The 134,747-nt window shown below is 38.2% G+C and overlaps 2 protein-coding genes across 3 annotated transcripts; one reads left to right on the plus strand and one right to left on the minus strand.

The window, feature by feature from the left end:
• The first annotated feature begins 17,226 nt into the window (after positions 1-17,226).
• Positions 17,227-86,625, plus strand: vegfc (vascular endothelial growth factor c). 2 transcript variants are annotated; one of them, XM_051702974.1, is made up of 7 exons: positions 17,227-17,803; positions 48,211-48,421; positions 48,651-48,841; positions 58,765-58,904; positions 75,684-75,787; positions 80,359-80,680; positions 83,216-86,625. In XM_051702974.1, the coding sequence occupies exons 1-7, from the start codon at positions 17,693-17,695 to the stop codon at positions 83,328-83,330; spliced, it is 1,194 nt and encodes a 397-aa protein (XP_051558934.1). In that variant the 5' UTR covers positions 17,227-17,692; the 3' UTR covers positions 83,331-86,625. The 2 variants fall into 2 exon arrangements, with proteins under 2 accessions (XP_051558934.1, XP_051558933.1); XM_051702973.1 differs by having other exon boundaries at positions 17,229-17,803; positions 48,208-48,421; positions 83,216-86,624.
• Positions 86,626-105,308: 18,683 nt separating this feature from the next.
• On the minus strand, positions 105,309-109,737 carry spcs3 (signal peptidase complex subunit 3). Its single transcript, XM_051703030.1, has 5 exons — positions 109,439-109,737; positions 106,991-107,066; positions 106,793-106,867; positions 106,522-106,637; positions 105,309-105,520 (listed from the first exon to the last, which is right to left on the minus strand). The coding sequence occupies exons 1-5, from the start codon at positions 109,579-109,581 to the stop codon at positions 105,388-105,390; spliced, it is 543 nt and encodes a 180-aa protein (XP_051558990.1). The 5' UTR covers positions 109,582-109,737; the 3' UTR covers positions 105,309-105,387.
• Positions 109,738-134,747: the final 25,010 nt, after the last annotated feature.

Raw genomic sequence — 134,747 nt, forward strand, 5'->3', positions numbered from 1 at the left:
CCAATTCAATGAAAAGAACCAAATCAGAAGAATTATTCATTCACAAATTGGGCATTGCTTGTTTTTTTTTAAACAGCCAACAGAAATACAGGACACATTTCATGATTGGTGAAATATTCTGAGAGTAAATATTTCTCAGGTCAGTCGGAGCGCTCATGGTACACACAATGCGTACGGCCGTACAGCTGGAGGCGCCCCTGTAAGTCAGCATAAAAGTAATCCATACGACTCCAGTGGTTAAATCCATGTCTTCAGAAGCGATATGATAGGTGTGGATGAGAAACAATAAATATTGATCTGTTTCTCACCCACACCTATCATATCACTTCTGAAGATATGGATTTAACCACTGGAGTCGTATGGATTACTTTTATGGTGCCTGCATTTGCTTTTTGACCTGTGTCAGGAAATAATTCAGTTAAATTTTTATAGCGATGTTCACAATAGATATTGTTCCAAAGCAGTTTTACAAAAAAATAGTGCCTTACCCAAGTATGAGTAAGAAACCTTGAGAGGAGCCATGACTCAGCTAGGGAAGCCCTCCTCTTCGAGCTGGCACATACTTAAACAAATGTATTAAAAGCATACAAATGGTACATACATAAATGTTAATATGAACAGATGAAATCCAGCCACATAATTTTAATAATACTATTAACTGATCATAAGCTTATATTAACATTTAGCCCTTCCAGCTTTTATTAAGGCAAGGCAAGTTTATTTATATAGCACATTTCATACATAATAACAATTCATAGTGCTTTACTTAAAAATTATTAAAAAATATATAAGATACATACTTTTTTAAATCAATTAAGAACAAGAAATAAGAATAAAATGTAATAAGATAAATTAAAAAAAGTAAAAATTATATATATATATATATATATATATATATATATATATATATATATATATATAAAGAATACAGAAATAATGATGCAGTGCAATCAGTAAGCGCAGCACAGTGCTCACTGAATAAATGCACAGCTAAACAGATGTGTTTTCAGTCTGGATTTGAATGTGACTACTGTTGGAGCACACCTGACCTCTTCTGGAAGCTGGTTCCAGCTGCGGGTGGCAAAATAGCTAAACGCGGTCTCACCTTGTTTTGAGTGAACCATTGGTATTTCTAACTGACTTGATCCTAATGATCTGAGAGGTCTGATTGGTTTATATTCAACAAGCATATCTGCAATGTATTTAGGTCCTAGGCCATTGAGTGATTTATAAACAAGTAATAGTACTTTAAAATCAATTCTAAATGTAACTGGAAGCCAATGTAAAGGCATGTGGACTGGAGTAATATACTCAGATCTTTTGGTTTGGGTAGGAATCCTGGCAGCAGCATTTTGAATGAGCTGTAGCTGTCTAATAGGCTTTTTGGGAAGGTCGGTGGGAAAGCCCATTGCAGTAATCGACCCTGCTGGTGATGAATGCATGAACAAGTCTTGACTGGATGCAAAATATCTAATTCTCGCTATATTTTTTAGATGAAATTAGGCTGATTTAAATATTGATTTGATGTGACTACTGAAACTAAGGTCTGACTCCAAAATGACACCAAGATTCCTTACTTGATTTTTTGTTATAAGACCCCTGGAGTCTATTAAGGGAATGATGATGTTAAATGCTTCATTGACAGAATAATTGACCATTTACTTTATGGATAAACAGAACGCAAATGTATACAGTAGTGGGTTAGTGTATTTGTTGAGTGATGGTCGGCACCTGGGATCATTGCAAGCATGCCACAGAGAGACAGTGAACTGCTGTGCCCTTATTTCTGTATGAAGAGAAGCTTGAAATTATGTTTTTAGAATTGAGGCATGATAGTTTTTCTTTTGGCTGTTGAAGCAGGTTGATAAAAGCATGATGGATGTAGTGATAAAATAGTAACACTCTGAAGGTCAAAATAGCAGATGTGAATGCATGGTGGGATGAGAAAAAGATGACCAGGGGACAGAAAGGGAGCATGGCATGTCTTTCGTAATACTAATGAGCCATTTATACTGAGTATTAAAATGTGTCTATTTCCAGATGTCTGATTTCCCCTGCTCAGATTTCAGGGACCTGTGTCATTTTTGTTGCAGGAGAAGACTTAGCCAAATGTTTAAGCTCAGGAGAGTCAACAAACACAGTACTGCTGCTGCAGGATGAGCCCAGAAAACACAAATATCATGAAACCTGACCGGCACAATGTAAATTGGTTCATTGGACTGACAGATTTCTGAAAGGATCATGCTATTTAATTATAATTGTTGACTATTGAAATGGAATATTAATTATTACAGATCAGGACACAAGCAGAGAAGGATTCTGCTGTAAAACAGACCAATTATATATATATATATATATATATATATATATATATATATATATATATACACCTAAAACAGGTTTTATTCAAATCAAAAATATTATTTATCATCACCCAATTAACCTGAATACATTAACACCAACTAATTTTAGGGGTTAGATCAAGGATAAATAGCTCATTAAGGTAAGCTGCAGTTTAGTGTAGAAAAGCCAATGCTCAATTAAAGTATATATATATATATATATATATATATATATATATATATATATATATATAAAGATAGAAAGTTTCACTCATGAACATGCAAAAATGTTGTAAAATTCATTATATTATGAAAAGTTAAGTAAGGAATAATGGACGACGGACCGTTGAATTGTTGAAAAATAATGCACACCCGAGGCAGTAATGCGGTCACGACGCACAGCGGAGTGTGCATTATTTTTCAACAATTCAACGGGCTGGAGTCAATTATTCTGCTTATACCACGGTTACCACACCTTAAGACATCGTTCAGTGTTTTATTTCAAGACATTTTCTGGTTTTCGTCCCTAAAACGCTCTTGTGAGTGGAACTACTTTCTTCCGCCACATATTTAGCATCTTGCTTTAATTCAGTCGCAGCCTTCGTTGCTAATTCGTAAACGTCACATTAGAACTAGCAACGGAGTATTGCGCTGCTTTACTGGACTTACTGGAGTAACAAGTTAGTGCGTTTGTGCATGTGTGTGAGAGTTTGTATTTGAGGGATCGAAAGAGAGAAACTCAGAAAATGAGAGAGATCACATCTGAGATTACCTTCTTTGTTGCGACTTTTGTCAGAATTAACATCGCTTCAAAATCGCCATATTCCCGTTATAAACCTTAACAACTCTTTTTCATCCCCACTGAGATACAGGAGTGCGCTGACATGACATGACGACTCTCTCATGAGTATGTTTGGGCCTTAAGTGCGTGCATTAAGCATATAATGTGTGTCCACGAGTGTGTGTGTGTGTGTGTGTGTGTGTGTGTGTGTGTGTGAGAGAGAGAGAGAGAGAGAGAGAGGGAGCTCGAGGGTTTTTCCCACAGATATCTCAGATAATATAGAAACTGTTGTATTGACCAAGTTTATCTAGCTTTAATACAGCTCAAGCCTTAGTTGCTAATTCGAAAACGTCATGTTAGAACAAGCAACGGAGGCTTGCGCTGCTTTTCTTTCTCTCTGTGTGTGTGTGTGTGTGTGTGAGCAAAACGGGGGGCAGGGGGTAGCGCGGTGCTTTCCACTACAGCTATGTGAGGCTGATTAGGGCGAAATATATTGAAACATTAAAAGTTATTTTGGATAATAGAAATTGTTGTATTGGTCAAGTTGCAGAGGTGCGGCTCTATTTGTCAGTTGACTGGAGTCTCAGTGTGTGTGTGCGTATGTGTGTGTGTGTGAGAGAGAGAGTGTGTAAGTGCGGCGGAGACCAGGGAGCGTGAGGGCTCTTTTTAACCGAAATTTAAATATATGTAGGATATTTTAGACATTGTTTGACGTTCTTAACCAATTTACTTTAACCAATGACTTTGTTTATATGGTTATTTTGTTGTGGTAGCCTGTAGGGCTCTTTGAAATAACTGAAATAATTTGGCGAAGTGATATGGAACCGTTAGGCGGTCAAGACCTGGAACTACTTTATAGCCGTGCATTTCCTTGAAAAATAATTGCACACCTTAGAACGTCTGTGAACCAACCAGAATCAAGCATTCAACAGACCCGTGGTATAACTACACATAAAATGCCAGGGGTACATAAATATTTATGAAGTACATAAATCAGGTCATAGGGTTAAGCTTTAAAAAAAAAAAAAAAAAAGTCTGGAAACCCCTGCTTCAATTCAAGAAGGAATCAGGTAACCAGAAAAAATATATATGAAAAAACAGAAATTATGTGTAGCTTACTGCACACATTTACTTAAAGAAAGGCCTCCATTACTATTAAAATACATTTGGTTCAAAACCGTCATAAAAACCCCTTTTAAGGAAGCAATTAGAGTATTCTATTAAATACACATCTCATCATATATATGAGCATTTTTAATTATTATTATTAAAATCACAAAGCAAAAACACCACAGGTTTCCAGACAAACCTGGCAAGGTCAGTTGCCTTAAGCACACGTAGACATGAAATTAGATGACTTTGTGTATGTGTCTCATTGTGTTATAAATGGTGTGTGACCATGGGAACATTAAATCTCAACCCTCCCTATTGCCTTCACCCCCCTACATTACTGGAGTAATATAGTCTCTCTACAAGAGGCAATATAAAACTCAAATATAGGAGTATTACACAGCACACAAATCAGAAGGAATGCTCAGTCTTGTTGGAGCTAAAACACCACCATATCTGATGCCAAAAAATATAACTATTCCATATGTAAAAAGAGCCGGGATGCTTGTCCAATGTACCAATGGCTTTACTACTGAGTGTTTTCCAAGACCTAAAGCAAAGTTACTACCATAAGGATCAAGCCTATTAATTCAACACTTGTTAATCCACCCTTTAAATATGCCATGCTGTGATGCTTGGCTGCAATTTCTTCAAAATTTGATTATCTGCTACAGAGACCTCTTTTTAATTTACTAATCCATCCCACCATTCTCTGCCCAAAATATTTCTGTCACTCTCTTCTGTGCCTGTCTAAAAAAGACACAAAAGTTCCAAAATAAAAGCATGTCGGGTAAAACTAGGCCACAAGCATGGCTTTATACGTCACTTGCGTGGTAACTTGCAATTGTTACCTTTAGGAAGGTTTTTTTATTTTTTATTTGTGTATACACATGTACATGCATTACAGAATACTTATGCTATATGTAAATATGCTTATTGAATTTCATCATGAAAACTGTCACAATATTTTGACACCAGATAATTCTAAAATTATTTCAGTTGATTGAAATATACCTGTGGCCAAATACACACATATCTACAAACTCCAAACTAAAGACTTTTGTATCAAACATGAATGTGTGTTTACAGGTTTTACAGCTGAAACCTGCTGAAAATATGACCTGATGACTGACTCCAGGCTTGAGGAATAGAATGAGAAACCTCTGTGTGTGTCGAACCTGGCTCTACCTGCATGGTGGCCTGAAGTTTCCACTCTGTGGCTTCCCGTAAACCCAAGCCTTAATGGCTCTCCCGTGCAGGATGCTCACATTGCATCACTGATTTATGAGAATTCAAATCTGAAAAGCCTTTACTCAAGCGCACCTCCATGCTGTCATCAGTGAAGATAAATCACTCATCATTGCTTCCAAAACCAGAGCAGAGTGTTAATGAACACTGTTTATTTAGAATAGGTTTATGCCAAAAACATACACAGTAGCACACTTGTTTACACAGGTCTAAGGCCAGTGTCACAGTATATATGTGTTAATTGTAAAGGTTAGGATATGGAGAGAGAAACTGGTCTTCAGTACGTCCACACTGATACATTTTTATTTTTGCCACTCTTCTACACTGGAACAGTGTTTTCTTCTGACTTTGGAAAACGGTTAAGTTCGGAAACGGAAAATTGAGTTTTCAACCAAAAACGTGCAGTATTAGTGTGGACGTGGCCTTAGATTCCCTTACAAAAATCTAAACTAGCCGCGAACTTACTGAAAATTTGCCACTCATTATTTTCACATGCAAATGAGCTGTTGATTTGCCGCAAAATGTTTGCTAGAAGTGTGCAGCTCTTCGCCGGGAGTGGTGAACCTTCGGCAAACCTTTGGCAACAATAGACAATTTGCCGCAAATTTGCCATGAACTCTTGATTTTCGTAAGGTTTAACATTTAGTTGGAGCTGATAGGATTCTAAATTATGATGTTATCTACACTGTAAAAAAAATCATTATGCATTTTTTAGTTATCTTTACTTAAAATGAAGAATTAGAATAACTGCTCAGGATTGATCTTGCTGAGATGACTCAATTATCCAAGTTTTTATTGGTTGAATTTGTGATAAGTTACTGAGCTTAGAAAAACTATTCAGCTGAAATCAAAAATAAAAGACACATCATGCTCACCTATTCGGATTCCCAGCATGCATGGCGGCATTAATAAATTATGTAAATAGCAGTGTTACTGATTTTTTTTTACTGTTTGCATTTTTTATTTATGCTTTTGTGGTTGTGTTTGATGTCATTTTATTTTATTTAATCCAACATTCAGTTTGAATTGAATTAGAATGAAGTTGATTGAACTAAGTAAGTCAAGTTTGCATAAAAAGACATTAAGCTAATTCAACAAGTTTTATTGATTTAAGTCAATTTTAATATCTGTTTAAACAACTTTCCATCTCAAGTTGACACAACTTAAATTTTAAGGCAGCTCAAACACATACTTTTTTAAGTTGAAACAACAAGAGTTTTATTTTTACAGTGTACCTGCACAACTTGTTGGCTATACTGTATGTTGGCATTGTAAAATAACTAAATTACTGTTGTTATGCTGTAGAATAGTCCATGATGCTGCAATCAAACTGCTGCTTCAACCACTTCACTCTGTTTTCCTGTGATATGGGAATCAATGTGACTCTTGACAATACTTGACATTTCCAAACCAAATTATTATTATTTTTTTTTTTTTTTTTTTTTTTTTGGAAAGACAGCTGTTTTCATGTGTCAGAATTGTTTATATTGTTTGCTATTTTAGTTTCTTCAACCAGACAGTCCCCTGGGTGTATGTAATGCTTTAATCTTTTTCAGTTGATACTTGACAAAGAATAATCTGTCAATCATATTAGTAAGGAACTTTTTGAGAAAACGGCAATCCAAAACAATGTAATTCGCCCAATGTTTGGGAAAAGCACTCTTCTAAATCTCTGGGTTAGCCATATGTTTCATGTACACTCACTGTCACTCATGCAGACCTTTTGTAGAATAACAATAATCCTGAAATGGCTAAATAGACAACCATGAAACAGTGGAGGTCCTCAGCATATGGTATGCTGCACAGTAAATAAAAAACAGTCAGCATGGATGATTTCATTGGTTTGGAATACTAATAGTGGCTCAACCTTCAACATCTACATGACTGTGTCTCATTATGCAACAGATTCAGATCCAAACAATAAACCTAGATAATCCTATTTCATGCATCATATGCATATACCCACGAAAATAAACGAAAATGACAGACTAAAAACAATAAATACATTTACTATCATAAAATTTTCATAATGATAAAGTGATGAATTATATCACTCTAAAAGAAAAAAAAAATTACCTAGTGGGGTAGTGTAGGCTTTTTTCCGATAGTTTACTAAACCAAGGTAATGAGGTCATGTTATCATTGAGAGCTATCACAGCAATGAAGAGTGTCATGACTGTTTTGACAGGTAGTAATTTTGTTTGCCTTTTACACGTCTTTGTATGCATTTCAGGGATTAGAATTCTTTGGATTTTATTAAGTTCATTAGGGGGTCAAACCCGTTCAAATGATGGATCTACCAATGTTGAGTTGATTCCTACCGACAGGCCAGAGGTTTTTTCAGACCTAGTACCCAAATCACTGTACTGAAATAACATCATTTAAAGAATACAGGACATGTGTTTATTGGACATTAAAAGTCTGAATATGACTGATTTATTAGTTGTATGTAACATTTTCCTGAATAACTGTTTTATTTACATTTACTTTTATACAAAGTGACATACAAATTAGGAATATAACAAGCAATTTGTCATACAAAAGCCAACAAAATCTGCAGTACAACACTGCCAAGTCCCAATAGTGGCTTGAGTAGTACAGAAACTAGAGCAGAAGAAAGAAGGGAATTTTCTTAATTAAATTGGAAGTGCCTTTATGCTGTTTGATATGGCATCTTAACTTAACCTTCCAAGGCAAATTAATTGTAATGGTACTTGTAAACGGCATTACTGTAATTATGACAAGACAATTCAGAGATTCTACATGAAGCTGTTCATGTCCTCAGACTCAGAACGCATTCACTTTATGGCAACACACATAATGCCAAAATGGATTCATGTGCTTTGTTGTTAAAGACAGACAAAAATATATGAAACATTTATTCACCTCTCTGTTCGGTTGCAAAAAAACAACAAAAAAAAAAAAAACAGGTAACACTGGGTAGAGGTACCAACTACCCTTAACCACTGCAATTTTTTTTTTATTTTAAATTATGTCACAACAGTCAAGTCTGAGCTTTCAAAAAATTCCAATTCATAATAAAGATTGTGATGAAGATATCAATGGGTTTTTTTTTTTTTTTCAAGTCAGAAACTCATAATTACTGTAACGTTGGAGCGGTCTCCCATCCACCAGAGGGAGCCCTCACCTGAATTCTGAACTCTGTCACTTCCTGTGTCTTGCCACATCAGTTCCTGCCATGTCACTTCCTGTTTGCCTTGTATATAAGCCATGCATTCACACTCCTATATTGTGAAGTATTGCCAGTTCACCTGTCTTACCAAGCGTTTATCAAGTGTATTCTCGTTTTGCCTCATGTTATGATCTTCTGCCTGTTTATTGGATTCATGTTTCTGGATTACCCTTTCTGTCTTGTTGACCTTTTTGGATTGTTTTCCTGCTATCAACCACTGCCTGTTATACTGACCACGTTTGAGCCTTCTGATTTGGATTTGTTCATTAAACTCTTCTGCATAATGGATTTTAACCCAACTTCCAGTCTGTGTTCGTTACAATTACTGTAGTTCTGACATGATTCTGACATAAACACACCATTAATTTGCCAATAAACCTGGATTCCGATTCTAATAAATGTCTTGTATTCATTCCGCTCATTTATTAGTCTGTCACAAAACAAAAGTGATAGACTAATAAATGACATAAATGTTTTTTATGGTAGACTAACGCAGGTATAGACGTAAAAACTAGAAAAGGTTGAGAAAACTTGAGAAAAAGGGTGAGGCTGATCAAGCCTCTGTTTCGTTACATAGCCAGAACTCTGAAATCTGGATGTGTGGCTCACATCCAGCTCTACATGCCTGAATTTGGCTATTACTTGCACTCATCAATAGTTATTTGTTATTTGACAAAGTCTTATCTGAGTAAATATCTGCAAAGATTGCTTCTCAGATAACCAAGCAGGTTGAGACATCAGCCTATGTGTAGTCCTGAGGAAAAGAAAAGCCCATGTTCTCCTATAGAGACTGAAGCAAGAATTCCTCATTACTTAACCAAAGCCCTGAAACACACTGGGTTTGTTTCTCTCAGCGGATTAGTCCGACAGAACCTGGCAAACGTTCATGGGAAAAATACCTCCTCTGTCTGTCTCTCTTTCTCTCTTGTCAGCTTGTCTGGAGGGGTCATTTTCTTAATTCACAAGAGATCTGACCTCAGCCTTTGGAAGAATAACAGTTGGTTTTGTTGTTTGACTGACAGGTGCTCTAAGTTTACCCACTTTACCCAGATCACATATGATGATATGCAGTCCATTAAGCCTCTATACTGCAAATGAGACACTTTTAAAAACATACTCATCAACCTTTTGCATATGGTGTATTACTATACGTACAAATATGGTGGTATAAACCAACATGATCACACAGGAACTCAACATGCTGCTTCCGAATGATCATATACCCTATACTGATTATATACCGAATTAGTGACAAGTGCCATTCCCAGCTGACAGTAGGAAATAGGAAGTAAGTGTGTAATAATGCATTTTTTTAAATTATGTGTTTACTCCACTATGGTTATGTTTAGGGTTGGGGTTTGGGTTAAGGGACATAGCTTAAAAAATGCATTCCTGTTGAATCTATTACATCATTTACAACTAAAAATACAACTCGCTTTTGGCACCACTCTGTGGACATTTCACTGGAAACTGGACATCATATGTGCCCGTATATTTAATAACAACTCTTCCAGCTTCAGCCACTGAGGCAGTGGTTCAAATTTCGGCCACAGACTGATTTTAGCATGAGAGTTGCCGAATTCAAATTGTGCTCAGTCTGTATAAGCCATAATTTGTATATTTGGCTTCTGAGTCACTTCATAACACGTGAGTTGTGGGTTATATTAGCTAGGCTGGGTGACCTTCAGTCCAATTATGGTTTATTAGTGTTCATTTCAATGTACAGTACAGTATGACCCCACAGGGAATTGTCAGCCAAAGTTCTACTAAAAAGTGATCCCATACCAATACAACTGGGATGAGTCCCAGCAGACCATGAAGTATCATATACTGTACTGTAGTCTGATAGCTTGGACTTAGCTTGAAGAATATTGGTGTCTAAGTCGTCTAGTCTGTCATCACTTTTATTGCATTTCTGTCCGGTATACTTTTTTCTCCTTCAAATATTTCAAAAATTTTCTTTGGCAAGGTTGTATTTTATTTCAAACAACATTGCCCTCATATTTCTACTTTGGTTACACAATATTTATGCAAAGTGATGTGTTGCTTTCCCCTAAAGAAAATTCTATGGAAAATGTACCACTCTATCACTGACTTCTGCTATCTTCTTAGACCAGTTATGACTTAATTTCCTCAACAGCTCAAATGTGTTAGCTCCATATAAAGTCATTAAAAGACACAGTAGTTGTTTTGGAGTGTCATTGTAAAGGTCAAACTGCAGATGCCCAAGAGACTCACTGTATCTTTTTTGGGGAGTTCCCAACCCACAGTGTCACTAAACTATATAATCTGTATCGGACCTTGTGCCCATCATCATATGAGTCCTTGACAGTGACTAAGAATGTATGTTATCAAATTATACACACACCAACACACTCACCACTATTTTTGCATCATCTTGTTAAACCTGTTTTCTCTGTGAAATCTGTGTCATGTTTTTAAAAAAATTATATTTTCCAAAGATGTCAAATCATAGACTGTTATCCTTAATACTCATAATGCTGGCTGAAAAATATCAAATTATTAAACTGAGCTCTTTACAAATAATTAGCTTTGAATTAAAAAACAAACATTAGTAATAAGCATAACAGTATAAGCGGTTAAAAGCAAATTTATGATCTCCATGTGGCCATGAATGATCACCATGGGAACAGTTCACAGCTACATAAACTGCTATTACATCATAATTTGACGCATACTTGATTATATCCTTAAGAAAACAGATTAAATCTCCATATACGTTAACACTGATAAAATGGCCCACTGTATGAGGCTTAAAGGGCCAGTTAGGATAAATCTGTCTGTTAGACAGATTACAGATTATCTTCTGTGAAAGTCAGAGTCTTCATTCCTCCACAATCAGTGTGATGTATGTGGGAGTTAGTATATGAACGTTTAGACAAACCTAACTGTTACTGAGATTCCAAAGTTTTCAGGTTTTGTTGCCAAGACCAACTTTGCCCTTAATATTTGTAAGAGGAAGCATATCAGTCCTTGTCAAGCAATCCATTAATCCATTATCCATCCATAAGTAAAAAATGATGAGCGACAGTGGACAGCATTCTCATTTAGGGCCTTGTATTATACTGACCCTCCAGATTTCACAGTACTGAAGGAGGATATTATGAAAAGTTTGCCTCATTTTTGTTAATAAGATACATCTATACACCCAATTTATTTAGTTTTTTCTAAGCATACCCCATCTAAAAATAATTCTAGAAACGTATAGTTGTTCAACATTATATCCAACGCAATGCCGGTTAAATCGCATATCAAATTTATTCTATTGAAGAGAAGTTTGTTTTGGAAAAGTTAGTAAATTCATTTACTTTGTATAAGGAAATACAGTTTGTTTGTGGCTTTGCTTGTGGCTAACCAGGATAGGCAATATTTATACAGGTGGTCTGAAGGGAGATGTGTGCACAGTAATTGCTGTGTTTAGTGAAGCGGGAGCCATGTTAATCTCATTCAGCTTTTAACGTAAACTTCCCAAGAAGACTTATTTCCATACGAATGCAAGCAGGCCAGAGGTGGAAGCTCTCTCTCTCTCTTTCTCTTGACCCTCCCCATTCTCTCACTCTTTAGTGTCTTTCGAATGCTGGAGAATGTGTGTCAGTATGTGTTTGTGAGCAGAAATGTTTTTACATGTGTAAAAGATTGCTTTTAAGAGGTCACTTCAACGGTCCTTTACTTTGAAAACGTTCTCAATGAGGGTAATTTGCTGGGCAAATATGTCAATGAACCAGGGGTGAAATGCCTCTAGAGCCTCTGACTTGCTGACAAACGGGTTTGACACTTTTAATGAAGTGCTGCCCAGTCTTCAAACGTTCACCCACATGAAAAGCATGTCTTTTTATTCCAAAGTTTCTGGGTTCTAAATATGTTTTGACCATATTGAAATTACATTAAGAGTATGATGTTAAAGGCAGTGTTGTAGGACTTACTCTCTTGAGATTCTCTTCTACTCTAAAGGGAGATTTGACTAACAGATGTCTTGGATTTACTAAAGAATGTTAAATAAATCATCTACTACATCTCTCAAGCAAAGAGCAAAGGGAATGCTGATCATCACACCTGTTACCTTTCTTAAATAATGTTTTTTTTTTTTTTTTTTTGCAATTAAATTTAGATGAATTCTCGTCATAACAAGTATACATTTGGTTTCATAAAAAAGATATTCATATTTGTTGGAGGTCAAAGATTTTCTATACCAGAACTTGCATGGCTTCTATTTTGAGTAATTGTTTCTTACACTATACAAAGTGGTAACCTTCAATTGTTACCTCAAGGAATTATTCTACCCGATATAAGACCTTTTTTGTTTCTTTTGGTATAACCTAATGTATTCAGATTGATTTAGTAATGTTCAATAATATTATTTAAAAAATAAAAATAAATAAATAAATAAACTGTTAATTTAGATACTAATTATTAAAAGTTGTCACATGCAATTACCTGAAGGGGCTATTTCTTCTGGACCTAAACCTTAAAATGACTTTTGTCTGTGTAAACGTTTGTAGTCAGGTCGATTTACTCATGTTAAATTATATTTTGGAGAGTTAAACCAGTAAATTACCACATGTAACACATTTTTTAGGTTATCTGACAAATCATTTTTACAGTGGTGGAGACATTCATTTAGAAATAATTTTTCAAAGCAAATAAATGCTGACATAGTGAGCTGGGATAATTTTCATCAAATTTTAGACACTCAATCTTTAACATGAACACACACAAGACTCAAAACCATTTAAGATATGTTCTTGGTAGGCCTTTGCCCATTTTCCTTATTTGTTGGTTAATTAATTGTGTCAGCTGTCAACTGAGAAACAAAGAGGCTTTGAAACCACTCCTTATCTCAGTCTCAACATGTTTCCTTTATTAATCTCTGGAACACGGGCCCTCCACTTGCTTTTTATTTTGGTGGTGTCAGTTTTGACAGTGGCTTCATTATCTGTTCAAAAATACACTTTTTCTGCATTAAAGCCGAAGTGACTTTTTTCAATGTTAAATATTAAGACACAACAATGGTAATTTTCAGGTTGATTCCCACAAAAACTTTATTTTGGGTTGAATTGTTCTGTTTGTTTGAGCATCCTGACCAACTCAACACAGCAATATTGGCTCAACCAATGGCATGAGTTCAGGAAACCCTTTTAAAAACAATCATTATTTTTGCAGTTATGTTGGTTGACGCCAGTGGCACAGAAATACACTTCAGCTTTAATAAAAAAAATAAATAAATAAAAATCACCTGTAAATTTGGAGTTTCTAATAATTTTGTAATAATAATCGTTGTACACACTAAACACAAAGTGCAGATGTATTTACATTCCTATACATTCCTTTGATGACAAAATACTCTGCGGGTGCAATTTATTACAAACAAACCAAGTGAGGATGCCAAGGATTGCTGGAGAGTGCAAGATTAGGCCTGCCCCCTGTGACCTCGCCATCTTATCCTCATCGATCTACCCTGCCCAACACAGGCGTTGTTTGAAACGCAAGGGACTCCCAGTTTCCAGCATTAACAGGGTCCAGTGGTTCCCAAAGCAGCGGCTCCAGTCACAGGACTCCCACACACATTGTTTCCCAGTTCCGGCAGGAGCAATTCCCAGTGTGTGGGAAAAAGCTGTGCACACATGAGCAGACAAGCAAATATGCTAGACAGTGCTGGGTCACTGTGCCATGAGGACCCTCATAAATTCCTGTGGTGGTGTCTTCCTTTTGGACCACAGACTTACTCAGGGTCTTTTAGTTGGTGGCACACAAAGAAGTGGACCTGTGTTTGGTCCAGGTGTAGTGCAAAAGTGTGCTGGGAGGAACTGGACAAGATCAAAGTCAATTATTATGTGGATCTCTATGGGTCTCAGCTCTCTTGATGGTGTTTATGCAAAAGCTATGGAAAATTTGCAGGCGAAACGTTGAGATGTGACATTGTGTGTTAAATTGGATTTAAAGTAGCATCATTAACATAAATACAAAAGGATATCCAAGCCACAGCTAATTTATCAAATCTTTATAAACTGTTGATTTACGTTTCATACTTTAATGCTATTGTAATAAGCTTATAACAGGTTGTACATTTATTTTGCCTCTCAAAGTAACCTATACAGTGTTCTATGCTAATCTGAATAGAGTTAAGACACATCATTTGTAATGAGTAGCAAAAAAGCTAAAAACAACAAAACAACCAAACAAGTCTGACAAGATCAGCCTTGAATTTGTGAAAGTAGGAACATTACAAAAGTTCTACATACAGCTGCACTAATTTACAAAAATAATGTTTTGGAGAACAAAGCACATGAGTTTAAATCAGGACATCTGATTTCTTGGTATGTGTAATGGGCCAAATGAAGACAAAATGTGCAAGTATGTAAATGCTCATGTAAAAAAAAAAGCATGAAAGTTGCAGTCAGCTTCTGAAACTCTGTCAAAAGTTCCACTGAGGAAATCAAATGCCTCTCAAGATGCTATCAGTTGTGGCTAAACTTTTAAAGCAGCTCCAGACTCCTGGCTGACAATGTGACAACTTCTCTCATGAAGTAATGTGTGCAGTAATGCCAAAGCAAAAGTGACCCCTGTTAATCCGTATAAAACCAGCCTGAACTTTGACCTTTTAGTCTTAGACCAATCAAAGCATTCAGGGAAGCAGAATGGGACACTGTTCATGTACAAAGAGAAGGCCAAATAAGCAGGCAAACGTATTGGCCACTGCCAAATATATGACTGATTGTTACAAGAAAACAAAATCTCCAAGTATAGCAAGTGAATTGCAATGCTTTGTATTCAACCTTAACAATAACCTTATTTGCATTTTCGCTATTAATTTGGTAAAATAATTTATTCCTATGAATTTGTATTTAATAGTGAAAAAATGTCTTCTCTTTCTGTTGCCCTGGAAGACAACCCAGTTCATAATTTATAATTCAGAATTCAATTTAAACATGCACTGTCAGGTATACTGTATGTTTTCATGTAGAAGCAAGGCTGTAACTATGTCTTGAACATTGGGGGGTCATGGTTGTCCTTGGTCCTTTAAAATAGTAAATGCGGTAAATGCAACAATTTTCTGAATAAAGGCTTTAAATGCTTTACTTTTTTTTTTTTAAATGTGACCAAAATTTGATCATTTTTGGTTTTAAATGATTTTTTTTTTTTTTTTTAAGTTCACACAGTACAAGATAAACACTGTGTCTGCATTGCCAGCGACTTGCCTATTTCAGTCATCTTTTCTTTCTTTTTTGTGCTGTAGCAAAGAAAAAACGAATATATTTTGAATTTACTTTCATCACTGATGTATCTGTAAAATGACATGACATCAGCTGGCTTGCAAAATGAAAATACACAAAATTTGTCCATATCTGATTATTAGAGGAGACTTGTCCCCCTCAAAGTATGTTGCGGTTACGGCCCTGTGTTGAAGTATTTAATAGTTGCATGGCTTATAAGGTTATTCTTCCTAAATCCTTAACATTTGTGTCTATTGAAAACAGACCTTTGGTATTATCAATGAATGCTTTTGACAGTGCATGCTTAGCCTGCTACTTAAAGTAGTATTTGAAGGGATCATGAAATTAAAAGCAACCATTTGACAGTGGTGAATGGAACACAACGACTGAAGTGGGACTTGCATTCCACAGCACTGGAAGAGCACTTGGTGAATTGATAACCCTCCAGCAGAATGAAAACATCCCCAAGAGCAACTCACTCGTTTTACCCTTGTGCCACAAATTGCTGACTTTAACTGTTTATCATGCTGTTTTTGGGTGGCAGTGGCTTATCTCAATATAAATTTGTCACAGAATGGATGAATGTAAATATTTTGAATGGAAAAATCTGGAATGAATGTTTCTACATTAATCAGACTACAGTACATTACTCACTCTAATCTCAATGTCAAAAGTGGCCCAATTATCCTGAATTCACCCTGCATCTAATATGTTTTGTTCTTATTTACTACTACTTACACATTATTGCTTTTATGTATTTATTTAATTTAATATTTTTTTATCTTTGCCTCGTTGAAATTGGTGAGCTTCCCTCAAAGCACATTTCATTGTCAACAAGGACGGGTGAATTCATTGATAACTTCTGAGTAAAGATTTACAGTTTATTATCCTAATCTAAGATAGTTATTTCGAATTTGCGCGCTTGTTAAAAACACAATTTATTAAGCACTGACCTTTCACAAATGACCCAAGGGGCCGTTCAGATCGAACGCGTTCTTGCGCAAAAAAAACAAAACAAAAAAACAAGCCCATGACGCAACGCAACAAATGTAACAAAACGCAGGTGTCTCTAGACGCGTTTTTAAAAGTTGCCGTTCTTTTTTAATTAACTTGGCATAGCGTCTAAAAACCGCGGAGACTCTAGAAAACACAGCGAGACGCGGCGCAACAGTCAAAAACACCCCTCTAGTGCATGTTTACATAAAAACAATTGGAAAAACAGTGCAGACGGACGTTAAAAACGTGTTCGGTGTGGACGGCCCCTTACTGTAAAGACTGTCAGCGTGCTTGAAAAATACGCACGATGAGTTTGACGTACTGCAGTCGCGACAGTCCAAAAATATTATCGAATGTACTTTGATAAAACCACACCTGAGGAAGCGCGCGTGCCATGACTAATATCCCTCTCTTGATGTCTCGGAATGTGTATAACAGCGACCGGAGAGGCAGACTGGGGAAAACGGAGAGGGGGAGGAGAAGAATCTAAAGTAACGCCGTGAAATTGCATAAAACATGCCATTGAGCACTCAGCGCACTTCCACACCGATCTCTCTCCGCACGCTCTGGAAGTTCAGAGCTGCTTGTGAAGGGACGAGCTTCAAGTGCATTCCATGGACCAGTATCTCAACAACAACTGTCCCTTCTTAAAATGTTGGATGTGTATTATGTTAGTTGAAGGACAGAGTTTTCTAGAAACCTGCTGCTGAAAGCTGCAACGTGAAAAAGAGGAACTTTCAACAGACTCTGCTCATACTTCAGAGATTTGTTCCCACTTTTTTTTTCTAAAATGCACTTATTTGGAATTTCTATCTTCTGTATTGCATTGCTTTATGCAAACCTTGCTTTGGAGTCAAGTCACGACTACTACGATTATGACCAAGATCAAGCAGATGCCCTGGTAAGCACTGGCAAGTTCTTGTTACATTTTAAAAGTAGGGGAATTTGTTTAATGAATCATTTATTAAATGTCCTTGGTGCTGATTTGTTGCCCTTGGTTTTGATTTTCACACCTTAAACTTATGTTTAAACTTATATCCTGAAGGAAACTCAAGTTAAATATTTGTTAAATTAGGAGCATTGGATTACAAAACATCAACACAGCTCTGCAACACTTCTTTTGTGGGTCCAGGGATATGAGTGGCACCAGGCTGTTGTAGTAGCCAAGCGTAATCATGGTTGATTTCTTAAAGGTAATTTTACAGGAACAGAGGAATGGAATTTGTAAGTCAAAGAGTTATTCGAAAAGGAGATTATTTGAGAGCACAATTGTACTGCCATAAAGAGTCGGTGCAGGTGTCATTGGGTCAGCAACTTTATGTGGTTTATGAGAGAGAGAGAGAGAGAGAGAGAGAGAGAGAGAAACTTAAGGAGAAAGAGAGGTAATCCTAAACACGTGTCCATTTGATCATGCAATACACTTAATTGGTGGGATTACCATAGCTACCAGTTGTTCTTCCCTCAGGAGGAGCTCCAAAGTGGCCTGTATGCACACAAGAGAGGAGATGTCTATAAATTCCAAAAAATGAGGAACGTAGTCTCTGTACTGCTTTTGGCTTACACACCCACCAGCATTGTGTTTAAAAATACACAGCCATTACACACACAATTACTTTGACACAGCATTCTTACTTCTGGAATACAGCAGAAGACTCTATGGAATTTTACTATGTACAGTATATAAATGATACCATATGGTACACACACAGCGATGTTGACATCTTGACAAGATTTTGAAATGCTTCCCATCAGTAATGTGTGACATGGGCCATACACTAATCATGATTGCCTGAAATTAGATGCACTTTGTTTTCACTGCTCTCTCAAACTCCTTTGGGTCACTGTGAAATTCAATGGTTATTAAGATTCATTTAGCTGGAATTCACAGAGAGAGGAAAGTTGACCCTAACTGCGACAGCAGCAACATTAAAAACCTGCTGAATTCCTAATGGTTTATTTTCAGTCAATTTGGGGGTTATTTGTCTTGCACTTATGCCATGGAATTGAATAATTGTTCTGTAATTGCACATGTGGCTGTACAGAATTTGAATGTAATTGGTGACTCTGCTAGCAGTGTTGGTCCTCAATAATTCATTGGGTATCAGTCAGCACTTGGCTAATATACTGACCTTATTTCTCTCCCTTGGACATTTCAGTCATGGCTATCTCTCATCTGTTTGACAAAGCTGTCCTGTAAATCATGAGTAATTGTAAATATGTAAAAAAAAAAATACATAATATAGAGTTATCGTCAAGTAAGACTCTCTCTTTGTCACCTGGGAAATGTGGGTGGTTTGTCTGCTCACATAAGGTGTTAGAACCCACTACCTTATTCATGGGGACTGCCGTGTCGGTTTTGTCATGTGGTTTTACAGAAACTTCATCAGTTTTTAGCTGGGACACAGACAGCTTTGTGAACACCGATTTATTATTATTAGCCGCATTGTTGCAATTCTCTTGGGAAGCTCTAGTTTGAGTAAGCATTATGTTTCAGTCTGCATGAATGTGTCTTACGTCTAATGATGAATGCTTGAAGAAAAACCACCCATGATAAAGCACCTCCAGCTACAGCGAAGAGCTTTCTTTCTTTCATAAACAGTGCTTGTTTATTTGTGTCCCTTGGTGATATCTGAGGGATTCCCCAGGGACATCATCTCCATTTGTAACTCTTAGGTAGGAAAGTTAGCACAGTTGGAACAGATTGCACACATCTGCCTCTCTTATCTTGCCCACTCTAATAGCCGATCCACCTGCCAACCATTCTCATCCTTTAACTTCAGATTTGACTCAGTCACCTTTCAACACTTTCACAACTTTAGAGGAGCTCTGCTTTCACCCGGGGGGAAGGGGTAGTCGGACGCAAAGATGACATAAGCAAGAAGATTTTGGCTCCTTGGAGAGGTCAGCAGTTCAGCCATTCTTTGAATTAGGCAACTGTTGCAAATGGGGTGTTTCAATAGCTGTTACTTTAAAATGCTATTTTCATAATTGTGCAATGTGTGCTCCTGTGAATTAGTAAGGACTGACATGGTCGAAAGGTTTAAAAGTTTTTTGGGGGAGTGTAATGTAGCATACGGTCTTAAAAAAATTAAGTGGGCGATCTGACGTACCAAAAACAAAACAAACACTTAAACCACATTAAAAAATGTATGAATGTGTTTGCATTATATAACAATATATCAAAACAAGTTGCATTTATTTGAAAGAAATATAGCACAAACACACTTTTAATGCAAAACATTTCACAAAAACAAGTTAGTTAGGTTTCAAATGATAAAACAATGGCTATATTGTTTTAAAAAAAAAAAAAAAAAAAAAAAGTATTTGGACACTCTCTGGTTGTCAAACGTAGTGGAACACGTCCAAAGTTAATGTGATGAATGGGTAGTTCACCCAAAAATGAAAACTCTCTCATCATTTACTCACCCTAATACCATCCCAAATGTGTATGACTTTCTTCTGCTGAACACAAACAAAGATTTTTAGAAGAATATTTCAGCACAATGCAATGCAAAATTTTGAAGCTCAAAATGCACATAAAGGCAGCATAAAAGTAATCCATTGGTTAAATCCATGTCTTCTGAATTGGTATGATAAGTGTGGGTGAAAACAGATCAATATTTAAGTACTTTTTTTAATGATGAGAGAAGGTAAATTTTTTGGTGAACTATGCCTTCATGTCCGTTTTTAATCATAAATTCTCCCTGCACAGTAGGTGGCGATATGCACGAAGAATGCAAATTGCAAAAAACAAAAGAAGAAGAATGTGAAAGTGGAGATTGACAGTAAAAAAGGACTTAAATATTGATCTGTTTCTCACCCACATCTATCATATCGCTTCTGAAGATATGGATTTAACCATATGGATTACTTTTATGTTGTCTTTATGTCCTTTTGGAGCTTCAAAATTTTGGTACCTATTCACTTGCATTTTGAGGACCCACAGAGCTGAAATATTCTTCTAAAAATCTTTGTTTGTGTTCAGTAGAAGAAAGAAAGTCATACACATCTGGGATGGCATGAGGGGTAAATGATGAGAGAATTTTCATTTTTTGGGTGAACTATCTATTTAAATGTCCATATACTTTTTGGGGCCACTGTTAATACTCAATTAAAAAATGCTGTTTAGATGAGGCTGACAATAGTCAGTGTAAATGCAGAACCAGCCAATGCGTTAACCAGTTCCCATGGTCATTACCTTCTCATTCAGTCACTCACTCTTACATGGACAGACACAGAAATACAAACATTTTGGCTCATACATCTGTGCAGTCATCACTCAGAAATCTAAAATGACAGCACATTTGATTTGCGTAAAGTACTGTAAGTGTGAGGCTGCTGTGTAGATGTCTGCTTTCTTTTCTGCCTGTAAGCTGCTTATGGACATATCTCAGTCCCCTCCAGTGGAGGAATTCAGCTCTGACTGTGGCGCAGCAGTGTGCCTGAAACAGCTGGGGAACTGAGATTCTTTATTGTCTTTGTATTTTGCCCTTTTTGCAGATCTGAACCCCCGTTTGCAAGTTCCTCTGCGTGGAGATGCATTGGAATGTGTATTAGTGCAAAAAAAAAAAAAAAACATCCCATATCACTGAAAATGGGTAAATTTTTTCATACAGTACCTTCTTCTAGGAACCTTCTTATCTCTCACTTTGTAGCCAGTGTGTGGGCCACTCTGGGAGTGTGAATTGTAGGACTAGGCCTGAATCACCATCTTTAAGGAATAGTTCACCCAAAAATGAAAATTCGTTCCATATCATTCCAAATCCAAATGACTTTCTTCTGCGGAACACAAAAGGATATACAGTTGAAATCAGAAGTTTACACACACTTGGGTTGAAATCATTAAAACTCATTTTTTAACCACTCCACAGATTTAATATTAGCAAACTACAGTTTTGGCAAGTGGTTTAGGACATCTACTTTGTGCATGACACGAGTAATTTCTCCAACAATTGTTTACAGACAGATTGTTTCACTTTTAATTGACTATATCACAATTCAAAAATAAGTTTACATACACTAAGTTAACTGTGCCTTTAAGCAGCTTGGAAAATTCCAGAAAATGATGTCAAGCCTTTTTAGTTAGCCAATTAGCTTCTGATAGGAGGTGTACTGAATTGGAGGTGTACCTGTGGATGTATTTTAAGGCCTATTTTCAAACTCAATGCCTCTTTGCTTGACATCATGGGAAAAAAAAACAAATTGTGGACCTCCACAAGTCTGGTTCATCCTTGGGAGCAATTTCCAAATGCCTGAAGGTACCACGTTCATCTGTACAAACAATAGTACGCAAGTATATACACCATGGGACCACGCAGCCATCATACCACTCAGAAAGGAGATGCATTCTGTCTCCTAGAGATGAACGTGGTTTGGTGCGAAAAGTGCAAATCAATCCCAGAACAACAGCAAATGACCTTGTGAAGATGTTGGAGGAAACAGGTAGACAAGTATCTATATCCACAGTAAAACGAGTCCTATATTGACATAACCTGAAAGACTGCTCAGCAAGGAAATCAAAATCAAATCACTTTATTGTCACTCAACCATATACACAAGTGCAACAGTGGGTGAAAGTCTTGGGTGCAGTTCCGAGCAACATAGCAGTCATGACAGTGATGAGACATATACCAATCTACAATAAACATCAGATTTACACAACACAATTTACATATCTAATATACACATAATTATACACAACACAATATACAAATAATAATATACAATGTATAGTATACAATCCACACAATATAAAATACACATACACACAATATAGAATACACAGTATACAATAAAAAATAGCTTATATAAAATATACAGTAGGTTGTGTGCTGTACTGACATTCAGGCTGTCGGTTAATAGTCAGTTGCCAGTGTGTTGTTAAGAAAGAATATAATTTATGACAGTCCAGTGCGAGATTAATAAAGTGTAGTGCTGATGTATATTGATCGTGAGAAATCAAGAGTTCAAAAGTCTGATTGCTTGGGGGAAGAAGCTGTCATGGAGTCGGCTGGTGCGGGTCCTGATGCTGCGATACCGCCTGCCTGATGGTAGCAGTGAGAGCAGCCCTCGGGTAATGTAATTTGGCTAAGGTGTATGTAAACTTCTGACTTCAACTGCATTTTAGATTTCCATACAATCGCAATCATTAGTGCTTCACTTTAAAGCTTAAAAAAGCACCCAAGTGTCATAAAAGAAATCCATGCGACTTGTGCGTCATATTCATATTGTGTGTCTTCCGAAGACACACAAATGAAAGAAGAGGTTTCACTCTCAAATAAATTCAAATCAAATCATTGATCAACTCATGAAAACAGCAGCCACATCAAATATTACGACATGTCAATAACATGAAACCTCATTGGTTCTTGACGTCATGACGTTCGGTCACGAGGCATGCAAGAACCATTAAGGCCCTGATATACTTCATACAAAATCGAAGAATGAACGGGTGTGACGTCATTTAGAACAAAAGTTTTTGCGTTCGTTTCGGTGGTCCGTAACAGCTCACCTGGGCGAACTTTTAGGAAAACTTCTAACCGACTGCTAAAAACCTTCTTACTGCCATTGGTCCACGACATCGGTAGGTGTGACCTGAAGCTCCAACTCCATGATCACACCGGCGTGCAGTTACTAGTGAGCTGGTGCAAATGTACCTACATGTTATGAGATTTTTGTTTTGTTTAAATTAGTCTAAAAAAGGAATCAAATCTCATTTGCCATCTGCAGCAAAAGACATACACATCTGCCCAAAGTAAGATATGCCTCTGTCATCATTATTTTGTCTGTATTCTGAATATTACCACTCGTTTATAAAACCCCAATTCCGAAAAGTTGGGACAGTACGAAAAATGCTAATAAAAACTCAAATGAGTGATTTGTAAAGTATATTCACCCTTTGCTATATTGAAAGCACCTCAACTACACATTATATGATGTTTTACCCTGTGAATTTCATTTTTTGTTTTTTACAGTACAGTAATTTCAAATCAGATGGAGCATGTTGCAATCATCTGATTTGAAATTACTGTACATTTTCAAAAAAAAGAAAAAAAATATGAAATTCACAAGGTAAAACGTGTAGTTGTAGTGCTTTCAATATAGCAAAGTGTGCATATAATTACAAATCACTCCTTTTTTGTTTTATTAGCATTTTTCATATTGTCCCAACTTTTTTGGAATTGGGATTGTACATCCATCTTTGCACTTGTATCAATGTCATCATAAACTACAATAACGTAGTGTAATTGGTGCATATTATGGCCATGTATAGCGTGGTAGCGCATTAGCATAATAAATTCAGAATTTAAATGAGACAGATTAAACATTTTCTACTGTATAAATATTACTTTAAATCATTACTTTTACTGATTGAGGCATAAACTCATTGATAACGAATTTTTTAAGTTACACATGTAGCATCCTTATATTTAAATGCTCCTCTAAACACCTCCCACAGCAGTGTGGCCGGTGTCTGAATGTTCACAAAAAGTGCCTTGGATTTATTATAATTTGGGAGAGCTGTGCACTCCTCATGCCAGGACATGTACTTACTGCTCACTGACAGGATGCTGCTTAAGCCGTGTAAATGTTGCTCTTAACAGTTTCTGTCCGGGCTGGGTACTTGCTTATTACAATGATGTTTTGAGAATGACAAATAAAGAACCCCTTCCCCTGTCCCCCTATATCTGCATAGTTTTTAAATGAGCCTACAGGGAGTTTCATGGGGATTTTGTGTAGAGCTCTGTTATGTTTTGGAAAGCTCAAGAATTGGGTTACAGAACATTAAGCCTAATATCCCTGTGGTCTTATTGAGTAGTGGGCAACCCTCCAAGCTAATAGCTTTATTGCTCCACAGAAACCTTAACCAAGTACACGTCGAAGTGCACAGTAATTACATCCTAACACACACCGGCCTTCACACGTGAAACAGATCAGACCAAGAAAGTAATTTTTCTTAAAAGAGGAATAAAGGTTCTGATGAGACTAAAACACTTAAATGTGGAGATGCAAGCTCTGTATAAATTCTTAAAATTTGCTGAGCCGACAGGCTTAAGGCCTTGACATCATTCAAGATCTTGATCTGAAGATCACATATTTCTCTAGGTTGATTTATGCTCCAGTACAAACCACAAAAACATTTTTAAGAGAGGCAGTGCCATAGCAGAAAATAGTGTGGTATATCCAGTACAACCCATAAACAGATAAATGTGTCAGATAAATAGTTACAAGGACTTTAGATATATTGTGAATTGCATTTAAAAGACAAATGCAATGTTTTTGAATCTGCTAATCCAAATATTGACAATGTCATCCACTATTATCCGCTCTGTATTGTAATCCAGTGCTGCTAGTTCATATTAATGGGTCTAGCAGGCAGCAGGCTTAAGCCTGGAAAAATAATTTCCATGCGGATGGTCTAGTCTCAAGAGCGCATGCATGTGTGCATTAGCGTGTGTACAGGGTCCAGCACTTGGCCTTAATATAGCATTCATGAGGTTTGTAGTGCAGTACTCTTCCTTGGGGAACATCTCAATTGCTTCAGGAAAACAGAATAGATTAGGATTATTTATCTGAAATGTGGAAAGTTTGAATGTCGAAGAGGGTCTCAGTTACTCTTAAAACTTGTGGGCAGACCTATTCTCCAAGGAATCAGTTCTCCCTAGGTCAAGGATTCAAAACTTGCAGTCAGTTCTAGAGTTTCTAGGAGATCATTAGAATCATTAGCGGGTTAATGATATCTCAGATTCTCTTCCTCTCCTCCTGAATGTCTGCTCACACAGCCCCAGACATGCCCTCAGCAACAGTCCAGTGAGCACAGCACCATACACAAGCTTGCTCTCTGGAGGCCAATACTGGGGATGAAAGGTATGTCTAGAACAGATGCAACATGTGTTCTTTCTTGTGCAGATTTAGCACTGCTTACAATACTTCACTCTTCTAGAGTGTTCACAGCAGGGGCTTTTTCCCCCCTTGAGTTCAATAAGCATCTGTGATGTTCTATAATGACGTATATAATACTCCCCAGTGAGAGCATTTGGTCTTTTTCACTATAAGTGTCTATAATCTTTAGTACTGCCTGTCTGTACTATATAAGCTATATACTTTAGGATAGAAAAATAAATATGATTATTAACTTTTAAAAGGTAGGAGATCATGTTTTTAATATCTTTTGTTGTTGACGTCAGAGGTTATGCATTCAATCAAACTCAAAACTAAGAAAACATTAAATACAGGTTCAAATGAAGCTAGGATAAATAGGGTTTATTTATTTGTTTGTGAAGACATGTTCTGTTGATAATTATGCATATCATGTTAATAATTTTGTAAATGTTGGTCCTATACAGTTCATGTTAAATATACTAATACATTTCACAGAATGTTTTGTTTACTTGAATATTTTTGACTGTAAAATCGAATTAGTTGCCTTTAGATTGTTTAAGGCAATCAGTATAATTCAGTATAAGGGAAATTATGACGACTCTAGGTTAGCCATATGGCACATTGGATTCTCCTCAGTACTTCTTAGTGCACATAAATCTACACTTTTGTAAAGTACAATTGAGTAAAGAAGAGTGGCTTAAATTTAACAGGCTCCAAGTTCACCAGAGGTAACACTAATCACCCTGATAGTGACTTCACACAAATCACAACTATCAACCAAAACAACAACAATAATCATAAGTAGGGTTGCAGCAGTATACCGCTTTCAGGGTATACCATGGTATGAAAATTGATGGTTATCATACCATGTACATCCGCTTATCTACGGCATTGAGAAAAAAAATGCAACCGAACAGAGAATCTCACGTGCACTTGCGCATCTCCTTTCCTCCTCAACTGCCTTTCAGACTTGTCAACTTGCCCCATACACACACATGCAGTGGAGAAAATGTTAGAAAGAAGCGAGGCGAGGGGGTCTGACATAAGTGATTGTGTGTGAGTTAAAGCAGTGTTTCTCAACTGGTGGGTCGCAGGTCTATTCGGACTGGGTCACGTACAGCAGGGAAAGAACAATGCCATGGTTCTCCCATTGAAGATATTTCAGCAGCCGTCCAAGTGATAGCCTATTTAGGACTGCCAAGGCAGATTTAATGATAATCTCGCAATCAGCTAAAGGCTTCTCATCTGCACTTTTGCACGAGTGTAACGGAACCAGCTCACGCTAATGATCTGCTCTGCTCTCTGATGTGCGTGTGCAACAACCGGGCTTCCCTCGATATTGCGGAGCACAGACCTCAAAACTGATGTGACCAATTTAGATTCTAGTGAGACTTTTTTAGTTTAAAGTGTTACGGAGGAAGACAAGTCAAACCTGTCAAACAGTAGGCAGCCCTGACATGCCAAACAGCACTGAGGAAAAGAGCAACACTGTGCTATGCACCAAAAAATCAAATCAAATCATTATACATCATCACCTTTACAAAATTGTTTCAGTAACTGTTATATTTTGACAAAATGTTATAGTTTCATATGAAATAATCTATAGGTAGAATCTATTAGACCTCATTTTATATCAACAGTTGCAGTTGTAGTTAAAGTTTCAAGAAGTGTTTTATTTATTTTTTCATAAATAATATAATTTGTTATTATAATTACTATTATTTAAAGACTAGCTACACTGACCTAACCATGGTAACGAGGAGCCTATGCTTCTGTGTAATATGTATGTTCTGTTTGAATTATGTTTGAAATTAGGAAACAAACGAGATAATAATGGGCTCATATAAGTAAATATGCTCTTCAATTTTTCAAAGGGGGAAAGAGTAAACTTCCTGTCGCTTTTGTTGTTGACGTCAACAACAAAAATAATGTCACTTGATGCATGTTCTTGTACTTGAAAACCATGAACAAAACTATGCAACATAAAAGGAAATGCGACACAGGATACATTAAATACAGGTTACGTTTTTATTATGATGGGTTGCCACTTAATTTCCAATGTAAAATCTGGGTCCTGAAGCAAAACCAGTTGAGAACCACTGAGTTAAAGGTACAGTCAGGAGCAGTCTGGCTGCAGAGTCATGCACCTACAGTATATGTTAATTATTAATAATCATAGGACATTACTTTAAAATTGCACACAGCTGATGTTATTTTCCATTTAGTAGTTAATTTAACATGCTATGCTAACATATAAACTAACATGCTTTTGTTATATACAGTCATGTGAAAAAGAAAGTACACCCTCCTTGAATTTTATGGTTTTACGTATCAGGTCATGATAAAAATCATCTGGTCCTTAACAGGTCTTAAAATTAGGTAAATACAACCTCAGATGAACAACACGTGACAAATTACACTGTGTCATGATTTATTTAGCAAAAATAAAGCCAAAATGGAGAAGCCATGTGTGAAAAACTAAGTACACCTTATGATTAAATAGCTTGTAGAACCACCTTCAGCAGCAATAACTTCAAGTAATCGTTTTCTGTATGACTTTATCAGTCTCTCACATCATTGTGGTGGAATTTTGGCCCACTCTTCTGTACAATGTTGCTTCAGTTCATTGAGGTTTGTGGACATTTGTTTATGCACAGCTCTCTTAAGGTCCCACAACAGCATTTCAGTTGGGTTGAGGTCTGGACTTTGACTGGGCCATCGCAACACCTTGATTTTCTTTTTCAGCCTTTCTGTTGTAGATTTGCTGGTGTGCTTGGGATCATTATCCTGTTGCATTACCCAATTTCAGCCAAGCTTTAGCTGTCGGACAGATGGCCTCCCATTTGACTCTAGAATACTTTGGTATACAGAGGAGTTCATGGTCGACTCATTGACTGCAAGGTGCCCAGGTCCTGTGGCTGCAAAACAAGGCCAAATCATCACCCCTCCACCAACGTGCTTGACAGTTGGTATGAGATGTTTGTGCTGATATGCTGTGTTTGGTTTTCACCAAACATGGCACTGTGCATTATGGCCAAACATCTCCACTTTTGTCTCGTCTGTCCAAAGGACATTGTTCCAGAAGTCTTGTGGTTTGTTCAGATGCAACTTTGCAAACCTAAGCCATGCTGCCATGTTCTTTTTAGAGAGAGAAGAGGCTTTCCCTGGCAACCCTTCCAAACAAGCCATACTTGTTCAGTCTTTTTCTAATTGTACTGTCATGAACTTTAACATGCTAACTGAGGCCTGTAGAGTCTGAGATGGAACTCTTGGGTTTTTTGCAATTTCTCGGAGCATTGCATGGTCTGACCTTGGGGTGAATTTGCTGGGACGTCCACTCCTGGGAGATTGGCAACTGTCTTGAATGTTTTCCACTCGTGAATAATCTTTCTAACTGTAGAATGATGGACTTTAAATTGTTTGGAAATGGCCTTATAACCCTTCCCAGATTGATGGGCAGCAACAATTGCTTCTCTAAGATCATTGCTGATGACTTTCCTCCTTGGCATTGTGTTAACACACACCTGAATGCTCCAGACCAGCAAACTGCTAAAACTTCTGCTTTTATAGAGGTGGTCACGCTTGCTGATGATCAGTTAATCAAGGGCATTTGATTAGCAGCACCTGGCTACTACTTAGCCTCTTAATTCCTATGGAAGCAGTAAGGGTGTACTTAGTTTTTCACACATGGCTTCTCCATTTTGACTTTATTTTTGTTAAATAAATCATGACACGGTGTAATATGCCATGTGTTGTTGTTCATCTGAGGTTGTATTTACCTAATTTTAAGACCTGCTAAGGACCAGAAGATTTTTATTATGTCCTGATATGTAAAACCATAGAATTCAAGGAGGGTGCACTTTCTTTTTCACATGACTGTAACATGTTATAGTTACATGCTATTTTTTTTATCATGTTTATAATTCGGTTTATTATTATAATTCTGTTAACTTTCTTATTTATTCTATTTATTTTATTTATTTTCAAAAGGGAGTGTTTGTTGATTCATGTCTTTATCTTGAAATGTTTAGTTCCTGTTTCCCTTGTCATGTGATTCCTGTTTTCCCTCCATGTTCATGTGTCATGTTTTCATTGGTTTATTGTTTAATTAGCTTGTTATGAGTTCTGTTTGTTCATTGGTTAATGTTTTCCCATGTCCATGTATTTAAGCCTCATTTTTTCCATTGTGTCTTTGTCAAGTATTGAATGTAACTTTGTAGTCAAGTTCATGTTATAGTCAAGTTCATGTTTATGTTTTATGTTTCACGTTTGTAGTTAGGGTTACTGGTTATCACGATTGTAAATAAACTGCACTTGGGTTCTCTCTAATTTATCGTCTTCGTTTTCATCATTGCCAGCAGCCAGCAACGTTACAGGAGACTTTTTTTTACACATACTTCCATTAAAAAAAATGGTTTCAAGTTTCAATTATAATAAAGTGTTTGTTCAACCAAAAAATAAAAATAAAAATAGTGCCTGACCGATATATCGGTCAGCCGATATTACCATATATTGGTGTCATTACGTAGTTTGTCCAGCAGAGCATGCTCTGACTCCATTGTTTACAGAGCTGAACTGATGGTGGCTCTGCAGACAGGGCGGAGTTCAGCGGTGTCATCACGGTAAGTTGTTAACTAATCTGTTAAATACATACTGGAAAATTAATAAACAATGACCCCATCATTTTTCCTTTTCAATATAATTAATATAATGTTAACCTTGTCCCTGACAACCATGTCACTCATGCCTGTTTGCTGTTAGCCAGCTATAGTTTGTCAGTGCAGTCAGTAATGTAGCAGATTAAAAGGTAAACATCAGAGCATCTTTTTGCAGCTCAGCAGACAACAGTGCGGTGGTGGTTTTTGTCTGTTGAGTGTTGATTTCACGCTATGTTATTACCTAGTTGGTGAGACTCAATGCTGGAAAGTAAAATAAACAACGTCCATCTTTTACTCTCCGTGACAACGAGCTTATAGCTAACTAGATAATCACGTAGCTACTTTCATTGTTGTCAGCTGAGTGGAAGCTAATGAGTAAACATGTATTCACCAAACTCTTATGTTTAGGATTCACAGTTTGGTACCCCCTTCAACCAAACAATTCCAGTCATGTCATTTATAAAATGTAAGATTTAAAAGTCTGGTTTTCCACCGTTGAAAGTTTCCCCTGAACTTGTACAGCAGAATATGGTGTAACACAGTTGCCGCTGTTTATCTTGACTCGGCAGTATTAATATAGTCAGCATTTGACTGATACTAAACAGTAATACTGATGTTTATTTAGCTATTTATTTTATTTTTATGTATTCTTTATTTTAATGGTCAGCATTTGACTGGTACTAAACATACAGCACTGATGTTTATTTAGCTATTTATTTTATTTTTATTTATTCTTTATTTTAATGGTCAGCATTTGACAGATACTAAACAGTACTGATGTTTAGTAAGCTATTTATTTTATTTTTATTTATTCTTTATTTTAATGGTCACCATTTGACTGATACTAAACAGTACTGATGTTTATTTAGCTATTTATTTTATTTTTATTTATTCTTTATTTTAATGGTCACCATTTGACTGATACTAAACAGTACTGATGTTTATTAAGCTATTTATTTTTTATTTTTTTTATTCTTTATTTTAATGGTCAGCGTTTGACAGATACTAAACGGTACTGATGTTTATTAAGCTATTTATTTTATTTGTATTCTTTATTTAAATGCGCAGCAATGGACTTATACTAACCATACAGTACTGATGTTTATTAAGCAATTTATTGTATTTTTATTTATTCTTTATTTTCTCAGTGTTCATTTCTAGAATTTGTTGACAGTGTATAATAATAATGTCAAATATTCTTTTATTTAAATATTTGTTTTAGAAAACAGCCTTCTGAGTACCTTTGCATAGTCATATCGGTGCAAAATCGTTGAAAAATCCACATAGAAAAGGTCTGTTTTCATTCCAGCTCAAAAATGTAATATATCGGCCACCATATCTGTAATCAGTGAATTTTCCCTCTCTAAAATCGGTATCGTTATCGGTCTTAAAAATTCCATATTGGTCAGGCTCTAAAAAAAAACTTTTGTTTTCACTCCTTTAAGGGTCATTGTAACAGATCATAATAATTGTGTAATACCATATACCGTGATACCGTGAAACCGTGATATTTTCATATATCCGTGAAAATCTCATACTGTTGCAACCCTAGTCAGAAGAATTAAACGATATACATTTTTTAATAACAATTATTATATTTTTCCATAAGTTTCCTTGTCTTGACCAAACATACATAATTTCTCAAGAGCTTATTGGTATACCACACAGCCACAAGTTTGTACTTGATAATTTTGAGTTAGTTGTACTCGAAACCAAAGTTTAAATAACGTACATATTTGAATTATGATTCCAATATATGGCATTTCAAGCCCTAACCCTAACACTTGATTATTTTTATTAATGACAACTTTAGGGTTTAGAGAGTAATGGTAACTTAATTAAAACTAGTAACTTTTTTTAGATAACTCTTAGTATTTACAGTTTGTGTTGAGTCGCAACGACTGCTTGAGAGGCCTTTGTCTCATTAAAGAGGCATATTTCACTGTCATTCTGAAAATATTTCAGCTAATAATGACTGTTTGGTGGTATCTATGAATGAAAACAGAACCACAAATATACAAAGGCCAGAGATCTGATTTTATGAATGTTTTTCACATGTATAGCAACAATATTTTGCAAACACATAAAACAAAAATATGTGCCTTTCTCCAATCTCTTTAATATTTCAATCTGCGTGAAATTGTGTCCTTAATATTTCAATATGGAAAAGTCAGTTTTATATATTAGCAGCTGTCAGTTGTGCTAGTTGAAAATAGGTGAAGGGGGTATGTAGTGGAAATGAAAACTGTATGAACATGGCACAAATATGAAGTATTTTGACTCAGACTAAAGGAATTCATTCAGTGAGGGTGCCTTCCAGAAACTTTATCCAACATTGCTCCGGATACTGGTATCAGCTAAGGGGATAAATGCTTACCTCATAGCCAAAAAAGTATTTCGTTTTGTCAATGTGTCAGATTCAAGTTTTGTGGTTTGCTTGAGGAATCACTAAGCCATCTGGTGACTGCATCTTGCTTTAGGATGTCTGACATGAGCCTTCTCTCTAATGATCCAAATGTTCTAGCTGTTGACTCACGTTTGAATTTTTTAATAATGGCAGTCGTGATGGGGTCATCATCTTTATTGGGATGATTTGACAAATGTGGCATCCTATCCTGGTTTTGTTACAGATGTCATTGCATCCCATCCTGTGTATCAAGCTGCTGTCCATTGTGATTCAACCAATGAGACATACTTTTTAGCATTAACAGTGAAGTATTTTATATTAGTTAACAGGAAATTGTGGCCCATGTTTGGCCACGAAAGTCGCATGCTTCTTTCATCTATTCATCATTTACCATGAATCACTTTCCTTTGGGGCCCAAATGCAACCCCTTATTGATGCCATTCTCACTTCAACCCAATTAATTGGCAATGCTTTTTATTTTTGTTCAATTTTAACCCTTTTTTAAAACATATTTAAGCTACATGTCTTTGAATGCAATGTTTATTTAAATTGTATATTAAATTATATTTCAATTTAGCAAGTTTTCTTTAGATGAAATATATTGGTTGGCAAATAAATCTGGATAAAATGAAGATGTTTTAGTTAACAAATTTTCTGCACTAGCTTGTCCAAAGCTAACTCATTCTGAGATACGTTAAAACGAGTTACTTTGTAAAATGTTTGTAATACTAGAATCAAGCACACCGATCTCATGGTAAAATTGGCTACAGAAGGTCAAATGTTGTGTTTGAAAAATCCTGTCTTTGCTTTTTGAATGTCTTTGCTTGGCCTTAGGGGCTGAAGCTGGAACTATAGTCGTGTGCATGCGCAACAGTAATGAGAGAAAAACTGTGTTCTTTCACTTACTTCATTGAGTGGACTTGACATGAATGGCACAGTGTGTCAAGTAGTAATTATGTTGATATACTCTAACTCTAACCCAAACCCTAAACCTAACCTTAACCATAACAGTTATGAGACACTTAAGGCCCAGATATACTTCCTACGAAATCAAAGAACAAAGGGGTGTGGAACATTTGGAAAAATATCTGTCCAAAAAGATTTTTTTTTTTTTTTCGTTCATTTCGGTGGTTCGTAACAACTGGCTGGGGCAGACTTTTAGGAAGTATTCTTACTGGCTTCTATACACCTTCTTACTGCCATTAGTCCACGTCATTTGTAGGTGTGACCTGGAGATCCACCTACCTTGAGGCTGACAGCTGATTTAGTTTTTGTTATTTAGTCATTAAAATTCAGTTAATGTGAACACACCGGGGTGTAGAGTTATTAGCGAGCTGTTGCAAATTTACCTACATCAGTAGGATCGTTTGCTTAGAGACATTTTCCAAGACCACGTCATGCGATTTTTGTTTTGATTTATTAGTCTACAAAAGGAATCAAATCTACTCAAATACTCTCAAGTGCCCATTCACTCTTTTGTTTTATATGCTGCTTCACTCATGTGCCATCTGCTGCAAAAGCCATTCACACATCTGCCTAAAGTAAGATATATATCATCATTCTTTTGTCTTTATTCTGCATATTAATACTTTTATGCACTCATCTTTGCAATAGTATCAGCGTCATCATAAAAAACAATAACAGAATGTAATCAGCGCATATTATGGCTGCGTATAGAGTGTTAGCGCATTAATGTAATGAATTAATAATGTAAATAAGACAAATTAAACATTTTATATTGCATATATATTACTTTAATTCATCATCAAATGGTTAAAACAACTTCTTTTACTAATCTCATGTGAATTCTGCTCATAGAATGAGGCACAAAGTCATTGATAACACATTTTGATGTCACTTTAGTAAAGTTTTTACTAAGTGTCCTCATATTTAAATATACTTCCACACGCCTCCCACATCGGTGTGACCAGTTTCTGAATGTTCAGAAACAGAATACCATTGCTGTTTAGAGCTTCTTTTTACCCCTGACAGAAGAACGAAGACTAACTTGGCCTCTGCACTGAGATTTCTCTTAATTCTGTGCAAATAGAGTCTCTTTCAGTAGCCAGAGATCAAAAGAGATGTGACGTCAAAGGCACAGCACAGGTGATTTTCAGGGTATGAACAATGGCTGCATGGTGGCACTTGGGATTCGGCACATTTGGTCCGTCTTGAGGTGCAAAAACATTCGGAACTAACAGATTTCCCTTGTGATCATGTTGAATTAAGTCTTCCCTAAAAACCAGAACAATCACAATAATGTAACAATGTCTGGGTCAGCTGCCCTCAGACTTTATGGTTCCCATTTGTATTTTCCCCCATGCACACAGACACATACACACATAATTTTCTCAGTCTCCATTGTTTCTTGTAGGAAACAGACCAGAGTGTTATCTCAGAAATCACTGTAAACAAAGACATGGAAGAGGCCACATACAATAGTCTTGTTCAGATTCTTTTTGTGGTATTTGAGTTTCCTGAATAAACAGAAGGGAGTCAATGTTGGGAGAAATGGTCATTTCCTACAAGAATTATATTTTTCCTCTTGCCATGTTAGAGATATTTCCATGGTTTGCAGACAGACTGATCTCACAGTGAATTCGGAAACAGTTGGTTGACTTTTCTTGAGCTAAACTCGGTCTGTGGACACCGAAATGCAAAGCACTGCCTCAAGTGGACAAAGCGGGAAGTGTTTTTGAATGTAAGAACACGTGTGAGCTCCACTTTACAGATGAAATGCCCACAGAGGGGCACCAAAAGCTAGTTGTTAAAGTGAAATGGTTTTAGCTGTAAATGATGCAATACAGTAAAGAGGAATGCATTTTTTTTTTACTTTACCACCAAACACAAACCTAAACCTAACAGGCAGTGGAGTAAAAATGTAATCTTAGAGTGACAATGGAACCTCTGAATCGCACTCATCACTGTTTATGCAAACGTGATCACTTCCTGTTCTCAATGCAGGACATGAACCCAGGTCTCCTATGTTGCTGACGTAACACGCTATCAGTCGCGTGTCACAGGAGAAGATAAACACACTTGAACCGATGCAAAAATATACGATGGGAGATGCCATTTGTCAGTAACTCGACATAATGGGGCCAACAGACCTTATTCACAGCAGCGCCATCTTTTATTTTTGACGGGAATGACAACGAGGCTGTGAAGGATAGAAATACACTCTCTTCAATGGGCTGTAATGCAGTTTAAAGCATTTTTGGATTGTTCAGCAGACAAACCACTGAAAAAAATTATCTTTCCAAGAAAATTCAGTTTACATAAAACTCCAGACAACATGAGTTGCGGAAAATTAGATGTGATCTATGAGCTTTATACAGCTTTATACAGCTTTATACTGTGCGTGCCATTGAAGAGATGGTAAGTCTATCCATCACATCCTTGTTATCAATCCCGTTAAAAATCAAAGATGGCACTACTATGAATAAGGACTATGTCAGGGCACAGCAACATTCGGAAGCAACATGCCGACATCACGTGTGATCATGTTGGTGCAGTAGCACTGAATGTACAGGATCCACACAGTAAAACGTGGTAACCTAAAATTGTTACCTGAAGGAACTATTTCTACCTGATCTTACCCTTAAAATTATGGGTTTTTGTTGATTTATCCTTATGTATTCAAAGTTGATTCAGACATGCTAAATCATATTTTTTTACTTGTTTTGACATTTTTTCAGTGCAGTTTACAGTTTTTAGTTTAAAGTCTTGTTCAGCTACTACATGGATGGTTTTATGATAAAACTTTAAACAATGCAGCTTAAATTTATATTTCATTTTAATGGTTACATTTTTCATTGAGGGTGGGTTTCTGGCTGTATCATGAAAAATGGCCTTCAAGTTTACAGCCCTTAAAAACTGTCATTCTCTAAAACTGTTGTTTGTTCTGAAGATCTCCTTTTGAATTGAGATAAGAGGAGAGGCCTAGAACAGCTCTGCTTATATTTAACCAGCCAAAAATTCCTGTCATACGTAAATAATGGGTTTTACAGGAAAATGTAACAGTGTGTATTTTAGTAAGAGAAAGCTAATTTCCTACCTAATAAGATAATAAACTATTTTGCTCTAAAGATAGTGAGTTGCTGAATGAGAGCTCTACAACAGAGATATTTGTACACCAGTTAAAAATGATACAGACCCGGCCAATACCAAGGCTCTTAAAGAGGGAAGGGGGATTCTGAGAGACTCAATTCTAGTTGTATTTTTCTCACTTTTTTTAACACCTCCACAAATGGGGGAGAGTGCATGCTTTATCAACGGCCATGATCAGCAATGTGGGTAAACTGGGCATGTTTCCTGGAATGTCCCAGACAGCAGTATCATTTTCCATCAGGGACTTCAGGCTGTTTCCAGATGCTGATGATGTTTTCACACTTCTTACAAACTCTCATTCCGCTGCGGATTGAGGGGAGGTCAAGGCCTCTGGGGTTTGATTGCATGTGCTGGGGTGTCTCTTGCTTCAGACAGACATGGCCCTGTCTCCACGGACAACCTTGGATCACACTTATCAGCTTACTGAGTAAACAATACTCTCAATTGGCTGGGTCGCTGTAGACCATTGAGGTCTGACCATTCCTTCCATTGTGGCATGATTTGCATATCTCACAGAGGACAGAAAAGTGTTCCAAATCATACATTTTACATTCACACTTTTTGACATGGGCAGCCAATTGATTTGTAGTGTCAACTTGGTAAAATGCAACATCAAATGTCTTTGGAATCACAATGAAATAAGACTTTCAGAGATTTTGTTGATTTGGTTTTCCGAAGACATTTGGTAAGAAAGCATCTCCTGAAGGCATGTTAACATGGAGGCAAACAGCATAACATAAATGGTGCAATTCTAAATCTGGTGGTTTGTGATAAGAGCGCAATAGAAGAAATGCGCTCCAGGAAATTGAAGTATATTGTTGAGTGTAATTATGTGTATATCAGATGTTTAAATTGTGTTGTGTTAATTTGATTTTATTGTAAATTGGTACTGTCTCATCACTGTCATGACTGCTATGTTGATCGGAACTGCACCCAAGAATTTCACACACCATTGCACTTGTGTATATGGCTGTGTGACAATAAAGTGATTTGATTTCATTTGATTTCATTTGATTTGAAATGAGAAGTTATGCACATAGAGGTGTGTTTACAATTAGATCACTGGTGTAGATCTGATTACATCTTCAAAGATTGAGTCACACACCAACTTCTCTAAATTAATGGGTGATTCAAACATGCATTAAAAACAGTTTGACAGCAATTGCTTTTTTACTCAATTACACTGGGAAATGTCCAACATGACAGGTTTAATTGTTGTTGTGTGAATGTATATTCTGTTCCGGCACATTGATCCAACTCTTATGTAACTCTCTTCAGTAAGAGTAGGCCTGATGTAGTTTTCAGCTCTGGTGTCACTAGTGACCACGCTTACATGCACTTGGTTTATTGGAAAATGGTTTATTCCAGGGTTTTTGCAGAAAATGGTGTTCTGAAACATCATTTAAACGAGACAGACAATTTACTTACGCTTAAGGGATTAAGAGAAAGCAGTTTAACACACCTGGCTTTCTCCTGGAGAATGCAGTTTATGTGAATATGTAAACGCATAAGCAGCGTTCTTACAGGTTTTTGAAGAGTGCGCATGTGCATGGAACAGACCAGATAACTAACGTCATAGGATGCAGCCCAACAACAAGTCAACACAGCGTAAATAATTCAGCATTTCTGGGAGTACAATGGGAAAAGCACATACACTATAAACTATGCTCATTTACGCTGATAAGCCAAAACAAAACACCCTACGTGTGCCTCCAAAACAGCACAGGCATGGACTCTACAAGACCCCTGAAGGAGTCCTGTGGCATCTGGCACTAGGGGTGGGCAATATGACCAAAATCTTTTGAGTCATTTGATATCACGATAATGATATATATCACAATATAGTAAAAGTATTTCTAATATATAAAAGTTTATATATTAAATAACCATATTGTAATGCCTATTTTTGGAACTTTTGACAATGTCAAAGTAAGTAAATAAATAATGAATAAAAAAATCAACTTTACCAAAATGCTAAAGTCCACAGTATGCCACATTTCAGTTTTAAATGTTGTTGACCAATATTATTATTATTATTATAAACTTTCCTCAAGAAATTTAAGATATTCTCAAAGCAATTCAACAAAGAAAATAAAACATAAGTAAAAACATATCCAACAAAAAGAAACACTGCTTGAAGACAATAAATATCAAATAAATATTACTTATTGTAAAATAAATAAATGACCAAATTAATGTGGAGTTCATCTTTTGGCTTTTATAATATTCTTTTGCATGCTTCATTTTGAGTTGGTAAAACAGATTGCTTGTATTATGAGTGATTATATCGTCGTGCGACAGTTCGCAGATTACATTTTTCTGCTCTGTGCCGGCTTTTGTGAACCCACACCACAGATGTCGCACATGTTTAAATAACTAGCTACTCTTCATTTTCTTGACCTGGGGTGCGTTTCCTGTACAACGACGTAGCTCGCTGCTTAACCACCATAGTATGATGCATCATTGGAGAAACCAACTAACCTAGTCACTAGGGATGGGCGGATCGATCCTAAAATATTGATACTTCTGATACTGATGTTGTATCAAAAATATTGATCCTCACACAAAAATATTGATTCTAACATTATTATTTTTTTACACTAGGGATATTATTATTTGGTTACCATGACCATGAACAATAATATCATAAGCTTCAAAGTGAAATAAAAAGGATTAGGCCATATTAGCAAATACTCGTGCAGGATAGGAACTATTTCTTCCTCCGCCCATCTTAACATGCATAAATGCTAAAAGACACAAGCAGACAAGCGCATGCACGGTCACTAGGCTCATTCAAACAAGAGGGATCAGTGCCTTGTAGAGGTAATGATAAAAAATCTGAGAAAAAGCTTCTGGAGTAAATTCACGCTAAAATAACAACATATATAAAGGTGACATTTCTTATAATGAGTTTTTGTGTAATTGTTGTTAATAGATAATAATAAAAAATAAATAAAAAGATAGTTAACCATGGTGTTATTAAAGTAAAATTGTAGTAACCACGTTTGTTTTTTTGGCTGAAACCATGGTTTTACTACAGTAATATTGTAGTAGTAACCATGGTTAATTGTGTGGTAACTATGGTTTAACTAAATCCCATTGTTAAACTATAGTTTCTGTAGTGAAACCATGGTTAATTTTTGTAAGGGTAAACAAAACAGAAGTCTAATAATTTTCTGTTTAGGCTCAATAATGACTTGAATTATGACAAAAAATTACATTTTAGATTACTCATTTTATCCCAAGAAATAAAAAAATAAACAAATCCATTTAATAGACGTATCGGTATTGGTATCGGTATCGACGATATTGGACTTGAAAGTATTGGTATCGGGTCGAAAAGAAAATAAGTAGTGTCGCCCATCCCTACTAGTCACAACTGTTTCCCAAATCCGTGGTACCAGTGTCACATATTCATCGTTCAAACCACATTGGTTCAACACTGTGGAGGTGTCGTTAATGACGTTACGCAGGGGGTGGAGTAATAGCTTCTGCAGAGATCGAATGGATATCAGATTGTAACAGCTCATTTACATGGTCAGAAAGCCGTTTATTGTGAGACCACTGCTTAAGACACGAAATAGACGTTTACGTTTATATATGCACTTTGTAAGTGGCATACTTTTTACTACAGAATACAAGCGGTTTGGTCAATAAGCAGCTCCATAGCAAAGTTATTTCCCCTCGATGCTGCTTTTAATAACGAACATGGCATCTGAGGTCTACTTTGCTCTTTTCTGTTTTCCGTTGTTTCGCTTTATTTTCACATTTCCTCTGTTGCTCGTATGTTTGTTTTCATTGTGACCTGTCACAACATTGAGCTACAATAGTGGGGTTTCCCCTCTTACCTCCCTTTACCTCACTTGAGCACATACAGTTGTGCTCAAAAGTTTGCATACCCTTGGAGAATTGGTAATATATGTACCATTTTTACAGAAAACATGAGTGAGCAAGCAAAACCCTTTTTTTTATTTCTTATGGAATTCATATTCAGCTGTAGGTTGTAGAAGAATGGCACAATCATAAAACAAAACATGGCAACAAAGAAAAAAATGAAATGACCCGCGTTCAAAAGTCTGCATACCCTTAGTTCTTAATACTGTGTATTGCCCCCTTTAGCATCAATGACAGCGTGCAGTCTTTTGTAATAGTTGTCTATGAGGCCCCAAATTCTTGCAGGTGGTATAGCTGCCCATTCATCTTGGCAAAATGTCTCCAGGTCATGCAAAGTCTTTGGTCGTCTTGCATGAACCGCTCGTTTGAGATCTCCCCAGAGTGGATTGATGATATTAAGGTCAGGAAACGGTGATGGCCACTCCAGAACCTTCACCTTTTTCTGCTGTAACCACTGGAGGGTCAACTTGGCCTTGTGCTTAGGGTCATTGTCATGCTGGAAAGTCCAAGAGTGTCCCATGCGTAGCTTTCATGCAGAAGAATGCAAATTGTCTGCCTGTATTTTCTGATAACATACTGCATTCAACTTGCCATCAATGTTCACAAGATTCCCTGTGCCTTTAGAGCTCACACACCCCCAAATCATCAGTGAGCCACCACCATGCTTCACAGTTGTGATGCTATTCTTTTCACTATAGGCCTTGTTGACCCCTCTCCAAACAAAGCTCTATTTTGGTCTCGTCACTCCAATTTACAGTGTGCCAGAAGCTGTGAGGCGTGTCAAGGTGTTGTCGGGCATATTGTAACCGGGCTTTTTTGTGGCATTGGCGCAGTAAAGGCTTCTTTCTGGCAACTCGACCATGCAGCTCATTTTTGTTCAAGTATTGTCGTATTGTGCTCCTTCAAACAACCACACCGTCTTTTTCCAGAGCAGCCTGTATTTCTCCAGAGGTTACCTGTGTGTTTTTCTTTGTATCCCGAACAATTCTTCTGGCAGTTTTGGCTGAAATCTTTCTTGGTCTACCTGACCTTGGCTTGGTATCAAGAGATCCCCGGATTTTCCACTTCTTAATAAGTGATTGAACAGTACTGACAGGCATTTTCAAGGCTTTGGATATCTTTTTATATCCTTTTCCATCTTTATAAAGTTCCATTACCTTGTTACGCAGGTCTTTTGACAGTTCTATTCTGCACCCCATGGCTCAGTATCTAGCCTGCTCAGTGCATCCATGTGAGAGCTAACAAACTCATTGACTATTTATACACAGACACTAATTGCAATTTAAAAAGCCACAGGTGTGGGAAATTAACTTTTAATTGCCATTTAAACCTGTGTGTGTCACCTTGTGTGTCTGTAACAAGGCCAAACATTCAAGGGTATGTAAACTTTTGATCAGGGCCATTTGGGTGATCATTATTATTTAAAAAGGAGCCAAACAACTATGTGATAATAAACGGCTTCATATGATCACTATCCTTAAATAAAAGACAGTTTTTTTGCATGATCAGTCATATTTTCAAAATCAATGCCAAAATTTCACCGTTTCTGCCAGGGTATGCAAACTTTTGAGCACAACTGTACATATGCGCACTCTTCAAAAACCAATAAGAACGCCACTTTTATTCTTTACATCAACTTCAAAAAATTTTTTTTATTTTTTTATTACATTTTAGTTTTATAATGAAATAAATTAATATGGTGGCACAATTATATTTTTGTCCACAAAACTAATTTCAAACATTTAAGCATATACCTTCAGATCAAAATATTTTTAAGATCATGAGAAACATTTCAGTCAAGTGTTTCAAAACTTTTGACCGGTAGTGTGTGTGTGTATATATATATATATATATATATATATATATATATATATATATATATATATATATATATATATATATATATATATATATATATATATATATATATATACACATACAGTTGAAGTCAGAAGTTTACATACACCTTAGCCAAATACATTTAAACTCAGTTTTTCACAATTCCTGATATTTAATCGTAGAAAACATTCCCTGTCTTAGGTCAGTTAGGATCACTACTTCATTTTAAGAATGTGAAATGTCAGAATAATAGTAGAGAGAATCATTTATTTCAACTTTTATTTCTTTCATCACATTCCCAGTGGGTCAGAAGTGTACATACACTTTGTTAGTATTTGGTAGCATTGCATATAAATGGTTTAACTTGGGTCAAACATTTTGGGTAGCCTTCCACAAGCTTCTTACATAAGCTGCTGGAATTTTGGCCCATTCCTTCAGACAGAACTGGTATAACTGAGTCAGGTTTGAAGTCCTCCTTGCTCGCACATGCTTTTTCAGTTCTGCCCATGAATTTTCTGTCAGATTGAGGTCAGGGCTTTGTGATGGCCACTCCAATACCTTGACTTTGTTGTCCTTAAGCCATTTTGCCACAACCTTTGAGGTATGCTTGGAGTCATTGTCCATTTGGAAGACCCATTTGCGACCAAGCTTTAACATACTGGCTGATGTCTTGAGATGTTGCTTCAATATATCCACATAATTTTCCTTCATCATGATGCCATCTAGTTTGTAAAGTGCACCAGTCCCTCCTGCAGCAAAGCACCCTCACAACATGATGCTGCCACCCCCATGCTTCACGGTTGGGATGGTGTTCTTCAGCTTGCAAGCCTCACCCTTTTCCCTCCAAACATAACGATGGTCATTATGGCAAAACAGTTAAATTCTTGTTTCATCAGACCAGAGGACATTTCTCCAAAAAGTAAGATCTTTGTCCCCATGTGCACTTGCAAAGTATAGTCTGGCTTTTTTATGGCAGTTTTGGAGCAGTGGCTTCTTCCTTGCTGAGCAGCCTTTCAGGTTATATCGATATAGGACTCGTTTTACTCTGGATATAAATATTTGTCTGTTTGCTCCAGCATCTTCACAAGATCCTGTGCTGTTGTTCTGAGATTGATTTGCACTTCTCGCACCAAACTACATTAATCTCTAGGAGACAGAATGCATCTCCTTCCTGAGCCGTATGATGTCTGCGTGGTCCCATGGTGTTTACACTTGCGTATTATTGTTTGTAGAGATGAATGTGGTACCTTCAGGCATTTGGAAATTGCTCCCAATGATGAACCAAACTTGTGGAGGTCCACAATTTTTTATATACAGTACTGTGCAAAAATTTTAGGTACTTGTGAAAAACTTTCAAAGTGAGGATTTCTTAAAAAAAATTATGACATAAATAGTTTTCATTAATCAATTAACGTCATACAAAGTCCAGTAAACAGAAAAAGAGCTAAATCAATATTTGGTGTGAACACTTTTGCCTTCAAAACAGCACCAATTCTCCTACTTACACCTGGACACAGTTTTTCTTCATTGTTGGCAATAGGATGTTCCAAGCTTCTTGGAGAATTTGCCACAGTTCTTTTATTTATCTGTCATTGTTTATTATTCTCATTACTTCTGTCTCTTCATGTAATCCCAGACTGAATCGATGTTCAGTGGGGGGCTTTGTGGGGGACATGACATCTGTTGCAGAGCTCCCTGTTCTTCTATTCTAGTCTTTTCTATTTGCAAAATAATGTTTGGGAGTCTAACATTTATATTTCCTATTGACACTCTAGCTGAAGATATAAATAACCATCTTAAGACAAATGCTTTTGTGAAAAAAGATATATATATATATACACACATACATATACATGCATATCCTTTATTTAAATCCTCAGACAATTCTCAAGAGAGGCTTACTTCTCATTTCTCCCTAGCCACAGCATGAAAACTACGGGGAAAAAAACAACAACATGAAAACAGACTATTTTAAAACCAAAAACCCATTAACAGATGAATAGAATTACAATTTGAGAAACATGATAATCAAATTAAACTGTGCCCTATTAGTCTCAAATCACTGAATAATCACTCATGTTTAGCTAGTTAATTTAGAATGATTATTAGTCACCAAGGTGTTTCTATCCATCCCTCAGGTACATAGCAGGTGTACTAATGACTCTCCTAATAAAAACAGTATTTATGCGTGTTTCAAATGCTCAACAATGGTGGCTTTACAAAGTATTCTACAGCTTGAGCACAGAAGGTGACTCAAAACTCAGTGTAAATAAATGCATACAAAAGCACAACATTCACCTCGCTTGACTCTCTATCCAATGACTACATCATAAGAATATTCCGGCTTCCAAGGACCAAGATCCTTGAGAGGGCCACAAGGAGAAACTATGCCTTAAGTCTAGCAATGCAGTTCTTAACTGCACTGTGTTATTATGCTGTGGGAATTTTCATGGAGGAGGTTGGTGATGGCCTGTGGCTCAGCAAGTCTTCGTTCAGCAAGTTTGTGACAGCAGTAACACCTTTGCTGTTACAGCTTATGAACACCATGCTGACTTCCTCCTCAAGAAATCCAGCTGGCCAATCAACCGTTCCATAATATTGCCAACATGCCCAGAGTGATTGGCATCATTGATGGCACCCTTATCCCAGTGGCAAGTCCTGTGGTGAATGAGCCCTTGTACATTTGCAGGAAGGGCTATCCAGCCATTAATGTTCAAGTAGTGTGTGATCACCTGGGTGTCTTCACTGACATTGTGGCAAAATGGCCTGGAAGCACACATGACTCTTTTAAGTGGGCCAGTTCAGCAATTTGGTGACAGCTGGCTGTTGGGAAACAGTGAATGTCCTCTTCACCACGATATATATCGTCATATCTCCCAGCCCTATCTGGCACCAAGTCATTAGCAGCAGATCCTTCAAGTTGCAAGGTGGAGCCGCCATGGATCAGACATGTTGGTCCAGCACATCCCACAGATGCGCAATGGGATTGAGATCTGGGGAATATGGAGGCCAGGGTAACACCTTGAACCCTTCATCATGTTCCTCAATCCATTCCCGAACAATGTGTGCAGTGTGGCAGGGCGCATTATCCTGCTAAAAGAGGCCACTGCCATCAGGGAATACAATTGCCATGTAGGGGTGTACCTGGTCTATAACGATGTTTAGGTAGGTGGCATATGTCAAATTTACGTCCACATGAATGGCCAGACCCAGGGTTTCCCAGCAGAACATTACCCAGAGTATCATACTCCCTCCACTGGCTCATTGTCTTCCCACAGTGCATCCTTGTGCCATCACTTCCCCAGGTAAACGGCACACACGTACACGGCCGTCCACGTGATGTAAAAGAGAAGGGGACTCATCGGACCAGGCAACCTTCTTCCACTGCTGCAAGGTCCAGTTCTGATGCTTGTGCGCCCATTGTAGGCACTTTCGATGGTGGGCAGGGGTCATCATAGGCACTCTGACCAGTCTGCAGCTACGCAGACCTTCTGTCGGTTTGACCAGATGGGATTGCCTTCATTGCCTTCGCTCATCGATGAGCCTTGGGTGCCCAATACCCTGTCGCCAGTTTGTGGATTGTTCCTCCTCGGACCACTGTCAGTAAGTGCTCACCACTGCTGACCAGGAGCACCCCACAAGCCTTGCTATTTCAGATGCTCTGATCCTGTCATCTGACCATAACAATTTGGCCCTTGTCAAAGTCACTCAGGTCTTTACTCCTGCCTATTTCTCCTGCATTCAACATGTTGACCAAGAGAACTGATTGTTTGCTTACCATCTAGTCTACCCAGACCTTGACATGTGGCCTTGTTTGGAGATGATCAACATTATTCGCTTCACCTGTGAGTGGTCATAATGTTTTGGGTCATCGGTGTATATACACCAAAGTAAAATATCAACTGTCCCTCATGTTCACATATATATGCTCATTTATAGGGGGAATCACAGAGATTCACGTAATCTCAATTTTGCAGTGCAATTCCGCCACAGGTTGTGATGGAAAGATAAGGAAACAAACACAGCAACTCTGAAATATCTGGGAATAAAGTGAAGCAAAAGAGATTAAAATAGCGAAGCCTTCCTCGGATGCCATGCTTGTTATTTACACAAGCGTTGCTGGGGAAATTACGTTGCTGTGGAGAAAGCTGTTTTCTGACAGGGTCGCATGTATATGGGAGTTAAGAGTATGCATTAGAATACTTTCTCACATTAAGCTGCTTTCTCGCAATAAAACACTTTTTGGTGTCCATGTAGGTGTAGTCAGTATAAGGAGGACAAGTACTACTTGTAGAAAAATGTATGGAATAATATGGTGGCTGTTGAAATGTAAGTCCCACTTTTAGTCAAAAAAGCAAATCACCTCTTTAACACGTATGCACATTAGCTGGACCTGACTGAAAAATAAATTTTTGAAGCGTGATTTGAGCTAAAGAAGCAAAAATTATGATGCCTTTGTCTAAATGTATTGCTGATTTCATATATTATTTAAAGCTGAAGTATTTAATTTCTGCGGCAGTAGTGCAACCGAATGGAATTGCAAAAATAAACAATGTTTTAAAACAGTTTTCCGAACACGCCCCTCATCTGCCATTGAGCGAATTAACAAATAGTCCCACCCCCAACTAACACCATTGGTTGAGTAATGTTGTTGGGGCGGGACTAAACAGGTCTCTCAAAACAAACACAGGAATTTTTTATAGCATCACAAAGACACAGTGTTTACAGTTTTCGAGAAAATAAACATATGAATGGCTTACTTATACTATACGTGTCTCTGTATATTAAGCTGGGATAGGATAAAGTATTTTAACACTGAAAATGTTACATACTTCAGCTTTAAATGTTATCTTTAACACTTCTTACACAGTTAGGAGCTGTACTTGCCTTCATAGGCATTGCCCTGGCAATGTAGAAATGGCCACAGCAGAAAATGATTTGCCTTAAAGGAACTTTAGTGTAACTGTGGTGTAGCTCTCATTCAATAAAATTGAGTTCTAAACAAAGATTTGGGAGGAGCTTGTCAAATTGTCAACCACAACACAAACAACACAGTTCTTACAAACTTCCACCACCCAAAATCCACTTCCTTTTTTAACCCTTGCTAACTTCAGTTAGCAAGCCAAATTTGTTTACCTTTACCAGTCTGTTTACAATTTCCACTTCAAGGACTAGGTGGACATTTAAACTTGTGAAGCCTCATAAGTTGTATCATTCCAAAGCAAAGGGTTAACTGAGGCTGTGACAGAACAAAAATGTTTGTCCTTTTGGGCCGTAACTTCTTCCTGAAAAACACAAGGTGCAAGGTTAAGGTATTATGGTGGAAATAATAGTACCATAGCAGCCTGATGGTTAAAGCAATAGTTCACCCAAAAATATAAATTCTGTCACCATTTACTTACCCTCATGTTTTTCAAAACCATACAATGAGATTCAGTCTCTCTGAATGTTTCTGTAACATAAGTGTTGACAGGCTACTTTTCCCCAGTCTTACTCAGTTTCTCTGTGTCTTAGCAGGAGCATTCAGAGCTAGACCTGGTGGAGCAGTTGCGTTCGGCGGGTAGTGTGGATGAACTTATGAGGATAGTTTACCCCAGCTACTGGAGCATGCTGAAGTGTCGTTCCAAGGCAGGAGGACGCTTCCCTCACAGAGAGCGCAGCTCCACAGAAACAAGGTCGGAGGAGGCCTCCTTTGCGGCTGCTTACTTCAACTTTGAAATACTTAAAAGTGAGTGACTATTAATTTAGGACTGGCACAGACTGTGCTGGCGGTGTTTGCTGTCATTATAGTATTACAGCCCAGATATTTTATAGTTGTCAACTATTACTTTTGGGATGCTTTTTTGACAATCTTGGCACAAAGTGTCCTTAAGCTGCCAAGAATGTGTCAGACACTGTGATCTGAAATAATTGCAGTGCATAACATTGATGCTTTTCTTTTGCCTCGTGTCCTACAGGTATTGAGACAGAGTGGAGAAAGACCCTGTGCATGCCACGCCAAGTTTGTTTAGATGTGGGGAAAGAGTTTGGGGCAGCTACAAACACCTTCTATAAACCACCCTGCGTGTCTGTCTACAGATGTGGGGGCTGCTGTAACAGTGAAGAGCATCAGTGCATGAACATCAGCACTTCCTACATCAGCAAGACGGTGAGTGACTCTTTCATTGTGAGTCTGCATTCACAAATCTGTTTGGGTGAAGGAGGGCGTTAACCAATAGTGAATAATATTGTCCTCAATAAAGCGCAAACAGTCTGGTTACGGAAGTAAAAAAAACCTATTACCGGTAATATTTTCCATAGGCTAATTCATTTTAAACGATAACTTATAAAACTTTAAAAACAAACCTACCATGATCTCCAAGGTGGTTATTCTATGGTATATGCTTCTGTTGAAGCCATCAGTCTGCCTTATTTCAACTTAATTTTATAAATTGTTTGATGAGGGAATTCCTGGTGAAGAACTAAATTACCCATGATCTTGAAGAGAAACGCTCCACCAATCAGTGAGTCGTGGCCAACAAAGCAACAAAGCTCTGCAGTTGCCTTCCACTCCCATGACGTACTGTGAATGGTGCAATCTAATTGGTCTACCTGCACTCTCAAACTACTTATATATTTGCAAATATCTGAATATTTTGCAATAAAATTAACATGTATTGTTTCTATACTTATAACAGTGGGTCCCAAACCTGTTTCTGGAGGGCCCCCCAAATTACAAATTTTCGATATCTCCCTAGTCAAACACACTTGATTCAACTCATTAGCTCATTAGTAGAGATTCCACAACCAGATTGGGTGTGTCAGATAAGGGATAATGTGCAGTGTTGGGGAGCCTCCAGGAACAGGGTTGGGAACCACTAACTTATAATAAACTATTTTAAATCAATAGATTTATGTTTCCATTGTTATTAATTAAATTACATCTTTCACAATGCCTTATGGGATTGTACAGTAGTTCATGCCCTCATGAAAGATTAAGTACACAGTCTTGTACCTTTTTTTTATTTTATTTTTTTTATCAAAGTTTGTAATGCCGCGATTCACCTCGGAACAGGTTGGTTTGGCTCACACCTTAGAACTGTTTTATGAAGGATTTTATGAAATCCCTGTGGAAGAAATGAATGGAAAAGACTGCACTTTTGCACTCTATACTAACACCTATATAAATACAGGTGCATCTCAATAAATTAGAATGTCGTGGAAAAGTTCATTTATTTCAGTAATTCAACTCAAATTGTGAAACTCGTGTATTAAATAAATTCAATGCACACAGACTGAAGTAGTTTAAGTCTTTGGTTCTTTTAATTGTGATGATTTTGGCTCACATTTAACAAAAACCCACCAATTCACTATCTCAAATAATTAGAATATGGTGACATGCCAATCAGCTAATCAACTCAAAACATCTGCAAAGGTTTCCTGAGCCTTCAAAATGGTCTCTCAGTTTGGTTCACTAGGCTACACAATCATGGGGAAGACTGCTGATCTGACAGTTGTCCAGAAGACAATCATTGACACCCTTCACAAGGAGGGTAAGCCACAAACATTCATTGCCAAAGAAGCTGGCTGTTCACAGAGTGCTGTATCCAAGCATGTTAACAGAAAGTTGAGTGGAAGGAAAAAGTGTGGAAGAAAAAGATGCACAACCAACCGAGAGAACCGCAGCCTTGTGATTGTCAAGCAAAATCGATTCAAGAATTTGGGTGAACTTCACAAAGAATGGACTGAGGCTGGGGTCAAGGCATCAAGAGCCACCACACACAGACGTGTCAAGGAATTTGGCTACAGTTGTCGTATTCCTCTTGTTAAGCCACTCCTGAACCACAGACAACATCAGAGGTGTCTTACCTGGGCTAAGGAGAAGAAGAACTGGACTGTTGCCCAGTGGTCCAAAGTCCTCTTTTCAGATGAGAGCAAGTTTTGTATTTCATTTGGAAACCAAGGTCCTAGAGTCTGGAGGAAGGGTGGAGAAGCTCATAGCCCAAGTTGCTTGAAGTCCAGTGTTAAGTTTCCACAGTCTGTGATGATTTGGGGTGCAATGTCATCTGCTGGTGTAGGTCCATTGTGTTTTTTGAAAACCAAAGTCACTGCACCCGTTTACCAAGAAATTTTGGAGCACTTCATGCTTCCTTCTGCTGACCAGCTTTTTAAAGATGCTGATTTCATTTTCCAGCAGGATTTGGCACCTGCCCACACTGCCAAAAGCACCAAAAGTTGGTTAAATGACCATGGTGTTGGTGTACTTGACTGGCCAGCAAACTCACCAGACCTGAACCCCATATGGGGTATTGTCAAGAGGAAAATGAGAAACAAGAGATCAAAAAATGCAGATGAGCTGAAGGCCACTGTCAAAGAAACCTGGGCTTCCATTCCACCTCAGCAGTGCCACAAACTGATCACCTCCATGCCACGCCGAATTGAGGCAGTAATTAAAGCAAAAGGAGCCCCTACCAAGTATTGAGCACATATACAGTAAATGAACATACTTTCCAGAAGGCCAACAATTCACTAAAAATGTTTTTTTTACTGGTCTTATGATGTATTCTAATTTGTTGAGATAGTGAATTGGTGGGTTTTTGTTAAATGTGAGCCAAAATCATCACAATTAAAAGAACCAAAGACTTAAACTACTTCAGTCTGTGTGCATTGAATTTATTTAATACACAAGTTTCACAATTTGAGTTGAATTACTGAAATAAATGAACTTTTCCACGACATTCTAATTTATTGAGATGCACCTGTATATATACAGTGCATTCAGAAAGTATTCAGACCCCTTCATTTTTTTCACATTTTGTTATGTTGCAGCCTTATGCTAAAATGCTTTAAATATTTTTTTCACATCAGTCTACACTCCATACCCTATAATGACAAGCTAGAATATTTTATATGAACAAGATGCAATACTATCTAATTAAAAATTATAAAGTTCGTTAGTTGGAATGTGTGAGGCACTAATTCACTGATTAAAAGATCAAAAATATTAAATCATCTCAAAAAACTAGACATATGTTTATTACAAGAAACCCACCTATTAGAATATGAACATAAGAAACTCCAAACTTCACAATTCACTCAAAGAAGAGATGAGAAAAGCATACCAGTTATCATAAATAAAACAATAGCTGACACAGAGGGTCGATATATTATAATTAATATTACATTTAACAATAAAATGATAACAATTGCTAATATTTATGGACCAAACACAGACAATGAAGAGTCCTTCCACAATTGTTTTTTTTTTTTTTTTTTTGCAATTATCCAACTTCTCACAAACAATAGTTGTCATCGGATGAGACTTCAACAAAGTTATTAATCCAATACTAGACAAATCTAATAACTCAAATCAGACAAAAATATGGCACTCTTCAGAGATTATAAAAACAATATATGACTGATTTTGGCCTTGGCGATAGCTGGAGCCTTTTTTTTTTTTTTTTCTCCCAATTTGCTTTTAAGTCCTAGTGGTCGCGTAGTGATTCGCCTCAATCCGGGTGGTGGAGGACAAATCCCAGCTGCCTCTGCGTCTGAGACCGTCAATCCGTGCATCTTATCACGTGGCTTGTTGAGCACGTTGCCACGGAGACATAGCGCGCGTGGAGGCTTCACGCCATCCACCACGGCATCCACGCCCAATTCACCACGCGCCCCACAGAGAACGAACCACATTATAGCGATCACGAGGAGGTTACCCCATGTGACTCTACCCTCCCTAGCAACCGGGCCAATTTGGTTGCTTGGGAGACCTGGCTGGAGTCACTCAGCACGCCCTGGGATTTGAACTAGTGAACTCCAGGGGTGGTAGCCAGCATCTTTACCACTGAGCTACCCTGTTCATAAATCACATTTGCGTATTGATTTTTTCTTAATAAATAACTCAATTATTCAACAAATATCACACACCACAATAGAACCCATTATCATCTCTGAACATGCACCAATTACTCTTACTCTTAACTACTTCAAGAGCAAGAATTTGATGAGTATTTTAAAAGAGAGTGGGAATCCATCATTGAAATAAACACACCAGATATTTCCACGTCAACGCTCTGGGAGACAGCAAAGGTGGTAATGAGAGGGAAAATAATATCATACTCCACATATAAACATAAAAAAGAGCAAGAACTAGAAAAAGTCCTAGGAGGAAAACTAAAAATGTTACATAACACCTAATTACAAAATCCCAATGAACAGACGTTAAATGAAGTAAACAGAATTAAGAATAAACTTGAAGATATTTCACATAAAAAGGTAGAATTTCAAAAACAACAACTAAGATCCACACATTTTGAACATAACGACAAGTCAGGGAAATATCTAGCCAACATGCTTAAATGTAATAAGGAGGGAATGCTTATACCTACAATTAAAAACCCAGAAAACAAGACCCTTCACACCTCACAAGAAATAAAAGAAACCTTTCAAAAATTCTATGAAAATCTGTATAGTAATGATAAAGAAAACAATGATGAAGAGACTCACCATTTTTTTTTAAACAACATAATTCTATGCAGACTAAACTCCACCCAGAAAGAAGACTTAGAAAACCCACTTACAAGAAACGAATACAGGAAAGCCCTTTTCTCGTTATCAAATAATAAAGCTCCAGGATTAGACAGTTACCCCCCAGAATTCTATAAACATTTTTGGTCAACAATTTCATCCCTCTTCTTAAACATGACAGACGAAATTAAAAACAACTAATCTATTCCACAGCACATGAACACTGCATTAATCTCTGTTCTACTTAAACCAAACAAAGACCCATCATTATGCACAAGTTATAGGCCACTATCTCTCATTAACACAGACATGAAAATAATAAGTAAAGCTTATCCATTGTCTAGAATCCATCATCCCATATCTCATTCACCCGGACCAAACAGTCTTTATTAAAGGATGTCACTCATCAAATAACACATGCCACTAATTCAATATCATGAATCTCTGTAAACCACAAAATAACACAATTATTGTATCACTGGATGCTGAAGAAGCATTTGACAAAGTAAATTGGCACTTTCTCTTTACCACATTACAAAACTTTCAGAGAATCATTCACCCACTGGATCAGAACTATATACAGTACACCAAAGGCATCAGTTATCACTAATGACACCATATCACCATCATTTCAGTTGCAACAAGAGAGAAAACAAGGATGCCCACTTTCTCCGTTACTTTTTGCATTATTCATAGAGCCTTAAGCAGCAGCTATAAGACAAAATAATAATATTACCTGATTTTCATTGATAAAGACTAACCATAAAATCGTGTTGTACGCAGACGACATTCTACTGTATCTACAAAACCCAGAAAGATCACTTACAGAAGTCATCAAACTCATATTAATGATTACTCTAAAATATCAGATTACACTACAAATTGGACTAAATCTACAATTTTACCAATAAATAAAATACCTCAGGACATAGGATTACAGAACACTCCATTTAGCATAGGAAATATCACCTAGGAATACACATATCCACCACCTACTGGATTTATTTAATCTCAGTTTTACTCCATTACTAAAAACAATAGAAGACAACTTAAAATGCTGGATGAATCTACCACACTCTCTCATAGCAAGAATTGCTACAGTAAATATGTCAATATTACCAAAATTAAACTACCTGTTCACAATGATTCTGATACAACCCACTAAAAATTGTTTGACACATTACATAGCAAAGTAAATTAATTTTATTGGAAAAATAAGAACCTGCATTATCTGCATGGTGGAAAGTCAATAAAATGTATAATTATCCACTCATTAATGACAGATGGAAAGAAAATGGAATCACACATCTACATAATCTTTTCATAGATAACAAGTTCATCACATTTCCAGAACTGACAAAAATCAATATTTTTACTATTTACAAATTAAAAATGCTATCAAAGCTAACATTGGAAACAACTACCCCAAACCACCACCACTCATTGAGGAAATAAAAAAATGTGTAACTCAAAACAATTATTGGCCAAACTATATACCTTATTCATATCTACAGACACAACAAATTCAATACCAGTTAAACAATGGGAGAAAGGCCTCAACATCAACACAGAAAATAATTTCTGGAAACAAATTTGCACAAATACATTCAATTTAAGCAGAAATGCTAACATACAACTACTCCAATATAAAATCATACATAGAACACACCGAATAAACTCAGTATAAACTATTCCCTTCTTCTTCTTCTTAAGATTACTTGCACTTTTACATTTGCTCCCCCATCAACTCCTCTGTGTTATTCTTTTCCCTTCATCCAATTACTAAAATGATGATGATGGTAATAATAATAATGATGATAATCTCTTTTATATATAAAATGAGAATGTATTAATTAATAATTAATCTATTTATTTATTTATCTTACTTTCTATGTTTGTTATCTCTTTCAACCACTTTCTTTGTATATCAGATCATTCAACCAAATATGAACTTTGCATACAGGACATAATAAGACTATAACTACTACATTCAGGCATAATAGTTTGTTAGACTTATTGAGAGGCTGTGAATTTCTCTCTCTCTCTCTCTCTCTCTCTTTTTTTTTCTCCCTTATTCTCCATTTTATTTGTTTATTTTTTGTGTTTGTTTGCTTTTTTCTTATTTCTTGTTTGTTCCCTCTGTAATGTCTGTAAAAAAAATAATAATAATATTGTATATGATTCTTGTTATATGTTTTAATTTTTTTTAATTTTTTTTTAAAGCATTTTAGCATAAGGCTGCAACATAACAAAATGTGAAAAAAATGAAGGGGTCTGAATACTTTAGGAATGCATTATATATATATATATATGGCTGTGAAATTTAACACGTTAATTTATAAGATTAATAGAAAATAGTAAATAAAAATACATAATGAATGTAGAATACATTTTTTTTTTTTTTTTTTTTTTTTCACATCCTGAAACTTTACTAATGTATTTCCCCACTTCCTGTGGCTAAAATTGGCATATATACATTTCCAGGAGGGAAACGCTCAACTTGACATCACATCCTAGCACAGAAACGATTGTGTGGAGCAGTGCAAGCTTATTCATTATGAGCAGCGCATGTCCCGGACATAATACATGAGAATTCACCCACAAGTGGTGAGCCGAGTGTGGTAGAGATATGGGCAAACTGGTGTATCTCTTCGCATTGCCTGAAAATGCTCACTCACTGTCATCTGAACCAGTGTCAAGAGCAAAACCGCGTGAGAGAGACTAAACGGCAGCCAGAGAAAATAACAGTTTTGAGATTTTAAATGTCAGCATCTTTTTTTTAGTATTATGTTAACCTGCCTAACATCTCCTCTCTGGTTGGAATGTCATTTAGACTGGGAAAAACATGAGGGTAATACATAATGACAGAAGTTTCATTTTTGGGTGAACTATCCATTTAATCATATTAAATATTATATGATGATTAATTAATCAAATTATTCACAAATAATCACATATCTAAATATTTGCTGAGAAAATCCCCCAAATGAAAATTATAATTCAAAGACATTGAATTGTTGTGGCAAACAAGTAAATGATTAAATAAACATTACAAAAGTGGCTTTTTAACATGCTTCATAGAATAACTTGTAATTAAGGTGCTGTAATTAATGTTTATTTGTCACAATGCTGTGTGTTTGTTTCAAGGTATTGCTTAATAGACTATATGAGTTGCATTGGCTTTGTTTTAAAGCCTGCTTTCCAGTGTAGAGAGAACTTAGATGATCTGGTAAGCTTTGATTTAGGGAGTTGTGGATGAGGCAGGGGTTTGGTTGGGAGGTCATGGTTGTGAATTATTTGCAAGCAGGCCTCCATTAATTGCCCACTAGTTTTGGGTGGGCTGACCTCAGCAGGTGATGTGTTCTGCTCTTTTGATTTAAACCATGACGCCTCCCACCAGTTGAGCCGCTTTAGCAGGTCAAGGTCTTCATGTCCACGCTACTGCGCCAGAGATGTAGCACACCCACTCTGGGCACAAAGCCTGAACAGCAGATACAACGTAGAGATATTGCAAATATTTTAGTAAGATCTAGACTCTGAAATTACAAGAACCAGTTTTTATTGAAGAAATGTCTGGGTCAAGAGTAAAATATAGAGGTATATCAAATGAACATGGTTGAGATGTGAATAGCCACTTTGTTCATCAGCAAAAAAATTCAATCAAATAGACTTTCTGATGAAACTTGAACAAGGAAGGCTTGCTGGTTAAGATTCTGGTAAAGTCTCCAGCATAATGCCATCCCTAATTGGAGATCAGTATCCAAAACACACATCCAGGTAACCAGCAGTTCTAGTGTTTTCAACAGCAAAATGCTATTAGTATTGGTAAGATATTGACATTGAGAACAGTATAATTTAATAATAACATATACCTCTTCATTGTCATAAAAGCTAAAAACATTGAAGTATCAAGGTAAATTGCTAGGAGAGGGAGAGAGAGGGAGAGAAGGGCCGTATTAAAAAAAAAAAAAGTAACTATTTTTTAAAACTAAATTAAAGCTATTAAATGGATCTCTGGTTTTGTCTGACCCTTATCTTACCTGCACTCACACAATACTCAGTTCTAGTGGACTGTAAATACTGCAGTAAAGTACTTTTATTATGAAGACTGGTGGGCTGACACATTTACAGAGTGAGCAAGTAAAGCTTTTTGGATCGCTTGTCCTGGTAAAAGAGATTAACAACTGAATAATGGAGTTCTGGAAACATAAAAGACTGAGAGTGCGAGAAAGAGACATTCTTACACTGTGTTGTCAGTGCAGTCTGGATTGATGGTGGTCCAATACAGTAGTTTTTCATGGATTCAGAATGCTCTGGCTGTTGTCTTTAGATCTAGCCTGTTGATTAGCAAGTGTCTAATTCATGCTCGTGTGTATAGAAGAGGCATAGTAGAAGATGGGTCCAGGGAAAAGCAGGGAGGGAACCTTGTGGAGTGAGGTGAGCAAGCCAGGGGATCAGGGTCAGACTGGAACATTCCATAATTCTCTTCCTCATCAGGCACGATACCTTTAATGTATGTGTTTCTTGGGGAGTTTGTTAGTCCTACAGGAGATAATGTGCAAGGTTTAACATACCAGATATTTTGAAAGGATTTTTATTGTTTCGCTAAAATGTTTGAAAGTGCCACTTAAGACTTTGCTGCCTTAAAGGCATGATTTATGTCATGATGCAGCAAAAATAGATTAACATGGAGAGAATAAAAAGTGTTTTGCTGCATCATGACATAAATCATGAATTATGACATTTTATGATTTTGATTAAAATAAGTTTTCATAAGTACCTTTACATTAATAACATGTTAGTTTAAATTGGCTCACTATTTGGCAAGTATTGTATTAAAGTCACCCTTTTTATTCATGATGATATAACTGCACATAAATGACTTATAATGTATTAGATGAGTTATTAGTCATAGAACCTCTTTATAAACCTTTACATCTAAATGGATTCATTGAATCATAAAGATTAGTTACATCCCGAGATACTTCTGATCATAGTCAACATTCATTACTTAAAAGCCCACCTTCTTTCCTGATCTTTTCTCAATCTGACAATAAACAATCAGAAATCAAAAGAGTACAACACTGCCACCTGAATGATCTAAAAATCATTCAATATGAAATCTATTAATACAAAAACAAAAGGTTGGAACTGTACATAAATGTAGTATGTGGCCAATTTTGCATCACATTCCCGTTACTACCACTTATGATTGCCGGTTCAACAAACTTCTTGGAACGTTTCTTCATAGCTGGAGGAGGTTTTGATTTATTGGTCTAACAATATTCGCCTGCCTTGCAAGTTTTCTTGCATGAGTTCCCCATTTTGCCTTACCAGTTTGTTTGAGACAGTAGTTGTGGTTGCGTCTGTACATACTTACACAATTTTTTCGCAGAACACCAGTAGAAATATACCAGTCATTACTCTTGTCACTCTAACATGCAGCACAGAAATCCTTAAAATTTAAGTAACATTTCATTCAGTTACACATCTTTTGTCAATTAATGTATGACTTGTTGGGATATTTTTTGAAAATGTGAAATTTCTTCCCTTTTCATTCTGCAGCTGTTCGAAATTACAGTTCCTATCAAGCAAGGGACCAAGCCAGTCACCATAAGCTTTGCCAATCACACTTCCTGCAGCTGTCTGTCAAAACTGGATGTGTACCGACAACGACACTCAATCATACGAAGGGCCCTACCAGAGTAAGTGTTCACATTCCCTGAGCCCTATATACACCCAAATTTATTACATCAAGCTTTGATGAAATTTTGAATGTGTTACATTTCTACCTTCAAAGTATTTACTTTGAACATTAGAGATAATGGAATAGATTATCATTATTGGATATTAAGGATTTGTAGAATATCAGTTTGCCTTTAAAGTTTGGGCACACATTAAAGTCATTACTCACTCTTCACAGAAATCTTGTATCATTAATGACTGGAGAGTGAAGATGAGGACATAATCACAGCCTTTAAAGAAGAACATGAACAAAACAAGAAACATAGCTAGAAAACACAATAAATACAGCGTTACAGGGACAAGAACTGACAAAGACACAAACAACATGAGGGCATTATATAGACAAAGAGCAACAAGGCTAACAAGACTAGTAACAAGACACACCTGGGACAAATCATCAAGGGAAACAGGAAACAAGGGCAGAACTTCAAAATAAAAGACATACAAGAAACCTATCACCCTCTACTGGATTCTAGGGAACGTCCCATACTGTATATGACAATAATAAGTGCTGAGTTGTGAAAATGTGTGCATGTGTTGTATACTACCAATGGTAGTATATAAAAGAGTTCAATATTACATCAACAGATTCAACATATTGACTTTACAGTCTTTGAAATGTACTTTGGCTCTGTGCAGTGTCTCATCAGCAGTGAGCTGCACCCACTGACGTACTCAGCTCATCAGATTGACTTTCATATTGGTGGTTTGGTGTAGCTACCCATTGTGAAGGCCGACAGAGAACTTCCTGTTCATCTGTTTTTGTAAGAGTTTAAGTCAGGGAGGAAAATCCCAGTGGGGAATCTTAATGAACTTACCATGCAATGTGGTGGCTTGATAAACTAATCGTCACTGACAATTACAAGTGATTTATTAAGCGCATGTATTTAAAAAATAAAAATAAAAATAAAATCAGCTGGCAAAACAGTACAGCCTATATTCATGCTGTTTGTAATAAATGAAAAACTCTTTTGCATTTTCTCGATCAAATAATGTTAGGGTGATTATGATTATGGCATAGGTCTTGGCCCATTTAGACAGGAAAAGCCATCTAACTTCCAGTAAACCAGTCACAGTCAGTAATGCCATTACATGGTCTTTAGGGGCGGGGTTATCGGAAATGTTTCATACCATAATAAAAGGCCGACATGGGAGTAAAAATTATTTATATAATGGCGCATGAGTCTCTGCGAGCGATTGCACAGAAAACACATTGGAGAAAAGCAGAAAATGTGTAGAGTCTAAGTACAGCACAGAAAAACTCAGTAAACTATCAGAGATATAACTAAGTAAACAATGCAGAAAATGCAGCTCTGCTCGTGCCCGCTTCGGCAGACTGATAAAATGTCCTGTGTGCGTCTACTCGCGGAAGTACCATCGAACCAGCCAATCAGGTTCTTGCTGAGTGGTTTGGGAAAGAGTTTTCCAATTTTGTATGCTATATGCATCAGACGGTTAGAGAACGGACTGTGGACGGTCCAAGGGCGTGTTGTCTGAAGCTGAAACTAAGAGAACATGAACAACACTACAAATTCATAATTACGAGTGGGAAAGTTAGAATTTTCTTTGAGCCCCGACTTTCCGAGTAGGGGGGTGTTGATGTAAGAATTGTGGTGGAAGCAAATTGTTATTGATAATAATAGAGTTTTAATTGAGGATTTTGACTGTGCAGTTTAGTTTGTATGCATGTTTTGTACTGTTAATGAAGAATAACGATAAAACTTGGCTGGTTTATGCAGCAACAAGCGTTTGTAACAAAACTACATTTTCCATCATTATATGTGGCCGCACTTGAATGATAAAATAGATAGATAAACATTAATTATAGGGATGTGCCTGAATAATTACTTCAGAACGAATAACGGATTAATTCGAATAATATAAAAAAAAATATTAGTTTGACTGATGATCCAAGAAACACAAGCATAAAGTGACATTGAAAAATGAACATATTCTAAATTACAATGAATTTATGAATCTGTGCAGCCAATATTTCTAAAGTGTAAACCCTATGAATGAAAATGCGCACGGTGTGATTTCAGATCGGATGGGCGCGGTCTCGACTCCGTTTGCGGTCTCTGTAAATTGTGTGCGTCTGGAGCTTGTCAAGTGTAATATTAACTAAGATACGACATCATGTACATTTTCCACTTCTTGAAATGTCTATGTTAATGTATCACATGATTCACACGTGATTCCCACGCATTTATTTATAGCCTAAACCTGAGCGCGCTGTTTAATTCCTGACCTGAAGTGATGATTTCACGTCGGAGCTCATCTAGCCGTCTCTTAAAGTTGACCACATTTATATTCACATCAGCGATTATGGTAATTATCTGGTTAAGACTTCATTCCAAAAAAGTTGAAATGTTCCATATAGTATTCATCTATTCGGAATATTCCTGCTTATGTAAAACAAAGAAACTGAAACTTGCTCTCTCTTGTTTCTTCTTTAAACTGTGCTAAATTTGAGAATGTTAAGTGTTCTTTAGCACTGAAAAGGTGTTGTATAAATTCAACAATTATTATTATTTAACTAAATAATGGTGTCCTATCATAAAAATTCCTGATGGACATACAGGACTTTCACCTGTTTGTAGGCTGTTGTAACGTAGAGACAGGCTGAATACAGGAACAGACGAGGATGATGATGATGTGAGAACCCAAGTGCAGTTTTATTTACAAAATGCTGGTATCCAAACACCTGAATCCAAAACAAACTGACTTAACTTGACTGAAAACTGACACAACGTTACACAAACACAATACTTGACAAAAGACAATGGCAAACATGAGGGCTTAAATACATGGACATGGGTAACATGACAACCATTGGGAAAATTGAACTAATAACAAAATAACTAGGCAATGAAATAAGAACCAATGATAAAACAGAACTGATAATAAGAGAACAAGACACATGAAACCAGATACCCACATGACAGGAACAAATGAGGGGAACAGGAAATCACATGACAAGGACACATGACCAGATAATAATTAATAATTTTCTTTATTTATCACACATTATACATTTTGCACATATACAGTGAAATTCTTCTTTTTTGCATATCCCAGCTAGGCTGGGGTTAGAGTGCAGGGTCCGCCCCTGGAGCAGATAGGGTCAAGGGCCTTGCTCAAGGGCCCAACAGTGGCATCTTGGCGGTGCTGGGGCTTGAACCCCTGACCTTCTGATCAGTAACCCAGAGCCTTAACCGCTGAGCCACCACTGCCCCTATAAAGGGGCATGAAGTAAACTAATTTCAAAATAAAAGGCATGAAAACAAAACATGACAGCTATATTGATTTATTGTTTTTCTTTTAATGCTTGAATTTGTATCCATTGTGTGCATTATGTGCTTGATATTTCACATTTTGCTTGACACCTCCTGCCTGCAGAATAATGTTGTTATACATGAACAGATGAACAAAAATTCTGTTTCAGGCAGATATTAATATCAGAAAAAGTTAACAACATATTCCACAGTTAATGTGGCCAAAAAATTCAGCTTTATCTGGTAAGAAAAAAATAATAATTTAATTATAATTTAATAAATAATAATTTTAAAATAATAATAATATTTATTGTTACAGTTGCAATCAAAATTATTCAACCCCCCCAAGACAGTAAGGATTTACAAAGGTAAGCTTTTCTGATGACCCAGAATTTTTAAACTTTACATCTATATCAGTTGAGTAACACATTCAAAGTCATAGTGTGAATATATAACCTAATATTTGTAAATAACAGGATTTTTTAAAAATACAGCCATGTCATAATTATTCAACCCCTATTGCATGTAGCTGTTTCTTAAATATGTAAGGCTACACAATTGTTTTAAAACAAAATTAAGTCATCAGTCTGCAATGGCACTTATTTAAGTTTTAAAATGTAAGTTTAGCATTGTAAGCAAAAATGTATTTCTATGCAAAAAAATGCAATTAAAAATAAGCTGTCTCAAAAGCTAATAGAGGAGATTATTTCATTACACAAGAAAGGTCATGGCTAAAAGTACATTTCCAAGGCACTTCAATTTCCAATAACAAAGTTGGCAGCACCATTCATACATTTTTTAAATATGGTACAGCAACCTTCGTGTTTTGCGGCTGCAGGAAACGGCTATCCTGACTATGTGACTTACACCATGGATTCTTTCAGGTATTAGGCCATTTTGGCATGAAAAATGTGATGCCTTCAGTGTGTAAATTGAAGCTTGGTGATCACTGGACTTTCCAGCAAGACAATAACACCAAGGATACATCCAAGTTGTCCAAAATCTGGTTCAGGGATAGGTCGTAGAATGTCCTTAAATGGCCCTTTCAGTCCATCATTAAAATCCCTTTGCAAACCTTTGTTGGGATTTCAGGGAAGCAGTGGCAGCACAGAAACCAAAGAATGTCAATGAGCTGGAAGCTTTTGCTCATGAGAAATGTGTAAAAATTCTAATAGAGAAGTGTCCGAAGCCTGAGAACACTTACCTGAAACATTTATTTGCTGTTATTAAGGATAAAGGATGCTCCACAAATGATTGACTTTGGGGGTTGAATATTTTTGACATGACGTTTGTGGAGAGAATTAGTTATTTTTTATTTTAAAATTTGGGTAAACTGAACTCTTTGTTCTCAAAATCACTCAAATGTGTATTAAAACTTACTTTGACTGTTTACTGAGGTTTTAGTTGATGTGTTTAATTCACATCACCAGAATGTATTGCTGGTCAGGGGGTTGAATAATTTTGATTGCAGCTGTATAATAATAATTATTATTATTAGGCTATTATTACAATAATGCATACACAAGGCATATTTTATTAATAGAAACTATAAACATAAGAGTAACATTTAAAAATGGGCATTTCATTTAGTTTTAACACACTTCGGGTTTTAGCACCACCCACACCTGGTTCTATCCGAATACAGAGACAGATACAGATCATTTTGTCATATGAACAAATACAAAATGTGGTTCCTTCTCTCCAACTAAAATCACCTGAATGCACATCACATCATATATACGATCTCTGACTTCATAAGTATGAACTTCCCAGGAGGACTTGAACGCACCATTAGACCCCAGAGAAAGAGAGATAAAAAATAATGAGTGTGAAACGGGTTGTTGTGTCTTATCAAGAAAGAGGTAAAATTATAATTGTGAGTAGTGGTAAGAGCAAAGTGCAGTAGACAAAATTCCAAGGCCTGGTCTACTTGCAGAGGTTCTGGATTTGATTGCAAATACACATGTTAATTAACATGTTAAAACATGTTTAAGGATGTTAATTAGATGGAATGCCCTCTGCGATTTCGATAAAACATGAGGTAAATTAGGTAATGTTAACCCATTTACTATAAACGAGTAAAACAGGACATTATATAAAATGTTATTTTACTGTTTGGGAAGATCCCGAGGCAGGACAAACACAGCACCACAGTCTGTTTCCTATCATCAGATATTTTCGTAGAATAAGGCACACTCCCTGTTTTCAACCCTACGCCGTTCTCTCGCATACTTTCTGTAAATGTTTATCGTTTTTATCCTCTCAGAGAACAGAGGATTAGCTCTTTCGCCTGTTCGTGACAGAAGTCGAGCAGAGACTCACTGGAACACACACACTCGAAAAAGACTTGTTAATAATGCATGTTTTGTATGGGAAAACAGCTCCTGTTCTTTCTGTGTAGAAAGATGTCTGCAAGGAAAAGTATGGATCCCACATGTGTGCCTATGGAAGCCAGTATATTACAGCATTACCCAGAGATCTATTTGAAAACAGCAGGGGAATTCACAATGAGGTATTGCCCATGATGAATTGTGATGCGTGGCTCACGCCAGCGAGGCACTCAGTGACACGCTTCGGAAACTGGCCTGTACACGTATTCTACAGTGCTGTAGCTGCCAACAACATAATTGAGGTCTTTGTTTAGCAATAAGTTATTCAGCTTTCAGATGGAATGAGAGAAGTGTTGCGTCAATGATGAAATATAAACTAGTTGACAACTTTTGGCTGTTTTTTTTTTTTTTTTTTGGGGTGGGGGGGGGGGTTAGTCAACAAATACATATTTATTAATGGTGTTTACAAACAACTCAGGATGGTTTTAAGTTAAACCAAACTTTTAGACTGACATCGATTGACTTCAATAAATCAAGATTAGTTCACCCAAAAAAGGAACTTCTGTCATTATTTACTCGCCCTCATGTTGTTCCAAGCCTGTATGACTTCTATTTTTCCATGGAATGAAATGACAACCTCAGTCACCATCAGTGTCAGAAATGAACTTTTAAATTAATGGGCAATTTTTGCCCCCCTGGATTTGATTTTCAGAGGCATTTTTATAACATTTAACAGGATTTTTTATTTTTATTTTTTTGCTGTTGTTGCCCATCTGCCTCAGTGTTCAATGTGTTGTGCATTCTGAGATGCTATTCTGCTCACTACAATTGTACAGAGTGGTTATCTGAGTTACCGTAGCCTTTCTGTCAGCTCGAACCAGTCTGGCCATTCTCCACTGACCTCTCTCATCAACAAGGCATTTCCGTTTGCAGAAATGCCGCTCACTGGATGTTTTTGGCACCATTCTGAGTAAACACTAGAGACTGTTGTGCGTGAAAATCCCAGGAGATCAGGAGTTATAGAAGTACTCAAACCAGCCCATCTGGCACCAACAATCATGCCACTTTGTTGAAATCACTGAGATCAAATTTTTCCCCCATTCTGATGGTTGATGTGAACATTAACTGAAGCTCCTGACCTGTATCTGCTTGATTTTATGCATTGCACTGCTGCCACACAATTGGCTGATAAGATAATCACATGAATAAGTAGGTGTGTAGGTCTTCCTAATAAAGTGCTCAGTGAGTGTATAACTAAGAGTATAATAAGACTATAATATAATTAAATGTTATATCAGATGTTACAAATAAAAAAGGAAAGAATTCATTACAAGGGCATTTTTTGCCCCCACATTTGGAATTTTAGGGTCATTTTTGTCATTTTTGATGAATTTCTGACCCTGGTCACCGTTCACTTTTATTTAATGAAAAAAAGATGCATTTACAGTCAATAGTGACTGAAGTTAACATTTTAACATTTATTTTCCATGGAAAAAGAAACTGGGAGTGAATCAGTGATGACAGGCTTTTCATTTTTGGGTGAACTATTCCTTTAATTATTTGTTTCACATGTTAAAATGTCAGTACTCCAACAATACATCCATCAGTGAGGAACCAAAAAAAAATCTCCTGTCAAACTGATTTGCAGTAGGGGGAGTAAAAAGGGAAGAGGCATCATCCCCCCACAAGGTCCTGCACAGCCAGGCCTTGCTTAAGAAAAAGCAGATGTGTTCCTAGGGCGACCTGTACTGTGGAAGTGTGTTATATGTTGTTTTGGTTTCCTGGACACACTGAGACTTCATCTCCTCATTCCTCTAGTGCTTCCACGCAAGTTGGACAGTGTAATGCCTGTGTATGTGAGATGCCACTTTTTAGAGACTGAGAGTTCAATGCAGACATGCAGTTACGCAGCTTCTATGATAGCTTACCATTAGCTGACGTGTTTGTCTCTTACGCTGCTTTTAATTATTTACAGCTGTCTGTAAAACCGTCTTTACAACTACAAAGGTCAACAACCATGCTGTGGACACTTGTTTGCGATCTGGTCCATGTTTCATAGTGTGTTCTATGGATTCGTTCTTCAACATAATTTTTTTTTTTTAATTTAATCTGACTCCAAGGCCAGATTAATCCAAGATCACTCCAGGTTAGCTTTGATTACTTTCAGCTTGATTCTAATCTTACATTTGGAAAAATTCTGCTCTAACCTGTGCCATCTGATAAAGGCAAGGGCAGTATGTTCCGCCGGGGGGTTTAACACGAGGTGGTCCGCACACGTTAGGCATCCAGTTTGCTAACATAGAGTGTTTACATGCTCTAAAAATAACTACCAAAAATCAGTGTATTTACAAAATCGAGGGGGAAAAAACACACGTTTAAATGAGATTTGAAATCATCTCATTATTCTTAGCTTTTTCGTCAAAACATAAACAGGCATGCACACAACACTGGATAAGCCGGTAAGAACTCTGGTAAAGGTGTTTACATGCAATGTGAAATTAGTAAATGGGCAAAAATCTATGTGTGCCTACCAGTTTTTTGCTTAAACCACTTGACCTTACCCCTGAAGAGTTACATGACCACACACGTTGTTGGCTTATTAAGCATAATTAGTGTATGTAAACACAATCATAGTCTCTCCGTTCAATCAAAGGATGTTGCAAACAACAAAACACTATTTGTTGTGAAGGAGAAAGTGGGCATGCATGCGTTTAACCTCAAATGTGTGGTCTAGGGAGGCTAACACAGCATATAAAAGCTATTGGTGATATCAGGGTTTGTGCAAGGCTTGTGCAAGGCGATGGCAGAGGACTGGTAGTGATTATGGGCAGTTGGCAAGGGTTTTGTTATATTCTCGCATTCTCTTACTCTCTATTGTTTGGGAGGTGATGACTCACTATGTAAAATGCAGAGACTCACTGGGAGGATAAACATTCAGATATTACTAAAGCTATCAAACACTGCTCAGACTGTTACCTAATAACATTTGACCTGGAGCTGCTCTGTCTAGTGTGCACATGCCAGTGGATTTGTTTATTCAGATATTCATCAGTCTACCATTGTTTTTCCACACTTTTTTGTAAACTGAAAGCTTCTTCCATAACAATGTATCCTGTACTAACACACACAGAATGAGTAAATGCCAATAGTTATTATACTCAATCAGACGACAGTTACGAGAAAACAGTAAAACACCATCCCATCCCATGTGCTGTTTATGCTGAGGATATTACACAGTAAACATTCACTGCACTTTTTTTGTCATTGAGGAAAGCTATAGAGACTAGACAAAAACTTTCCAAGAAGTGTGCCCTGATAAATATGGAAAGAAAAATGGCAGCAGAAACAAAGCACCATGTCATTACAAATAACATGCTCATGCCAGATTTGTGACCAGTATATTACTCCCTTAAACTTGGGTGAATTCACAAAACATGTATGCTACTTTGGCATGCTGTATTTATACCACTTTTGTGTGCTGTTCTTATTCACTAAACACATACAATGCATTTTAAGCAGATGCTAAATGAGCTAAAATAGCACTGCGCCATATTAAAATTAAGTAACTGTCTTACTTTTCAGAGTGAACATGCATCCTTTGTATGTAAATTGTTTATTGCACATTATTCCCAAATGCACTTTTTGCCTGGTACAATTAATATTGTATTGCCTGCAGAAAGCTTTAGCACACAAAACTGGAAAATATTTTCTCGATCAGTTCAGCATTGATAGAATGAGTGCTTTAGAGGACATAATAATCTTTGCCCAAGTTTGCCAGGTTAGTGACATCAAATCATTTAAAGATATTCAGAGTTTCATTTGAGGCACGTAGCAGAAAGTAAAGCAGATATCCACTAGCAGAGCTGCATTTTATGCTTTGTTTGCTTAGTCACATCTTTGAAATTCTCTATAATGAGGTTTTCTGTGCTGTACTTAGACTCTCTACATATTTTCTGCTATTCTCCTGTGTGCTTTCTGTGCAATCAGTCACGGAAACTCTGCATTATATAAGTCTTTTATTATGGTATTATACATTTCCAATAACCCCGCCCCTAAACACCCCGTAATGACAAAACCGACTGTGATTGGTCACTTAACATGTCAGTTAGATGGTTTTTCCTGTGTGGTTCTTGGTCAATTGAAGCTGCTATAGAGTCCAGACTTATGCCATAGTCAAATATCTGGCTACACGAGACTAGTGGAAAGCAGGTAGTAAAAAGAAAATGAATTCAAAGTTTAAAAGATGCGTTTATATTTTCTAGCGTTTCGTTGTAATTAATCAAATAATGGAGAAGATCATTATAACTGCCCCTATATCTATATGTGCAATGTTGTCGAACACACCTGTATTTTTAAAAGCTCATTCCATCCTGAGCTCATGAAAAACAAAAACAAAAAACATGACTATGGCTTTATTTGAATTTAATTTTATGTATTTTTTTGGCAGAATTATGTTGCGTTGCTCCTTACGCTTGTCATGGCAGTTTTAAAGTGAACTGTCCTTCAAGTGGTGTCATTTTTTCCTAAAAAAGATGAGGTTTTTAAGGGTCATGCTCTATAGAGTTTTAAATAATAATAAAAAAAAATTACCCCTTACCCTAAACCTTAAGCCTAAACCTAACCGAAAGTGTCAGAAAAAGCAAATGTGAGATGGAAAATGCAATTGCTGTTCTTTAGGACTCGTACTCCGGTCCTTCACGTTGCAAGTTCAACACTCTAGAAGTTGAGCTAATGGGCAATGTTATTGCACCCAAACAACGTTATAAATGGAGATGGTTGTGTAATGCAAACGTTAAAATCTATTGCCTTCAAGTCAGGCACTAATAAACTTATGAGGAAACCTTTTTGACATGGAGTGCCATTTTTTATTTTCCTGGTCATTAGCTGATTAATTTATGAAACACAGAATGTAGGCTGTCATCCGTGCAGCCTGACCGAAGCAAAGCGGGCGCATTTACTCGTGCGATTAACTGAAAGTGAAGCGCTGCCGGCTCATGATGCATGAATGGCTTGCACAAGTCTGTTGGGTATACTGCAGTCTCGTCACATTTTAACTTTTTGTTTAGCCTCCCATTCAGCACATGAAAACTGCATGATTGTGAGGAAGGATTACATCAAGATGTAGATTGGACTGCAGGTGCGGAATTTCATATGAATAAAATAGTCTACTCCTCTTTCGCTGTTGCTAGCGTGCCAGTGATTACCCCTCTGCGTGCCAATGCTGGCATGCGTGCCATAGGTTGCCAACCCCTACACTAAAGTATAAGTGTTTTGAGGTCATAAGATAGCATTGTTTGAAGAACAAGGGGAAATAAGTGTTTATGAACTGATAATCTGCTGTTTTTCTAGTTATTTGTGTGAAAGTTAATAAAAGTCTTGTTTTAGCACCTCTAGAGTTAATTTCAACCGGAAACTGCCACGATATTTTTGGTAAGCCACAAAATGTTGGTATAGTCTCTACATGGACTGGTCATAGGGAGAACCGGGACTTTTCCTGGTGAGCTGGCCTCGAAACAGGGCCAAACGGGCCGCAAAACAGCACTGTGATATGCCGAAGGGGGCCGTGATATGCAGAAGTGGACAGGGAAATCCATGCACCTACCAAACATGTTTACCTTAACATATGGGAAATGGATATTTATAATCTCTTTTGAGTCTTAAATGTAAATCATTTGAACTACATTTAACTCTTCAGATTGCCCCCAGCAAATAATGATATAGCTCTCTGCAACAAACAACATATGGGCTATATTGACCTTCTCAGTTGTATTACTGTAGAGGTGGGAACAAAGATTTATCTCAGTGCAGCCTATGGATGTGTAGGACAGTACTGTCATGTTAGGAACATGCACTCTAAATTATCCTGGGTTATATATTATCTTTCTGACACCTTGCTAGACTAAATGGACTCGTCTGTTTTGTGTTACGCAAGGTGCAAGTGCACATGTTAGTCATCCGATAGGTTGTCTTCCAACTCGCGTGGACCATATCAAAATTCCTCTTTATCTCTACAAACCCCCCACCCCATGGTAATTGAAAACACATTGAGAACCTTGTACATGTGTAGCTCACCACTGAACCATTGCAGGGCGACGACGGCAATTTGCTTTACTTCACGGTTCTGATATTCAACAACCTGTTTCTCTTTTTCTAGGTAAACAGCCTGCAACACTTATTATGCCAACATCTGTTTGAATAGCTTACATGGTATGTTTGATGTTTAGAATGCATGGTGGACTGACATTTAGTGGTGTTTATTATGCACGTTGTCATAAAGGCAAGCTTGTTGCTCCGTCGCCTTCAAAAAAAACAAATACATTGTGTGCAGTAGAACATGGGTTTTCAACGTTTTTGATGCCAAGGACCTCTAAATATCATATTTATATTGTAATTGTTCTAAACCCAAAATAAATTATTAAAATATTATCTGGAAAATCTTTACAGTATTAAACATATTTTTTTAGTAACTGCTATTACATTAGTTTTAGATGTATAAACCTAAAGATAAAAATTTTCAATACAGCTGAAAAATGTGTAGTCTTTTAAAAGCAGAATGAAACAGTAATAATGTCAATTCGGTAAATGTTACTTTATTTAAAAAAAAAAAGTTAAAAAAAATAAATATATATATATAATTATTTATTTATTATTAGTATTATTATTATTTACACATTTATTTGTTTGTTTATTTCTTTTTTATCATATTTTTTCTGAAATATTTGGGGACCCACTAGCAACCCTTGACCAAGGGGTCAACTTGTATCAGTTTCACATTCTGTTGCCTTTGTTGCAATAAACCAATCTGGTCACGAGCTTATTCAAGATCAGGCTCAAGTTTTACTCATATGCCCTCATAATAACAAACAATTCTACATGGGTAATATATCACCCATGCTGTCCAGATGGAAAAGTGGTGATTCCATGATCAAGCAGACAGGAGGGGAGAGAGAGTTCATATGTGCATGAGTATGGTCTTACTTGCGTCCTGATCCAGCCTTGGGTCATGCTAACTAGTCCTGACCTCTCACCTTTCAGCAAAGGGAGGTTAATGGTAGTGGACCTGTAACTGGAGCTGTTACATCCGAGTCATTTCTCAGCTGGAGACACGTGAAGTCTCGTGTCCCTCTGATCTGGGGGGTGGGAGGGGGTCCTCACCCACACTTATCATATTGCTTCTGAAGATATAGATTTAACAACTGGAGTCTTATGGATCACTTTTATGCTGCATTTATGTGCTTTTTGGAGCTTCAACATTTTAGTACACATTCACTTGCATTGTGAAGTCCTACAGAGCTGAGATATTCTTTAAAAATTTTGGTTTGTGTTCAGCAGAAGAAAAAACCATGCACATCTGGGATGGCATGAGGGTTAGTAAATGATGAGAGATTATTCATTTTCGGGTGAACTGTCCCTTTAAGGAGCTATTTCTACCTGATCTAACCCTTAAAATGTGTTTTGTTGGTGCAACCTAATGTGTTCAGGTTGATTCAGTCATGTTAAATACTAGTTTTGTCTTGAATAAAACCAGATGAGTTTCGATTTTACCACATTAAGTCAACATTTCATTTCGTGCATGCTACTATAAGTTGAAATAACATACAACTTAGCACAGCAGTGTTTAGACAGTATGCAATATAATATACAGTATGCAACCATGTAACCTTCCTATGGAGTCAGCAATATCATGATTACGAGTTACGTGCACTTGCCAGCAAAGTCATACTTACCAGTGGGAAACTCTGAATTCTTAAGAATACCTGAGTTGCCTAGTTGTTGAATGGACATGTCCTCATGAAAGATGGCATAATAACGACTGCCCAACCAGAAAGTTTGAGCTTCTCAGGTGCACTTGAAGGCAGACTACAGAATAAGGCTTGTTTTAAGTGGTATTTCTGAGATTTGATGCTGTGTATATAATTAAAGAGGATTGGAATGTTGAGTCAATGTTTTGTATATGGCTTGACTCCCAGCATTGATAGTGAAATGCTCTACGAATGGAGACAAAATTAAAAATAGATTTCAGTAGGCCCCACAGTGTTGAAGTTTATAGTTGCCTTACAGCTGTGAATATATGTAAATGCATAGCAGATGTTTATAACCATATGCATATACACTGATCGCACTCAATGCAAATAGAAAAGATAGCCTTGAAATTCAAAGAGGCTTTAGAAATAACATCTTTACACAGTTTAATAGAACAAGACTTTTGTCGATGAGTTACACCATATCATTTTTCTTGCCTGCAGGCACTATCAAATCCCAGACAGATTGCAGTCCACACTTAGTGGAAAAGCTAAGCAACACATCACACCAATCTCAATCCATTCTGAGTATAGCGCTCACTTTCCATCCAATTTTGGAGATTCATCTCACTTCAAACAAGAGAAGCCAGAGTAAAGTTTATCTTGGTGGAAGCCTGTGATTTCATTGCCCAGTAGCTGCAGCTTGGACTTAAAGTCTGAGGCCATAAGAAAATAGATGAATACTGGTGCAGACAAGGAGATTGGCTTGAGCCAATCTATGAATTCAGTCTGGACCCTCCTCATAGTCAGCGATGGATAGTAGAGGTGATGGAAAAATTTGGTGTCACAATTGGTTATGTCACAAAGTTGGATTGATACACTGATACAAGGCATTGATATTTCAAGACAATTGCATTTCAAGGCATATTGCTACATATTACAAAATGCATTGCCTCTAAAGGTTGTTAAAGATCTTTGTTTTATTTTTGGGCAGAAGTACACAAAAAAAAAAAAAAAAATAACATGCATTTGTTACCTCAATGATCTCTTTTTACTTGATTTAACCAATAAAAATTAATTTTATTTGTGTAACCTAATTTGTCAGGTTGATTAAGTCAGATCAAATAACATTTTCAAAAAAAAACAAAAAAAAAAGTTAGTTTAGATGTTACCACATGAAGCACATTTTATTTACATTTAGGTTACCTGACAGCTTGGCTTCACAGATTATGCTTTGTTCACAATCAAAAAATGTCTGGATTTATGTCAGTTTTTACACTGTTAAAGGAAAGAAAAAGCTTGATGTGCAACATGTATTTTGCAAGCAATATCAAATAAAAGGCACAAAATGGTTTCACACTGTATTGCAGAATTGAATTGCAATACTTGGTGTATTGCACAACATTCAAAGAATTACACTATTTATATATATATAAAAATAAAAAAAAATTTACATAAAAAAATAAAAACATTTGAAACATTTGGATGTTTTGAAACATTTGAATGCTGGTGAATCCCATCCCTACATACTGAATTGGCACATCTATGACTTGATATGGGCAGACACATTTACACCACATGCAAAATGAGAGTGAAAGACGTTCCATTTAAGTTTCCATGTAAGAATCCTTCAGTTGTGTCTCATAATAGACCTGTTATTATATCAAGTTAGGTTCTTAAATAATATCACAGTTAAGTAAGAGCTTGATTTTGTGGCATCTGAATATGCTATTTGAAAGATCTTAAATAATCTGACCCATACTGCTCATGATTTAATGCTCTGTAGTATGCTGGTGCCTTCTACCGCATTCAATATGACCTCCATGCCAGCTCCAACATGTGCTGCTTGTTAGCTGGAAAGCAAGGGACTCTGATAGAATCACTCTCTTCTTCCTTCTGTCTTAAATCGCACTTAGTCTTCCCTCCTGTTGACAGACCCTGCAGAGTCAAGCAAAACCAAGTACACAGTATAAAACAATAAAAACTGCACCCACTGATAGCATTGCTTATTTTCAAGCAGTGTCTGTTTTGTTTTAGCACCCAATTCACTGAAGAAACTATGCAATTCAGGTAATAAACATGCCCCCCAAAAATAGTGCTTGATGCAATTTACTCACCGCAATTCCCCATCTTGCAGGCTGGTTCTTAGAACTAAGATGAAGCAGACTACCACAATTTTACATACTTTGCTGGGATTGTACAGCATCGCTCCTCCACTGCAATTCAAGCACCTGATTTGGCTCTTTAAATGCTGAAAGTGCACTCGACTACTTGGCACATCTGGATATATTTGTGGTTTTAACAATCTTCTCCATCATTTGAACATCATTTGATGATTTGCTGCTGTCATGATCACTTGAAAATGTACACAAACATTTATTTCACAAACAAATTGCTGCTGTGTCAGTTTAAATGTATTTTAAAACTTAGAAAAGCACGTCTTCAGATCCCTGCATTCAGAATTGTGCTCCGTCCAGCTGTATTGGAACAAAAGAATGCACTCTCATCTTCTTCCATCGTAAGCGTCAAGAAAGCCAAGAGTGGTTTGTTTTCTGTACAGCTGCAGGTTGCCTATAAAGCTGGAGTTTCGCTTACTGCCCCCTGCGGAAAACAGGTGGTACTTCAAGCTTGAATTGCTCAGATGGCAAGATTATTCCTTTTCACGGAGACATAAATTGAGTAATTTTTTTTTTTTGTTTTTTTTAGATAATTAACCGCACTGAATTAACATGTTAAATCAACAGACCTAGTAATAATGCATTGTTAATTGCGATTGGCAAATAACGCTGACTTCTGTGAATAAGTCAAATTCGATAATATGCCTTATTGACATTGAAAAGATGTGCATTTGTGCTGAAAAGAATTATAATCACCTAATTTAAATGTGGATCTGTGTAGTTTTATACCAACACAGATAGCACCTGGTTAAGGTTTTTGAGTTTAAAAACTGTGCGCTAAAGTAGCGCAGCTGTTTAGTGAATTCGCCCCTGTGTGTTTTCATGATGGTTCCTTTGAAGGGTTTAGTTAAGAAATGATGTCAGTGATCTGGATAAAACATATGTGTACTTTTGTAGGCAGTGAAGTCATCTTCAAAGTCCTCTTTGAAAAAAAGATTTTGTTTTTGGCCCATTTTATTATTGAATCATGAAAAGAAAACAGGCTTAATTGCAGTGAGGTTAGACACACAGCCTGTGATCAAAAGAGATGTGTCTATGAAATATCCATTTTTAAGTTATAACAGTAAAGTCAACATCCAGCATTTTCAGTCGTGAGATAAGTCAATGCTTGTTGAGAGAGGATGAATTGAGATTTAAATTCTGCCTTTTATTTTGGATTTTTTAAAATCCCATGATACTGTCTGTCTCCTTGCTAATCACTTATTTCCTCCACAGATGTCATGTGGCAAATAAAACATGCCCGAAGAATCACAGCTGGAGTAATCCATTATGCAGATGTGTGCCGCTGCCTGACACCCTTCTTTCAAAACCACATTCTGGTAAGTGCTAATGCACATGTTTACAGCCTACAAATGCTACAATATTGCATTGTTTTGTGTATGCTACGGTTCCTATATGCAAGAGAAATGGGCATAGAGAGAGAGAAAAGAAGAGAGAAAACTGATGGGAGAACTTATCTTATTTACCACCTTAAATTTTTTTAAAGCTGGAGTGTGTTATTTTTCTATGTTAAAAATCTTTCTCATATCCCAGTTTAATAAGCAGGGTCAACTATAAGTAAGCCAATTGGTCATCCTGACCAGCCCGACACATTGGCTTGACCAATGGTGTGAGTTTGTGGTGGGACTATCTGATTGTACAACCAATGGAAGAAGGGGAGTTTTCTGGTATTTGTTTGAAAACAGTGATTATTTTTACAGTTCCTATTGGTGAAACTAATTGCACAATTATTGCTCCAATATTCAGATTAGGGATCGACCGATATTATTTTTTCAATGCTTAATTATTAAATTATTACATTTCACCCTCTTAATCCTGAAAATGTGGTAACATCCTTTTATGAACCTAAAATAATGTGATAAACATCCTGTGTTGACTTCATTTAGAAAAGACACTGTGAAGATGATAACATCATACTAAAAGTAGACCATTTACTTACAGGGTTTCTAAGCTTAGTGATGAAATTATTACTCTGTACTCGGAGTGGGTTGCAGCAGTGCAACCATGCTATCTGTGCCAGTCTGCAAGAGTCTGCTTTGTTGCAAGAAAAGCAACACTCTGAAATTAGCACCACTGAATACATAACAATAAAACAAGCCCTCCAACTGAACTCTAAACCCATGACAGAGTTTTTGTAGAAGAAGAAAGCTGCCATATTAGCTGCTTTCCCCCTTTGCTGCAATCCAATCAAGAATGCTTCAAGCAACACAAAAATATCCCCAGCAAAGTGTACTATCCTAAAATCAAGTAATTCATCACCCTCCTAATCAATCTGAAATCAGAGTTCCAGTTTAAGTGGGGGACGATGTAATGCAGGTGCAAGTGATGTACCTGTCTTCCCCATGCTGAGTTGATGTGACAGGTCATACCTGATATAAGAGCCTGTGGTGCACTCAGTATGTGAATGCATAAGTTATACAGTCAGAAGACCCCCAGGCTGATATGTAACACTAGTCTCGAGTCTTAAGAGAAATAGATAGCAGCTCCCAAACTAGACAGTAAGATATACTGTATGTGAGATCAACGATATAGATACTGTACAGACTATACTGTATGTATACTGGGGCACTGTATTCGATTTGAAGAGACAGGTTGATTAAGAGTGGACGGTTATGTTGTTGTAACATCCTGGCCATTTTTGTTGACTGTCATACCAAATTGGAATAATAGATTTGCACTCAGCTTCACTGTTGAGGTTGAGTAGTGAAATGCAGGTGAAATTAATCTTTCATAAAGCATACACACTTGGAGGAATGTGTCAGAATTGTTATTCTTTTAGCTTGCTTCATGGAAATGTCCCGTATCACCTTTTACTTGGCCCAGTCCATTGCCAGAAAAGCTTTATGGTACATGCTATAATAGCATATTATCTTGCGGATCAGTTTACCTCGACTACAAACAGCTAAGCACTATGGATTTACCTCTGTCCAGTTGTGTAATTTCATATAATCTAGAACCAAATTTTTTGGTCACCTAACAATGGCGGAAGTATTCTTTACAAGAAACTGTATTGTTTGCATTATTAAAAATATATAGATATATACATTTATCCCCAAGAGAATGGTAGTATTTAGCATTTTTTTCTGTTGGATATTTGTGACAATATTTGTGAATAGATCATTGTGTCACTCAAAGCATCAATTATGAGAGTCTCTCTCTGTATGGCTGCATCTGTCATAAAAAGTGAAGAAACATTGTTATTTTTCTTCCTAATATTTTAATTTAGGCGCCTTAATGTGAGAAATGTTTCACATACATAACAGTTTGTGTCGGCACATGGAGTTGTGGAGAAAAAAACCCACTTCCTAGATAATAGTTTAATGGTACATTTTGAACTGAGTAAAAAAGTTTAAGACGATGAAGCCTTGACAGATGTTTTCTTTAGTAGACGGTTTGTATGTCTTTGATTTTAATCGCTCATGATGCTTACATCTGCGAGATTCAGATTATCGGTCTTGTTATTCAACTTAATTTGGTGCTTTGGTGAGAGTTAATAATGTGGACCCTGAGTATACTCCATCTCAAACTTATAGATGCTTACTTCAAAGGTATGGATCTTCAGCTGTAGTGGTAGATTAGATCAGGGGAACTGATGCTACACTGATATCAAATATAAGGGTCACATTGTGTGTTTCTCTCTCTCTCTCACTGTCTTCCACCTTCTCCCACAGACTGTTCTGTATGCCCTTAGAGGCACAGATACATTTGAGAGAGTGGGCATTGGAGCTGTTATATGGCTTGACCATGACATACTGTAGCAACATTGCAGAACTGATTGGTGCCAGAGTGCACAACTTTGACTAGATTCTGTTTGGAACGAATCTCTTATTGTCTAGGATGAATGTTTGGAGTGGATAAACAGAATTTCACTGCATATTGGCTTTAGTTCCTGTTCATTCTAGTCCTACTAGTCGTAAAGTGATATATGTTTTTATTTGTGTGTTTTGACCATTCAAATCTGCTGCTTGAGTTTAAAGCTGTTGGTTACCAAAGATTTTTTAGCAAAGATTGGGTTCCTCATGTCCATTCAACCAAATTATAGGTCATTCATCCAACCTCCGAAATACCCTAGAAGTGTATCAGAACAACTGTCAGAATCTATTTTACTTTGTTTCACAAAACACATTGTACATTCCATGTTACCTTTACCAATATGAATCCTGACTTGAATCTCAAATATGGTTAAGGAGGTAAACCCCATATGTCTAAAAGGGAACACATTTTGTGAAATGATATATACCAATCAGTCACACCATTAAAACCACCTGCCTAATATTGTGTAGGTCCCCCTTGTGCTGCCAAAACAGTGCCAACCCGCATCTCAGAATAGCATTCTGTGATGCTCTTCTTCTCACCACAATTGTACAGAGCGGTTATCTGAGTTACCATAGTCAGTTCGAACCAGTCTGACCATTCTCTGTTGACCTCTCTCATCAACAAGGCATTTCCATCCACAGAACTGCTGCTCACTGGATGTTTTTTGTTTTTGCCACCATTCGAAGTAAATTCTAGAGACTGTTGTGTGTGAAAATCCCAGGAGATCAGCAATTACAGAAATATTCAAACCAGCCCGTCTGGCTCCAACAATCATCCATGCAATTATCTAATCAGCCAATCGCGTGGCAACAGTGCAGTGCAAAAAATCATGCAGATATGGGTCAGGAGCTTCAATTAATGTTCACATCAATGTGATCCAGTGATTTTGACTGTGGCATGATTGTTGGTGCCAGACGAGCTGGTTAGAGTATTTCTGTAACTGCTGATCTAAAACAAAAGAAGAAAAAAAAACATCCAGTGAGCAGCAGTTCTGTGGACGGAAATACCTTGTTGAATTTATTCGAACTGACAAAGTCTACGGTAACTCAGATAACCGCTCTGTGCAATTGTGGTGAGAAGAACATCATCTCAGAATGCTATTCTGAGATGCGGGTTGACGCTGTTTTGTTGGCACAAGGGAGACCTACAAAATATTAGGCAGGTGGTTTTCATGTTGTGGCTGATCGGTGTATTTAGACCCAGAGTTGGACACACAGTGACAATTAGATTTCTGTTGTGCAGTAATGTTTTTAATGTGGTCACTCCAACAAAACAACAGCAGCAAAATAGCACCCACAACTGACAACTGTTATGAACAACATGGCATAAAAATGGCATTAAGCCTCAATAATTTGCTGCAACTACAATACTACGAGAACATGCAAAATGAATGACAGGCAGAGACCGCGGCCTGTGTACACATTTTTTTGTTGTTGCTGTTTACAGAGTCTAGATCTGTCCCAGAGACAGGTGAGATATCTCACAACACTTATTTCATGATTATCCTTTAGGGAATAGGACAATGTTTTGCATACCTTTCCATGAAAAAATTTAGTACAGCACCTTTAATATGACTATTTATAAACTCTTTCCACCTGGAAAGTAATTACGTCTGATTCTTTATAATGTAGCCACCATGATATGAGTTTAATCATTAGAAAACACAAACAGTTGTGACAGGAATTCAATTCCCCTCTTCAGCCAAAGACTTAGGCCATTTTATGCAATCCAAGACAAGATGCGAATATAAAGGGAGTAGAATTAGCCAGTTTTGTTTAATTAATATTTTTACAGAATTAATATTTTTAATGAGTTGCAAAGACAAACATCTGTTTAGGCCTTTGGGGGTAGCATAATGTAAGGAATGCTGGGCAGAAATGCTGTATTGCTAAACAGTTTGTCATGTCTGACAAATGTGCGTGCTGGACATTGTTCTTTACTTGCATAACGCTCTGGGAATTGGTCAAGCATTCCATAGCATTGACCAAAGATTTCCTGACAAAATATACTGTAAAAAATATGTATAAGTGATGAAAATAAGGACTTCTTCTATTTTTCTTCTCTCCATACGAAGACTATTTTGAGCAAGACTTCTGTGGTCCAGATAAAGAGCTGGATGAGGAGACCTGTCAGTGTGTATGTCAAAAGCAGCTGAGAACAGCAGGCTGTGGACCGAACCGCTATCTGGACAAGAACACCTGTCAATGCGTGTGTAAAGCACAGCCCTCCGTCTGCGGGCCTCAGCAGAGCTTCAACAAGGACACCTGCCAGTGCATCTGTGCCAAGGTCTGTCCTAAGAGTCAGCCCCTCAACCGCACCAAATGTGTGTGTGAATGCACAGAGTCCCCTAACAAGTGCTTCTTAAAAGGAAGGCGGTTCCACCCAGGCACATGCAGGTGAGAAAGTATTTTTTATGATTTTGATAATTACAGATTATTTTATCCCAAAATTAAAATATTGTCATTGTTTACTCATGACAGCCTTAGTCACCATTCACTTTCATTGTGTTTTCATTTTTGGGTGAGCTATTCCTTTAATCTGTATCGCATGCACTGTAATGACAGAGACTGTACAGTTTTACAGCTAAAGATCCAGAACAGCTAGTGTCTGTCTCCTCTGCTGTAAGAGCATTTACATTTGTCACATCTGGTACTCTGCCTATGATGCATTCAGACCTTATATGACATCCAAATGATTAAGTTAAATGTCATTATGTCAGCATATGTAGCAATGAATAAAGTATGTTATTTGATCTCTTCAAGCAAAGTGTCAAAATCTACACAGGCTATTGATACTGTGAACCAACAAATGAGGCATTGGTGGCATTTCCATGCATTTAATATCAATCATAAATCATAAACCTGCATGAAACTGCTACATAATCCTATTTGGAACATGATGACAGGGCTGTTATTATATGTCCTTACAGATTTTATCAGATTGGTATTTAATCCAGAGGCCAAAGCAGAGACGCTGGTCTTCATATCTCACATCTTCCCTGTTTGTTTACACACAGGACTGCATGTGTTTCTCCCAGTCAGTGGCAGCAGCAGAATGAGACACGTTTTTAAAAGTTGCACTTGCACAAAACGTGGCGCATATTGTGGGAAACGTATCAAAACGATCAAAGATGTCAATGTAGTGCATGTTTACAAAAAAGAGCAACAGCAAGACAGCGCAGCTGAATGAAACACAATGGGGGATCGTTTTAGAGTTATAAATTGACATTGCGTTTGATAACAGTCAAAGCTGTACACGTTTATGAAGAAAAACATTTAAATCCAGACAGGCACATAAAGGTGTCCTGTGTACAACCCCAATTCCAAAAAAGCTGGGACAGTATGAAAAATGCTAATAAAAACAAAAAGAAGTGATTTTTAAATTATACTCATCTTTTGCTAAATTGAAAACAGTACAACTACACCTTATATGATGTTTTACCTTGTGAATTTCTTTGTTGTTGTTTTTTTAATGTACAGTATTTTCAAATCAGATGATTGCAACACGCTCCAAAAAAGTTAAGACAGGGGCAGTTTGAGACTTAATAACAATCTGACGAGTTAAAATAAAAAGGCAATGTGAAACAGGAGATGTAAATACAGGTGAGGCAATCATGTCATAGTATATAAAGATTCTCCAAAAACAGCCTAGTCCTTCAAGAGCAAGGATCATTCAAGACTTGTCAATTTTCCAACAGATGCTTCAGCAAATAATCCAGCATTTTGAGATCAATGTTCCTCAAAGAAAATTGGAAGGATTTTGGGCATTTCACCCTCTACAGTGCACAATCTAATTAAAACATTCTGGTCAAATCTCGGTACATAAAGGGCAAGACAAAAACCACTTCTGAATGCGCATGATCTCTGATCCCTCAGACATCACTGTCTTAAAAAACATCATTCATCTGTAATGGATATCATGAACATGGGTTTAGGATTACTTTAATAAACCTTTGTTAGTCAACACCATGCACCGCTGCATCCACAGATGCAAGACTTTACTATGCAAAGCAGAAGCCCTACATCAACACTGTCCAGAAGCGCTGACAACTTTTCTGGGCTCGATGTCATCTTAGATGGAAAGTAGAACAGTGGAACTATGTTTTTTGGTCCGATGAGTCCACATTTGAGTACAATTGTGCAGCTGAAGACCTGCATAATGGATGAATGGGGGAAAATTCCACTTTTTAAACTTAACAAACTTGTGTCTTCAGTGCCTAAATGCTTAATAAGTTATTAGAAGAAATTGTGATGTTTCACAGTGATAAACACTCGACTGTCCCAACTTTTTTGGAGTGTGTTGCAATCATCAGATTTTTAGTTTTAGTTTTAGTTTTAGTTTTTTGTATCCCCCTTTCTCACCAATTTTTGGAATGCCCAATTCCCACTACTTACTAGGTCCTTATGGTGGCATGGTTACTCACCTCAATATAGGTGGCGGAGGAGTCTCAGTTGCCTCCACTTCTGAGACAGTCAATCCACGCATCTTATCATGTGGCTCGCTGTGCATGACACCGCAGAGACTCCCAGCATGTGGAGGCTCATGCTACACTCCGCGAACCACGCACAACTTACCACGCACCCCATTGAGAGTGAGAACCACTTAATCGTGACCACGAGGAGGTTACTCCATGTGACCAAATATTGATTTAGGTTTTTTTTTTTGTTTACTGGACTTTGTATGACATTAAGTGATAAATGAAATCTATTTATGTCATTATTTTTGAAGACATCCTCACTATTTTTCACAAGTGCCTAAAACTTTTGCACAGTACTGTATTTGGTCCTTGTGACGTCACAAGTTCCACAAATTCCAAAAAAGCTGTTTTTTCAGCTTGGTTTAAATAATGCTCTTTTTGTGTTTAGGTCATTCTGTCATAGAGATATTACAAATGTCACAACTAATCAATGTAATTTGTTCTCTTTTTTTAGTTGTTTCAGGCCGCCATGTAATGTGGACCCCCGGAGAAGAAGATGTAAAGAAAACGAGTATTTCAGTGAGGAACTGTGTCACTGTATACCCACATACTGGGGGAGACTGGACTAAACACAACCAACAGGACAGGTGCCGCTGAATGCTAACGGAGACACTGGCATTTGGAGTAGTGCTAATGTTTGGCTACTGCTTATTAGACTCACATGTGCTGGTCATGTGGACTAGCATGGAGTAATGATTCGTTAATGGGAGACAAGAAATGTCCACATCCAACCACACATATCAGGCATGGTAGGAGCTATCAAAGACCAAGAGAGATTTATAAAGGCTGGAGCCATGTTTTTTTATTGTTTTAATTGAAATGTCTATTCGTTATTTGTCAGATAATGATTATATAATTTATTGCCATGAAATGTTTTGAAACGCCCTTGTTCATAGCAATTTCGAATCTCTTGCGAAGAAAAACACTGTGATCACTATTTTTGTATCATGTTAAGTCCCGTAAAATAAAGTATAAAGTTGTATTATATATTGTTAACTTATTTATAAGCTAGACTATCTTATTGAAATAGTACAGCACATGATTCAAATGTATTAAGTTTTGACTACCAAATATATGCACCTATCATTGCAGATTAAATCAGTGCAACCCGGCGAAGAGATGCACAATTTTTTTTGTGCTGGAAACATTGATTGTTAACATTTAAGAGACCATTATAGGACTCGAGTCACATACAGCAGTGTTTTCCAGTTGGAACATGTGATAGTAGTGGGAAAAGGATTCTAAAACCTGGACATGGCCTGTTAATAGCTGAAAACTGAAAACATTAATAGCTGAAAATGGGAGATACATGTTTGAAGTTCCATTAGAGTTACACGTAAGTGGCACATTTACACTTGGATGGATTCCCTGATTACTATCATCTCCAACATGCCTCTTTAAATGGAAGCAGTATAAAGTGAGAAGGTGGGATGTCATCTTGGACTTTTTGGACTTACAGCTCACACATGCAGTGCGGCCAGAGTGTATAGGCCGCAGAATGGATGTGTAAATAGAAGCAATGTGATTGGCCCGACTCCATCTGATATCCGCCCACTGTTTCAGCTTGACACTGTAAATATAATAAATCACATCTGCTTCCATCCCAGTCATTGCATCTGTTCGTGCCAAATGTGTGCGTGTGAGTTTTCTTTGTCTCTCATTCCATAGAAACCCCCTGTAGCTCCATGATAGAACCATAACCTTCATCGGATGGATAGCATCATAAATGAGCTCTAAACCTAAATCCAGCACTTTTTTTTCTTCTTCTAGCATATTCATACAGCAGGTGGCCTCTTTTCCTCATGTCTTAACCCCAGCCAACACACATGCAGATATGCACACAAATCCCTGTTTCTCTTTTTCTGCTGGGCAGTTCAGATCTAGGGTCGCATCACTTTTACCAGGGTTTTGCATCTGGACTGTATTACACTCTCCCCTCCACCTCTTTTTTTTAACATAGCATACTCAGACATGCTACCATAGACTCTATACTCTAAAATTATGCACAATTTGTCTTTTTCCAACTGCAACGAGGGTTTCCCTGTTGCCTGGGTTGAATCAGATTGTACCATAGCCATCTGCATCCGCTGCACACTCCCAGGAGAGACCTGATAAATATAACATGTGTGGACTCACAGTGAGTCACCATGAAATAACTAGAAACAGCCGCCCAGTCAGTGGATATGAGTATTTAAGAATGGGGGATGCCATGTCTAGCCTGATTTCCATCCTCTGCCTAGGCTCACTTACCTTTTTCACAGTGGTAAATGGGGATGAGGTGTTTGTATATTCAAAAGAACTTAAAATGAAAACAAGTTCAGGGATTGTACAGACAACTAAATAAATTAGTTTGTTCAGAGTTTCAGGCATCCCAGCTAGTATGTTTATGCAATATAAACATAAATAAGCGACGAATGAAATACAGAATGACAATGACTTTACGGGGAGTCACATAGACTGTACATAGTCAAAAAATTTCAAAAAGCATAAATATATTACACTGATCTAGAACTATTTTCCCGTGTGTGTGGTCTCAGGAACCTCGGCCAGAGGTCATCAAATAAATCCTCAAGTTCAATAAAGCTATAATTTCTTCCTGTGTTCTTCACTGAGTGGGATCCATTATCATACACCTGGCATCAGTTAGGTGTATGATAATCTGCAACACCGATTATTTGGCAGTCAATGCGGACCTATCACGAACAGGATGGCATGCAACTTGACTCACATTTGCATGATTTCAGTATAGATTCTGATGTTGCAATTTGTTAGGGATGTTTTTGTCTTTATGCACATTATCCTCACAGATCTGCATTGTATACATGTAATGTACCTTGAGAGGAAATACACTCCTCTTGTTTGTGGCATTACAGAGGAGCAGGCAATCAAGTCAATAGTCCTGTCCTGAAGCCTAAGTCTGAACTTCCTGTCTGTGTATTTATGCCTGCACATCCATGTCTGCAAGCACTCAAAAAAATTCTATAAAAGTGTTACATGTACAGTGGCCCCAAAATACATGTTTTTCTTCATTCTGAGAAATATACACTCACTGAGCACTTTATTAGGAACACTGTGGTCCTAATAAAGTGCCCGTCATGGTCGGCTGCTGTTGTAGCCCAACAGCCTCAAGGTTTGACATGTTGTGCATTCTGAGATGCTATTCTGCTCACTATAATTGTACAGAGTGGTTATCTGAGTTACCTTAGCCTTTCTGTCAGCTCAAACCAGTATGGCCATTCTTCGGTAACCTCTCTCATCAACAAAACATTTCCATCTGCAGAACTGCCACTCACTGGATGTTTTTTTGCTTTTGGCATCATTTTGAGTAAACTCTAGAGACTGTTGTGCATGAAAATACCAGGAGATCAGCAGTTACAGAAATACTCAGACCAGCCCGTCTGGCACCAACAATCATGCCATGGTCGAAATCACTGAGATCATATTTTTTCCCATTCTAATGATTGATGTGGACATTAACTGAAGCTACTGACCTGTATCTGCATGATTTTATGTGTTGCACTGATGCCATATGATTGGCTGATTAGATAATCACATCAATAAGTAGGTATACAGGTGTTCCTAATAAAGTGCTCGGTGAGTGTATATACAGTATGTTTTATAATGAAACCTAACAAACTTCTTTTTGTGAAATGTTTTGCTTGAAAAGTGTGATATATTTCTTTCAAATAAATTCCATTGGTTTGATATTATTTTATGTACAACATAATTGGATTACAAAGTAATTAGTTACTGTAATCTAATTACTTTTAGGAACAAAAAGTAGTGTAATGCATTACATTTTAAATTCTTGTAATCAGATTACATATACAGACTTTCAAAGAAAGTAATTACTTTTCAGTACATGGGTTACAAATGTTTCTAAATAATATATTGTTTATGTGTAATACAATTAATGTATTAAGATAATTAAAATGTGAATTAATATGTTGATATGCAAGTCTGTTTGCGTTTCTGAGACAGCTGAAGGGTGTGCGACAATGAATAAGGAGAAAATAGACTTAATTTTGAATTTGTTGAGTGGGAAAAACAAAAAATGTTTTATAAAGTAATTTAAAAGTAAAGTAATTAGTAATGTGATTACTTTTTCAATGAAAAAATCAGTAAAGTAATCTGATTATAATTTAGTAAGTAGTATAATTTATAATTTAGTAAGTAGGTAGTAATTATTTTTTTTAGTAACTTAACTAACACTGCTTATGTAATGCAGAGGCATTTATACATTTTTAAGAGTGGCTCAAGTGCCAGTTACTTTTTGGGGCCACTAGATTTGTTTCTGAAAGAGGGATTGAGCATGTTTATGCTCCCCATGTGACAGAGACTATTACTCCCTCTTATTGTAACTGACAGACCCAAGAGCACATACATGGAGGCAGAACTTGGAATGACTGACTGATTAGCCCGGGAAACAGACTTTTTTTCTTTCTGTTCTCTCAGAGGCCATAAATCATGGAAATTTCAGACTAAGTTCCTGAGGGGTCACTATTTCTGGCCTCTGTACTTCTTTTGTGGATCCAGCAGCGCTGAGAGTCATGGTTGTCCCACTGTCACTCAGAGTTAAGTTTAATAGGAGGTGTATCTTCAGTGATTTAGTCAATGACATCTATAATACCTGGATAAAGTTATCCTAGGCTTTCCCATTCTTTTCCCATTCCAGAGGTGTGCAGTTTGAAATCTGCTATCTTTGCTCATGGGCGCTCAGTTCTGCAGACAGGTTTTTTGAGCCAATCAATAATAAATGGCATGTGACTAACCACTCGTAGGTCATGGGCTAATGGTACCACAAGAAAATGTAAATACATTTCAGGCCCTAAAGAGACCATATTGTAAAATATAATTAAATTAAATAAATGTGATTTTATGTTACATTAATAAATAATAAAAAAAAGTAATCAGAATACACGGATACTTGTGATTGGCCGTTAATAGAGAAATATTTTTTTTGGTGTAGACAAGATGGTGCCAGCAGGTAATAACTAGGCCCTACTATCCAGCCAACCCTTGGCTTTCGTAAGTGTAGTCTTCTGAAACAGCTAAGCATTCCATGGATTGCCTGGATCCATCCATCACATATCTAATAGAACATAAATAAGGCTGGTTAACCTGATCAAGCTCTATATGATCACAAAGGAAATCGACATGTTGCCACCAAATGTTTCAGTGCCCTAAAATTGACCCCATTCTTCTGAATTACAGAAAAGCACCATCTCCCATCAGACATTTTTGCATCAATTCAAATGTGTTTACCTTTCCTGCAAGCAACTTCAAAGACACTGGCTCTAGTCCCATGGAAACCAGGAAGTAATCGTGTTTACATAGTCAATGGTGAATGCGATTCTGAAGTTAAATTTTCCCTATAAGATGCAATTTTACTCAACTGATGGTTAGGTTAACGGTTGGGCTTTGGGTTAGGCCATATGGTTATGGTAAAATATGCATTACTGTTGACTGCATTACATCATTTACAACAAAAAATACAACTCGCTGTACGAATCTCTTTTGGTGACCCTCTGTGGACATTTCACCCAGAGGCTGTTGCTCAAACGTGCCCTTAAGTTCAACAACACTTCCAGCTTCGGCCACTGGGGGCAGTAAAAGCCCAGACTGATTTCAGCAGCTAAGCTTTCGACCTATCGCTGAATTCACAGTTAAATCAGTCTGACCTGACCTGCAGGATACAAATCCCTCCTTAGTCTCTTTCATAGTTGCTGAAGAACAGACCTCACCCTCTTCCTGCCCTGTTGGTCGAGCCAGAGCGCCCCACATACATTTTCCTCCTGTCCTGAAACTGCACAATAAACACACCAAATGTAAGAAGGTAAGCAACCCCATATCACTCCTGTGCTAAGAAAGATTAAGACTTCCTTTAAATTACACCCACTGCTGGAGCAGCTCTCGAAGGAAAAAGGAGGACGTTGCCTGATTTCCCACGTCTCCGCCTTTCAGCAAATTAATCAATCATAAGCCGATTCCAACACACAGCATCCCACACAAGTTTTTGGATGAAGACTGGGGCCTATGTCAGCAGAGGTCTAAATGTTCTTCTCTTGAAAATGACAGCAGCTTCAGGGTGCAGAGTAATGAGCCGACTGCACTAAACATCAGCCAACTTTATCTCCTCAGAGAGACTGGTGTGAATTCTGCTGAGGCCTGGCTGACAACAGACGCCAGAATAAGCATTAATGTGCCCTGATGGGCCTGTTTTTTTTTAGTTTTTTTTAGCTTGAGGGAAAAGGAAACCATTAAGTGATAATGAAAAAATAATCGAAAGGGCAAGAAAGAGAGGATGTGGATATTGGCAAGTTGGGAGGGTTTTTCCTTTCAACAATTAAATCTCCCCTCATGTACGCCTGTGAAGAAACAGTCAACGGTCAACAGACGCCCTGCTACAGACACCCTTGCAAGTATGCAGGCTTCTCAGAATCCATTCATATGTCCCTGTAGGGCTTTCTCTATAGTATATGTCATTTAAACTTAAACATGCCTTGCTTTGGTTTTTGTAGAGCCAAAAATAGTTATAGCTTTATAGGCTTTTAAAGCTGAAACCATTGTCTACAAATTATGTCAGTCCAAACCATTAGGTCTGATTTGTGTTACTCTGGAAAGTACGATCCAGAAAAAAACAACTGTTAATTAAGATCTATCTGCTAGCATCCAGCAGATATACTGAGCTGTAGCAACATGATTTTTCAAGTACATTATCAGTGTAACATTCAGTTTATTGGCAAGTGTCTTCTCTATGCGAAAGAAAATGATAAGGATGAAACAAAGTGAGAAACGAAAGTAAATTTCACATTGGTGGTCTAAACCAATCCAATCCAATAATCAGGTTTCAGTACTAATAAAAACAAACATCACCCTTAGACAGGAATTTCAGTGACTGGTTCAACCTGCCACAAGATCTGAATTGCAATATTTGGACAATCAGAGAGAAAGTAAATTTCAAATTGCTCTAATTTCAAACTACGGTAGTTCAAGCCACAATTTGATGTTGTTTTATTTGTACAGTCATGCTGTTTGTTTCCTTTGGCTGCATTAGGATGTTTTGATTTGATTAATTTTTAATTTTACAATCTTTGCACTTCCATGGACAAAGACTGTGAGTAATATTAGGATTTGTTCAAATAAAATCTCTTTATTTTTTTATTGTGAACAATTCTCTGAGAATAGCTCTTTTATTATTTGTTATTATTTAATATTATCTTATAATAAGTTCAAGCAGTGTAGTTCTTATTCACAGATATTCTATCCAGTTAATGTTCCCCTCATTTAATTTCCTTTTCAGGACATTAAACCTCTCACATCAAGCCATAGTTTATACACTCACTGACCACTTTATTAGTTACACCTGTACACCTACTGTACTTATGCAACTATCTAATTAGCCAATCGTGTGGCAGCAGTGCAATGCATGAAATCATGCAGATGTGAAGGAGAATGGCCAGACTGGTTCGAGCTGACAGAAAGGCTACGGTAACTCAGATAACCACTCTGTACAATTGTAGTGAGCAGAATAACATCTCTGAATGCACAACTTGTCGAACCTTGAGGCGGATGGTCTACAAGAACAGAAGACCCCGTCGGGTTCCGCTATTGTCAGCCAAGAACAGTAAGCAGAGGCTACAGTGGACCCACCATCTGTGTACCTCAGCAGAAATCGAGATTCATCAGACCGGGCTATTTTTTTCCAGTCTTTACCTGTCCAGTTTTGGTGAGCCTGTGCCCACTGCACCCTCAGCTTTCTGTTCTTGGCTGACAGAAGTGGAACCTGACGTTATCTTCTGCTGTTTTCGCCCATCCACCTCAAGGTTCATCATATTATGCATTCTAAGATGCTATTCTGCTCACTACAATTGTACAGAGGGGTTATCTGAGACTGTAGACTTTCTGCCAGCTTGAACCAGTCTGGCCATTCTCCGCTGACCTCTCTCATCAACAAAGTGTTTCCATCCACAGAACTGCTGCTCACTGGATGTTTTTTTGTTTTTGGCACCATTGTGAGTAAACTCTAGAGACTGTTGTGCGTGAAAATGCCAGGAGATCGGCAGTTACAGAAATACTCAAATCAGCCGTCTGGCACCAAATATCATGCCACGGTCGAAATCACTGAGATCAAATTTTTTCCCATTCTGATGGTTGATGTGAACATTACCTGAAGATCCTGACCCATATCTACATTATTTTATCCATTGCACTGCTGCCACATAATTGGCTGATTAGAAAAATGCATGAATAAGTCAGTGTACAGGTGTACCTAATAAAGTGGCTGTTGAGCGTATGTGCAAATACACATAAACAAATATGTAATGCATTCTTAGGGATGTAGGATACATGTTGTAAAATGTAAGATCATTTCGGTGTGGGGTAAAACAAATGCCTTGGGTGATTGTTCAGACTGGCTGAAAATGAGGGAAGACATGCTTGTTGGTTGTATTTATTCATTACAAATTCAGTCAACACAAACCGCGGCCTCCTATAACTAGAGAGTTAAAGGGACAGTTCACCCAAAAATGAAATTTCTCACATCATTTACTCACCCTCATGCCATATCAGATGTTTATAAATTTCTTTCTTCTGCTGAACACAAACAATGATTTTTAGAAAACTATATCTGTAGGTCCATACAATGAGAGTGAATGGTGGCCAGAACTTTGAAGATCCAAAAAGAATATAAAGGCAGCATAAAAGGAATCCATATGACTAGTAAACTAGTAGCAAAGGACTTAAATAGCAACATAGTAAAAAAGGACATAAATATTGAACTGTTTCTCACCACACATATCATATCGCTTCTGATGATATGAATTTAACCACTGGAGAAATATGGATTACTTTTACGCTGCCTTTTTATGCTTTTTGCACCTTCAAAATTCTGGCCACCATTCACTTGCGTTGTATGGACCTACAGAGTTGAGGTATTCTTCTAAAAATCTTATTTGTGTTCTGCCGAAGAAAGAAAGTAATACTCATCTGGGATGGCATGAGGGTGAACAAATAATGAGATAATAAAAATGTTTGGGTGAACTATCCATTTAAGCAACCAGTTCAGCACAACCACAGCTTAAATCTATTTGTCCTTGTGTTCAATGGATCTGTTAAAGCCTGTGACAGCAGGAACAAATATGATAATATAACATGTGGCTGGTGTTGGTGTTGAACTATGATGGCTGTGCAGGGCAGCATCCAAAAAACATTTCAAAACACAAATCATCAAGCCGAAATTTCATTTGAAATTTAGATATTTTCCAGCATTTTCATGCATTAAGTGCACAATATAGCATAGATTAAAACACTGAGCACATTTACATGCACAACAATACACTGATAACTCAAATCTTACAACCATCGGGTTATTCTCAGCTTTTGAAATCAAAATGTAAACAGCCATGTTTAAACTTATTAAGCATAAATGGTGTAAGATTGTGCTATAAAATCTGCATTAGATTCACTCTGACTTTGTTCATCTCTAAATAAATCTCGCAATAAAGGCAAAAAGTAAATAGACCTCAATTTGTACAATAAAAGCTATTTTATGCAGTTTTAAAAATCAAACCCAAAATCAATTACAGTGTGTTTATATCAGTATAGCATTGACCTCAAAGGGAAATCTATTATATCATCAAAAACTCATGCAATACATGACATTCTGCATCAGCTGACCCCTTTAAAAAAACTTTCAGAAAACTTGATGAAAAACTTGAGGACAGTAGAATTATCTTGGGTTTATGAATATGAATGTATCCATTGTTTCTCAAGCCATCTGATCATTTCCATCTGTTGTCAGCCATCAGCATATTTTGGCACATTCTTCAGTCTTCTATAGAGGACTATGTGTGCTACTTGGAACAAATTTCAAAGGGGACCAGTTGCACGCATTGCTGTTGCAAGTAAGCATTCTTCAAGCCATAAACACAAAGATCTATTTAGAAGAGAGCACTTCACCCTTACTTCTGGAATTACTTTATTTCACCTGGGAGTTATTAGCTTATATTTGGCCTATTCTGTCTATTCATTGAGATGCTGATATGTTTTAAGTTGTCTTACACATTACTTGCACAAACAAGAAGATGTTTTCCATTTCTCTCTTCTGAGGTCCACAGCTATATTGGCTTAAACAAATGGAGTCTGCAGTGGTTGTTAAAACTTTGCGAATGAGCTTAGTCACAGGCAGGATCTATAAATGTATGGCTGCAGGCTGTTTGGGGCTACCATAGCATGTGAATGTAATTCACACACACCAGATGTAGTTTGTGAATGTATGAATCTACTTTGAGCTGCACACAAACACACATATACACAGTCTTGCTTTTCACACTTTTAACTTTACTACCCTTGGAGAAAGCCATGATGCAACACATTTTCACACCAGAGCTCAATCTGGGAGATGTAGTGCCTATGAGGCTATATGAAGCAAAACCTCCAGGAGGAGTGGCTCATCAAGAGTCATTTCTTTGTGTTATTGATATGGACCACCTCATCCCACCTGCTTTGCTTTATAATTGATTCACATTATGTAGATCCACCCATCCATTCTAATCACATTCCACCCATCCATTCTAATCATCTAGACAGAGCAGGAGACAGATTTGTGACCTGAACAACAGGAGGCAAAAACAAAACAAAAGCACAATAGATCAGTAGCAAGTGACTTCAAAGGTCCCAAACCACTGCCATTGCAATCCAAGGAAACTGTAGTTCCTTTAGTCCGTCCTTTGTTATGTTGTCAAAGTACAGTACATTAGTATTGTTGTCAAAGTATTATTTCACTTCAAACCAAGATCAGGGTTATGTTTTCTCTACAATTCTAGATGGGAAAATTATTTTGAACCACATATTTATCGAGTAGGTCAGGGGGTTTTCATGTTATTGTGAACATCAACCTCTTTTGTGAAGAAACATAATAATCACAAAGCCATCCTTTAATTTTTTTTTTAAATATAAACTGAGCCACACTAGCCATGGTAATCTTGAGTGTCAACATCAATTTATTTTTCTGGATAAATCAAAGTCTATTTGCACAGCCTTGCAAGTATACACTAAAATTAAATCAATCCTTTTAGGTAAGAAATTAAAATTCCAGTCTCTTTTCCAGGCAATCATTTTTTATCAAGTTTATCATTACCTTGACATGCTTCCAAGCACTGTAGCTGTTTTCATAAGAAGTTTAATTTTATAATTTGGTCAGGTTAAATGAACCTTTTCTCTTCTTCTCACAAAACCAGTTTGTTGTCAGCTCGTCTCCTAGATACCTTAAGACAATAACAGTTAAGTGTCTTGACTGGGTCCAAAAGCTCTTTCAAGGATGGCCAATATCCTCAGAAGAGGGAAGGAAACTGTGTCAATTGCCCCTGGTCTTTAGATTGTCAGATAGTCTTCATGCCACTGCGACCCGTTCACACCATATATTACATCAGCGTGCCCATTATTTACTATCATGCACTCTTCCTGCTATAGAAATTGCACATGACTTATGACCTTTTTAAAGGGCGAGGCAAGAGCCACTGAGAATCCCATTATATGTGTTAGCTTGTTGTAACAAAGGTTCGTATTTGGGCAAATAAAGGAGGAAGCAAGAGTTTATTTACACACTCTGGATTCAACTCAAACAGAAACAACACTTTTTAGTGGCCAATGTAAAACTGCTGCTTTTCAGCCAGACAGTGAAGCTTCCACAATATACAAACTGCACTCAGTTTCAGCTCTCCCTCTCTCTCTGTGCACCGGGCCAATTTTATCTCCCCATCTCTCACTGCAAACACAGAAACAGTAATTACCAGCAAATTCATCTCAGGTGAACCTCCTTGCCTCTGCCCACTCCCCCCTCCTCCCTCTCCGGAACTACCATCGCCAAGGATACGGGGACCGCTTCTCTCCATGGTTTTAGTAGGTTGAGGTGGTAAATTTGATGAGCCCTGCCTCTATCCGTACGCACTACCTCATAGTTGACTTCCCCAACTCACCGTGTGACCTCAAAGGGCCCTTGCCACTTTGCTTGTAATTTCGAGCTCAGTGTGGGCATTAATGTTGTACAGCCGGGACTGATGTTCTTGCGCCTGTAGCAAATTCTTCTGTGGTAGACTCCCCATTGTGTGGAGTTTTGCTCTCAGGTCAAGGACGTATTGAATTTAATTTTTTCTCTGTGAAGTTCCCTCCTCCCAGTTTTCCTTCATGACGTCAAACACGCCACGGGGCTTACACCCATATAACAATTCAAACGGGGAAAACCCCGTGGAGGCTTGCGGGACCTCTCCCACTACAAATATGAGCATCTTTGTGCACGAACTTACAAATCATATTTTTTAAGGTCTTATTAAATAATTCGACTAAGCCGTCTGTTTGTGGATGGTACATGCTTGTCCAAATCGATTTTTTACCCAATAATTCGTACAGCTCACGTAGTGTACGTGACATAAAAGTAGCGCCCTGATCAGTGAGGATTTCTTTCAGAATCCCCACTTGGGAGATTATTCTGAATAGTGCCTCCGCAACACTACATGCTGAGATGATGCACAATGACATTGCTTCCAGTTATCGCATTGCACACCCCACACCACCCCACTGTATTACAGGATCCATTCACACACAACCCCCTTTAACAAAAATCTGGCCAATTAGTACCCAAAATTAGTGGATGAGTGAGGTGAGGTGAGGACTAACCACAGCCTCAATTTTATGCTTTTGACCCCGAAATAGAACGGTTATGGTCACTACAGGATAATCGTAAATATCCCTGTGCACACACCTCACCCGATTAATTGCATCCCATGCCCCATTCTGAACCAAGCATTGATGAATGGAGGTTTGGTTACAAGCTGAATCTAGCAAGGCTTGGTATGTACCACCACCCCCCCCCCATAATACTCACGGGTACTTGGTACATCTCTGCATGATCGGGGGCGGCCTGTAGAGTGTTGGGGACCCGGATCAATGCCTCTACTTCCATCACTGGGCACTGGTCTCTGACATGTCCCAGTTCCCCACAACTACAACAGACTGGCCCAAACCTCATGCCCACACCAGTGGCAGCGGCTTCCCCCACCTGAGAGGAAGAGTTGGAAGTGCCGGGAGAGAGAGAGAAAGAGGGGTTATTTTCATGTTTGGAAACCCCAGAGGCCAGGGAACCGGTCTTGGAGGAATGTTCCCCATTTCCAGGGGAACGGAACAGAGCGGAAGGAAGGAGGAGAGAGAGAGGGGGAGGGACCACAGAGAGAGAGAGAGCGGGGTGCGCTGGCCCCCGGATACACTGCTAGATGGTCTTCCACCAGCTGCACTGCTTCATCCTGTGACGCCGGTCAGTGGCACTGGACCCACTCCGCTGTCCCCTTCGGCAGTCAGGAGACAAATTGCTTCAGCAACATGAGATTGATGACATCACCAACATCGCTGTTTTCCTCAGCCAGCACGTCAGGTATCATGGAGCTGTTGAGCAAAGGTAAACATCGCTCAGTGTCAGAGATCAGAAACTGCTGCCGGTGCTTTTCTGGACTGCGGCCGGCCCGCTGCAGGATGGCTTTCTTCAATACGGGGTATTCCAGGAGGTTGGCGACCGGAAGTTGTTGAGCCGCAAGCTGGGCCTCCATTTCAGAGCCTTGGCCGTATGTTCAAAGAGCTCCAGAAATGCCTCCACATCATCTTGCACCCCCATCTTAGCAAGCATTACATTGGGGGTCACTGTTACCAGGGTCGAGGTGGTCACCCCCTCCTGGGGTTTCAAGCTCCACAATGCCCATCAATCCTCCTCTTGGCCTCGCAGGAACATCTCAAAACGCTGTTGTTGTTCCACCCGTAAATCCACGAGGGCCTGGTGTTGGGCATGGTGGATGCTGGCGAGGGAACGGAAGACTTCCTCCAGCAGCCTCGACTATGCCCTCGCCTCCACACTTGTGTTTAGGAGAAGGGTGTGTGCTGGATTGTGCCTCCCAACAATGCAAAAAGTGAGAGTTTAAAAAGTGGAAAGTGTGTGAATTCACAGCCCTCTCAAAGCTTTAATAGTGAAAGTTGATTAATTATTTGAGAGATTGAGATATTTATGACTTTAATGGGTGATGTATTACTCCAACAAAAGTCTACACTCATTGACCACTTTATTAGGTACACCTGTACTCCTACTTATTCATTTGATTATCTAATCAGCCAATCGTGTGGCAGCAGTGCAATACATATAATCACACAGATATGGGTCAGGACGGAGAATGGAGAAAAAATGTGATCTCAGTGATTTTGCCCGTGGCATGATTGTTGGTGCCAGACGGGCTGGTTTGAGTATTTCTGTAACTGCTGATCTCCTGGGATTTTCATGCATAACAGTTTCTAGAGTTTACTCAGAATGGTGCCAAAAACAAAAAACATCCTGTGAGCGGCAGCTCTGCAGACGGAAACACCTTGTTGATGAGAGAGGTCATTGGAGAATGGTCAGACTGGTTCAAGCTGACAGAAAGTCTACGGTAACTCAGATAACCACTCTGTACAATTGTAGTGAGCGGAATAGCATCTCAGAAGACATACACTATATTGCCAAAAGTATTCGCTCACCTGCCTTTAGACGCATATGAACTTAAGTGACATCCCATTCTTAATCCATAGGGTTTAATATGACATCGGCCCACCCTTTATAGCTATAACAGCTTCAACTATTCTGGGAAGGCTTTTCACAAGGATTAGGAGTGTTTTTATGGGAATTTTTGACCATTCTTCCAGAAGCGCATTTGTGAGGTCAGACACTGATGTTGGACGAGAAGGCCTGGCTCACAGTCTTCGCTCTAATTCATCCCAAAGGTGCTCTATCGGGTTGAGGTCAGGACTCTGTGCAGGCCAGTCAAGTTCTTCCACACCAAACTCGCTCATCCATGTCTTTATGGACCTTGCTTTGTGCACTGGTGTGTAGTCATGTTGGAACAGGAAGGGGCCATCCCCAAACTGTTCCCACAAAGTTGGGAGCATGGAATTGTCCAAAATCTCTTGGTATGCTGAAGCATTCAGAGTTCCTTTCACTGGAACTAAGGGGCCAAGCCCAGCTCCTGAAAAACAACCCCACACCATAATCCCCCCTCCACCAAACTTCACAGTCGGCACAATGCAGTCAGACAAGTACCGTTCTCCTGGCAACCGCCAAACCCAGACTCGTCCATCAGATAGCCAGATGGAGAAGCGTGACTCGTCACTCCAGAGAACGCGTCTCCACTGCTCTAGAGTCCAGTGGCGGCGTGCTTTACACCACTGCATCCGACGCTTTGCATTACACTTGGTGATGTATGGCTTGGATGCAGCTGCTCGGCCATGGAAACCCATTCCATGAAGCTCTCTATGCACTGTTCTTGAGCTAATCTGAAGGCCACATGAACTTTGGAGGTCTGTAGCGATTGACTATGCAGAAAGTTGACGACCTCTGCACACTATGCGCCTCAGCATCCGCTGACCCCGCTCTGTCATTTTATGTGGCCTACCACTTCGTGGCTGAGTTGCTGTCATTCCCAATCACTTCCACTTTGTTATAATACCACTGACAGTTGACTGTGGAATATTTAGTGACGAGGAAATTTCACGACTGGACTTGTTGCACAGGTGGCATCCTATCACAGTACCACGCTGGAATTCACTGAGCTCCTGAGAGCGGCCCATTCTTTCACAAATGTTTGTAGAAGCAGTCTGCATGCCTAGGTGCTTCATTTTATACACCTGTGGCCATGGGAGTGATTGGAACACCTGAATTCAATTATTTGGATGGGTGAGCGAATACTTTTGGCAATATAGTGTATCATGTCAAACCTTGAGGCGAATGGGCTTCAACAGCAGAAGACCATGTCGGGTTCCACTTCTGTCAGCCAAGAACAGAAAATTGTGGCTGCAGTGGGCACAGGCACACCAAAATGAGGTAGTTAAAGACTGGAAAAACATAGCCTGGTGTGATGAATCTCGATTTCTGCTGAGGTACACAGGTGGTAGGCCCACTGCAGCCTCAGCTTTCTGTTCTTGGCTGACAGAAGTGGAACCCGATGTGGTCTTCTGCTGTTGTAGCTCATCCGCATCAAGGTCCATCAAGTTGTGCATTCTGAGATGCGATTCTGCTCACTACAGTTGTACAGAGTGGTTATCTGTGTTACTCCAGCAAATAAATGTGTATACTTTAAACACTTCCATGTTATTACATTGTTTGAAGTTGTGTGTTTTCTTTCAGTAAAAGAAAAGAAAAATTAGCTTTTTGCTTAGCGACATCTTTCATAATTCAGGGCTTGTGCAAATATTTTCACAAGCAAACGAACAATATATCCCTCTGTCTGTCTAATGGGCACAAGTGCTGTTCTCTAACGGTGTTAACTGAGACTGATTGTGTACACTGTGGCAGCATAAAAACTCATGACGCTTGTCTCTAGCGTCTCCTGAGGGACCGCATGAGTGAGAAGCGAGGGGATGGAATACAGTACATGGAGATTTAAGGAATGTTTTGTTGCCAGCTCAAGCGTTGCGTGCCTTCTTTTATCCATATGAAGTGGCTTCGCTGGGACATGACTATCTGCGCCACAATTACCGCACATGATACAATCAAGTTTGGCAGAGATGAGGGGGTTGCTGTCAGAAGTGGAAAGTAGCAAATTACAACTGCTCTCCTAACAATACCTGAGTACATTTTTCAAATTGTTTCTACTTTTTGAGTATAAATAAATGATAGTAATTTTACTTTACTTGAGTTGATGAAAAATGAAGTATTCACTTCTTAGGAAGGAAACTCAACACTGTAACCATGTCGGCACCTTACCGACAGACGCGTTTAGTCAAGTCTCCTAAACTTGACATGGTTCAAGCTGGGGAGAACCCTGCCATTGCGTTAGTATCAGCGAATGCTGGGTTTGATGGCTGCTGCAGCCACCGTCACCCTGCAAGGCTTGCTGCAGATGAGAACTCTCCAGTGCTTGCTCAACCGAGTGTCCCTCATTATGCTCAGCGACATGGTCTCCTCTGGAGCTAATCATGTCTCCTGTCCATGTTCTAAAACATTTGAATGGTAGTGTATACTATACTACATACAGTACAGTGCAATATAATATAATTTTCATAAAAGAAATTTGAAAAGTTTTTCAACAAACTACTTATTTACTTTTATTTGAGTCATATTTAGACTCCACCCTCAGTCAGTTGAGAGAATTGGGAGGTATTCGGGGAAGCAGAAGTGGACCTGTTTGCCTTCCCGGAGATCACACATTGCCACCTCTTGTACTTCATAATGACAAGCTCCACTTGGCTTGGATGTTTCAGCTCATAGATAGCCAGTGAAACACCATATAAGTTTACCCCTGTCTGCTTGCTTCATCAACTATTGTGCAAGATACTGGAAACTACTGGTACTACTGTAGTTGTGCTGAAATGGCCCAACAGCCACTGGTTCCCGGAGGTGGTAGAGCTGTTTATGTCCTTACCATAGCGACCACTCATGAGGGCTTGTCTTATGCAAGCACCCTCTGGTGTGAGACAATTAAGACCCTTTCACCCCACTACCATTCTGGTCTGGGACTTAATGCTGGTATTAAACACGCTTTCAGGTTTGAGCCACTAGAGGTGGTAAGATTACGCATTCTCTCTTTTAGGACTGTGCTGCTTCTCACTTTGGCATCAGTCAAATGTGTAGGGGACCTTCAGGCCCTTTCAGTGTCAGCTACTGATGCGGTGTCAGAGTTACCGACTTGAAAGAGAGCGTCTCGGTTACTGATGTAACCTTGGTTCCCTTAATGGAAGGAATGAGATGCTACGTAGCTGTGCCACACTACTGATTTCTCTCTGTTATGGGACCAAGAGATGCGCTCTCCTCCCCTCAGTCGGAAAATCCTGATGGTGTGGCGCTGGGCTCTGGCTTATATGCCCACGATGATGCATGCATAGTGTGGAGCACCAGTCGTCACCAGCCAATCAAATTGGTATGATGGTATAAGATTTAAGGTCACCGCTGCTGGCAGAAGCTCCCACAGCATCAGCTGCTGACAGAGCGTCTCATTCCCTCCTATGAGGGAACCAAGGTTATAACAGTAACCAAGATATTTTCTGGTTAAATAAACACTAGAGGTGCTACAAAAACAATGAGTTTTATTCAGTTTCACACAAAGTTATCTTTCACTTTGTTTCCCACACAGTACTATCTTAAAACATCAAACACCTTTACTATAACACATTATTTAAAAGATGACACATTTTAACGCTTCCATTACATAACAGACTAAATATAAAAGCTTATTCTTTGTGTGGGGTTGCAACTGCTGGAGTGTCGAGTTTGAGGCCAGCAAATCATGCGAGTTGACATATGAGCTGAAAGTGTCATAGATGTGACATGAAATGACTTGGCTGCTACAGCTATTCTGTTTTTCATCTCACATTTGCTTTTACAACACTATCAGTCAAGTTTAGGTGTCGGGTTTAGGATAAGGATGTCTGTTCATCTCACATTTGTTAAGTTTCTGTTAAAAGTTTAGATTAGAGAGGTGGACTTTATTCATTTAAAACCCCATGTATCTTAGGGAAAATATTTAACTTGCTGTTAGCACCCTTCAGTGGACATTTCACCTCAAAATTGCAACAATATGTTTAATGAACCACGTAATTTCATTTATCAAAAATGTAGCCACAGTCATGTAATTTAATGAAATCAGGCTGGAAAAATAATCTGTCTCAAAGCCCAAAGTATGCTCTTGCAAAAAACAAAAATAAACTTTTTCCATGAAAATTAAGCCTATATTCAGCCTTACGCAGGAGCGATATGAGTTTTGGCATAATCTTGTAGGAAACTAAAGGTGAGCACAACAAATACCACTACTGTCCTGTGATATAAATGAAGCACAATACGTCCAATAAATGTCTTGGCACTTTTTAGCTATGAGAACAGCTGGCCTTGTAGTCTAAACCAGCTAAAACTGTCCAACCATCTTAAGTTGGTTTTAGCTGATGTCTTATTTATTTATTTTCAGCAGGAATGCCATGTTTGACTCACTTAGTTTTCTACTGTACTGAAGACAATCACTGTCTGCTGAACCTTGGTGGAGTCTTAACACAGGAAACACGTACCTTTGATCTCCGGTGTTTCAGATACTCAAAAGCTCTCCGTGTTATCTTCCTGGAGATCATTTTAACTCTGCTTCTCCCTCTGATTGGAAAACACACAAGTGCATACCCTGAATACAGAATATTGTCTTTGACGTGTGCTGGAAAGGAAATATCCAGTGATTGTTAAGACATTTTCATTTCAGAGAGGAAGGCAAAACACAAATTGCTGGTAAGGAAATGAATCCTTACAGCCAAAAATCCAGTTGTTTTTAGTTGCATAAGGAAAACAGACACAGTGTAATTTGAAATACTGTCACATACAACAAAGAAGTTTGTGTATAAAGTGGAATCTGGAGCAAGAACAAACAGCAAATCTTTGCATGTAAGACAATCTATATTCAAACTGGGGACTTATTTACTTTACAATGTCTACACCTGCATGTTTTTGTTTCATTGTTAAACGAATCAGACAAGTGGAATGTGTAGCATGAAATAGAACAACATACATCGGATAAATAAATAAATAAAATAAAACAACACACACAATAGCACATCACAGACTGGCATGTATATCTATTCTGTCTGTCAAGGAAATGGCACAAAGCAGAATTCCTGAAATGGCATGGAATGTCATCAACCCACAATGACAGCAGATATTACAATGGATGGCATTGGAATTTAGAGGAAGAGCATATGAATGCAAGGCACGATTCAAACAAACAGCATCTGTGGCATTCTGTTTGAATGACTTCAACACAATATGTCCCTGCTTATTGAAGTCCCTGGGCTCCAGCGGTGCTTGCCACTGATTACAGAAAAGGAACGGATTGCCTGCTATTAATTCTTGTTTACACAGTCCAGTTCCAAAAAAATATGAATTGTGTTTTAGGACAGTCAATAGTGTAACTGTGTGAAATTTTGAGAGATGATGGATGACCAAACAAATGAGGTTGAGAAAGACTATTAAACAACACTGCAACCAAGACCTTGATGGAGTTAAATGCTTTTTGTGTGTGTGTGTGAGCTCAGGTCTAGTATGACTAACCATGTATTTTAAGGATGTTAAATATTATTATAATTAGTATATCCACTCATGGGATTCCACCATAGCCCCTTTCCAAATCAAAGGCCTCAATATCTTCAGTCCTCCAAGTGTTTTTTCTGTCATTTAATTAGTAGGGACCTTTATTAAATTCATTACTTTAGCTTCATTACCTCCCTAAATAATAAAGCAATTCTGAATGATTCATAAACTGGATTCTTTCCTTGATCCCATAGTGCATGTTCTAAATCTGATTCAAAAAGACCCCTGCATTTCCTGGAAAACAATTGATAATTTCCATGCAAACATATTTCAGACTGCCTGGACAACACTAATCACATATTAAGAAACACATGAAATAGTTGAATAGAATTGGCTCTGTACATTGTTTTAAAATAATAAAGATTTTGATGATAGAAAATAGTTTATATTAATGTTTGTCAGAATGCATATTCAAATATGTTTTTAAAACTGATACACACATTTCATAGAACCATTTACCAATTTCCCAAAACTATGTGCACAAATACCACATTGTCAAAATCTTAAACACAGGGCAGAACTCACTATTCACTGGAAAACTTCACGCATGGCCCTCAAAATCAAACTATCTGGTCAGAAACTTTTTCAACAAAAACTTTCTCAACAAAATGTATTTTTGTTTAGGGGAAAAACAATCTGACATTTCAAAAACTGAATTGTAACTACAATGACAGGCCTCTGATGTGATGCCAGTGTATTTGCAATGTCTCAAGAACAATAACTTGTTGATATGGGTTTCAATAATACATTTTCTATTGGTGGAAATAATCCAGAATTGGATTTAGGAATATGATTAAATTATATCATCAGAGGACAGGAGGTGAACCATCTTATCACGTGTACATCTGAGTGGTGGTGGTGTAGTGGGTTAAAGCACAGAACTGGTAAGCAGAAGGTACCACCATTGTGTCCTTGAGCAAGGCACTGTACTCCAGGTTGCTCGAGGGATTGACCCTGTAATAAGAGTGCTGTAAGTCCCTTTGGAGAAAGTGTCTGCCAAATGCATAGATGTAAATATAGTATATATGTAACCCAACACTGTGCCATAGAAAAAAGACATAGTATATATGTGCTGCATTGAGGAATTTATTTCAGCAGTTTATGGCACATCAGCATGAGCAAATCAATCAAGCCTTGGTGTTATGATTTAATCATAGTGTTTATCCAATTGAAAAATACTGAAACTCGCATAAAGTTTTTAATGCAGTCAAGTGCTGCCATCTGGTGACTGAATCATGGGACCTGCTATTATTCAAAATATTCCTGTAATGAAGCAATGTAAGGATCTACAGTCATTTTCAATAATTCCATTACTGTTCCAATGAAAAGGTCATTACTTGCATTACAAATACAATTTCAGTTAACTAATAGTCCAGCAACGAATATTGCATTGATCTAAATATGTGTTAACCTGCCTACTCCTTCAGAGAAACTTTCCAGCAGTATAATAAAAGCCATACTCCAACACACCTGGTGGTAATATTCAAATAAACCTAAAGATCTTGAATACCTATTTATTTTTTATCAGGTGTGTTTGATTAGACTTTAAACTATACTGCAGGAGGTGGCTCTCCAGGAGGAATAAGTAACACTGGATAAGTGATTGTGCTTCCTTTTGTTCAATGCATGCACACTCACAACAATTAAATTGCTGCTTGCTGTTAAAGGGATAGTTCACCCAAAAACTAAAATTCTCTCATCATTTACTCACCCTAATGCCATCTAGTATGTGTATTCTTTCGTTAAACACAAATTAAGATTTTTAGAAGAATATCTCAGCTCTGTAGGTCCACATAGTGCAAGTGAATGGTGATCAGGCCTTTGAAGCTCCAAAAAGCAGATAAAGTCAGCTTAAACTTAATCCATCATACTCCAGTGGTTTAATCAATGTCTTCTGAAGTGATCCAGTTGTTTCTGGGTGAGAACAGACCAAAATATAACTTTCTTCTTTTTATGTTGACTGTCTCCTTTTTGAAGGCTTCAAAGGCCTGATCACCTTTCACTTGCATTGTATGGCCCTACAGAGCTGAAATATTCTTCTAAAAATCTTCATTTGTGTTTAGCATAAGAAAACACATCTTAGATGGCATGAGGGTGAGTAAATTATGAGAGAATTTTAGTTTTTGGGTGAACTATCCCTTTAGGATAGGCTATTCTGCATAATAAAATACATTACTTTTAATGTACAGTATAATACAGGTACCTACATTTAATATTATAATTGTGGAAGACACCTTTCAATTCAAAGCAGATTATTATCATTAAGCAAATTCTTGTCCACAGTGAGACAAGTGTAGAACAACCTGAGGCTTCCTGTTTACAAACTAGAACTGAGATAATGGCATATGACTTACTGACTTGTATCAGTTTGCTGCAATTATTTGATTTAACCCCATAAGCAACAGTTGAAAGAAGTCACTCCTTTAAACATTTTTTTTTTTTATTAAAACCCGTACAGAGCACAACATAAGCAAATATGGTTTGGAATGGGCTGGGGCAGTTCAGTAGCTCTTTGCAGTTTCATAAGTTTCAGGGAAGGCAAGAGACTTGTGTCCGGATCCCATGACCAATGGCAAGATTCCAGCATTTGGCACCACATTCCAGGAGAGAGTGAGAGTGATGTTCTTATTTGCCCTACATTTGGGGGAGATGGAAGATGATTCATTTTAGAGAGACAAGACCCCATAATATTTGTCGCTTTCTGTATTTTTCAGTTCTGTGAGTCAAAATTTTATTTCCTAGTAAAGATGACAACATTCAAATAACACTTCTTCTGGAGCACTTATATAGTACACTAACTGTAGAGACAAAAGACTGATCTCAGAGACTCTATGGTACAGTTCTTGGGTCAGCCTACTTGACAGAAACTGCTATTGATTTCTTATCATTTATGATCCATTAGGCTATTAATGAGTATTTACAAATGTTCCATATTGCCAGGCAGCAATCAGCAACGATGTCAGGCTTTTCTGCAAGAATGGAGTAACATCACACAACTACAGATTAAGAGGCACAATGCTTTTATGTGTAGAGGCATCAAGCATTGCTGAATACAAATTGTATACACATAAGATACTGGACAGCAACTGTCATCAAGACAGTTTTATCTATCAACTTGTTTTCTGATTAATCTAAGAAATAATCTAAATTAATCAAGTATCAAAATAATTGTTAGTTGCAAACAGATTTTTCTGTTTTAAGTTGTAACATTTAGTTTTCCTATTATTATTGTTATCGTTATTAGGGCTCGACATTAACACTTTGTCCAGGATAAGTGGATTTTTGAAGGGGCAAGTGAAAGAGAATATATTTGCCCGGCCAAGTAGCCTGATTTAAACGTCAAGAATGAAAAACATAACCGACTATATTTGTGATATGTAACCTAATAGACTGCTGCTGTGTGTCGTTAATATTAATCAAACAACCATCACAAGAACACGAGAAAACCACTCACTGCTCTTGGCTGGATAACTTTAGTAGCTTTAAAAAAGTATTAATGTATTATAATCATACATTAAAGACAAGCAGTAGATTTGTTGCATTTTATTCTGAATGTTTACTTGAATACTTGATAGCCAACTGCTGTTAAAAACAGAGTATAACACACGAGAACTAATTGGAATAAAGAAACTAACCTTAAACCATTGCCATCATCAAAGAAGAAGTACTTGGATTTAATATCCCTCAGGATAAGTTTGGTATTTTCACCTCTCAAGACAATCTTGTCCCACAGTACCACCTGGTTTAGTGCCTAATAGGAAATAAAGATTATTTTAATGTGAAAAACACATACAAGTTTGGCATTTTGAAAATGTAGTTATACAATTCATGTCTATTCAAACAACAAGATTTGAATTGACTAATAGCTTAAAATCTGTCCTCGGCAAGCCTAACGTCAAGACTTACATTGGTTTTGGTTGAATATTCAGCAGACAAATAGAGAAAGAGCTGCTTCACATTCCAGTCAAATATTGGTTGAAGATGTAAAAAAGGGGTTAAGGCAAATAATGTAAATATGCGTGCATGTGTGGTCAAATGTAAAATTATCTAATTCTACATGGTGGTAGTTGTGGCACAGCAGTGGTCTGTCCTGCCAAAAAGGATATCAGCAGTTAAGTCAAATGTCACAAAGCCCAAATCACTCCTCTCTCTTGGTCCTGTGAAGTCGTCCACGTTTTTACTGGGGAGAGAGGGAGAGAGAGAGAGAGAGAGAGAGAGAGAGAGAGTTAGTAGTGCTACTAAAACAATCTGCAACACTGGTCTTACTCTAAATAATCCTTAAGTTAAATTTCTTCTCTATGCAGATGATCTGGTGCTGCTGTCAGCTACTGCACAAGGGCTACAGCAGCAACTGGACCTGCTGGAGAACTACTGTCAGAACTGGGCCCTGACAGTCAATTTGAAAAAACTAAAATTATGATATTCCAGAAAAAAGCCAGATTACAGGAAACCAGATACACATTCACTCTGGGAAACACTGCAATAGAACACACCCTACACTATGACTACCTGTCTAAAAATCAGTGCTTCAAGGGGTTTTGGTCTGGCAGTGAATCCACTAAAAGAGAAAGCTAGAAGAGCATTCTATGGTATTAAGGGCAAATTTACCCAAATAGACATTCTATTAACAATTTGGAGTAAAATCTTTGATAGTATTATTATGCCTATTGCTCTGTTCTGATGTAAGGTTTGGGGTCCACTCTGTCTGTCAGATTACTCTAGATGGGACAAACACCCCATAGGATCCCTGCATGCAGAATTCAGTAGAAACATTCTAAGAGTTCAGAGAAGAACACCAACTAATGCATGCTGGGCCGAACTTGGCAGATACCCCCTAATTATACATATTGAAAAATGATACCTCAAATTCCGGACATACCTAAATTCAAGTTTCCCTAACATACTGCAACATGAAGCCCTTAAAACCCAAGAGTTGAAGCCTAAAACCAGTCCCCTTAGTCAGCTGGCTCTGAAACTCACAAACCCACTAACAACTAACAAACACCAGTTTCAGACCAGCACTGCTGAACAAAACCAAATCAGAATTAACCAAATCATAAAAGCAAAAATTCACATTTGAACCATTGGGAAAATAATGTAAAAACCAAACCAAATTGGAATGTTATCGGACCCTAAACAGAACGTATAATCTAGCAGAATATCTCCACACTGTAAGAGATACAAAACAGAGATGCATCCTCACCAAATACAGACTCACTGATCACAGTCTGGCCATGGAAAAAGGCAGACACAGAAAAACATGGCTTCCAAAGGAAGATCGAGTCTGTGCTCACTGTGACACTGGTGAGGTCGAGACAGAGACACACTTTCCCCTTCACTGTGAGAAATTTACAGAGGTGAGAGAGAAATACTTTGACAAACTCTCAAACCTCATGCCACAGTTTTTCAGTTCAGCAGAAACAGATCAAATGCAGGTGTTACTGGGGGAGGACAATCATGCATCAGTTGCAGCAAAATTCATTTTTGAGTTGCACACCCTCAGAAACCAATCACTGCCTTAATGCACTTCAGTCACAGTATTTTTATTTTCTTATGTTCATAATGTCTTGTTAAATGCTTATTTTATTTTATATTGTATAGTGTATATTATTATAGTTTTTATTTTATTTTTTCATTACCTGACACCTTATTTTAATTCTGTTTTTATTGTTATTTGTTACTGTTTTATTATTATTATTTGTCTTGTCATTATCTGTTTTGTGTATTTTGAGTGGTATTTGAGTTGTCTGTTTGAGTGGTGGTGGCGTAGTTGGCTAAAGCACATAACTGGTAGAAGGTTGCTGGTTCAATTCCCACAGCCATCACCATTGTGTCCTTGAGCAAAGCAATTTACTCCAGGTTGCTCCAGGGGGGTTGTCCCTGTAATAAGTGCACTGTAAATCGCTTTGGATAAAAGCATCAGCCAAATGCATAAATCTAAATGTATTAATGCTTTGGCAATACTGTATGTAAACAAAATCATGCCAATAAAGTACTTTAAAAAACAAATTGAAAATTGAGAGAGAGAGAGAGAGACTTCCATTTAGTGAACCTTATCCTTTTACCTTATTTGTATACACTGTATATCGTGTCTTTTTTTTTCTTTTGGTTTATATTATGTGCGTTGTTTTTTGCATTGTCCTTGTTTTGTTTTATTAGTATGCAGCTCATCTGTAAACGCTTTGACAATACGAATGTACAAATATTTGTCATGCCAATAAATCACCTTAAAACTGAAACTGAAAAACAGAGAGACAGAATAATATCCTGCTAAATAACCATTCAAAAAAGTGCAACAAAGAGCACTTAACCATTACAATTTCACCATGTAAACACTTTAAATTAAGATCTCTATTTCGCGCTCCATTTCATTTGTATAGTTCACGTGCTGCACTGCTATTGGACACCAGCTCAGCATCTACAAATCCCATATGCTGCAAAAACATATCTTTATAAATGCTCAGGGATGCCTAGTCTCAATCCAAATGTTTGTTTTATGGTCTTATGGTTGCTCTTTGGGTGGCAGAATTATAAATAACGCAGTTAACTTACATCATGACTTTGGATACGTGTATATCCACCGCTACGCTTCTGTCTTTAAACGCAGTAGTAATAAAGCATCCGAATGTTAGAGCTGCCATCACGCTGAGAGAGAAGGCGAAGAGCGAGTTCGCTCTCGATAATACCGTGTTCATTGTTCTTTCTAGTTGTGATAAAAGTAACGAATAATATTGCAATACAAAGACATAAAGAAACCAACTAGCTCTAAAATACAAAGAAACGCTTCGAATGAGAGTTTCAAAGCAGGAAGTGAGGCAGTCAGAAGATGATTCGGAAGCAAGATCGGCTTCCTGTTTCATATTAGACAGTGGATACATTGCCACCCAGTGGTCAGGAAAGGGCATTGCATCAACAGTCAACGGGCAAGTCGAGATATGCAGACCCGCAGCGCCAGCAGTTTCAGGACAGCAGCGTGAGCAATCAAGTCTCCAGGGGGTAGTCGTTTGGAATGCCTGATGAAAAACCTATCATGTTATCGCGATAACTTGCAGCTGCTGCGATAGCTTTATGTAGCCTGCATGCTAACCGCTTTGTTTGTTTTTCCAGCAGTACAGATGCCTGCTGTATTGTACTATAACAGGCGATTTAAAGGGAAAAATTACATTTAATCCCTATACTGTTATTTACAGAATGCTAAATTTGTAACTTTGGTAATGCATGGATTTCGGCTGGGAACTATCAATTTATTTAGTTAGTTAGTTGGTTAATATGTTTTAACCAATATATAGGTTTCTTTGTGATTAATATTTTTTATTGTTTCATACATTAAACAAAGAATAGCAAAACATATATACACAGGATCAATATTGAACCCCCACTATTACCACTCCCAATCCCCAACCCCACCCTGACACTCAACAAACCTGTGGTCACATTAATATAAAGGTTTCTTTAAACGTTTTCTTTATTATGTCATTTGTATATCCCAAATCCAACATGAATGGAATGCAGCATAACGGAGTACCCTGACGAAATGAAATTTATTGCAAGCAACATTTAAATCGCAAATATTATTAGATAGATTTTTCCAGGTATTATAGACCGCCTTGGTAGATTCATATGAAAAATTATGATTTTTGAATGTCTGTTCGGGAGATGTTAATTTCACAAAACAGTCATGCTGCAGTTAAAATTAGGCTTGCTTGAGCATTAAGTGTCGTTTCAAGTTCTGGCTTTCGTGCGTGGTCGTGTTTTTAAAATGTCAATTGGTATTATTAGTTAGCTGTGACATAATGTATGATGCCCCAAAGGCATAGGGTATCTTATTCATTGTGAAACTGGGTTTTCTTAATGGCATGAATCACACTGAAGGCCTAGACTGTAAATTTCCCTTGTGCTGGTAGGGTATGAAATGTAATATCTAGTGTTTCTGTAGCCATAGTCCCAAAAATATTTGTAAGTCTTTACAAAACCAAAAATTAACACAATGGCCATTGGACAGTGTGAAGGAATTTTTCAAGAATGATGCTTGAAGTTATATATAAGTTATACGCTTTATTGTGTTAGCAAAATATGGCCGGGAGAGTTCACAACAGAAGTCTCAACAAAGCAAAGTATGCATGACATTTTATACCTGTCTAACACCAGAAAAAGTCTTATGGCAGAACATAATTGGCCAGTGCAACAGCCAGAGCAAACTCACTGTCTTATTGGAAAGTAGTTGTTAGGCAAAGCAGTGGAAAAGTTTAGAGAGATTGTTAGTTTCATATTTGTTAAACTTCAAGACTAAATGATAACTTTTATGCTTACCCCCTCCCATCTCTCTTGCTGTCCATGTGCTCAGTCCACCTTATCTTTTTCTCAACACATTCTATATAGGTACACTACTCTATACACATACACAGATTGTCTTGCACAATAGCAGTAATAAACACAACTTGAATGACAGTAAATGTAGAAAAATAATCTAAACATGGACTATATAAAAATGTACTATTTGTATTATGCTAAGAAGCATACTGGACAGCAATCCAAAGGTACATTATTTAATATTTCATAATGTAAAGGTCAACATTTCAAAGCAAAATGGGCAAAAAGCACCTGCTGTAGACCTGTCCTGTCAGTGGCAGTGCAGATATGCATAAATCTACTTGAAACACAGAATGAAATGTGACAGAAAATTCATTTATTGATTGGGGGGGGGGGGGTCTCTAAGGTGCCAGGTTGTTTAAACATAGCATAAAGCAGACAGTCACATTATCCCAATCAGGACCCAATCAGGATCTTGGCCCACCCTGGCCCCACCCCCTGTAACAACCAATCACAAAATTGGTGCGATGTTCAATTCAGCTCCAGATTTTCTTTTTCTTTTCTTTTCTTTTTTTTTTTTTAAGTGTAGGCTGTCGAAACAATAGCCTTAGCCTCATTCACCTCGCTACCTTTGCCGTTAACAAACGTGCTGAATGACACAGCAATATTAATAACGATACTGTCGTTTTAACAGTCAGTGTACATATTACTAAACACTTGTACATTAAACAAAGCACAACATGCACAGATTTCTTATTCCGAAAGGACAAAAGAAAAGCACTTTTGTTCACCAGGATGCAGCTACCACCTCTTCCATTTCCGGCAACAAGGTCAGAGAAATATTTGGGTCAAGTTCAACGGTATCTTCGGATGGTGTCAAAAACACAATTACACCTACACAAAAATGCAGCAATTCTGTCCCAAATGATTTAAACAAGGCAAATCCTCATCAGCCGGCTCTGAAATCACCCCCCAACTCTTCTCGGAGGGAGGGAGAGATGTTTTTCGGCCGCTTGGTATCAGTCACGACCTTGGCTTGAATATTCTGTAGAGCGCAACGCATGCTTTTGTTTTCCACGTCGAGTATTTGGTGTTGCTTTCTCCGAGAAGGATACTTTCATTTCGACGGGTTTTAGAAACTGGAAAGCAGCATTAGAACGCGACCGCGGTCTTCAAAAACATGCTTGTAGCCAGGCTCATTTACAAGCCTCAACCGCGTGGGCAGAATTACGTCCCCGACAGGTGTCAGGGGAGACCGTTGCATGTTTACTCGGCCCACAACAGATAGAAAAGAATCTATATTACATAAAAAGCGTGGAAGGTGTTGTGAAATTTTTAGCAGTCAATGAGCTTCCACTACGTGGAGATCGGGAAACATCTGACAATGAGGAGGACTGCATAGCTGCGGGGCTTTTTGCCAAGCTATTTAAATACATGTTGGAAAAAGATAAATACCTTGCTAACATTACGTCAAGTATCCCAGAAAATGCAAAGTACACTTCCAAAACCATCCAGAATAAAGTGATTGAAATTTTGGCATCCATGGTTCTGAAAAAAATAAAACAGAAATATGACACTGCTGATTCAGCTGCATTCTGTTTAAAAAGTGATGGCACAGGGGATCGGTGCAACATTGAAAATTTGTCTGTTGTAATCCGCTTTGTGTGCAGTGGTGTGCCAGAGGAACATCTCACTGGCTTGTTAGAACTACAGCAGCTTGATGCAGACTACATCACCACCGAAATATTAAGACACTTGTCTCATACAGGATTCAGTTCTGACAATATACTGAGCCAGTGCTATGATGGAGCATCAGTGATGAGTAGAGTGCGAGGTGGTTTTCAGGCTTTATTGCAAAAAGGTTGGGCAGGCATATCCCCTACATCCACTGCTATAACCACCAGCTTCACCTCTCCATCATACAAGCAATTCAAAGTGAACCTTGTGCCAAAAGATTCTTTGACTTGGCAGGCTCCCTGTACTCTTTTTTCAGGCATAATTTTGTCTGTCAGAGGTACAGTTGCCCATATCTCAAGAGGTTGTTAGAAATCAGTCATTTTGAAGTTACAAAATGTGTTGTGGGGAATGAGGAAATCATTCTTGACATTCTTTCCAAGGTTTTCCGATGATTACAATGCCTCAGTTGACCTTGCAGAAGAAGCTTCTGGGCTTCTCTCTTAGCTGAAGCAATGGCATTTTTTTGAAGTTGGCAAATTTTCTGATTCATCTTCTTGCCATTTTGAAACCAGCCAATGCCATCCTACAGTCTCACCATGTTGATTTGTGCAGTGCAGCTGAAGTACTGCAGGTATCTCTTAGTGCACTGAGAAATCTCAGAGAAAATGACAGTCAATTGCAGCAGTACTGCACTGGCATGTCTACTGATGAGCCCTCACCAAAACATCTAATGACTATTAATCCCTTCTATGCTGACTCTGTCATTTTATCACCTATAGGGCAAGAAGGGCAGTCAGGCTCTGAATGTCCCACTGAAGCTCTAAGGCGACAGATGTTAAACATTGTTGATACAGCTGTATCAGAGATGTAAAAAAGGTTTTCCACAAAGAATTTAGAGCTGATGCAAGCCCTCTCATGTTTGATGCCAAAATCCAACAAATTTCTTGACATTCAGCTGCTTGAGCCTTTCTGTAGTCTTGCAGGGGATGCAAAAAGTGAGCTGCATAGTGAAATTCTTGTTGCCAGACCAATGCTGACCAAAAAGCTTCCAACTGATGCTGACTGTTCAGCTATTTGCAAACTCTTGCAGGAATACAAAGATGCATTTCCAGATCTTCATAAACTGTATGTGTCTGCCCTGGTCATGGGTGTTTCTACTGCTTCATGTGAGAGCTCATTCTTCACTCTGGCAAGAATTTTTACACCTTTTTGTCGCACAATGCTTCACGAGAGGAAAAAAATCTTGTACTTTAAGCTTATGAAAAATTAATAACACACGAACTGGACATGGATGAGTTTGTGACCGAATTTTCTAAAACAAGCAGAAAGCTAATGTTGTAAATATTATAGTAGTGATATCAATAGTTTGATGCACAGTCTCGGACCTGCACCTGTTGTGATCAAATCTACAGTTACTAAATTGTTACAAAATCTGTTATAGAGGACAATAAAATAATATAAAAAAAAAAATAAATAAAAAAAACAAGATAACATTTTTTGTCAAGACAAACATTATGTTGGCCAATATTTTTAAAAGCTTAAAGTTTGAAAGTTAAGTTTAAGGATGTAAGTTGATTAGATAGACAGATAGATAGATAGAAATTAATAATACAGAGGGCAAAAAGAAAAAAGAACACTTAAAAACTATACCATTTTCAAATATTTTAACTCTTAAAGGAGCAATATGTAATATATATTTACTCTACTAAAGCATACAATTATCATAATATGTTATCAGAGATTTAGGAAACATACTAAGTTATAGAAGAAATACTGGCTTCTCCGAAAACAGTGCTACAGCCAGTATATTCTACTTTGAAATGCCCATTCCGGGCAGGAATTTCTGCTTGAGTTTTGGGCTGTGTGATCTGCCCATTTCCCAATAGTATTTCGACACCTCGGGTTGCCAGATTTGAAACAAGTTAGCGGGCAAACAAAAGCGCGCTGCAGCCATGGAAGCCAGCAATACATCTAGCTAACATTGACAGAGTTAAAATAAAATCCGCATGAGCTGGTTTATAATTTGCAAATAATAAAAACATTGCAAACGTATACATTAGCTGATCAACGTACAGTGTAGGCTCGTCGCTTGCCATTGTCACTTTGCTCGTTCCTGTTGCATGTCTTCAACCTACGTGAGCTTTGAGTCTGGGTAGGAGACTCTCTCTCTCCAATATTTTAAATTTGGACTGCAGTACCCATTTTAAATGCTTGATGTCAATGTTACGTATTATTCCTTTAATACGTTTATTTGGACAATGGTCTATTCTAGTAGTCTATGCATTAGTTTAGGTATGCTGTGCACTGCCTACTTGTATTGACAAAGTAGCATTTTAAGCCTATGAGGCTGCATTGTGTATTATATCGTATAACAGTAAAAAACAAAAACATTTTGTGCCGTTTTTACAACCACGAAACGCTTCTCTCCTCTTAAATGTTTGATATGTCTTGCACGCGTTTTGCACTCGGGCATCGCAACGGCTACCCTGTGGTTGGGTCCTTGCAAGGTGAGGACTGGATTTATTAAGCCATTCTATCATGCTCTTGTACATTGCTTAAAATTTCGGCACATTTCTTATGACTTTTATTGATGTTGCGCATCTAACCGTAAACAGATTGATTATTAAAATGCATTTGTGCAATTAAATTAATCGTATGGCAACGTCATGCAGGAAGACAGTAGGGGTAAAATCTTTCCGTGGCAGCAGACCTGCCACCGCCGCAGGCAGCTCTCACTCGGCTATCACTCGACCTATGGCGTGCGAAACGGTTCAAAAATAAGACTAATGACTTGCCGAGGGAAGCCACTCAGCTGTTGAGAGCAGCTATTGAGTCACTCACTTATAGAACGGCGATGACTACTGAGAAGCCGGCGGTGCATTTGGATAGGCTACTCACTCTCCTCACGCAGACGGTGACCCACACACCTAACGCAGCCAGCGACACACTCTCCTCATGCAGCTGTTACATATTTTCTCATATGTAGGTACATGTGCTTTCACACAATCTTTACCTGAAGTTCAACAGCAATATACCATGTAAAGGTAATGTTTGATTAGGATAAGTCAGTATACAAATTGCACCAATCTGTTACCTTAAGATGCTTTTTTAAAAGTTCTCAAGTTATACCTAGTTTGTATTGCTTACTCCTTGGCTAGCAATACTGTCCATACACTAACAGTGCCAGCTAGCTACAAGATCATACTCTGCAAAAGCACGTTATGAAAAAGGCAACCATGTTTTGCGTGAATAGCATAAATGCAACATTTAAACATGGAATAATTAATCAAGTGCATGTGTTAGTGACAGTTAATAAATATGCAAACTTACCTCGAATTATTTGTCATTCTTCATTCAGTTCCAGGACGGGAGAAAACGCTTTTGTGCTTTGGCTATGGGCTTGAACAGAAAATATGCTATATCATTTCATATTTTTACTTCAGGGAGTTTAATATTATGCATCATCGCATAATAAATCATTCCAAAATTACAGCAAAAACCATGTTTGTGATTTCTAAATACAGTTAGCCTGCTATTACTAAAAATAGTTAGATTATCTCAACAGATTAGCCAACTTTTATTTTATTTTTAAAACAAGACAAGACACGTCAACATACAAAGAAAATGACTGGCAAATTTAATTTAACATAATTCTAAACTCTGACAATAGTTTATGAAATTCCACTTACTACTTTTTTTTACTCCGAGAATACCACATACAGAAACTGACGGCGGGAAATGTGTGGCGTTAAGATACTCTAGTGTTTGCGAGTCGACTCCAAAAGAGTCGATTCCTTGACTCTAAATAGTGTTGGAGTCGATTCTAATACATAAATACCGTTTCTGTGTGTGTCCGAAATCGCTCACTCATTCATTCATATTATATAGAGCATGGATGTTGAGTGCATTATATCAGCAAGGAGTTAATGAAATAAAGTGCGAAATTCGGACGCTGACGTTCGCTGATGGTGAAACGTAGATTTGCGAAGAAACAAAGGTTTCCTCTCAACTACATCGTAAGGGTTCATACATTACTGGAAGCTTTTCAACATTGTGTATGCTGCGGTCATCTGGTGGTCAAAGCAATGAATAACACCTAAGAAACTGATGTGTCTCTTTACAGATGCTGGTTTCACATCTGGTTCTGCAACTGATTTTTATTTTAAATAACTAAAAGTCATTTATTGAAGTGATTAAGTCGTTTGGTTGTATTGGAACTAATATAAGTCAAATAAATAAAACAAATTCATAAAAAGAAAATCTGTGATCCATCTATTTAGATGACTCAAGATGGCGCCGAGTATGGCTGCTGCATTGCGAGCTCGGAAACATCATTGTAGTTTTTTTGTTTGTTTTGTTTACAATTCTTATGTTTTTTGTCTTGGATGTTGTCTGTCTTATTGTCTACGACAGACAAACACTTTTGGAATTACACACCGTAAACCGGACTTCAAATTCCTCAATGTCGACCCACTGTTTACAAACACGCCAGCGGAGCCCTTTGTCTGGGCGGCCCGGCCGCGAAAGCGCAGAAGGAAAAGGGGAAACAGAGCCGGCGTTCTCATCAGAGTAAGACATCGTGCAAATCGACCCCCGCTACCCAGTATTCTACTGGCAAATGTTCAGTCTCTGGACAACAAGCTCTGCAAGCTGAGAGCGCGGATCTCTTTCCAAGGAGAGACGAGTGACTGTTGCATTATCTGCCTTACAGAAACTTGGATGACTGCGGAGATTCCAGACTCAGCCATGGAACCCGCGGGGTTCTCCGTGCACAGAGCAGACAGAGCGAAAGACCTCTCAGGTAAAAGCACATGTGGTGGTGTATGTTTTATGATCAACAAATCCTGGTGTGATCAGAGGAATGTACATTCTATCAAGTCTTTCTGCTCTCCTGATCTGGAATTTCTCATGCTTCTGTGTCGACCATTCTGGCTACCGAGGGAAATCACAGCGGTCATTATCACAGCTGTGTACATTCCCCCCCACAAGCCGACACAGACCGGGCACTCAAGGAACTGTACGGGATTATAAGCAAGCAGGAAACCGTGCACCCTGAGGCCACGTTCAATGTGACCGGGGACTTTAACAAAGCCGATTTTAAATCAACTGCACCAAAATACCACCAACACATCATTTTAACACACGAGGGGACCGGGTTTTGGACCATTGCTACTCTCCCTTCCGGCATGGCTACAAATCCCTCCCCCGCCCACCATTTGGCAAATCGGACCACTCTTCCATTCTGCTTCTGCCCGCTTACAGGCAGAAACTGAAACAGGAAGCACCCACCCTCAGAACGATCTAGTGTTGGTCAGACGAATCAGACTCTATGCTACAAGTCTGTTTTGATCACACGGACTGGGAGATGTTCCGGTCCGCCTCTGATGACGACATCGCGGTTTACGCTGATAGCATAACATGTTTCATCAGAAAGTGCGTAGAGGATGTTGTTCCGTCCAAAACAATACGGATCTACCCAAACCAGAAACCTTGGCTTAATAGTGATGTTCGCGTGGCACTTAATGCGCGGACCTCCGCTTTTAATTCTGGGAACGCGGAGAAGCATAAACAAGCCAGTTATGCCCTCTAAAAAACTATCAGAGAAACAAAACGCCAGTATAGGAACAAGGTTGAAGGACAGTTTAATGCCACCAACTCTAGAAACATGTGGCAGGGAATTAATATCATCACGGACTTTAAAGGGAATAAAAACTCCGCCGTGACCACCGCTGCCTCTCTCCCGGATGAGCTAAACACTTTTTATGCATGGTTCGAGGGAAATAACACAGCCCTTGCAAAGGGAGCTCTCGCGGCCGAACCTACAGAGGTTAGTTCACTCTCCTTCTCTGTAGCAGATGTAACCCGATCCTTCTGACGGGTGAATATCCGTAAAGCTGCGGGTCCAGATGGCATTCCGGGCCGCGTCATCAGAGCGTGCGCGAACCAACTGGCTGGTGTTTTTACGGACATTTTCAACCTTTCCCTCTCTTTGTCTGTAGTCCCCACATGCTTTAAAACTCCACCATTGTGCCTGTACCAAAGCAATCCAAAATCACTTGCTTAAATGACTGTCATCCTGTTGCTCTGACCGCCATCATCAGCAAATGCTTTGAAAAACTAATCAGAGATTACATCTGCTCTGTGCTGCCTCCATCACTGGACCCATTGCAGTTTGCTTACCGCAACAACAGCTCCACTGATGATGCCATTGCATCTACAATACACACTGCTCTCTCCCACCTGGAAAAAAGGAACACTTATGTGAGAATGCTGTTTGTAGACTACAGCTCAGCATTCAACACCATAGTGCCCTCCAAGCTTAATGAGAAACTCTGGGCTCTGAGCTTAAACAGCTCTCTGTGGAGCTGGATCCTGGACTTCCTGTCAAGCAGATGCCAGGTGGTTAGAATGGGCAGTAACATCTCCTCATCACTGAGCCTCAACACTGGAGCCCCACAGGGCTGTGTTCGTAGCCCACTCCTGTATTCCCTGAACACACATGACTGTGTGGCAACACATAGCTCCAATGCCATCATTAAGTTTGCTGATGATACGACAGCGGTAGGTCTGATCACTGACAATGATGAAACAGCCTACAGAGAGGAGGTGCACACTCTGACACGCTGGTGTCAGGAGCACAACCTCTCCCTCAACGTCAGTAAGACAAAGGAGCTTGTGGTGGACTTCAGGAGAAGAGAAAGAGAACAAAGCCCCATCACCATCATTGGAGCACCAGTGGAGAGAGTCAGCAGCTTCAAGTTCCTGGGTGTCCACATCACTGAGGAACTCACATGGTCTGTCCACATTGAGGCTGTTGTGAAGAAGGCTCATCAGCGCCTCTTCTTAATGAGACGGCTGAGGAAGTTTGGAATGAACTGCCACATCCTCACACGGTTCTACACCAGCACTGTAGAGAGCATCCTGACTGGATGCATCTCCGCCTGGTACGGCAATAGCACCGCCCACAACCGCAAAGCCCTGCAAAGGGTGATGCGAACTGCCAGACACATCATCAGAGGCGAGCTTCCCTCCCTCCAGGACATTTACACCAGGCGGTGTTTGAAAAAAGCTTGGAGGATCATCAGAGACTCCAGCCACCCGAGCCATGGGCTGCTCTCACTGCTACCATCAGGCAGGCGGTATCGCAGCATCAGGACCCGCACCAGCCTACTTCATGACAGCTTCTTCCCTCAAGCAATCAGACTTTTGAACTCTTGATCTCTCACAATCAATATACATCAGCACTGTGCTTTATTAATCTTATTATCTCACACTGGACTGTCATAAATTATATTCTCTTAACAACAAACTGGCAACTGACTATCAACCGACAGCCTGAATGTCAATACAGTACAATACAAACTACTGTACATTTTATATATACTATATATACTATTTATTTATTGTATAATGTGTATTCTATATTGTGTGTATTGTATAATGTACATTGTATGTTATTATTTGTATATTGTGTTGTGTGTAATTATGTGTATATTAGATTTTAAATTGTGTTGTGTAAATTTGATGTTTATTGTAGATTGGTATATGTCTCATCACTGTCACGACTGCTATGTTGCTCGGAACTGCACCCAAGAATTTCACACACCATTGCACTTATGTATATGGTTGTGTGACAATAAAAGTGATTTTATTTTATTTTATTTAACCATGCCTCAGTCCTTCTCCTTCGTCTGTTATTTCATAGACTCATATAGGCTTCATATATGAATTATAATATTAAACAAAACATTATAATGGATTAGAGTAAGGAAGACTACCCTGGGGTTGCTTGAACCAGATACTGAAGCAGTCATTTGGTTTTCGGACGTCACAGACCATGCTTCTGGTTAAAAAATAAAAATAAAGTAATAAAGCTCTGATACAGCGTTTCAATGAAAAATGTGGTTGTTGTGTTTTGGTGGTCAATGTAACATAATTTAAGAAAAGGGGAGGGGATATAATTAGTGGATATTAGGTTTTCTATTAGCCAGTTTCGCATTTGTGCATGGAACTACTTTATTACGCGGCGGATCAGAATCTACCGTTGTTGGTTCAAACCAAATGTTGCGTCCAAGCCTTCGTTAGTAATTCAAAAGTATCACAGCTTGTGCTGTTTCTAACAAGTTATTGGATAAACAAGGATGGATGGATGTGTGTGAGAGAGAGAGAGAGAGAGAGAGAGAGAGAGAGAGAGAGAGAGAGAGAGACGGAACGTGTGCGATCACCTGTTGCCACTCCCAAGCAGAGATGCTGTCAGCTTTTTGAAGATCAGCTTTCTCAGTAGAAAAGTAGCCGTCCAAGAGGGGGTATTTCTCTCTGTTTCGCTGTAGCCGGTGCGCAAGAGTCGATCACTATGGAAACCGCAATGTCCTCCATTTTAAACAGTGTGTCCACTCCAATGTGGAAAGTCCGGTAAGAGGTAAGCGCCTTCAGTTTGTGTAATTAATCAGTCTGTTGTGTCTCTCAGCTGTGATAAGACGTAATGCTGAAGTTGTTCGTTTAAAGCTATTTCCTAACTTTGGTAATAGTAATACAAGCGATCATATAGTGCTGTATGTAAACTGGCTGATGCGGATTCAATTCACGTCACATAGCTGGCTCATATTACACATAAAAATGATATTTTGCCACCACCTGCTGGCTAACCTATGTAATGTCAAAAAATGTCAAACCATAGCTCTTAACACATTTACACTGCTCTTACACTTTAGTTTAAAAGGCAGGAACACAAGCGGAGTGATACACAGTGAAGCGTTGGAGTGCTGATGGTGTCAGACCATCAGTGCTCATGGAATGTCTCTCGTCCAATCAGATTCGAGGACCGGAACTAACTGTTGTATATTAAGACATATTAGATCATAAATACAACTGTAAGTATAATAATAACTGAAAAAATAAACCAGGACCTAAAGATAGTTTAACACAAATCTCATAAACATTTGTTTCATAAAGAACCTACAACAGTGATTTTACTGTATTTTCAGAGTTTGGGCATGATCTTTAAACTTTGCACTGAGTTAAGACATGGTTTTCAAAGGTCTTAGCACAATGACCTATTTCTCATGAAAATAGCAAATTGCGCTTTGCGGCACTTCATTTACATACACTACACCCACTATTTGTGCGCATTCACCCACTATAGCGCAAACACTCCCACCCACGGCCACTCGTGCTTTGCGCTGGAATGAAAATAGCACTAAGAATTAGTACTCAGATGAAAATTAAATAAGACATTGCGCACGGTCGTTGCACGTTGCGCTGCACCTTGCGCCATCACGAAAATAGAGCCCTTGGTCTTGTTTGGTTTGTCTAATTTCATGTTTATTTCCACATTCTTAATTCATAGATTAGGCCTAATATCTACCTACTGTATATTATACATCACAACTGATTTACACTGGCAGCCAGAAGTTTGGAATAATGTACAGATTTTGCTGTTTCGGAAGGAAATTGGTACTTTAATAAAAGGGGTGCAGGCCTTATGGGAAGAATTGCAAATAAAAAGCCACTTGAACTTGAAACAGAAAAACATAAAGAAAAGGTTAGAGTGGGCAAAGAAACACAGACATTGGACAACAGATAATTGGAAAAGAGTGTTATGGATCTTAATGGCATTGAGCTTTTGTGGGATCAGCTAGACTGTAAGGTGCGTGAGAAGTGCCCGACTAGACAGCCACATCTATGGCAAGTGCTACAGGAAGCGTGGGGTGAAATGTCACCTGAGTATCTTGACAAACTGACAGCTAGAATGCCAAGGATCTGCAAAGATCTCGTTGCTGCACGTGGAGGATTTTTTGATGAGAACTCTTTGAAGTAGTTTAAGAAGTTCTGAACCCTTTTTTTCAAATTGTAATAGTAATTTTTCATGTTATTAATGTCCTGACTGTACATTTTGATCAGTTGAATGCCACTTTGGTGAATAAAAGTACCAATTTCTTTCCATAAGAGCAAAATCTGTACATTATTCCAAACTTTTGGCTGCCAGTGTAGTAGCAAGGTCTCCTCTCTCAGGAATTCAAACATTTATAACATCCAGTAAACAATCAAATCTATACCTCAGAGACTAAATCTTTGATTGTGCTTGTGAAAACACTGCATATAGTTCAAAAGTTGAAAGCACAACTAAATAGGTGACTAAAGATCCATCATCTGTTCTACTGAACTCTTTGGAAATACTTTTGCAGCGCTGAGTCTTTTGGCATAATATAACCAGCCGAGCAGTGAGTGATGTAGCATACTACAGAAATATAATCTTTACAAGTGAACTAGTCTGTTGTTTGCAGAAGTCCTCTGTCCTGACTCCATCACGTCATCACCCACAATGGAAATACGTTTGCAGGGCTGAGTCTTTTGGCATTACACTGCCAGCCAAACAGTAAGAGATAATTCCTACTCTGAAATAGTGTTTAAAATTATAATAGTTTTGACCAATGGATTTTTGTTTTTTTGAAGAACACACAACCTCTAAAAGTCACTAACAACATGCATATGAAGTGTGTCTGGAAAAATAAGTAGTTAACAATACTTATGACTTTTTCCAACATTAACTGCACAGGGACTTTTTAAACTGACTTTGAACAATTAAGCAAAAAAAATGAATGCTTTATCAAGAAATATTTAAAACCATACATGTGATATTGCTATTTATAGCACTCTTCTCATCAAATCAAGCCTACCTTGTCTCATTACATGATCCCTGCCGTACTGTTTCTAAATGTTTATAGTATGTGTTCATTAGTTCTGTGCATTTATAGCCCTCCTTTTCTCCATGTCTGTGTCTTGCATTGTTTGGGTATTCTTTGGTTATTTGGTGAGGTCTTTGCATATTTGTTTATTTTTTAAGTGATGAAGTTTTCCAGACCTATACAAAATTACTAATTCAACCATTCTTTCTTTTGGGGGGAATGACTGCTGAGCAACTGCTGTGACACAGCTGGAACTTTACTCAAAGGACAAACCATTTGATGAAATGACCAATAATTTTGGAGTACAAGCATGGTATTTTCATAAATGTATGTGAAAATAAATGTTTCTATACTTTTTAAAAGCACTATACTAAATTGGAAACAAAAATAAAGGCTTGTAGTGCATGTGTTTTGCACCAAATTTATTACTTAATCTGTGCTTGTGCTGCATTGCATATTTATTATTCTGCTGTAAAATGAAATGAAAATCATCTGTGCTAACATTATGTCATTTGCTTCCCTGTCTTTACCTCAGGATCCCACCCCGAGATTACCAGAACCTGCCAGTCCCAGCTTTGGGTCCAACCTCATGCACCACTCCTAAAAAGCGAGGAACACTTTGACCGCTGCCTGCATCATCTTCACCAATGACTGACTGAAGACAACAGATGTGAAACAAGCAGACAGAAGTCATAGAAAGACACACATCCTTGGTACAGGATGCTCCACTAGTCGTCCAACAACAAACTAGTAAGTTTAATATTTTTAGCTGTGGTGATTTTAAAGTGATGAATTAAAGATGCTACTTTTTGTAATGTTTAAGCGTGCTGACAGTGTGCGGTGCATTGCGTGTAGTTCTTATTAGCAAGTAAACTTGAAAAGTTACATCTTAAATTGTCCTCATTATTTAAAGCATTGCTTCTGTACAAATTCACAGCATTCAACAATAAATGTCAGTTTTAGTCATGATCGGACTTTAAATTGCCTGCTGTAAGCAATGTTCCCATTATTATGCATAGTCCAAAGGTTTATTTGTAAGGTGTTGTGGACAGTATTTAGAGTCTGTTGCTGATTCTTTATGTTGTGGTGTCTGACAGAATAATGGATTGCTTTAATAAACTGATGCAGAAGAAAAAAACTGTTTAATGCCGTGAACTACATGTTGCGCACCCACAATGATCTTACATTTACACACTTTTAAAGCACTCTGGTTACATTAGCACACCACTGAGCTTGGGATGCGCATAAGCGGTGTCATGTCCTAGACTGGAGCATCTCTTATTACCTTTTTTCATTTATGTATTAATTTTTTTGTGTGTGTTTATCAGTTTTCTTATTATAGGGCTTCCCTTGGCATCCACATATCCCCCAGAAATACGTCCACTTAGACGTTTAGCCAATTGTTATGTGATATGCATTTTTTTGCATCAGTGCTGTTGCATAATAAGCAAATGTTCAAATAATTGTAAAACTGGTTAACCGCGATTTTTATTTTTTTTCTCAGACGGTAATCTAACCGTCAAAAACTCACACCGCGGCATCCCTACATTGAATAAACTTTATTTATTTATCTATCTTATTTATCCCCCCTATTTATCATTACAACACTTATGGGGTTTCTTTATATATATCTACACTACCGGTCAAAAGTTTTGAAACACTTGACTGAAATGTTTCTCATGATCTTAAAAATCTTTTGATCTGAAGGCGTATGCTTAAATGTTTGAAATTAGTTTTGTAGACAAAAATATAATTGTGCCACCATATTAATTTATTTAATTATAAAACAAAACGTTTTTGAAATTGATGACTTGGACCAAATAATAAAGAAAAGCAGCCAATAAGTGCCCAGCATAGATGGAAACTCCTTCAATACTGTTTAAAAAGCATCCCAGGGTGATACCTCAAGAAGTTGGTTGAGAAAATGTCAAGAGTACATGTCCGCAAATTCTAGGCAAAGGGTGACTACTTTGAAGATGCTAAAATATAACACAGTTATGATTTTATTTTGGATTTTGTTTAGTTACAACATAATTCCCATAGTTCCATTTATGTTATTCCATAGTTTTTATGATTTTACTATTATTCTAAAATGTGAAAAAAAAAAATTTAAATAAAGAATGAGTTAGTGTTTCAAAACTTTTGACCGGTAGTGTGTGTATATAATATATATATATATATATATATATATATATATATATATATATATATATATATATATATATATATTGGCGAAACGAGAAATGTTTAATTTCAAGATCTATAGCTTCGGTTATATACTACTATGTGTAACATATGGTTTAAAAGTCATGAAATGTCATATACAAAGTTACATAAGCATACATCATAAAATGATTTTAAAGGATGTCTACTCAGGCAGTGAATAAAGCACCCATTAATAGATCCCTCAGCCAATGGAATTGCTGTGACATCAGTGGGGACTCCATGCATTCAATAGGTGGAAGTGAGGGTAGAGCCTATATGGTCTTAATAAAGTCACGCCACCTACAGTTTTGGAGTGTAATTTTCTTTTATTAGATGTAATACAAGCTATTTTCACATGGATTTTGATTGGATTTATGTCCACAATATTTAACGACAATACTTTTAAATAAGGTCACTTTTCAATTCGTACAGGCATAAGGTATCATGATGTACAGTGAGCAATATTTTAAACATATTTATTAATCTTGTTTAATGTTAATGAATACAAACACAATAGTTCTTTGTTAGTTCATATTGCATTAACAAATGAGAACATATCCATCTTTTTAATTGAAAAAAATATATGAATAAAAGTTGAAATTAGCATTAACCAAGATTAACAAATGCTGTAAAAAGTATTGTTTATTGATATTCATTTTAACCAATGTAGTTAACTAATGTAACCTTATTGTAAAGTATTTCCCATTTGACTGTTTAATGAGAATATTATTTCCTTCATGTTCGCATTGTTACAAATAGTACTTAAAGACACAGAGTATGGGCATTTAATGTCAAATATACATGTATTTAATCATATAATATTCAAAATAAACATTCAGTACAAAGCTTAGAAAAAATGGAATGTGCATTTCCCTATCTGTCACTCACTCGACGTTGTGTCGATGTAGTGACACTAGGGGTCACCCTTGGGAGCCCCAAACACCTCTGATCTTTGAGAAAAGGCCAATGGGAATTGGCGAGTGGAATTTGCATGCCACTCCCCCTGACATACGGATATAAAAGGAGCTGGCTCGCAACTACTCATTCAGATTTTTTCTTCACCGAGCGGTTGTGTTTGGCGAGCTGAATCCCTCTGTCATTCATTTCACCTCTAAGAAAGCTGTTGGATTTACAGCACATTTCAGCAGTTTCTCCCCCTCATACACCGTTTGAGTGCAGAGAACGCCCCTGGGCACTTCAACAGTCTAAAAGAGTATATATTCTTGCAATAAGAGTATATTTTCTACTAAAAGACTGCCACTGGCGGAGAGCGTCTTTTTAAAGATGACTTTCCGTCTGTGTTTAATTCCTGGTTGCGGTCGTTACCTCTCCGCTTCCAATGGCCACGATCGCTGTCTCACATGCTTGGGCACTGCCCACGCGGAGGCAGTGTTTGTGGACGGGTCATGTCCTCACTGCGAGAACATGACCATGGCAACGTTGCAGTCGCAGCTTTCCTTCGTCAGAGGGAAAGCCACCCCAGCGGCTCCCCACTTCGGTCCTTATACCTACGGGTATGAGGCCGCGTCAGTTAGCACTGGGGGTGATTTGGGGACCCCAATGGAAGCCGCTCCACCGGGTAAACCCCCACAGACCTCCCATTCCCCAGCATGTTTGTTCTGGGATGAGACCGCCGGCACGTCTCAGGGCAAGTTTGCGGTCTCATTCAGGGCTTGCGAAGAGGATGAGCTGTCAATCGCAGCATTGGAGAGCGGGCTGGTCCAGTCTGACGCCGAGGACTCGACTGGGCTCCCACCTTCGAGTGCGGTCGCCCAGTCGCAGGCCAACGCGGAGCTGGCAGCCATGCTTGCGCGGAATCTCGGGCAGGCGATGTCCACCCTGGTGGTCCAGGAGCACCACCTATGGCTCAACTTGGTCGAGATGAGGGAGGCTGACAAGGTACGGTTCCTTGACGCCCCTGTCTCTCAGGTTGGCCTATTCGGTGACACCGTCGAGGACTTTGCGCAGCAGTTCTCAGTAGTTAAGAAGCAGAAGGAGGCCATCCAGCATATCAAGCCCCAGCGCGGATCAAGATCACGCACCCTGTCTGCTTGTCGCCAGGGGCGTACCCCTGTGGCAACGGCACTGGATCTGCCGCAGCCCAGGTCAGCAGCCCGGCCCCGGCGTAGAGCCCCCTGCAGGAAGCAGACGACCCCGTCTCACGGCCCGCTGCCAAGAACCTGAGGAAGGCTTCTAAGAGCCCCTGACGTGGGCAATCCAGGGATGTGGAGACCCGCTACAGGCCTGGAGATGGTAAGCAGACCACTCCATCCCCCGGTGGAGGGCCAGGAGGAGAATCTTTTGTTGCCTTTTCTTTTGATTTTGCGTATGCCCGAGGGGCTGCGGTACCCACATATTCAGAAAAAGAGCGGTTTCCTCATTCCCTGGGTCACACACCCTGTCCTACACGCCCAGCTGCGGCACAAACCCACGCCTGGGCAGTTGTGACGGATTACGAGGACACTTCCCCATTGCTGACCGGTCCTATGGTGGGTACTCGGTGGCAGGTAAGTGCTTCGATGTCCCCAGACTCAGCACGGCCACGAGCTCGGGGTTCAAGCCCCCTCAACGTGGCGCCTCCGGCTCTGCCCTGCCGCGAGGCCCCACCCGCCGGTACGTCCAACGCGATTGTCCCCTTGGTCCTCCTCGCCTGGAGCTTGGAGGCGTGGCTCGCCTTCGAGGGCCGGGCATACCAGTATAAGATCCTCCCCTTCGGTCTGTCCCTGTCGTCTCGCGTCTTCACGAAAGTCGCAGAGGCAGCCCTTGCCCTGGTTACTTTCCTGGTACCTTGATGGAGGGAATGAGATGTTGTGTCCCTCCAGCCACAACACTGAACTACCTGCTGAAATGGCCGGGACCCTGTCTCGGCTCCTCAGCACAAAACCTGAATGAGTGGTTGCGAGCCAGCTCCTTTTATACCCGTATGTCCGGGGGAGTGGCATGCAAATTCCACTCGCCAATTCCCAATGGCCTTTCCTCAAAATTCAGAGGTGTTTGGGGCTCCCAAGGGCGACCCTAGTGTCACTACATCGACACAACGTCTCGTTCCCTCCATCAGGGAATGGAGGTTACGAAAGTAACCAGGACGTTCTCTATATAAAAACTAATAAGACATTTCAATAATAATAAAATAGAACTAAAATAATAATTTTAAAAACTTGTAAACAACAGCATAATTGTAACAGAAACACTCAAACTTTATACAACAATTAATCAACTTAAAACTTATCAAAAGAACAACTGACTCTTAGGTCCATTTTATCATGGCATTCCTGCAGAAAGAGATCCATGTCATCCCTGAAAAGAAAATTAAATGTAAAGTGCTCTCTGGAAAGTTCTGATTGTTCTAGAAGTTTGTGTAGGGCCATTTCCTTGTCTTCTTTGTCCATCTTTAGGAAAAGAGGCTCTTCCACTGAGCCCCTGAACAGATGTTTGTTCGCATGGAGCCATTTCACAGCTGTTTTTATGTCTAGTATTACTGGGAGCTCCTTTGGTAGAGAATGGTAAAGATAAATATAAGTTTTGGTTTTAATATTTGCAACAATACATATACGGTATACTGATATATTATATATATATATATATATATATATATATAGGGGTGTGTGTGTGTGTGTGTGTGTGTTTGTTTGTTTGTCTATATTTGACACATACCTCATTGCTGCTGGGCGTAGCTTGTTCTCCACTTAGAAATGCCTCCTGAAGGGTAAACATAAATTTTTGGGTTGATTTCGAATTGTTGGGCAGGGGGTGCATTGTAGTGTGGGCTGGAGGGCAATAAGAAGATACCTTTCAGAGAAAACTCCAAAGTTCTCCAAAAGAATAAGAGTCCACCATCCCCTTATGTTTGGAAGGTCACACTTGAAGACAGAAATATAGAGAGATCTTTAAATATCAGCTGCTACAACAGTATGAAGGCCAATTACTTGAATTGGTAATTACTTAAGATGTAAAATCAAAGGGTGCTCCTAAGACAACGTGTAGAGCATACTGAAAAACAACAACAACAGAATTCAAGAAAAAAAAAGTAAATGCATAAAAAATATATATATATAAAATACTATGCAAATAAGTGTTGACACTATCATAAAAATGTCAGGTTAAGCATGTTCCATACTCTTCCAATTGAGCTAAAGAGCTCCTGTATTTTAACTTGCTTTGAAGATGCAATTTTTATTTGTCCAGTCTGGTCAGCTTAAACACACTGGCCACTCAAAAAGGGCAGTGGTAATTTTTGCACTGTTGCAGTTGAGGTAATGTTTCACCTCTCTGAATCGTAATATGTCTCTACAAGGGAAAGATGCACCACACACATTTCTCAGCTTTGACAAATTCAATAAAATACTAAGAGCACTCAAGGGTATAGGTACCATAAACTCAAAACCATAAATATAACAGAAGTGGAACAAACCATTCACCATTTTGTATTACCATTCATAAATAATTAATACAAAACATACAGTGACTTCATCGCAAAGCCCATTTACAACACCCAATCCAAAAAGTAATCGAACTGTCCACAGAAAAATATTCTATACAATAAAGCATGACAACAAATTCAAGCTTCAATAATAAAATGAGAAAGATATGCACCGATTCAGTATTTAGCAGATAAACACTTAACTTAATATATAAATTAATTGTTCACCACATAATAACAGAAACATTACAGATAACTCGCCGTGCTCTCCGCCATGCTTGTTCTGTTGTCAATAACTCCGCCCTCACTTCCGCCCGGTGACTGCCGGCCCGGCGCTGCTGTCCTGAAACAGCTGGATACTATTGGGCTAGTCTGTCAAGTAGGTAAAGCTGCAGGCCGGAGACCTCCAAGTGGGGGTGGGATCTCCAAAACAGGGTGGGGTTACTCCAGAGGGGGCGTGGTTACTCCAAAGGGGGTTGCGCCATCTCCAAAAGGGGGCGTCACTTCCACTCAGTTAAGGTTAGGGAAAGGGTTAGGTAAGGGGCTCCCTATCAGGGTACAGCAGGCATTTACACGATTGTGTCGAGGCTTCCAGTGCGGAAACATAAGATACAGACAACGATGCACAATTATCTATATATAAAACTACATTTTAAAAAGTTGTTATGGAATAGATACATGGTAAAAGGTAAAAAGCACAGTAGCTACTGTAGAGTATAGATTTGTTATGATGCAGTAATACGTTCACAATATTATTACAGTACAGTAAAGTGGCAGTACACTACAGTCAAACAAAATAAGCTAAATTAATTGACTTAATTAAATAAATAACCCCTTTTGATGCAAAACATTTCACATGAAGGCTGTAAAGGGATAGTTCACCCAAAAATGTAAATTCTCTCATCATTTACTCACCCTCATGCCATCCCAGATATGTATGACTTTCATTCTTCAGCAGAACACAAATGGAGATTTTTAGAAGAATGTCTCTGCTCAGTTGTTCCTTTCACTGCAAGTGAATGGTGGCCAGAAATCTGAAGGTCCAAAAAGCAGATAAAACCAGCATAAAGGTAATCCATAAGACTCTCTTCAAAAGTGATAAAGTGTGGGTGAGAAACAAATCACTATTTAAGCCCTTTTTTACTATAAATCTCCACTTTCACATCTGAAAGTCACATGTGGCACCTGTTTAGTTTCACTTTCACATGTAAAAGTAAAAGTGAAGATTTGAAAGAAAAAAGGACTTTTGATATGTTTCTAAACCACACATATCATATTGCTTTTGAAGATATGGATTTAACCACTGGAGTCTTATAGATTATGAGCTCCCTTTATGTGCATTTTTTTTTTTATCATCATGGCGCCGCGGATGGCCGCCTCGGTATGGAGCTCTCCAGTTCTTTTGCTGTTTTTGTTTGTTTGTCCTTTGTTTAGTAATTTATTTCAGATCAGTTTTACCAAAGACGAGCTGCTGAAAATTCGGCAGCACAAATGAGACAATCTTTTACCGGTTTCTGATTATTCAGACATTTTGCTGGACATTTTAGTTGGAGGAGCAGCGGTTCTGTACAAGCGCATTAAAAGACGCAAGCATGGGAAGCGAACCAGTACGCTGGTCAAGCTCCGACAGTGCTCTCTTCCTAACAAAACAGACAAATTACTTCTCACCTGCAAAAATTAGGACTTTTCAAACTCTGCTGCATTGTGCTTTACGGAAACCTGGCTGAGTGAAACCTTTCCGGACAGCGCATTACATCTACCGGACTTCCAGCTGTTCAGAGCGGATCGCACCGTGGAGTTAACGGGGAAAACGAGAGGCGGTGGAACATGTTTTTACATCAATGATTGTTATGTACAGATGTAACAAAGCTGAAGAGGATGTGCTGTCCTAATTTAGAGGAGCTCTTCATAAACTGTAATCCTTTCTACTCGCCGTGGATTCTTGTGTGTGTTTATATTCCACCAAATGCATGTGTGAGTGCAGCGCTGCAACAGCTGGTTGATCAGATCACAGACATGGAACAACAATACCCAGACCACTTATTATTATTCTTGGGGATTTTAACAAGGCAAATTTCACACGTGAACTGCCCAAATACAGACAGCACATTACATGCCCCACCAGAGACAGAAATATACTGAATCATTGCTACACAGCAATAAAGGGTGCATATCACTCTGTTCCTCGAGCAACTTTGGGACTCTCTGGTCACTGTCTGGTTCATCTTCTTCCGATCTATAGGCAAAAACTAAAATCAGCTAAACCTGTAGTAAGGACTGTATAGAGATGGACCAGTGAAGCGGAGCTGGAACTACAAGCTAGTATGTTTTTGAGGCTGCAGCCACAGACCTGGATGAGCTCACAGATACTGTGACATCATATATCAGTTTCTGTGAGGATATGTGCATTCCTACTAGGACTTATTTAACATACAACAACAAACCATGGTTTACAGCAAAACTCAGGCAGCTTCATTAGGCCAAAGAGGATGCTTACAGAAGTGGGGATAAAATCTTGTAAAATCAGGCAAAAAAATTGACTGACAAAGGAGATCAGAGTGGCAAAAAAGCTATTCTGAAAATCTGAAAAAAACAGTTTTCAGCTAATGACCCTGCATCAGTGTGCAGAGGCCTGAAAGACTTTACAAACTACAAGACACCATCTCCCAACACTGTACAGAATCAATAATTGGCTGACGACCTAAATGTGTTTTACTGTAGATTTGAAAAGCCCAAACTCACACCCCACACCGCTCTGACCTTCACAGCACACACATTTACACCTCCTGCCACCTTCTCCTCACCTCTCCTGCTACTCTACCTGCACTTGAGATCTGTGAAGAGGATGTGTGCCGGGTCTTCCGGAAACAGAATACAAGAAAAGCACAGGGCCCAGATGGTGTTTCACCCACTAAAATCCTGTGCTGACCAGCTGGCCCCCATCTTCACACACATCTTCAACAGATCACTGGAGCAGTGTGAAGTACCCTGCTGCTTCAAACGCTCCACAATCATCCCCGTCCCAAAGAAACCCAAGATCAAAGGACTTAATGACTACAGACCTGTCGCTCTGACATCTGTGGTCATGAAGTCATTTGAGAGACTGGTGTTGTCCCACCTGAAGGACATCACTGAACCCTGCAGTTTGCCTATGGAGCAAACAGGTCTGTGGATGATGCAGTCAATATGGGACTGCATTACATAATTCAGCATCTAGACAGACCAGGGACTTATGCAAGGATACTATTTGTTGACTTAAGTTTGGCTTTTAACACTATCAACCGCTCTCTCCTATGGACTAAATTAACACAGCTCTCTGTTCCTGCCTCTATCTGTCAGCGGATCACCAGCTTTCTGACAGTCAGGCAGCAGCTAGTGAGAATAAGGAAATTTACCAGCACATGTACAGTCAGCACTGGTGCCCCCATCTCCCTACTACTCTTCTCCCTGCACACAAATGACTGCACCGCCAAGGACTCCTCTGTTAAGCTTCTGAAGTTTGCAGATGACACTACAGTCATTGGCCTCATCCAAGATGCCGATGAGTGCATACAGAAGGGAAGTTGAACAGCCATCTGGTGCAGTCAAAACAATCTAGAACTGAACATGCTTAAAACAGTGGAAATGACAGTGGACTTTAGGAGGAACACACTAACATTACCCCCGCTCACCATTCTGAATAGCACTGTGGCAGCAGTGGACTCATTCAGGTTCCTGGGCACTACCATTTCACAGGATCTGAAGTGGTAGACCCACATAGACTAAATTTTGAAAAAAGCCCAGCAGAGGTTGTACTTCCTTCGCCAGCTGAGGAAGTTCAACCTGCCACAGGCGCTGCTGATACAGTTCTACTCAGCAGTCATTGAGTCTGTCTTTTGCACTTCTATAACTGTCTGGTTTGGTTCAGCTACCTAGTCAGACATCAGAAGACTTCAAAGGATTGTTCAGACTGCTGAGAGGATTATTGGCGCTCCCCTAACCATGCTAGAACTGTGCACATCCAGAGTGACGAAAAGGGCTGGTAAAATCACTCGTGACCCCATTCACCCAGCACACTTCCTTTTTGAACTGTTGCCCTCTGGCCGGCACTACAGAGCACTGAGCACCAGAACAGCCAGGCACAGGAACAGTTTGTCTCTCAGGCCATCCACCTCATGAACAGTTAAATCTGCCCCCAAATACTTTCCTTTTATCAGTACAACCAGGTGAAATATTCAGTCCATCCATTCCTACTTATATCCATATTTCATTTATATTCTTTAACATATCCTACCTCTTCTTCAATACATCACCTGCACATAACTGTATAACTGTATATAAAATATTCGAACAACATTATTGCTCTATTGTATATTTCTCTTTTTTCAGATTTTTTTTATGTCACTATATATGTTTAAATGTATATATGTTGCATTTGCACTGGAAGTTTCTGTCACCATGACAAATCCTTAATAATAAAGCTCATTCTGATTCTGATTTTGGAGCTTCAGATTTTCAGACACCATTCACTTGCATTGAAAGGACCAACAGAGCTAAAATATTCTAATAAAAATCTTTGTTTGTG

Source organism: Myxocyprinus asiaticus, chromosome 7 (genome assembly GCF_019703515.2).
Source record: "Myxocyprinus asiaticus isolate MX2 ecotype Aquarium Trade chromosome 7, UBuf_Myxa_2, whole genome shotgun sequence".
Classification (NCBI taxonomy): Eukaryota; Metazoa; Chordata; class Actinopteri; order Cypriniformes; family Catostomidae; genus Myxocyprinus; species Myxocyprinus asiaticus.

Excerpts from the sequence above, each read along its gene's own strand:
- spcs3 (XM_051703030.1), bottom strand. The coding sequence starts at position 109,581 with ATGAACACGGTATTATCGAGAGCGAACTCGCTCTTCGCCTTCTCTCTC. Across the intron at positions 106,868-106,990 it reads CATTTGACTTAACTGCTGAT|CTTCAACCAATATTTGACTG; the intron begins ATCCTTTTTGGC and ends CCTTTTTTACAT. Across the intron at positions 106,638-106,792 it reads AATATTCAACCAAAACCAAT|GCACTAAACCAGGTGGTACT; the intron begins GTAAGTCTTGAC and ends ATTTCCTATTAG.
- vegfc (XM_051702973.1), top strand. The coding sequence starts at position 17,693 with ATGCACTTATTTGGAATTTCTATCTTCTGTATTGCATTGCTTTATGCA. Across the intron at positions 48,422-48,650 it reads CAACTTTGAAATACTTAAAA|GTATTGAGACAGAGTGGAGA; the intron begins GTGAGTGACTAT and ends CGTGTCCTACAG. Across the intron at positions 80,681-83,215 it reads TTCCACCCAGGCACATGCAG|TTGTTTCAGGCCGCCATGTA; the intron begins GTGAGAAAGTAT and ends CTCTTTTTTTAG.